Raw genomic sequence first — 121,896 nt, 5'->3', positions numbered from 1 at the left:
ATCCTTTGCAAAAGAGGTCTAGCGTTGCCTTCCTCCCTAATTCAGATTGAGGCCAGGGTGCCTCTTCTGGGAACCTGTCCTTGAACCAGGGCCGGATTTAGATTTAATGAGGCCCTAAGCTACTGACGGTAATGGGGCCCTTTATATGTCCAGCTGTCCTTTGTCAACAAATTGTCGCTGTTTTGTGTTGAATATATGCTATATGGAACAGACTTCTGAATGTATTTAGTTTGAGAACCAAGGTACCGCTGTATATAGAAATGAGCAAACCAGTGATATTTTAGGGAGCAGACTAGCAGGCAGGGCCCATTACTTACACTATAGGAGCCTACAAAACACTGTTGCTGTATGTAGGTTTTATTTTGTTTTTTTCTCTTATATTTTGGAAATGCACATCCAGTGATTTTTTCCTTTAATTTTTTTGGTGGGCCCCATGAGAGCGGGGCCCTAAGCTATAGCTTGTTTAACTTATACATAAATCCTGCACTGATTTATGAGAAGAATAAAACCAATAGCCATTGGGGAAAGAGGGCGCCTTTAACAGACAGAGAAACCCGCTCGGCTCCGCCTCTCCTCACAGCTGAGGCGGCGAAAACAGGAGCTCACGAGCGAGCGAGCGAAGAAGGGAAGCCTGATCCAATACCCGGATGACGCGCAGGCGCCTTCTCCGCCCTGCCCTGCCTACGGCCTCCCCAGCCAGCGAATTGGGGCTCTTCTCCCATTTGCGGTGTCGGAAGGCGAGTGCCGAGCGGGATGTCGCCCGCCATCCACAAGCCGCCTCATCAGCCCGGCGGCCAGCAGTCGGACGGTGCGTGTTTGTTTGCCGGGAGCTTCCACGTCACGCGGTGCGCAGCTTGGGTCCTGGCCTCGCGTTCTTCCCGCTGGGTCTGGGGGGTTGGAGCGCGCGCGCGTGCGTGTCCCGCTGCAGCTGGTGCAGCAAAGTTTTATTTCCCACTTAAGGGAAGAGAGTAGTCGCTGAGGCAGGCTTTAACGCTGTGTCGGGAGAGAGGATATTTTTTGCTGAGAACGTAATGGATGATAGTTCATGCGGTTTCTGGGTGCAGAACAAGAAGTTAGGGGGGGTTTAACTCTTTCCAGCTAACTTTGCCTCACAGCAGACCTGTTGAAATTAAGGAGCGCGACAAAGTTCGGTCCCTTCATTTCAGTAGGTGTCGGAGGGTAAAGTTAGTTGCTTTCCATTCCTATTTTTTTCCCCTAGTTAGACTTATTAGTGTGGTTTTTTTATATATAACTTTCTTCTCTTTAGTAGCTGTCGTGGTGGACAGAACATGATGCAATGAAGCATGTGGATTGAATAACCTTTGGCTGTGTTGAGCTGGACAATGGATAGTAGGCAATAAATGGATCTTCTGTATTCATTAGTACCCTGTGAGACATTATTAAGAGGCACAGTAACTTGCCTTCTAAATATGTCTGTGTGTTTGGCAGCAGGAAAAAAATACATCAACACACTTGGGAACCGCATGTACTGTGGTCGCGACTTGCTTTTATTTTCTTTAAATGAAACGTGGTAGATTGACATGCCTTGGGTTTCGAAAGAGAACTTTATCTTGCAGTATTTTAAAGGACCTTTGGGAGGCATGGAAGAAATATAAAAAAGCAGGACCAGCAGACTTAACATCTTTTAGGACATAGCTATGTAAATGTTTTGGTCCATGCTTCATATATACCACTAAATCTATATACGCCTTAAAGAGTAAAACAGAGCAGGCTTGCAAATGTTCATAGAACTTGCCCCTTAGGTGTAATCATAGAGATACACATTTGGGAATTAAAATGAATCCCAGGGTTTCTTAATAGTCCACAGTGTTACTGAAGGTTGTCCAAAAATCTGTAGTGTGCATGTTTATTTAGAAGTAACCCTCAATAAGTTCAAGAAAGTGAGTAGGGTTTTTGCATTTAAGGATTTATTCCTTGTATAGGTAAAAGTTCATTCTCTTTAAAATTTGCCGCTTGAAGGGGCCCAAATGACTCAAAACCCTGTATGTTTTAAGACTCACCAAGGTTAGTTCAGTGAAAATAACATTTCCCCCCGTGTTTTGCATTGTTTTGAATGTGTGCAATGCTGGTGATAGGTTCTGTGCCATATTTTACCTCTGTCTTATGGTGATGCTTTCTTAATGGGAGCTGAAGAAATCGCTGTATAGTTGTGCTGTCCTTCTCTTAAATTAACATGGGACACAATGTGCCAAGCATCTTTTCTAGGTGCAGGGTAAAACTGTGTATTCCAGTTTGGATATAGTGTGGTTTTCTAAGCTTCTGTTTTATCTCACTGTTTTATCTCACTGAAATTACCTGTGGGACTTGGTGGGACTTCAGAGTGAACATTGTTGGGATAGGGCTATCAGTGATTGCTCTTGTGTGGTGACCTAACCTCTTAATGCCATTTGCTCAATAGGAAGCTGATTTATTTTTTAGAAGGACTGGTGTAGCTTAAAAATCATGTGGGTAGGCATGGCCTGTGTGTTGTTGTTTAGTTGTTTAGTCGTGTCCGTAAGAGCTCACAATTGTTGGTAATCTCTCCTGAATGTCTTGACAGTGTGACAGAGCATGTGCAAAAATGCCTACCTACTACTGTAATAAGAAACTTATGCTTTCTTTCCACTCCATGGGTGATAAAGAGGATTATACTCAAAGTAGACCCATTGAAAGAAATTGAAAATGACTTCAGAAAGTCCACTCTGAGTATGACTAACATTGGATATATCACAGCATGGTAGAGCTGCACTGTTACGTCTTCAACCAAACAAGCCCTAAAATCTACAGGCTTGCAAGAACACAGGGAGAAGCATTGCTGCTGAGTTAGGAGCTGGTTCTACATCTAGCTCTATAGTATACAGTCATACAGTGTTACGGACACTTCAGGTTACGTGTTTTTGGGTTGTGGACCATGGGAAACCCGGAAGTACCAGAATGGGCCAAATTGTGCCTGCGCAGACGCTGCACTTCAGGATGTGAATACTGTGGGTTGCGGACGTGCCTCCGTTACGGATTACTTCCGCAACCCAAGGTTCTACTGTACAATTCTTTAAAGGAGAGGGTATGATACTTGCAATAGAGGATACTGCTGATTGCTTTGAACAGGGTGGATTTGATTTAAATCAAATTGATTTAAATCACTAGTCAAGAAGACTTGATTTAATCAGTTATTTACAGAAAGACTCATTCTTGCAGGTACAACCTTAATATTTACAACCAGATGAAGGATTCATTTTTGGAATAATTAATTTTTGGAGTAGTTTTTACAGTTATATCAAAAATTACTGATTTGGTTATACTATTAGAAATACATAGATAGATAATTATGAAATTATTGTGAAGTTTAATAAGTTAATTGTTTATATTTGGATAATTTTTCTGCTGTACTTTATTGGAAGAAGGAAAACAATCATTTCCTTAATAACAATTTAAACAATTTATTGAACTAAAACAATAACGTTGTATCATATGTATCCATGTTTTTTAACTGATGTGGTTAAACAATTGTTTTTTTTAAAAAACTTACTCAGTTTTAGCACACATGAAAAACTTAAATCCTGATTTTAAAAATCCGATTTAAATAAAAAAAATAGATTATTATTTTTTAAAATCATTGATTTTTATCCACCCTGGCTTTGAATATGCATTTCTCACTTGACCCTGTTCCTAACACAGCTACGAAGAAAAGCCTGAAAGATGAAATTGAAATGGTTTTGCGGGAACGCATTATGGTTTTGGATGGAGGCATGGGGACCATGATCCAGCAACATAACTTAACAGAAGAACAATTTCAAGGTGAAGAATTTAAGGATCATATGAAACCGCTAAAGGGAAACAATGATCTTTTAAGCATAACTCAGCCCGACATAATCTACAAAATTCACAAGGTCAGTATAGTTTGTTTTATGAGGATTTCACTGGGAGAATACTGATTATTTGCAAAGGCATATGCAGATAACTTAGATGACAATAATTATCATGGTTCCTTTTGCTGAAAAACTTGTGTGAATTATAATGTATGTAGAGGTAATTGCTGAGTATGTTGCATACTTTCTCTTTCTTTAGTAAAAACTTGATAATTGTAACAGCCAATAAGACCTCACTGCATTGGACTGAAAAACTTTTATCAGTTTGAATGGACTGTGATTTCACTGAATATTCTTTACAGAATTGTTTTGTTGTTTTTTATTTACTGAATAAATTTATATCCTGCCCTTCCTCCTGAAGGAGCCCTGGGTGGCAAAGAACAAGTGAGAAAACAATTTAAAACATTTACAGTACAGAGGTAGACTAGGAATGCATGTTGGAAGAGTAAGGTCTTCACACTAGACACCAAAACAACAGCAGAGATGGCACCTGTCTAATATTCCAGGGGAGAGCATTCCAAAGTGTAGGTGCCACAGCACTAAAAGCCTAATTCCTATATTGTGTGTAACAGACCTCCTATGAAGATGGTATCTGCAGGAGGAGGCCCTCACCTGCAGAACATAGTAGTTTAATTGGTTAGATATATAAGGAGTGAGATGATTTTTTCAAATATCATGGTCTCAAGCTGTATTTATGCACCAAAACCATCACCTTGAGCTAAGTCCAGTAGCTAATTGGCAGCCGGTGCAATTTTTTCAGCAGCAGGGCAGCATATTTGCAATACCCAGCCCTGGCAAGCAGTTGAGCTAGTGCATTTTGCAGCAACTGGAGTTTCTCAAGAGCAGCCCCATGTAGAATGCATTGCAGTAGTTCAGCCTGGAAGTTTCCAGTGGAAAGAATGATAGGGTAGTGCAACTTCTGCAGGTGCTACCCATCTTAGCAGTACCCTTCTGCCTTTTTTTTTTTAATGAGATGTGGTTTGGCATATAACTCTTTTACCATGCATCTCTACCTTGAATCACTTGCAGTATTGCCTGGTCTCTTGGTATCAGTCTATCATTGTATCTATTTTATTTTTCATTGATTTTTTAAAATTCTCTTAATCTTTTCACCTTCAAGAGTAATTCTTAAAGTATTTGATGCTTTCATAAAATAAAACAAAACATTTTATTGCAGACTGCGGACTTCCCACAGTTGCCTGGTTGGATCCTGGACTTCATGTGCCATTGGCCTGATCCAGCAGGATCTTTTTATGTCTATTATTATTATTATTATTATTATTATTATTATTATTATTTACTCAGCCCATCTGACTGGGTTCCCTCAGCCACTCTAGACAGCTCCCAATAGTATATTAAAAACACCATAAAGCATCAAACATTAAAAACTTCCCTAAACAGGGCTGCCTTCAGATGTCTTTTAAAAGTAAGATAGTTGTTTATTTCTTTGACATCTGCTGGGAGGACGTTCCACAGGGTGGGCGCCACTACCAAGAAGACCCACTGCCTGGTTCCCTGTAATGTTTTTAGATTATTAAAATGAAACATATGCTGTCTTCCATTTTAGCACAGTTTTTTATCCCCCCTGCTCTATAATTAGCAATAAAATACTTCCAACTCCTAAAAAAGCTACTTACGTAATGGTTCAATAGCAGTAAATACAAAAATATTTGAGTGTACATTTTAAAAGGTGATAGAGTAAGTGCTTTGGAAATGGCGTGCTTGAGTGAATTGAATTTCCCCCACCTACACACTTATGTCAGCCCATTTGTGTGGGTGGAATATTGAGAGGTTTCCATGCAGACAAAGTGCAGTACCTGCTTCTCCACTCAATTTCAATTTCACATGCAGTTTACCATGGAAAAGCCTTGATTGGATACTGCTAGGAGCCTCCAGTTTAGAAGCATCGCTAGGTAGAGGGGGGCAGCTAAGCAGACATGAGAAGAGAAAAGAAAAGAGGATTTGGCTCATTATAAGAAAAAACAGGTGATGGAAAGATCTGCAACACAGTGGCAGGTTGAAAGGCAGGGAAAATGTGTGTTGTGGGGGGTGAATTGGGAAAGCTGAAAAGGTTGAAAACTAGGGATTTGAGCTGTTTAAAGCTAAGAACATAGGGAAACAATGTATGGCACCTCTGAGAATAGAGTTAATTTATTTTCCCTGTTAAGTTTAGTACTACTACTACTACTACTACTACTACTACTACTAATGTTATTATTTATACACCACCCATCTGATGGGTTTCCCTAGCCACTTTGGGCGGCTCCCAGCAGCATAGTAAAAACATGATAAAATATCAAATATTAAAAATTTCCCTAAACAGGGCGGCCTTCAGATGTTTTCTAAAAATCAGATAGTTGTTTATTTCATTGACATCTGAAGGGAGGGTGTTCCACAGGGAGGGTGCCACTACCAAGAAGGCCCTGTACCTGGTTCCCTGTAACCTCACTTCTTGCAGTGAGGGAACCTCCAGAAGACCTTTGGAGGAGGACCTCAGTGATGGAGGCTGAGCGATGGGGGTGGAGACACTCCTTCAGGTATACTGAGCCAAGGCCGTTTAGGGCTTTTAAGCTCAGCACCAACACTTTGAATTGTGCTTGGAAATGTACTGGGAGCTAATGAAGATCCTTTAGGACCAGAGTTCTATGATCCCGACAGCCACTCCTGGCCACCAGTCTAGCTGCTGCATTCTGGATTAGTTGTAGTTTCCAGGTCACCTTCAAAGGTAGCCCCATGTAGAGCGCATTGCAGTAGTCCAAGCAGGAGATAACCAGAGCATGTACCACTCTGGCAAGACAGTGCACAGGCAGGCGGGGTCTCAGCCTGTGTACCAGATGGATCTGGTAGAAGATGCGCTAGACACAGAATTGACCTGTGCCTCCGTGGACAGCTGTGAGTCCAAAATGACTCCCAGGCTGCACACCTAGTCCTCCTGGGGCACAGTTACCCCATTCTGGACCAGAGAGACCCCCACACCTGCCCCGGCCCCTGTCCCACAAAAACAGTACTTGTCAGGATTCAACCTCAGTCTGTTAACCGCCATCCATCCTCCAGCTGCACTCCAATCACTTGGGATAAGGACATGGGGGAATATGTGTTGGATAAATGTGTTATATGTTACAGTTCAATTTGGTGTTTGTGTTTTAAAAAAAACAATAAGGGGGGGGGGAGAAGGAAACTTAAGCTCTGCAACATCAAATTCCCATCCTCCCCATCCCTTCTGACACCATCACTTACTGAAAAAATGGAAAAATATCTCCATGCCCTTCCTCTCATTTGCTGCTTCTACTATTGTTGACAAATGCTGAAACTGAATGGGGTCTGCTGCTACTATTCAGTCCAGCAGAGGAGAAACCAATGCAAATGCGGGGGGAATATCCAAAAGAGAGACCTCGAAGCTATGACAGAGAATCTTCCTGTCTTGTGTGTGTTGGTGCAGCTGATGATGGCACCCTGCCAAAGTTAGGCTTCCCAGGTAATTGCTTGTGTAGCCTTGATGTAGTGCTGCCCCTGCACAATAGTGTTCTCTGCACCCTCTCACTGTATGTGAAATGTGTGCTGAAGCCTCTGAGAGTGGTCTCACCTGGACAATCCAGCCACCTCAGGGGTGGGAAAGGGGTAGACAAGCAGCAAATTCAAGGCCCACTTGCAAATCTATATATGTTACTGGCTCCCAGTTGACAGGCAAGGTTTCATCTGGTGTAGGGTAAGCATCTGTTCAGACATTGAAGTGCATTTGCAAAAAAGAAAAGAAAAAAGTTATTACCAGAGAAGGGAGGTCAATCTGTCTCCCAACCCTCTTTGTGTCATTTCCTGTCATAAACAATCATGTAAGTTCAACCTTAGTTTTTGAAAAATGTGTTTGCGTCTAGAGAAACCTTGTCACTTATCAATAAGTTTCCTTGAAAATCTAAGCTGGGAATTTCTCTTCTAGCATTTTGATTAAAATATAATTGGCTTTAATTACCCTTGTCCTCATTTATTTTTATTTTTCACTGAGGAAAATCTCAAGGGTTTAAACCGTACCACATCATTATATTGATATTCTAAACAGTGACATCAGTGCTTCCAAGTCTAGAAAGAAGTATGCACATTTCTTTAAGGAACTGAAGTGTCTTCATTTTGGGGAACAGCGTGAGTACCCAAGAGGAATTACTGCTATTGCCACTTTCAGTTATAATTTAATTACATAATATATGGTAGATTTTCATCTCCTGCTGTTCAAATAATGAAAAGGCACTAGCTGACTTTGCAGATGGTAGGACTTTTTAAGCTTTTCCTCTAATCTCTTAAGATTAATTGCAGAATTAAAAGTGATGAGAGAAAGCCCTGTTTTACACCTGGTTACTTACTGAGAGTGGTAGGCAAACCTGTTCCCCTCACAGAACTACAGTTCCTAGAGTTCTGTGTGGAAAAGGGATTGGTTGTTAAACCACTCTAGGAATTTTAGCTCTGTGAAGAGAATAGGGGTCTCTGAACAACCCTCAGCACCCTTAACAAACTATAGTTCCCAGGATTCTTTGGAGGAAGTCAGGACTGTTTAAAGCGGTATGGCACTACTTTAAATACAGAGAGCAGATGGGCTTCTACTGTGAAGGACTGTAGAAGAGCTTAAATTCCTTGTTTGACATTTGTAAAGAGGCTTAACTTGCATTTGAAAAACAACTTGTCCCCGTCCCCCCCAAAGAAACCCCCTAATCATTCTCTTTTTCTTGCAGGAATACTTGATGTCTGGTGCTGATATCATTGAGACAAACACTTTCAGCAGCACCAGAATAGCACAAGCTGACTATGGCCTTGAACATCTGGTAAGAATTTTGAATTTCTTGTTAATCAAGGTTGGGTTTTCTAGCTTGTTCACATTTACTCTTCTCCTTCACGTGGCTGTCTCGCCACCCCCTGTTGAAATTTAGATGGGGCACATGCCTGCCCCTTTTGCTTATTTTATTCTGCACTGTGCCATGTACAATCATGGCACTATATTAAAAATAGCAACATTTGTCTGAGACGTTATAGGTAATGTCGTTTTTATTTGCTTCTTTCTGATGAAAGATTATCCCAGTCCCAGTCTAGCAAATGAAGATTGAATGAGTAGGAGAGAGAACATGCAAGGATTAGCAGCCACAGTACTCCATTGTATGTTTGCAGCTCAAGGTCAGCAGCTGCAGTCCCTTGTTTCTGCTGAGAGAAGAAAAGTTTGCAGGCAGTAGTATTAAGGGGGCATGCCTGATCCCCTGGAAGCAGTTTTACTAGGCAGCCAAGCCAGTGCCTAATTATAAGGCTGGGTGATCTCTTGTAATGCATTCTTGCGTTAGCATACATTCTGGATCAAAATCAGACATGCCCATGCACTGTTTGGCTACTCATCAAAGGATCCTTAAAGGATCAGTGAAACAAGAGTGCCTCGCTTTGGTTCTTTTTATTCTGTTAAAGGGGATAAAGGAGTTCCCTTATCATTGGTGCAATGTGGCATGAGGGGCTTATTTAGACTTATCAATGTGGGTTTGAGGGACATTAATTTCTCAAATGAGTACTTTTTGAATAATTGTTCTCTAATGGAGAACACTTGCTTCATAGCAAGACCGTGACACTTTTAGTATCCTGTAGCTTGGTTTCAACTGGGCTCTAAATGCACATTTTAAAATAAATTAATAAATGTGGACAGTCATGACTGATTTATGCTGTCTTGTGACATTTGAAATCCTTTCCTGAGTTCTTGAGGTAAGTAAATTTGTGACACTGATTACATTCAGACATAAAGCTAAACTATGGCATAGCTTTATGTGAATGGACAAGGACATCTGAGCTCCCCACTGCCTTCCAATATTAGTAGGAGATTGAAAACAAAAGTGAGAATTTCCAGCTAACTGTGTTTACCTATGATGTCTGTGTTGTTGTTTTTAAATAAACAACCTTAAACCTTAACTATGGTTTAGGGAAACTATCCAACTCAAAACTGGTTGCTGATTCTGGTTTGTTTCCATAAACATAAGATTAACTGCAGTTCTATGTTCAGATGCAACAATAAACCATGGTTAATTGGAAGCTTTTACTTCAGTTTTCAGTTTACCTCACGTGGCAATATCAGAAGAAAGGAAAATGAGAGCCCACAGTCTAAGGCTTCTACACGTAACACTAAAGAATCATTTGTTGGAAGCCTACTAAAAAAAATCCTGAGGCAACTTGCAGTACAAAAAGTACTTTACACTTTACTGGGCACTAAAATAACCACAGGCTTAATTCTAAAAGCAAAAGATGGAAACATTCACCTCTTCCCAACCACATGCACATGATTGTGGTCATCAAAAAGTGAGCAAGCTAAAGCACCCACAGAAATGTTAATCATTAGATGCATGGGAGAAGAGGAAAGCCTTTGGTACCAAAAATGTGTTGATGTAGGCAACTAGGCGAATGTCCTTGGGGAGAGCATTCCCCAAATGTGAGCGTGCACCACTGAAAAAACCCTCTCCCTCGTTGCTACCCTTAAAGCTTGTGTCAAAAGGGCAATCAGAAGAGGGCCTCTGATGATCTTGGAGGGGCCTGTGTTGACCCACAGGCTGAAGTTCTCTGCTGCTGTCTTAGAAAGACAAGACTAACAAGGTCAGAATGAAAACTGGAAGAAAGATCTGCTAGTGCACGAAAAAGGAAGATGAGCGTACATTCTTCCTAATGACCAAGGGGGGGGGATGCTTGACTCCAGGCTGGATGTATGTTGATCCTGACTGGAGGATCACATACTAACTGGGCACTCTCAGTAACTCATTGGTACAGCATTGCCTTGGTTGAATTTGGTGGGGAGGGGTGAGATTAGGCTTTTGTGTCTTCTAGAGTTCTTCCTCTTTCACATTTCAGTAGAGGGTGTTGACGAGAGCTGCAAAAAAAATCCTGTCATAGTGTTAGCCCTTGCCAGCTAACATTTCTAACAAGGTGGAGACTTTTGAGCCAAGTTGATAGTTTAGGGATCCAAAATGGAAGCCAGCTCTTTTGAAACATGCTGTGGTGGGTGTTGATGTTTTTTTATACCATGACTTGTGAATTGGCTATAAAATGCATTGCAAATGAACACTCTAAAATGCAGTTCAAAATAGAGTTAGTTAAACTTTGAATATAATGTCTTTTTCTGGATGCTTGTTTGTTTTGATGTCTCCTCCACTTTCTCCTACCCCTGTGCTGCCCAGGCTTATCGGTTAAACAAAATATCAGCACAGGTAGCCCGAAAAGCAGTCGATGAGGTCACTGCTGAGACAGGTAAATAACATTCCAATATTTCTAACCTACTGGCTTCCAATTAGTTCACACATTAGCCTAGGATTACTGTTTCTCATTAGGCTGGAGGATGTAATTGGTGGAGGTGTCCTTCAGTGAAACATAATAATGCATAATAAAATAGGCACTATTCATTAGGGGCTCTTGTGGGTTCCAAATTCTGCTTAGATTCCAGATGTTAGTGTCAGTCAGTGCTATTCCCAAAACATTGCAGCTTGCAAACTTGGTTTCTTATTTATACAAAATTACCTAAAGTACTAGTAAACTGGCATTAGTTTCTTGCAGATTCCAGCAATAGGCAACTCAAGTGCTGACTGGAAAACATGGTTTTCTTAAATTCCAGCAAAAACCTAATATCTAGTTTCAAGAAGGAGATGTAGACTCTTAATAGCTTTAAAGAGAAGGTGTTTTTTTCTCAAAATCAAGACTAGAAGAGACCAGTAATAGTTAAAGAGAGATCTCTACAGTTCAGCTCACCTATGAGACTATTAAAAAAAATATCTCCAGAATCTACTGCACATTTTGATCTTGGAGTATCTAACCAGTCTTTCTAATTAGAATCTTGGTTCTTATTCTAGAAGCCTTCAGCCAAACACTGATTGCTAAGTTTGTCAATATGTGAAATTTGGGCTTTCTGCCCTCGTTGCCCCTTGAGGCTTGTTGTGACAGTAGAAGTCACAAAAATGATTAAAATCAACAATAGGCTAAAAACAGATTGAAACACATGTCAACATTCTACATATCTGGATAGGCTTATCTAAATAATAATGCTTTTAGCAGGTGCTGAAAAGTGTAGAGTGAAGGGGCTTGCCTTGTATCATCTGCCTATCTACTTGTCCTTCCTGCCAATACCCCACAAGTCCCTTTGTCCCTATGTATAGTTTTGTCCAGCCCTATATTCTTTTTGGCTCCTCCTTTTCCCCCAACTCTGCCTGTTCACCACCTGTTGTTTCCTCAGTTCTGTGCATTTCCGATCACTTTCTGCTGTGTCTCACTTCCTTTAGCTACCCTGTCTCTTGACAGCCTGTCTATCTACTTTTTCCTTCCCTCCACCCATAACAAATAGCATCACAAAGTTTAGTCAGAACCGCTTCTCTGATTAGCCTAATTCAAGCTATATTCTCCACTAACTTTTCCTTTAGGCTCTTTTGTTTCTCTGAGACTTCTTCCCAGTTGTCATCCATATGCTGGATGCTGTTTTGATTCCTGCCAAAATGATTACTTCCCTTCCCCACATTGGAGCTGGACTGCAAACAGTTGTATTCCTCGAGCAGCTGAACTATGCCAAAATACAACACCTGCTCATCTAAACTGTATTATCACTACAATGCTAAATAGTTTTTGTATTATTATTTTTTAAATGTATTTCCTATATTGGTACTTTGGAACTCTCCCCTACTGGATCCTTTGAAGTTCCTTGCTGCCGGATTGTGCCACTCACCATTGGCATGGCAGGCAGGTTTTGCCCCTCTCATAATTGTTCCCAATTGCAGTGCCGTACTTTTTTCAATTGGTCTGGATAGCACATGATGAAACACTGCTGTGTCTCTGCCCCATCATCCAAAGCCTGTTTCTCAAATATTATGTCTCTTCTTTGTAAAGGAAGGAAAAGATATGTTGCTGGTGCAATGGGTCCCACAAACAAGACCCTTTCTGTCTCCCCTTCAGTGGAAAAGCCAGATTACAGAAATGTCAGTAAGTATTTAGATTGTTATTCCAAAGACTGAGGGCAAATATTATTTATTTTGCTTTTTCTGTTTCTATCAGTTTAACACCAACACTACTTTTATAATATAGGCTGACCCATTAACATGTTTTTTGGTGAGTCCAGAGACTTCCAATTTTGATGCTAGTTCATGTTTTTGTTGTGGTTCATAAATCTATTTCTAATTCCATATTAGAGGTGTCCACAATATCTTCGAGGAAGCTAATTAGAATTATTTGAGAGCCTAATAACTAATCTCATTCCGCTGTACATTGCACCAAATGATAAGGAATTTCAGTGCAAAGTTACCTTCTTGCATGTCCACCAGTTGTGGAGGATATGAGAACCACATTTGTTGTCGGAATAGGTGTTTCATTGTCACTTCTAGCATAAAAGGGAATCTGTTATTATTGTGTTGCAGCTTTTGATGAGCTTGTGGAAGCATACACCGAACAAGCCAAAGGACTTCTTGATGGTGGAGCAGATATCATGTTAGTTGAAACCATATTTGATACAGCCAATGCCAAGGTGAGAATTCAAAGCAAACTCTTGAAAGTGCCATTTAAAAAAAACAACAAACAACCCCCCCACCCCATGTGAACTATAATTTAATTGATCACAAAGTTAGATGACACAAGTCAAAAGCAGATAAAACTCATTTTATTTAAAATGATAATATTGATTCTCTTTGTACAAGTGCATTAAACAAGGAACGATGGGGGGGGGGCGCGCTGGAACTGTTCTGCTGGAGTCCTTAATAGCTTGTAGTATTCTGGATGGGACGGTTAAAATTTCCTGGAAAGGGATGCCATGTATGACATGAAGTTAAGAAGCTCCTCTTCCTTGCACTGGATGGGGACGCTTCAGGAAAGAGGAAAGGAGAAAAACGAGCCCTTTCCCCCACTTTATGGAGACCTTTCTCTTGATAATTAAACAACAGTGCTCCAAATCCGAGCCCTTTAGCGTTACGTAGCACAGAGGGGGAGTGTTTTGGGTGGATGTAGAATGAGAGAAGTGTCCTTTCCTTCCCCTTGGTGAAGCCTGAACAGGACTACATGACTCCTCCAGGCTTGCTGAAGCCCTGAGTTAGAGGCTGGAGATAAGAAGAATGCTGCTGGATCAGTCTAAAGGACTCTGGAGTCCAGCATTTGGTTCTCTCAGTGGCCAACCTGATGCTTTTAGGGAACTCACAACAAGGACAGCAGTGTGATAGCATTTTCTTCATTGGGATCCCCAGCAACCAGCATTCTTCCTCTGATTCTAGAGGCAGTGTATACACACACACACACACACACACACACACACACACGTGGCTGTTTTATGTATGTGCTTTGTGCAAGAATGGACGTATATGTTCGTGTGTTTGTATGAATATATATGTGTGTGGATGTGTTTGAATATATATGTGTGTGGATGTGGATGAGAAAGAGGGGGGTGTTCCCACCAACCTTTTGAATGGGCCTCACCCACCACTGACATGAACTGACTGGAAGGTTAGAGGCAGTGTGAACCTCAGGCTGAAAAAGGTTTCCCGCACCTGCCATAGATTCATGCAGTCTGGCCTGGATTTCTTCTCACTGTGGAATTGCTGTTGGGCAACTTTTCCTGCAGTCACAGAGCCACATGAGAGACTATATTGTGGCTCCTTTGTTGTTGGTCTTGTTTTTATTTAGGGGGTCATTGTTCTCCTCTAAAGAAAAAGCTGTTGGTGCTGGTCTAATCCTTCCCTCCCTACAACAAAACAAAACCTAAAAATGTGTAAGATGTTTGAAAACTCCAAAGTGGAAGGAAGGCATATCACCCACCCTTAATTTTTGTGATGTTTTCATTGCACAGGCAGCTCTCTTTGCGCTCCAGAAGTTGTTTGAGGAAGAGTATGACCCCAGACCATTGTTTGTAAGTATAATAACTGAAAGAGTAACCGCATCTCTGTAATTCATTAGTTAATGCTCAACCATCTAAGAAATGAACACTTTGTTTTACAAACTATACGGTCTTGTATGTTACCTTGCACTTCGAGGTTCCTTTCATTAAACCTATGTTCTAGAGCATCGGTATCCTCTTATGATAATTATAAATAAATATGCGTTGGCATTTAGAAACCGCTTAATATTTAAAACGTCTCTTCAGCGGTATACAAAATAAGCAACAACAATGTAATTAAAATAAAAAAATGCAACATGGAGCCAGTAAAACAGTATTATAAAAACAAAAATAGGAATCCAGAGACTGTGAACAAATAAAAGCAGGGTCCTATCTTGCCGGCTGGAGAAAGCTGAGGCCAAAAAGGAGGTCATTGAAAGATGTCTGAAGCAACTAATGGTTGCTTCTTCATATATTGCAGAGAAAAGGGCCTTCCACAGTACAGCAGCAATAGTGGAAAAGCTGTAGTTTCAGAAGCTATACTACCTTTCCCCATTTGGCTGTTCTTTGAGTTTAAAATATGTTAGTCAAAATATACTGCCAGGAACCCCTCTGGTTCTGCTGTGTATGTGTATATATGTAAATGTGCAAACTTCTAGTGTGCAATTCTGCACTCCCTGTTCACGGAGTGACTCTCACTGGACTCTGTCTTTCCGTGCCATCTGCTGTCACGTTTGCTCTTCCAAGTGTGCTAAGATTCTCCTGGGCATACTTCAATAGCAGCTGAAGGCCTCCTGTGTCTTTAACCAACAGCATTTTTTTGCCAGCTCTTCCATATGGCCCCCATGCACAACTGTCTGCTCCTGCTGGGAGAAGCCTGCGTGCCTGGGACAAGAGCGGACAGTAAAATGTGCTGTTGAATGGACCCTGCAGATTGCAGCATGCTGAGAAGGGCACACATGGGAGCAGCTGGCAGGGGGGAAGAAGTTTGTCATAGAGTCCTGTGGGAAGCCTTCTGCCCACTGTGACAGGAAGGTGGGAAACAACCATTGTGCTTCTCTTGTCACATGAACGCCTTATCACTTTGGACAGCTATCCCTTGAGATCCAAGCTGAGATAGACCATTGGGTTAACTTCCACTTATTATGTGGTTCAGCTACCACTACTTATGTGGTTTAAATAATATATATCTAACATACTGGTTCACCCTAATGTCTCTCAGTATCTCAGATACCAAAAGCTGTACTGCGGTTCTTATTCATTAGAAGCACGCATGAGAGCTTCCATTAGATCAGGGTGTTAGGAAATGCATCAGCCTGGTTCAGTAAAAGATACCTTATACCTCGGGTTATAAGTGGTACCTCGGGTTAAGTACTTAATTCGTTCCGGAGGTCCGTTCTTAACCTGAAACTGTTCTTAACCCGAAGCATCACTTTAGCTAATGGGGCCTCCCTCTGCCGTTGCACCACCACCGCACAATTTCTGTTCTCATCCTGAAGCAAAGTTCTTAACCCGAGGTACTATTTCTGGGTTAGTGGAGTCTGTAACCTGAAGCGTATGTAACCTGAAGCATATGTAACCCGAGGTACCATTGTATTTTGTCTGTCACACTTACAGCATCTTAAGGCTGCAACATGGAGGAGTTATAATTGATTGAACTACAGGTTTATTGACTGCATTCATATGTCATGATCCTAGTTTGCCTGCTTACTATGTTTTAACAGCATGCTGGGGCACAGTGCACAATAATTTCTGGCCTGGATGGTTGAAACAAATTAGGAAGTCACAGTCTGAACCCAGAATCGTGGTTTGTTACTGCCTAATAAGCCAGGATCACTAGCATGCCATAAACTATTTCTTATTGTTGGCTTACGAATCTTGGCTTGTTCAGTAGTCATGGGAAACTCAGCTTAATTGTGTCTTCCTCGTTTATTCCCCCTACTTGTGCCAGGAGAGGAGCGAAGTAGGAATGATCAACAGAGTGTGCACCAGCATGCTGCTTGTACCCAATAAACCATAATAAGCCAGCAACCCTGGGTTATTGTGACGTGCAGATGTGACCATCGTGTAATTAAAAAGGCTAGTATTTTGCAGTTACGTTGCTGCTAGCATCAGTTGTGTAATGCAGTATTGTTTCCATGGAAATCCTTTGTGGTTTTGGAGTTTGTTCCATAATGAGAACATTGGAACCATCAGATTCTAGTTATAGGCAACGTTGGAAGCATAGTATTAAATAAGGGAAGGGTTGAGGACCTGTGGTGTTCAAAAGAATGTGAAAATGAATGCCTCAAATGCCAAATTATAGGGTTATGGGGGAGGAGGAGGTTTTTTCTTCCGTTCTTTGCCTTGTTACAGAATAGGTGAGTATTCCTCTTAAAGGAGGGGTGGGAAGCTGATCGTCTGAGCAGAATCTCAAAAATCTGGTTAATTTTTTAGCATATTTGTGTCCTCTGTACAATTTCCTAACATCCCAAGTGCAAATTCAGATAAAAGTTTCTTCCTCCCTCCCTTCCTTTGTCTTCAAATGGAGAAGGGAGCTATTCATTTACAGATCAATCTTTGTGACAGCTAAAACATTGTTTGCAGAGGTTGTTGCACAGAACCTTCATCATTCTGATTGCCTCTTGTTAATTTTTAATCAGGCATTGTTCATTTCGGATCTGCTGTTGCAGCCGTCTTCATACAAGGGGTTTTTTTGTCTCTCTCTCTCTCTCTCGCTCTCTCGCTCTCTCGCTGCTTCCCTTGTGGTGTTTAGGTATCGGGAACCATTGTCGATAAAAGCGGCCGCACTCTCTCTGGCCAGACTGGGGAAGCTTTCGTCATCAGTATATCTCACTGTGACCCACTTTGGTGAGAGAAGTAAATTTACTTACAATAAAGCTATGCAGTATTGATAGGCTCTGTGCCAGTTTTTCTAAAATCGATTCAGATGAATGGGGGTTGCGGTAGGATTGTGCGGACAATGTTTGGACCCCAGTCTAATGTATCCATCTGTTCTGCTTTTCAAAGCACTGATTTTCAAAGTGTATAGACAGCCTCCTTAGGGTCATGTAGACCTAAGTCACTCACAGCCCTCTCCTGGTGTGCATGTTGATGGGCAGGAGGCAGAGCATCAACCTATTTCCTGCCCTTGCCAATCAGTTGTCCACTTGTCGCTGTCATTGCATATTGGCAGTCCTTGGCCCTCAGCGACCTTCAGTGCATCCCATTTTGGATTGTCAAGCCAGCCTTTCCCTCTCCTCTGCCAAATCTCTCCACCTACTGAGTTTTTTTAGCCTGTCATACCATTGTGATGTGGAGAACGGCATGCAGGGAGGGTCATCCCTACTCTTCTTTCTCCCCATATAAATCATGCTGCATCCAGCCTGCCAAATAGCTGTTTGCCGGGCTAGGTGGAAGTGTGAGATGGTTGTGGAGGATGAACGTGTAGGCAGGTCACTCCTATGTGTCATTCTCCATTTGTAAATCCTACGTGAGAGTGAGTATGTGACCCGCTCTGACCACATCTGCTGACATGGGGCTTCCAACTGCCCACCCACTGCCCCGTGTGTGTCCCTTGGGGGCAAAATGTTTGTTCATTCCTTCCGCCAGTGCTCAGGACCAATGCACTGATTTGTTGTTGTTTTTTAAGTGCAACCTTTTATAACTTCCAGTGGGAATTGCAGACTAGGTACACGATGCACAGTGAGAATATAAGCATTCTTGAGTCATTCTGGGGCCTGCCTTCCTCCTTACCTTTCTCTTGCCACCCTGGAGCTTCAGGGAGATCACCAGATGAGGCTTGTAGAGACAGACAGAGACAGATGGTGGTGAAATGACGCAGAGAGAAATTCAGCAGCTTAAGGTGAAAAAGGAGCCTGAGCCAAAGAGAAAGAAGGCGGAAGCTTATAAATCAACCATGACTTAGCAGCATAGAGTGAAATTGTATTTATCTGTGGTTTGATAAGGATGACAGCATTAGCTATCCTTATCTGTGCTCCAGCATTTGTTGAGTAATGGGTCTATAAGTTAAATTCAGGGGTTTTTGTTTTTGTTTTAAATGGCCTCCCTTCCTTGTTCATTTTTCTCTTTTTTTGGACAGCCTTTCTAAGCAATGTTATAAGTGTGTGTGTGTGTTTGTGTGTGTGCACGCGCGCAGCTGTGTGAAGACCTATTTTACAAGTAATTGCATAAAACCACTTTTTAAACTGTTTGATTAGTTTAAAATATGTCAGCTGTTTGCTTGTGGGTCAAGCCAAAGAGGTCAGAAACGTTGTTAGTGATCTTGCTAAGCTGATAACCACATACATCCTCTTATCTTGGACGGTGTGGGCTGAAGAAGCTTCCACCTATTGCAGAGAAGCTACTGCAGAGCTTCCAGAAGAAGAAGCTCTGCAGTAGGCCAGGGGTTCCTTAACAGTGTAGGTACTAGCCAGGTCCAGGATCAAATGTGCCTAGCTTCAGAGAAGGAACTACACTGGGCATCTTTAGACCACGGTGGTCTCTAGTGCTTAGAGACATCATAATGCCTTACTGGGAAAGAGGAATGAGTATACTAACACCGCAGTGAGCTATTCATTTGGCACACACACCTCAGGATTCTTATTTACTGTTGGTTCCTTCCAGCGTGGCCCCAGGAAGGATTTTGCTGTTGTTGTTGGCTTTCAGAACAGAAAAGATGCTTGTTAGTGGAAGAGTTTACATATTGCCTATCTGAACTCCTGAATTTGAACTCCAGAATCTTGTGTAGCAAGTATTCAGTAATTACTCAGTTTGTGGTCTCCAGGAACCCTTCTACTTTAAGCTGAAAACTCTGCTATTCCATTAAGCTTATGCAGGCAATTAAGAATACACCTTAGCTGATTTCTGATTTTAACTTTTTTATATGGACTTTATTGTACTGTCTTATGTATAATAGTAAACAGCTCTGATTATTTTAATGAATAGTAGTTTATAAACATTTCAATAAACAAGCAAGCAAGCAAGCAAACAAACATATTGCCACTCATGGGCTAGATGCACAATTTGTCAGACTTACGAGCTGCTTGTTTTCATCATTAATCTTTTCAGAGTTTCCTGGCAAGAGGAATTGATTGTTAAACCACTCTGAAACTGTAGCTCTGTGAGGGGAATAGCGGTCTAATAAGAACTCTCAGCAACTATAATAAACTACAATTACCAGGATTATTTAGGGGAAGCAAGGACTGTTTAAAGTGATACAATACTACTTTAAACATATAGTTCATATGGGGCCTAAGAATTTTTCTAGTTCTGGTGTTGGTACTTAATTGTTGGCTTCCTTAGTTTGATAGGATGAAACAAATGACCACAGGAAAAATATTTTTATTCAGCTGCATTTGAGATCTGAGGAGAGAACCTCTGCTTAGAATTTGAGCTTAAGACCTGACTTTGTTCATATTTCTGATGCAGATGTTTACACTAATAACCTGGTGAGAGGCTGCTGAGGCTCTTTCCGTGTAAAAAATAAAATAAATCAGCCTCAAAAGAATCAAAGGTGAATAATTCAATTACACAATCTTAACACTATCCCTAGGCATATTAGGCAGATGTACACTCAAGTTCTTCCCTGGTTAAAAAATATTATCAAAAGCAGGAAAATAACCAGGTAGGTGATTTGATAGCAGGCTTTTGTGACTTCGACCTCATATATGTGGTGGTCTCAAGTGGTCTCCTCCAGCTACTGACCAGACAGACCTGCTTAGCTTCAGCAAGGTGGGTGCATCATGTGCCCTCAGATCACAACCTGGGACTTTGTGGGTGTCTGAATGGTTCTTTTTTTTTAGCAGCAGTTTGTTTGTAACAAGCTAACAAACTAGTATTTTCAGTGGGGGTTTTTTGTGTGTGTCTCAGTCAAAACAAATAATATATCTACATACATACCTATAATCTATATTGGTCTTTCTAGCATCGGACTAAACTGTGCCTTGGGGGCAGTGGAAATGAGGCCCTTCATTGAAACTATTGGGAAGTGTACAACAGCCTACATTATTTGCTATCCCAATGCAGGTATGGACAGATTTGTGGGAATTTTCTGTTTTTGCTTATCATTAAGTGATAAATCTTGTAAATCAACATGATGTGCATTTCTAACACAGCTGCAACAGCTTACTTCATAATTATGTTATCTGCAGTCAACTTAATTGTTATGCAAATGAAGCTGCATGATAAAACCCTGCCAAATTCAAGACAGTTATTATGGTTTGAACATGTGGAAGCACCCTTGGAGGGGGCCTGCTCTGTCAGCTGCTGGTTGATACCTTTCTGTCTCTCCACTGTCTGGTTATGTCTTGATGGGATAGATGAGCAGTGGCTGTGTCTTAGCTGTATGAAGACTAGGTGCTATTAGACTGTCCGTTATGCAGCCACATTCTTCATACATCTTTCCATTTAGGAAATCTAGATTATAGGCAAGGCGCAAAATGGGATACAGTGATACATTTGAAGGTTGTAAATCGGAGCTCACGCAGAGTGAAAACTCTTGCCTTGCAATTTGTTTACCCCTGCTCTTTATTTATTTTAGAGTCTTTCTTACCCTGCTTCTCAGCTGAAGAGATCCCCTGAGTAGTTTACTTAAAATAAAGACAGACCCTGCCTGCTGACTTGCAATCCAAACCACATGACACAAAAGGAGAAAGAGATGTAGAGGGAAGAGAGGGCAAAACAAACTGGCACCAGTTCTTAAAATTAAACAGTTTTGTGGGGGTTTTTTGCAATGACCAACTGGAATGGAAACCATTCAGGGACAGAAGAAGCTGGTCTTAAAACAGAACTGATGGAATCCCCCCCCTTTTCCACCACTACTACGTGTGTGCATCCCCTTATAAAAACTATCCTGGATCCTTTTGAATAAGCATTGCACACAAGCTCAGGGGCATAGATGGACATGGATGCCTGTTCTATTTTGACACGCTGGTTCTTTTTAATATATCAGCCAACCAAGATTTATGTCCTGCTTTTTTATAAAATATCCAAGGTAGCACAATCAGTATTAAAACAGTCTGTCCCATACTGGCTCCAGTTTGTATATGGTTTATCCAAGATCTTTGTTTCTCTATGTTTGTGTGGGTATGAGCACTGGAGAGTATGATGTCAGCAGCAAGAACTGGAAAATGGAGTATAATGTTGCTCAGAATAGGGACCCTATTTCCACTTCGCCTTGCCAGTATCTGAATGGAAGTGACTTCGGTCCAGAAGCTCATGACAGATATTAAACCTCCAAGTGAGGCAGATTTATGATCAAAAGAGCCTTGATAAAAACTCTTGATGGTAGGTTAAGTGAGTTGATATGAATAAACATTTTGAGCCCGGTCTTGTAATGCTTCCTTGGTATTGTGATGTCTTCCACTGAAGTCTGTATGCTTGAAATTTGAAGCGCTAATTTTGATGTATAATTGGTTACATGCTATTATTTTCTGCGGTAAGCAAACATTTTCTGTGGAAAAAGATGTGAATGAATCTTTGGATGACACTTAAATTGGTGCCTATCATTTAAACACTGAAACAACAGCTTCTCCATTCTGCTAATGCATTTGCTGATGTTTTAGTAAAAAAGGACATTTGTTTTTAGAAAGAAAGGGAGGGAAAACCTGGAAATAATAAATAACCTTGAAAAGCTAATATTTTAAAGCTAAGGCAGGTTGTTGCCTGGGAAAATCTAATTAAGAAAAGACTAATGAGTTTTTTATTTATTAGCAACGTAGCACATACTCATTAATCCCATTGAAAACTACAGCTGCAGTGATGTTTTTTTCTTTCTAAGCAGATCAAAGCTTTAGAAGTTAAGACCTTTTACCAAACCTCTCAGAAGAAAAACTTCCCAAGATTTATGTATATGGATGTGCCAGATGCATATGGATGTGTGTTATCGAGCAAATTATAAATTGTATTATCCAGCTGAAATAATAAATGGAAACAAAACTCCCCTATAGTTACCTATAGATCACGTGAAAAGTTACGTATAGATCACGTGAGGTTCAAGCACTTTCTTATATTTCTTCAGGTCTTCCTAACACCTTTGGTGGTTATGATGAAACACCTGAAGTGACTGCCAAGCACCTAAAGGTAGGGGATAATATTTATTGTGTGTGTATTTCTTCCAAATGTAGAGGGGGAAAATATTTGCATGTAAATCAAAGCCTGTATTTGTCTACTCAGAAGTAAGTAATATAGTGTTCGATGGGGCTTACTCATAGGTAAATAAATTTTATAGGATTGCAGCCTTATGGAATGGGGCTGCTGGTTCAGGATCTCAAGTTTGTCCCTGTTGATCTCGGATTACGGAAGACATGTTGGTAGACATGTGGACTCACAAGAAGGACAGATGGAAATGGTTAGGGTTAGGGTTAGGGTTAGGCCTCACATGACCCAGACAGCTGCTTTATAATAGCATTGTGGGGCTTTGCTTTGATTGTGCTGAAGGATATGGGCTGTGTAAAAGACAAGGAGGTACCTATGCAAAGAGTGACTTGGTTCAGGATAGCGTTGCCAGCGTAGTAATTCATCTCCAATCCTGAAGTGCTACATTGGTGACTAGGAAGGAAGTAGAGCTCTTAAGCAAGCAGAACTTGAGGCAGGCTTCCCAGAAATCATATAGATTTATATTTCAAACACACACTTGGGGGGGGGGGAGGGTGAATGAAACTGTGAAGATGAGAAAATTCTTTCCAAATGTGGTTGTGTGGGCAGCTCCAGCTATATTCTTGTTAGCTAGCAGGAATCAGTTGAAGGTCCTACTGCACTAATTGGGCTCATACCAGTAATATGCGACATGCTACTTTTATATTACTGTTAATTCATCCCCACCAGCTCCCCTAGTTCAATTATATCTAAATACTGTTTTTCCTTATCTGCAGGATTTTGCCTTAGATGGTTTGGTGAACATAGTTGGTGGCTGCTGTGGAACCACTCCAGCGCATATCCGGTAACTTGATATATTAACATCAGCTTCAGCCATCTATGCAGACAACCAAAGAAGCTGTTTGGAGGGCGGGGTAGTGGGTTGTTGCACAGTTTAGGGGTCCTAGACACATTCCAGGTTTGCTGGAAAATGAAGGAAAGCTGATTCTGTTTTCCTCACATAGCAACCACCACAATGGTGTGTTTATTATGTGCAAATCAGCTTTGGGATATCCCTGGCTGAGCACTTCGTCAATAGTGGTCACTGCATACCTTGTGGTTGCGCTGATAAAAAGGTGGCTTGGAGAGACTAGTCACAGCTAGCAGGCATGTCCTTGGAAGGCTATTCGCCAAGTATGTTGGTGACGGCAACTACTATGTATCTCAGCAAGTTCCTTCATGGGGCCTCTTGCAGAGGAATCTTCTGATGGACTGGCCCATGTCTTTGGTTCTGATCAATGTTGTACATTGTGTCTACCCTGATCTGGGCTAATCTGGAATTTGTGTGGAGGTTCATGAGGCACTGAGGTTTCTTCATGCAGTCCACCTGATGGGTGGACCGGGGAAATCATCAACATATGAGGGATCTAGGGGTAGGGAATGTGTGGCCCTCTAGATGTTAGACTACAACTCTCAACAATGCTGACCATTGGTTATGCTGGCTGGGGCTGATAGGAGTTGGAGCCCAACAACATCTGGAGGGTCACACATTCATGATTCATGTTCTAAGAAGAGGAACAGCCCCCAGATATATTCCAGAACCAGGAGTTTCAGGCTGCAGATGTGTGGTGACAACCATTTTGGGGAAATTTACATTCATTGTCCTTCAGGCTAAGCAATCTTTTTCTTTCCCCTTCGGGATTTAAAGGACTTGTGCGCCAATTGCAGAAAATGTTGATTGAATGATGCATGAAACCACTGCTAATTAAGTTAATGAAATTAAATATTTGTTCAGCTATAGCTACTTTGGTAAAATGTTTTTCAGCAATCTCCTTATAAAGTTAATTGGAAAACCTCTCTATTTCTTCCCTGATGGCAAGAGTTTAGCCATCTTTCTCTTGTAATAAAAAGTGATGGAGCTGAGGCTTCATGAGGAAATGGGAGGTAGTACGTGAGGCAGTACTTGAGGTCATAAGTGACCACAAGCATTTTGTATTACTGTGTAGGCCTGGATTCTCATAGGATGTCAATAAAATTAAAATATGGTGGAAAACTGAAGAGAATGGGTGTTAATGCAGGGCACATAGCTTTTCATTGTTAATAACTTCTGCCTGATTAAGAGCCAGCTTACATAATCATTTTATCTGGAGCAGTTAACTTCTGCATGTCAGGTATTGCAAGCAATGCCTTCTTGTCACGAAAATTAATTATACAGGCAATTTTGGACACTCTTCAGTATTTCTTGGGTGGTGTTCAAAGGTTAGTATGTTAATTACTATTTTTACTAAGAGTTGCATTATCTATCTATCTATCTATCTATCTAGTACATTCCTGTGAGATCCTTAGAGGAGAAGTGAGAGGGGACTGTAATAAGCAAATAGGTATTGGTCTCTTAACATGTTCCAGTTGAACATCATCCATACTTGTATAGCCCTGAGCTGCTGTTTTGTGTTTTGCTGTTTTGTAATGCAGGGCGATAGCTGAAGCAGTAAAGACATGCAAGCCTCGCATTCCTGCCTCCTCTTTTTCAGAAGGCTACATGCTGCTCTCAGGTGAGAAAGACTGATGTATCCAGCTGCCCTGATTTGCATTCTGTTAAAGTATATTTTAGAATGCCTCTATTTGCTGATTTACCTTGAGATCTCTATATTTTACTGGGAATGCATATGTCATTTATGTCGCTATAGACTAGCTATTAAATTGAGAGGGTTTACAAAACCAAGAGAGAGAGAGAGATGGATGGATGTAGTTAGATAATGTCTGACCACTGTAATCAATGGGTTGGTAAATTTAAGGCTGGATTAGTTCAATGCACTCTATGTGGGGCTGCCTTTGGACCTACTCTGGTAGCTGCTGTTTGTGCAGAATGCAGCAGCCAAACTGCTGATGGGGGTACATGGCTGACAACATGCAACAGCATTGTTAGAACATCAACTCTGGCTGTCCATTCACTACCAAGCCGGGCTTAGCATAGGGACCACTTGAGCCCTTGTATGCCAGCTTGACCACTGGGATCACATGTAGGAGCATCATTTTCTGACCCCTGAGTTGGAGAGGCTCATTTGATATCGGCACAAAACCCAAGCCCTAATTGCCATTGGCCCAGTCCTGTGGAGTGCTTTGTCGATAGCAATTCAACAGGCACCTTCTGTTTCAGTCTTCAAACTATTTGTTGAAAAACTTTCTATGCTGCCAAGTTATGCAGACAATTATGAAAACATTGTCTGTAATAGTTAGCAGATGACCTGTGATTTTAACTTTTTATGTGGTCTTTATATAACTGTTGTATACCGCTATTTCATTTTTAAAAAATCAAGTATTTTTTATCAATAAATAGTAAACTTTGGTACACTAGTCATATCGTGTTCTGTAGTTGCAAGGGGAATTAGTGCTTTTCCCCATCCATGTAGAGGACAGTTGTTTCATTAGTCGCATAAATATAAAGAAGAGTTCAGGCAACCCTCCGTTCATGTGCGGGTTACATTCTGGGTCACCATGCATGTGTCAGCCTGCCCTGTTCCACCCTCTTCTGGTGCTCAACACAGCATGCATATGCATGGTTGGTTGCATGTGCATCAAACGCTCGGAAGATGGGAGTTGCCTGTATATTCTTGTAAATCTAAAGCATAGCTCATTAGGCTTTGCATATGAGCTACATCTGCTATACAGGGGCTTTATGTGAATTGAGAGTAGGTTGTATGTTCTGCTTTTTAACCTGTGTTGATTGTTGTCGTTGTTTTTTTTCCTTTCAAGGCTTGGAACCCTTCAGAATTGGGCAGTACACCAACTTTGTGAACATTGGTGAACGCTGCAATGTTGCAGGATCACGGAGGTTTGCCAAACTCATCATGGCCGGCAATTATGAAGTAAGCATTCAACTTAGTTTGTCTCTGACTTACCATATTTTAAGAGTTTGCATATTCAGTCTGTAGTAGATAAGTTATCGGCAGGGAACTTTTTTCCATGTAGTTGGTGGAAGTGTACTAATTTGGTTCAGCATGAAAAAAAGTGTCGAGGCACTTCTCTTGTAAAGGTGAAAGGCCTAGCATGGAAGCATTTTTGTTAATAGGCATCACAGTGCTCAAGCATTTGAATTTCTTCAGCTGTGCTTGGACAGCTGAAAGAGAGAAGTGGAGTCATGAATTCCTGACTTCCACACAGGTTCCACACTGTTGCTTCTGCCTGCAGGGTTTCTGAATTGATACATTACTAGGGCAGTGTGGGAATAAGTTGCAGGAAAGAAGCTTCCAAACTCCTATGGTTATGTGCAAATGGGGCTCTGTTTCGGCCCAAGAAACATTAAGTCCAATATGCTGTGTGAAGCCAAACCCTTAACAAAGAGAAGAGGAATCTGCGTAAGACAAGAGAGGGCGGGAGATGTTTATATTAATGTTTTGTTTTAAGGGGGTGGGGAGCTGTTTGATGTAATTCAGAATTGGAGATGATCACCAACAAAGAGGAATATAAAAAGGACTCACTAATGCTAGGCCCAACTTAGGCATTTACTATATTTTTTACAAATATATCTATATATTTTGTGATCCCTTTTTAGGATGCCCTGAGTGTAGCCAAGGCCCAGGTTGAGATGGGAGCTCAAATTTTGGATCTCAATATGGACGACGGGATGCTAGATGGGCCATGTGCTATGGCCAGATTCTGCAACTTCATTGCTTCAGAACCTGACATTGCCAAGGTTGTATGCACAACTTCTGATGTCAGATTAAAACAGATGTTCTTTCAGATAGAGCTGCAAATTGGGGGAGGGGCGTATACAGTATTAGGAATAATCTTTTAATTCTACAGACAGTATTTAGTGACTGCATTTCTACCGACTTGCCACTTTCCTGAAAGTTCATCCTATGGCACTGCAGTAATGCTAGAGGTCCCACCAAGATGTACAAGGGTTCTCAACCACTCAAACGTTACCCCTGATCCTAGCAAGGTGACCATGGTGTGGTCAGAGCCTGTGCAATTCGCTCTGCTCATGTGGTGATGCAGAGTACTTAAATGTTGCAGTAATGCTGTGGGATGAGCCCATGCAGAAAAACAGCTCCCGTATTGCAAGGAAACATTTCGAAGTGCTGGGTTATTAATGGCGGGGAGAATTATTGCTTTTCTTCTTTTGAAGGACTGCAACAGTTTGAAATGCAGATGGCTCACCATTTGAAGATTCAGTCGTACCTAGGAAGTTGAACAGAATTCGTTCCGGAAATCTGTTCAACCTCCAAAACGTTCAGAAACCAAAGTGTGGCTTCTCACTGGCTGCAAGAACCTCCTGCAGCCAATCGGAAGCCCCATCAGACGTTCGGGTTCCAAAGAATGTTTGCAAACTGGAACACTCACTTCCGGGTTTGTGGTGTTCAGGAGCCAAAACGTTCGACTTGCAAGGCATTCGGGATCCAAGGTACTACATAAATGAAAAGCAAAGTGTTATGTTCAAACCTGAAACTCTAGCTAGTCTGATCTATGGTTTAGGGCAGGGGTCTGCAACCTTTAAGACAAAAAGAGCCACTTGGACCCGTTTCCGAAGAAAAAACAAACTGGGAGCCACAAAACCATTGCGACATTTAAAACAAATATAACACTGCATGTATTGTTTCTTACCTTAATCTGACAGCGGGCAGGAAGGTGACGTCGGGACGGTGCGTGACTAATGCACGCATCGCCCCCATGCGACGTCACAGCCAGTACAGCGCCCGCCACAGTGGGGAGTGTCGGGGCGCACAATGCGTCTCCTCCCCTCGCTAGTATCTGCCCCGGAGCTGCGGCAAAGGTGTAAAAGAGCCACATGCGGCTCCGGAGCCGCGGGTTGCAGACCCCTGGTTTAGGGGAAACAAAGTGGGATGATAAACCACACTGTTGGCAGTTGCTTGCAAGTTCCTTCGTGTTTCTTTTAACTTTGGATTTTTAACATTATTTTTATATGCATAACTACATAACAGGTTAGAAAACATCAACACTGCTGTGACATTTTCCTGTTGATGTTTTAGTTGTTGACAAAGAAAAAAGTAGCTACTTAGCTATGCTAACTTGTAAATTTGCACTCCCCGGTATCAGGTGCCACTCTGTATCGATTCTTCAAATTTCGCAGTGATAGAGGCTGGGTTGAAGTGTTGCCAAGGTAAATGCATAGTGAATAGCATCAGTTTGAAGGAAGGCGAAGAAGACTTCCTGGCAAAAGCGAGAAAGATAAAGAGATATGGAGCAGCTGTGGTGGTTATGGCTTTTGATGAAGTGGGTCAGGTCAGTACCACTTGAACATACCTTACTGGCTTAGAGGAAGGTCCCAAAATATTTTTGTTATATCCAGAATCCGGAGTAGTAAAGGAGCGGGGCGTGGGGGGGGGCAGCATACACATCACACATTTACTACACACTGAAAGAGCATGTCTTTCCCCCGAAAAAATATTTGAACTGTCATTTACTCCTCACAGAGCTGCAATTCTCAGCACCCTTAACAAACTGCATTTCCCAGGAAAGTGGGGGAAGTGATGAGCTTTAAATATATGGTATGTATGCCGTCTGGGAATCAAACCAGCAGGAAATGAGGAACTAACAGAATATGATACACCCCTGAGTAGCAGAATTTATATAGGGGTATTGAAATGATCATCCGCTCAGATAATAAGCTCATTGGTGCCTTGGTGTAACTCATGGAAAATATGAGATTCACTGGTCAAACCTTGCAGATAGGAAACTTGCCTTTCCTTCTCACTTTTTGTCCCCCCCCCCCCTTTTTCAGGCCACTGAATCTGATGAAAAAATTGCGATCTGCACCAGAGCCTACAACCTCCTAGTGAACAAAGTGGGCTTTAATCCGAACGATATCATTTTTGATCCCAACATTCTTACCATAGGTACTGGAATGGAGGAACACAATCTGTATGCAATTAACTTTATCAATGCGACTAAAACCATAAAAGTGAGTCTGGGGAGTTCTTTAATGGAGGGTGGGGTGGGGTTTGATTATTATTATTATTATTATTTAAAGTATTGTGGTGGAGGGAGAAGGGGAACACACCAGAAAATAAGCAATGGCCTGTGTGGAATGATGCAGCTCTTTTTGTACTGTACTAGCTCCTCAGCCCTGCTTCGGATAGCAAAGGTATTATAAATTATATATCAGTCTAAAAATATCCCAGACAATTATCTGTAGTGTAAATATACTTATAGTAATTAAATGGGGCAATTTTAGCAAAATGTTGGCAGATTAGTCAAAAGGTCTTTGACAAGCTATGTGAAAGCTGCCTCATTTAATTAGCACAGGCTCCATTATTGCAGTGTATTCTGTCTCTAGTTTGATTGTACTCTGAACAGGATCTCCTTCAAATACTTGATTATAAATGTGTGTGTGTGCGTATGTTACCTGTAAATAAAGGGCAAAAATATAGTAATTACCTATTACCATCTTTATTGGTGTGGATTTATAACGCACCTTCTTTCTAAAGCTGGGTGTGTGTGTGTGTAAAAGCAAGGATAAGAATTCATTTATTTATCTCTGCACCACCCCTGTGGGGTAGGCCAATATTATGATTTGATAGATCATGATATAGGACAAAGGAGTATGATCTCCCAAAAAGGCAACCACTGTTACTATTATTTATTTGATTTATCTCACCCTTCCTTCTGAAAGAGCTCAGGTTGGCCAGCTTGTGCTTCACAAGCAACAATGGCTGGGTAGAAATTCTTTGCAATATAAACGCACACAGTAACTTAACATGTGAGGAGTCAATGTTCATATAAATAGCTCTGTTTGCATGTGCTAGTAAGCTAATTGCAGCTCCTCTGCAGGCACATGTGCAGTGATTTCCATCTGTGTATGATAGCATGTTGGGATCTCTGTCCCTCTGTCTCTGCAGCCTGTGAAGTAATCATCTTAGGAATTTTGTAGTGAAGGAGCCTTGAGATGGGACTCTTAACTCAGATTTCCACTGTCTAGTTACAGTCTTCTATCTACTGGATTAATATTTCTCATAGTCATGCAGATATATCTGGCTCTAATATGGCCATTTAAAGTCAGAGGTGAAATTCCTTAGTTTAATAAAAGTAAGGTTAACTTAAGGGAAATAAATGAGCAAGTTATCTATGGTAATCTGTAGACTGACCAGCTCCTGTTTTCAAGGATTTTCATACCTTATCCATGAGGAATAGCAAATAGAATGTTAAAATAATCCAAGTGGGACAATGCACAGCCTTGAATGTGGGATAGACTATGTTTTGAGAGAAACCTTGCCTGGAGTGATAGCTGTTTTTCACCTGCTGTTTCTATGGTGCCCAGACACTGCTGTGTGCCTGGGTAGCTTACTGTCCTTTAGACCACAAAGATGTGCTTCATTAATTCACTGATGGCCCTTAGGCCTCTGATATGAAAATAGGTTTTTATCATGAGCTTGCTGCTTATCCTATTGTCGTCAGGAAACTCTGCCTGGAGCCAAAATAAGTGGAGGCCTTTCCAATCTGTCTTTTTCCTTTCGGGGAATGGAAGCTATTCGAGAAGCGATGCATGGAGTTTTTCTGTACCATGCCATTAAGGTAATGTGAGCATTTTGACAAAACAGCTTCTGATCAGAATGCATATCTTGTAGTGTTCATTATCTTCCCTCTCCTATTCCTGTATCGTCAGTATGGATTGGACATGGGGATTGTGAATGCAGGAAACTTGCCTGTGTATGATGATATCCACAAGGAGCTGTTGCAGTTGTGTGAAGATTTGATTTGGAATAAGGATCCAGAGGCCACAGAGAAGCTTCTGCGTTACGCCCAGGTAATTTTTATATTTTGCCTGCTTTCTTTTTTTAAAATGCAAGCTGTGGCATTCAAACATTGAACCTTGGGGATTTAAAAAAAATGCTTTAAATGCGTCTTCATTGGTGAGTGGTGCATTTTTTCTGCCAAGATGCAAAATCACTTTGGGAGGTGGGGGTGGAGGGAATATTCTGAGGGCACATGATAATGTTATATGTCAAAGATAAGCAGGTCTGAGCCTGGAGGGAAAGTTGTCTGGCAGCCCTGTGGAAATTTTTCCAAAGGAAGAGCGAGATATAAGCATAGCAAGAAATACCTAGAGAAAACCATATTTGATAGTTATGCAGTCTCTGTGTTCTGTGTTCACTGTTGTTATATTAAAGCATACTGTTTTAATATGCAAGTGTATACATGCTTGTTTATAGTACATTCAATGTTGTTAAGAACCAAGGTACACATTCTGAAGAATCTCAATGTCTAGTCCATAGTGACAATACCATTTCAGTATGCTGTGTGTGTGTGTGTGTGTGTGCGTGCGTGCAAGTATGATTTGAATATTACCCTAAGTAATACTATGCCTTTTTCTTCTAACTTTCTAAACTAGTATCTGTTTCCTTGATAGTATAGCTACCCACAGGCAGGGAGGTTTTGAGCATTCAGTCATGCAATTTCCCCACATCATTCTCAAGTGGTATAGACTCAGGAAGACTATACCATAGGATTCTACTGAACGTGTGTTTTGATGTAAATATTTTGTACCTTGTTAAATGAGCATTTCCCCCCCAAGGCAAGAATAATTATGATTAGAAGCTCTCAAAGGAGGGAATAAAATTACTGCTGGTAAACCACAGCCTATTTAATGAGAAAACAGCTCTGACTTCTTCCAAGCTGCTTTTTCTCCTGTTAGAGATGTGCCTGGAGTTTTGGACACTATAAAGACCCTAATTTCTGCCGGCTATAAGGGGAACAGTTTCAGTTCCCCTCAGTCCAGCCTAAGAGGGCTGATAGAGATTTCTAATATATATGTTAATGGGCTCTGGACTGGCAATGACTGGCCCAGCAATGAGGCTTTGGGAGTTGGGGGATGAATAGTTCAATGGAGATGTTGACCCAGTGTGTGGCAGCTGTGAAAACAGAAACGTCCATGTTAGGGATAAATAGGAAACTTATTGAAAATAAAACGGCTGATACCATAATGCCATTACAGTATGTTGGGACCTCACTTGGCATACTGTGTACGTTCTGTTCGCCTCACCTCATAATGGGTATTACAGAACTTGAAAGGCTCACAACAAGCAACCAGGGTGATTAAGGGGGTTGGAGCAACTCCCGCATGAGGAGTGTCATCGTGGGCCCATCTGGTCACAACAGGTTATACCCCTCTCTTGTACCCTGCCTCCCCCCACCACCCCGTTTGAAGTACTTGCTGCCACCAAACAGCCTCCCAAAGTTCCCTGGGTTCTCTCTGAAGGGGCCTTAGGTAATGTGAGGTTGAAGGGGATTTAGAATGAGGTGCTTTCTTAAGCTGATGAAGTACAGATTTTGATTCATTAGTGATCCATTACGTGACAGAACATAAACTATAGCCAACAGGAACTGTAGCAAAGCCAAATTAATTTGTTAGGTTAATGAAATAAAATTGTTAGGTTGGCCAGGGATAAAGTTAATTTAAATTAAGTTCCCAGAAATAAAAATCCAAAATTTCAATCCTTGAGGCATCTCTTTTTCTATTGATGAGCCACTTATGGTTCGATGTCTTGCCTCTTCAGAAGGAAATACCTTCAAATGGTTAGTGTAAAGCAACCTTTAGCCTTGTCTGTTTACATGGGTTCAAAAACATCTACATTAAAATATCCTGAGCACAAGTTAGCGGTTGGAAGGCAGGGATCCAGGTTCCCCAGTGTCTGGCTGGTGTGTGTGTGGGGAAATCATCTGTTCAGGTGTCAGGTATAGGAGAGCCACATAAGGCAACTGAATAATTCGCCTGCTGATCCCAACCCTCCACACACATTCGGTGCGAGGTCTGAAAGGGTCTGTATGCTAGGAGTGGGAAGCCTTTTACCTTCCTGAGGGTCACATTTCCTTGAGAGGAAATACTCAGAAACAACATGCTCAAAGTGGGTGGTGCTCAAACACAAAGTGGGCACAGCCAGAACATGCAACCCTTTCCCACATAAACAAATATCACATTCCCTCCCCCCCTCTCTCTCACTCACGTGCATCACATTTTCAGGCATGCACACCTCGTTCTCTTTCTCTCATTTAAGCAAATTGAGCATGCAAGAGGGTTCCTACATAGCCAGATTTGCAGCATTTTCTCTTTGGTGTTGGGAAAGGGAAGTCTTTTTTCAGCACGCACAGAGAAAAGGCTTTATTCAGGATCAAAATAGGCACAGCATGACAGCAGAGGCCTAGCAAGCCGTATGGAGAGGGCTGGTAGGCCAGATCTGGCCCCTAGGCTGGAGGTTCCTCCTTGCTGCTCTATGCACCTTGGCTCTGAGCATGTGATCAGGAATACTCGTATTCTGAGCCTTCTCAGTCATGCAGATGGAGACTTGCATATACAGTGGTACCTCGGGTTACATACGCTTCAGGTTACATACGCTTCAGGTTACACACTCCACTAAGCCAGAAATAGTGCTTCAGGTTAAGAACTTTGCTTCAGGATAAGAACAGGAGGAGGCCCCATTAGCTAAAGTGGTGCTTCAGGTTAAGAACAGTTTCAGGTAAAGTACGGACCTCCGGAACGAATTAAGTACTTAACCCGAGGTACCACTGTATAGTTTGTATGCACTTCAGCCCTTATCCTGAATGCATGCAGGGGCAGAGCCAATGAATGGAATAGAGTGAACTATGATGAGTCTTAGGGACTTGGAGTGTGTATGAACTAAACAGTGCTTAGCTTGGTTTTTTTAGTTGGTATTTAGCTAATGTTAATATTGTTTTATGGATTGTAAATGCTGCATTCTTTAGTTAATAATATCATATGACTTTTGCTGTAATTGTGATGTTTAGCTTATTGTTTTAGTTGCTGCTTTGTTAATAGTGTTTTATAATTGTTTTACAGATGATTTGTTAATTATTTTATATGTTTTCAGCTGTACTTATGATCTATTAGGTTCTAGAATGTTGTTGTTATTTTGTTTGTAAGCCGCTTTGAGATTCATTTGAATGAAAATACAGTCAATTATTTTATTTGTATGCCGCCTTTCCATAGCTCAAGGCATGCTCAAGGTGGCTTACAGCATGAAAAGAATTAGGTAACTGCAAACAGTAACAAAAGTAGTCAGCCCAAGAATCTTGTTCGGCAGCCTCAGTTTTTGTAGTTGGAGTCAGTCAGGACCCCACCCTCCTGGGCTAGGTGGAAAAAGATGCGCAAGGCAGGGAGCAGGTCTACTAGGACTCACAGCTAAGATGGCATACAAATGATCAGGGATGATGTGAGTTGTAATTTAACAATGTATGAAAGACTGCACATTCACCACCTGCTTAAGTCCTCACCCAATCAGCCTTCCATCTACAGAAGGTATCTGGAATGCTGGAAAAAAGACTTTTAGTTTGTAACTTTTCTTGAGCCAGAAGTCTCCACTTGAGAGGGGATTCAAGTTGTATGATTCGAAATGGCAAATGCTTTCAAGTTTTTCTTTTTCTTTTTTAAAGAAGTCATTTATTATTATTATTATTATTATTATTATTATTATTATTATTATTATCACAACAACAAAAATCTAATTTCCCAACTTTATTTTTAATTACCTTAAATATCAATCCAGACTCATGCTCAAGGAGGAAAGAAAGTGGTACAGACAGATGAATGGAGAAATGGCTCTGTGGAGGAAAGACTGGAGTATGCCCTTGTCAAGGTGATTTTTTATGTGTTTTTCCATATCAAAGCCAGTGTCTGTTCTCTTCAAACAGACTCTACTTAAATTATAATTTTGTATACTTCCTTATTACCAAGCACTTTGAACCTCTAAAGAGTAGAATTCCTTGATTGAAGAATGATTTGAGGAGAAGGTTGTTGGAAGGTGTCAGTGTAATATTCTTAGCCTGTCCAACTTAAATCCTCCCAGGATTTCTTTGTGATGGAAGGAGGAATACAGATAGAATTCAGGTAGAAACGTGTTTGGCAGGACTTACCTTAATGAATGGAAATGAGTGAGTATTAGCCACTTCTTACAGACATAGGGTTGTACCATGTTATACTATGATAGATCCACTGAAATTAAAAGACCTGAGTTAGTCATGTCCGTTAATTTCAGTGGGTCCATTCTGTGCAGAACTAATGTTAGATGCAACCCATGTACTTCACAGCGTTACAAAATTGCACAAGCCACACAACCTTGTAATTCACAGGTAATGAAATCTGGAAAATCTGCTCACCTGAGATAACCTTGCAACAACTCCTTACAATCATGGTGATTGTAAATGTATTGATTACTGACTCCTACCATGGATGTTTTTGCAGATTATGTTATTCTAAGGCTGTATCAGCCACAAGTCAACTCTTGCTATATAACATATAAAATGAAAAGCTGATATTAAAACATAAATCAGTCTATGAGAAAAATCACCAAAGGTGTAACAGATGTCTATCTTTCTTTTTTAAAGAAGTCATTTATTATTATAATAACAAAAATCTAATTTCCCAACTTTATTTTTAATTATCTTAAATATCAATCCAGACTTATGCTCAAGGAGGAGAGAAAGTGGTACAGATTTTAAACTGAGGTTGAAAGCAACCGACTAAGCTCATTTTGGCTTAACTGGTTTTTCCCCCACTTGGCCTTACTGGGCGTACCTCTGGCTACAAGTGTGAAGAGGGATGTGGTATCAGCAGAAGAACTGAAGAACCATCTGTCACTCTTTAAAACTTCCTTCAGAAGCCTTGCTTGAAGTGCCCCCTCCCTTTTGAATCGAGGCAATTAAGAACAGGGCCACCTTGCTCCTGGGATACCTACGAGTGGCCTTCTCATTTCCTGTTTTGTCAGACTCCTGAAAAAGTTTTCTGCTGCTTTCAACTTGATTTGATGTTGCTTGCGTAATGTTTGGTTTCTGTTGCTGATTTGTTTTACTCGTTGATGACTTTCTTTGACTTTATATTTGTTCTCTGCCATGTGACGCTCTGTAACACTCCTTCATAGAGGTGGGCTGTGTTTTTGTCTGCTGGTGAAGACCCAGTCCTTCCCCCTGCAGACTTCCAGCAAAAGCAGCTGTAGATAAAGAGGAGGGAGACTTTCCTCTCTCTGCTTTCCCTGTCCTTTCCTCGTTTTTCGGAGACTCTTCAGCTCCCCACTCTGGTTAGTGTAATATGATTATGCTTATTTTAGCAGTGCATGAGCACACTAATACTATGTCTCTCTCTCCCTGCCCCCAGGGTATTGAGAAGTATGTGATTGAAGACACAGAAGAAGCTAGATTAAACAAAGAAAAGTATCCCAGACCTCTGAATATAATTGAGGGGCCTCTGATGAATGGCATGAAAACAGTTGGTGATCTTTTTGGAGCTGGCAAGATGTTTCTACCACAGGTAAAGAAGAATGATGAGAATTTTCTATTAACCATTAATAAGTTATCTATGAAAATGAATGATTTATAGATAATTTAATTACCAGACCAATAGCCTTTTCCACCTAGGGTGTGCCTCAGACAGTGGCTTCATCTGAATTGTACCAGTAGAATACAGAAGTTGTTTTATACCAGATCAGACTACATCATCATCATTAGTATCAGTATTGTATTGCATTGTATTGTATTCAGTGCTTTTTTTCTTTAAAAAATGTTTATGGATAGTCTCATTTTCCTACTCATATTGAAATACAGTGGTACCTTGGGTTATATACGTTTCAGGTTACAGACTCCGCTAACCCAGAAATAGTACCTCGGGTTAAGAACTTTACTTCAGGATGAGAACAGAAATCACACGGCGGCCGCGTGGCGGCAGCAAGAGGCCCCATTAGCTAAAGTGGTGCTTCAGGTTAAGAACAGTTTCAGGTTAAGAACAGACCTCCAGAATGAATTAAGTTCTTAACCCGAGGTACCACTGTATTGCCCCTCAACGAGGCCAAACTTAGATTCACAAAATGTTTAGGGATATGCGTATCCCTGTTTCCCCCCAGAAAAAAGCACTGATTGAATTGAATTGAATTGAATTATTTATATCCCACCCATCTGGTTGGGTTTCCCCAGCCACTCTGGGTGGCTCCCAGAGTGGAGCAGTAAAACAAAACTGCATTGTCTATATTTCTGGCAGTGATTCTCCTGTCACATGCTAACTGAGCCCATTTTAACTAGAGATGCCAGAGAATGAACCTGGCATCTCCTGCATGCAAAGAGTGTGCTATACCACTGATCAATGGTCCCTCCACCATTCCACAGTTCAAGAAGCTAGGCATACCCTAAACAGTGAAATGGATGCTGTTTTCATCTTCCCTAATAGCTATGGGCATTCCTATATTCAGCCTTCCAGGATGAGCAACAATTCCTTCTAGACTGGTAGCTTTCTGGATATGCTGTAATCCACTACTATATGTTGGCAGGCCAGCCTGCAACAAAATTCTTTTAATTTGTCTATTCCTTTTCTTTGTATTCACTCTTAGTATGGTGGTAATGTGTTCACAGAGTTGTTTATTTATTTTTTGTTAATTTATTTCTAGTTTTATCTACAAGTTCCTCAAAAGCACTTGTGCCTCACAGTAGGGCCAGTTTAGCTGATGTGGGCTCTCCTTACATTTGCAGACGGTTGTCCAGTGGCACTCCATTAATCCAGATATTGATTCACATTTCTTGGCCAACAGCCCAACACAATGATTGAACAAGCCCGTAGAGATGGATCTGTGAATGGGCTAAGCAGCGTGGAGGCATGTTAATATGATCAGTGCAGGAGTATCTAGGCAGCAGAGAATAGGGAAGATACGAAAGTGTGTTTTTAATTGGAGGTTATTGATAGTCCGGTTTAATTTGCATGATGGATCGAGGTTGTTGTTGTTTTAAGAATGAACTCTTAGCTAAACCCATAGCTGTAATTGGTTCTTCCCTTGAATCTGGGCATCCAGGTTATCAAATCTGCTCGTGTTATGAAGAAGGCTGTTGGTCATCTGATTCCCTTCATGGAAAAGGAAAGAGAGGAAATGCGTGCGTTGTCAGGTTCCACAGAAGAAGAGGCAAGTTTGCACACTACATTGTTTGGTTCTCTTTAATGATTTTTTTTCCATGGTTGTGTTAGAGCCTTGCAGGTTATAGCAAAGTTTATTGTGAGGCATGTATTCATATAATGCTGGTTGCAGCAATCACTGTAAATCACAGAGAGCCAGTGTGGTGTAGTGGTTAAGAGCGGTGGTCTCGTAATCTGGGGAACTGGGTTCGTGTCTCCGCTCCTCCACATGCAGCTGCTGGGTGACCTTGGGCCAGTGACACTTCTTTGAAGTCTCTCAGCCCCACTCACCTCACAGAGTGTTTGTTGTGGGGGAGGAAGGGAAAGGAGAATGTTAGCCGCTTTGAGACTCCTGAAGGGGAGGGAAAGGCGGGATATCAAATCCAAACTCTTCTTCTTCTTAAAACAGAAAAGTAGATTTGCTTTTGGAAACAAGTGGTTGGTTGTAACATGTAAAATTTGCCTTTTGACACTTTCCTCAGTAAAAACAGATGCCCAGTAAGTAACGATAGCCAATGCTGCACAGAGATCCATCATGATAAACTCTGCACCTAATTGTCCTAGACATTGCATGCACTATCACCAAATACCCTAGGGCGTGTGCATGGCTTTTTGTCTCAGAGGGGTGAGCCCAGCTTCCCTCCATCTTTCCTCTTCAAATGCTACACACATCTCCCATAGCAAAACCTGATCTCCTTGTCCGTTTTGCCTATTCTCCTATGCTTCTGGTTGGTGTCTGCCTTTTTATGGCGTATGTTGTTTTGAAGAGCTATTTGTACGATTGCACATTCAAACAATTTACAAGAGGCTGATTTATTAAACACACACACACACACACAGCACAATTGTTTGTTTTTAAGCTGAAAAATTAATGTGGGGAGGGTGCTTTTTGGCACCACAAGGGCCGAGCCATTTGCACAGCTTCATCTGCCTTGGACTGGCACCATTTCCCCCCCTTGAGGTTGATTCCCAAGAGGAGACTGATCACATGACAGCAACATGGTGAAATGCTCTCCAGAATGGAACGCCTCCTGTTTTTACCTACAGATCTGTGCCTCCTTGGGAAGCGTATGTCAAACTGGTGTTTAGTTGCTCCCATATTGGAAATAATCATAGGGCTCGAAAGAACCTGAGGATTGTTGCTATAGCAGGATTTTTCATTCCTAACAAGCGTGAAAATTAAATGACAGCAATTGTTCTTGTAGTTCCAATTGTTGCGAAGGTTGTATTGGATTTGGGAACAAACTGAGACAGTTATGCTGTCTTTGACATTTGGGTAAGATACCAGAATGAGCTAAGACCAAAAAGAAAAAGGCTATGGGAAACATTTAAAACAATCGATAGCTAGCTTAGGAGTTCTACTGGGGTGTGTGTCTTTATCTTATAGGCATATTGGTATTTAAATGGGGAAATTGTATATGTTTACAGAATTTGGCCAATCCTGTATTATTGCTTGGTTGGTGCTACAGAAAATTCTGGATGCTATTGCTAGCAAACAATAAGAGAGAGAGATTCTGTTAGCCCCTAAATGGTGTGCATTAACAATGAGAAAACACTGCTGTCCTGCATTAAAATAATATACATATCTGCTGGCATGGCTTCTCTCTGGAGTGCAGTTACCCCCAGAGCAGTAACCGTAGTGCCAGAACATCAGCAAATACAGAGCACTGGTTATTATGTTTTAGAATGAATGGCTGTGCCTGCAGGCTTGTGCCAGGATCGAAAAGGAAAGCTATTTGGTTCTCTGCCCAGTATTAGAATGCTCCAATTCATTTAATGCTTGAAATTGTCTTGTTTTTACATAGAAGACATCTTTAAATCAAACGCATGTCCTGGTCCACATTGCAGCACTGTCTGCGGTTGGGTGATTTTTCCCCTTCTCCTTCAGCACTTCGTTCCTGTTTGTTTGTAGGGTTTCCATCACCAATTAGATCTGCAATCATTGCTGGACCAGTCCACTATACTTACTTGTTTTCTTTCAGCTTGATTAAATGAATGTGCCTTTCTGCCCCAGCTGTGCAGGCTTTTGAATGTTCATGAATACAACGCAGAATGATCCTGGATGGTGCAGTCACTTGGCATAGTCTCGAATGTTCAATTCTCCCCAAACCTCTACATTTTAGGAAGACAGAGGAGATTAATCATTGTAGTAAATACAATGTTTCTCAGGCATCAAAGATTATTGTTGTGGTTGCTGTTGCTGTTGTTGCTGTTGTTTGTTTATTAAAGATTATATGTGATGTAAAATATTTTGAAGGCCAAGATTGCACATCATGGCTCCAGGTCTGTTTGTTTTGAGCCCAGGTGTGTTTCAGCCATGTAGAAAACTTGGGCTAGAGGCACAGATTTGGAAAGCACAATGGATGCACAACAAAAAGGGTTCAGGCACATCCTGGATTATGGGGCAAATAAGCCACATTGTCAGAACTTCCCAATTCCTACCCCTCTCTGTGCCCCCAACCATTGGATTTTTGAAAGCCTAATTCAGAAGAAGTCAGTGCTGGTGTCCTCCAGATGTAGGGACTACTTGCATAAACTCTAGCCAGCAAGGCCAATGGTTGGGGGCCATGGGAGTTGTAGCCAACAACATCTGGAGGGTACATCCTTGGCTATCCCTCGGATATTACAGTAGAGAAAGAAGGAACCCTGTAGATGACCCCACAGGAATGCTATAAAGTATTAGCAGCTACATCTCCTCAATGAACACATTTTCAGTGACCAATGAGGGAGCTCTCCAAATGAGTTATTTGTTGAAGCCATGCTCATTCTTTCTGTTATGCCTTCCATCCTGTGATTAGTTAAATTATGTGTACAGTAATAGTACAGTAATAGCTGTATCAGACCAAAGGCCTACTTAGTTCAGCATTCTGTTGATGGAGTGGCCATCTAGAATAGATGCCTATGAGAAGCCCATAAGGAAGACATATATTTGTATACAAAAAAACAACTATGCTATGTGATTCATAAATATTTGTTTCTGCCTTTAAAAAAGCTGGTAATAACAGCTGCTTCAATAAACCAGCCATTTATACTGTGCAGGTTGCTCAGATGGGAAATATTCATAAATCCTGCAGATTTTGTTTTAACTCTTGCAGGACCCCTACCATGGCACAATTGTTTTAGCTACTGTGAAAGGTGACGTGCATGACATTGGCAAGAACATTGTGGGAGTTGTTCTGGGATGCAATAATTTCAGGTAATTAGACTAGACCTCGTGCCCTTGTGGGTCCCGTCCCCTGCCCCCCGTGCTTGCTTTGTATTGTCACTGGCAATATTAGAGTCACCTTCTTCGAGTGGGTTGTACAACATTTTGACTAAGCTGCTAGTTCTCTGAGTCAGCTGTGCTTGACAGATGAGCAATTTGTCCTAAACAGAACCAGGTGTTGCAGAGGGAATTGGTTCCCCCTGGTACCACAGTATTTCTCCAGTCATATCTGTTGTTTCCAAGGGAAGAAGTTGCAGGCTATGGGATCAGGTTCAGATGCAGGCCAGATATACTTGAGCAAATGTGGTAGCAGCTCAGAATGGGGAGGGGGGTTGATGGCGTGGTTGGGCAATAAAGTGCTGGGGAAAGGCTGATGTCTGGCTGCTCAGCTGTCTGGAAAGATTAAAAGCCAAATGCTGTTCCCTTTGGCCTTCCTAACAGGATAAGTGATCTTCATTATACCTTATAGCAGAAATGGATTAATTAAGCACATGCACATGATGACTAGCAAAGTACCATTTTCCCTCCCCCTCCAGAGTTATTGATTTGGGAGTCATGACGCCATGTGACAAGATACTCAGAGCTGCTCTTGAGAACAAAGCAGGTATGAGAGCTTCATCACCATTCATCAATCTTAAAAAACAAAACAAAAAACCCACACATTGAAATTATGATCTTGAATTTGCATCTTGAAAGGTTAATTTTCAGTAATCTTGGGGAATTCTGAGCAGATAGATCAGTACAATCTCTGGTTTGTTTGAACTTCAATTACTAAGATGCCTTTAGGAGGTTGGAAAAAACAGGCGTGCTGTGACTTTGAGTAACAAATAATGGGTTGATCTGGATCTATTGGAGTTTGTATGTGTTTTTTCTGGTCTTAATACCTTTTAATTCAGAGGTGTACTGAATCCTTTTACCTCCTAAAATGTTACACACTACAGTTGTGTTTTATGTACCACTGTACAGAAATAAACGTTACAAGAAAGTTAAAATAAAAAAATCCCTTCCAGTAGCACCTTAAAGACCAACTAAGTTAGTTCTTGGTATGAGCTTTCGTGTGCATGCACACTTCTTCTTCTTTATTTTGACTATGGCAGACCAACACGGCTACCTATCTGTAACAAGAAAGTTACATCATGTTACATCAAAATCTTGGAGGAATAAAAGTATATTTGCTTGGCAGCAAAAGCATAACATTGCTGGTGCCAGGCAGATATTCTGGATGTTGTATATTTCATTGATACCCCTTTCACAGATTAATAAGAGTGGTGAGAGCAGGATTGGAAACGTGTGTCTCTCCATAAATTGTGGACTACAATTCCCACAATCCCTGGCTGTTGGCCATGCTGGCTGGGGGCAGCACTGGCCCAGTCATGAGGTGGAATGGAGCAATTTTCTCAACTGTTTGGGAAAGCAAAATGGTGTGCCCTAACACTCCCTCTGATGTTATCATGTGGCAATGCAAAAAACAAACCAAGGCAGTGGGGAACAGGATGAGGAAGAGGTGGAGTGTGCCACTGTGTAGGATGGGGTAGTGGGGGGCATTGTCACAGTCCCTTCTTCCAGCCCTGCATAAGCCTGTTGGGAGTTGGGCTCTTACAACATCTGGAGGGACAGTGGTTTTCCTACCACTGTCCTAGAACTATGTCTAGGGCAATGAAATGTTAGTGGAAACATCTAGACAAGGCCATGAGCTCACCGCACAGTTGGCTGGTTGCTTCTTGTTGCTGTTGTCTGAAATGGCTATTGAACCTTGTGGATGAAAGTAGTTCTAACCATTTATTTTTTAGATATCATTGGTTTGTCTGGCCTCATCACACCCTCTTTGGATGAGATGATATTTGTTGCCAAGGAGATGGAGAGATTAGAAATCAAGATTCCTTTGCTGATTGGAGGAGCAACTACTTCCAGGTAAGTTGGGTCCTTTTTGGTGTGCCCAACGGAGAAGCAAATGTAAATATGCAATACGTTGTTCTCCAGAATGTTAGGCATCTAATAGAGGCAGTATTATTCTTAATTTAACCTTTTAAATGTAACTTTTGGATAATTAACATTATTTAAATTAAAATGCATTCAGGTACTAGTACTCTAGTGTGTTTAAAGTGAAGTAAAGAAAAATGTGGGGTTTTTTAAAATAAAAAAGTAATGTTGAAGCTGATGTTTCAAGGGGATTAAGTGGAGGACTTATGAGATATATAGTGTGATTTTTTTCTTTTTTCAGAAGTACAGATTTTCTGTAGCAAAATTAAGACTTCAAAAACAGTTAAAAGAAATAAACACCCTATGCATTTAGAAATAATGAAATATAAACATTAAGAACAGAAGATCATTTATTAACCAATATAAGGGGCTTGATCCAGACTCTACCCATGGGGTACTCTACTGGAGGAAAATGAGAGGCTATTTTTGAAAATCTGCTCTGAAGGATCTGGCAGGTGGTGCTGTAGGCAGAAGGGGAATTCAGGCAATAAGTGTTTTCTTTCCCTTCCTCTAGTGGGAGGCTCCACTGGATCTTTGTCCCTTCTTTCAATAGAAGTTTGTGAAGTCTAGATCCTACCCAATATGTTGTTGAATGAGGAAAGCTGGGCTTGATGGAAACAGCAAATATACCTGTGCATCAAAGTTTCCAAATAGTTTCTTCCAGTTGCATTGTAGTCCAGATAGCAATTTATGAATGTGAAGTTGGGACAACTTATTCTATCCTGAATACCATGCTAGAAATACTTGCTGCCATTCACTCTTGCTGCTGCTGCAGCCATGGAAATTAATTCATGGTTCAAAAATAAATTAAAGTTGGCATTCTCAGGATTTTGCGTGTCAGGATTCTAAATCCTGGCATGACGGGCTCAATGGACTGTCAAAAAGGAGCTTTATCCAAGCCTAGGGGAATGCATTTAGAAGACTGGGAAAAAAGGTTGCTCTGAAGGGGATATGCTGTCAGAAGAGAGACTTAGATGAACGTGACAGCTGAAGATGTTGGCTGAGAACAGTTAGGCACAAATTTTCCCTCCCACTCCATTGTCGTGCACAGTACAACATTATGTGCTGGAGGGGAAGGTAGAGCTTAGCAACCTCCACCCCCTAAGTAAAATCTGGAGTGTCTGTAGGCACAGCTAAAGAATGATGCCAAAAAAGAGGAAATGCAGCAGTGTAAAATTGCTTTCATTTGCAGCGGACACTTCTCCCTAAGAAAATCATTCCGAAAGAACCAGTGGTTTTTAAAAATATATATATTCACAAATGAAACTCTGACACTCTTTTAAGGATTGAAGGCCTGCCAGAGGGATAGGGACATCTTAAGATAACCTCTGCTCCCCAATCTTGACATGTTGTGATTGCCGTGTACCCTGTTAGGAATTAGCAAAACAGTACACGTCCTTGAAGATCTTGTAAATAGTGTGGAGTGTGCCCCTTTACCCATGCAGATGGACTATCATTTCCATTAAACGGAGAACGGGAGAGTTTTGCGCGATTTATGTTATAGCATTCCCATTGGGGCACAAAAATGCTTGATGTTGAGTCTATATGTGTTCATACTGTTGCTTTTCTATATGTCTTTTCTGTCGTTTCAGGACACATACAGCTGTAAAAATTGCTCCACGATACAGTGCTCCTGTTGTCCACGTCCTAGATGCCTCCAAGAGTGTGGTGGTTGTAAGTTGTGATTTCTAGTCCCATCTTTAGTGTAGGCGGTGAACATTTTCTGCAAGTCCAACTAATGTGTGATGGCTGATGTGCGGGTCATTTTGGACCCGGAAGGGTAGGGTGATGCAGGCTTATGTGTGCCCCACATGACACATGGAAGGGGGGGCAGGAACGGAACCCCCGCACAAAATGGTTACAGCCTGTAATGTATTTTACAAAGGTAAGATTGATTCTAGTGGACCAGATTTAGCTCATTCAGTATAGCATTATATTTCCATCAGTGACCAAATCATTATGCTTCGGGATTTTTTCCCCCAACAGGGCAATTGAATACAGGCCCCTGCCTTTGCCTTCTTGAGGCAGACAATGGTTTGAAGCTTTGTTTTAGTTTGTAACAGTTGGTACTTGCAGTATCCATGAAACTGAACTCTTATTATACATTTGGTCATAACTATTTTAAGAATGTCTCAATTTACACGAGAAAATGTAAGATATTACCAAACAAATCCTGCATTTGTAAAGACTTCTGTATATCATACCGTGTTTTTCTGTTTGGGGTGCTGTTTTTGAATGCTTAAGGCAGTCAAGGGTTTAATTAAATCTGACTATAACAGCTTGCTTAATGAATAATAGAAATCTCAGAAGTGGCTTGCCTGTGATTTGGAAATATATTTGATATGCTTTGCTAGGCTTATGTTTCAGCTACTGCATTTTCAGACTCTTCCCTCTTACAGATGAGACACAAGTCCTCTAAACCGTGTCACTAGGATTTAAAATGGCTTCTGCTGCCTCTGTATAGAGTTAAATGGTTTTCCAGTTCTGTGGAGGGAAATATTGACACTCCTTACTGCTCTGTAAATGGAATCTATAGCCTTCGGTCCTTTTTAAGTGGCAGTAAGAAGGCACCTGGGCCGATTTAAAGCTTTTTTAATGGGACAAGAATAAGTGACGTTTTGCCTTCATATAAACTTGAGTTTATAGTAGAAAAAGCTTAAAGATAAACCTCCCACGTCATCCCACTCCCTCCCTTTCAGTCTTGCTGTCGGAACTCATTCACATGTTTATTTTTTAAGTCTCTGTGTGAGCTCCAGCGCCTTCACATGCAAGCTTTGTGTGTTAAATAGCCCTCTTGAGAAAAGATAAAGAGGAACCATACCCAGAAGCACTTCAAATCAATCATATTTTCCCTGGCAGTTTAACTTCATTTTTATTTTTTCGGCTGGGGGTGGGCATTATTAGCCATATTCTTATGGACTTGATAACTTCATGAGGGAATTTAAGTGCCTGACGGAGAGAGATGGAGAGGTATTGAGTTGCATTACATCACCCTCAAGTCTAATCAGCATGCTGTGTTCATTTCAGTGCTCTCAGCTTTTAGATGAGAATCTAAAGGATGACTTCTTTGAAGAAATACAAGAGGAATATGAAGACATTAGACAGGACCACTATGATTCTCTCAAGGTAAAGAGCACTAACAGACCTTCTTAATGTCAAGTGTACTAGTCATTAGTCATTACTAGCTTTTCTTTCATGCCATTTATTTTTTTAAAAAACAGATAAATCAACTGATATAGTTGCTTGCTCAGAACTGAAGACCTGTCTTTTTTTCCCTACACAGGAAAGGAGATATTTATCACTAGAGCAGGCGAGGAATAAGGGCTTTTATTACGATTGGCTAACTGAATCTAAACCAGGTTAGTTTGCCTTTTAAGAAACCATTTCCTGCCTTATAAGATTACAGAAGATTTATTCTTTTCAGGAGGACTAACAGCGATTTGAAAACCAATCTTGACTTCAGTTAATCTGAGTATTTCTTCGGATTTTAGCTTTTTGTCACAAAATGTTACAAATAATTATTTTAAGTTACGGGTGGAAGCCAAATGCCTATGCCACATCCCTGGGATCGTCTGGAGGGTTCTCACCCTCTCCTTACCCTCCCCTCATATTCCCTCCCTAAGGAGTCACTTGGTGATTTGGATAAGATGGAGAACCTTTTTCAGCCCACAGGCTATATATTCCCACATGGACCATTTTCTGGGGGCCATTCCAGATATCTGTAAATGTTACCTTTTGTACAATAGGCTAGTTTCTACACACGTCTGTATAACCTTGTGTATCATCCCACCAGGCAAGCAAGAGGTATGGTGGGAGTTCAAGGACACATTCCAGCCAGGCAAGAAACACTAGGAGGAGGCAGAGTAGGGCCAGTGAGAGGGTGTGTCCTAGAGAGAATCCCTGGGATCAGATAGAGAGGCCTCGAATACCATAAGCAGCTTCCAGGCCCAGGATTCCCCACGCCTGGGCTAGAAGTTCTATCTATATCTCCTACTGAGTTTCAAGACTAGTACGGCTCCTGCATGTTTTGAAGAGTGGATGACTTCCTCAGCTTGGAGATCTAATTGAGCTACTAAGTGCCAGCTTCCCTAAAGGTTTACCATACACTTTTATCAGCAATGGCTGAAAAGGGAAAGTAAAAATCATTAAAATCTGTTTGCATCAGAACATAGTTTTGCTTACGTTAGGCCTATTCATACAGAGAGAGAGCTTGGTAAGGACCATACCTCAGTGCTTGAGCATCTGCTTTTCATATAAGAAGGTCCCAGGTTCAATTCCGGCATCTCCCAAGTCAGGCTGGGAAACATTCCTTGCCTGAACCCAGGGGAGCTGCTGCCAGTCAGTGTAGGTAGTATAGTGTACAGTGGTACCTCTGGTTGCAAACGGGATCCGTTCCGGAGGCCCGTTCCCAACATGAAAAGAATGCAACCCGCAGCGGCGTGTCTGTGCACGCGTGGGTTGTGATTCGCCGCTTCTGTGCATAACGTCATTTGCGCTTCTGCGCATGCGCGAGCGGCAAAACCCAGAAGTAACCCTTTCCAGTACTTCCGGGTCGCCGCAGGAAGAACCTGAAAGAACGTAACATGAAGCGGACGTAACATGAGGTATGACGGTAGACAAGCTAGATGGCCCAGTGGTCTGACTCAGTATAAGACAGCTTCTTATGTCCCTAATTAGTTAATGAAACAGAAAGGACAACATGGTTCTAGTTCCTTATAGATACAATTGGCAGGTAGATTCTAGATATCACTACAGAATACCTGTAGCAAAGGTAGACGTTTTGAGTCTCTCTTTGTCCGGTTTTCTTCACAGTACATAACTGTATCGAGGGAGCAGTTTTGCTAACTCCAGGCTGGAGACCCTTATCTTCTTAAGAGAAGATTTGGATGTACTGTATAGTTATTGAAAACTTAGTTGTGTGATACTGACATGAGGGTATGACCTGATTTAGGAATAGTACTAGTTTTGGACATACTGTAGAGCCAAGTCGGCATTTTGCCTCCTCAACGCAGATTCAGGGTCCAGGGTGAAGTGACAATCAGCAAATGGGAGCTGTGAGCAGCCTTGCATCAAAGCAAGATTGTCCTTTCAAATATGGACATGTAGAGAGGCTTGTATGATTATTTAGCACATTGGGAACGTTCCACGACAGCCTGCAGTTGAGCACTGCCGAATACAGCATGTAAGGGGGCTACCCAAGTGATCAATGGCTTTATTCTGGCATGATTTTTCACATAACAATGGCTTAATCATCTGTTGGAGCAAATTCTTTTTTACAAAATCTCAAGCCATCATAAACAAATTATTCCATAAAATTAATTGTTTTTCCACCCTTGCTGCAGAGCGGCACAGCTTACGCTTGGAATTTTAGCTGGTAATATTTAAACAGATCAAGTGGTATAAGGGAGTCAAACTTAAAACCAGTGGTTCTCCTATAACTTGGACTCATTGGATATTCCACACACTCTTATTTCGCCATCCTTCCAAAGAGGCAGACATTTTCTGTAAGCCTGCCTGTCTAGTTCAAGATTGTATTTTAGTTGCCATAGTATTAAGGCTTTAAATACCTGCAGTGGCATGCACTGTGCATCAGATGTGGATGCAGCCCACATAGTATGATCCAAATTACAAAATCTGCACATTGCGCTTTTTACAGTTAAACCGCTGTTCCTCGGCACTAGAGTCTTTGAAGATTATGATGTGCAGAAGCTGGTGGAATACATTGACTGGAAGCCCTTTTTTGATGTCTGGCAGCTCAGAGGCAAATATCCCAACCGGGGATTTCCTAAAATCTTCAACGATAAAACAGTGGGTGAGTAACACAGTAGTGTTCTGTGGTGGAGAATCTAAAAGGTAGATAGAGTACAGTGGTACCTCTGGTTAAGAACTTAATACGTTCCAGAGGTCCGTTCTTAACCTGAAACTGTTCTTAACCTGAGGTACCACTTTAGCTAATGGGGCTTCCCGCTGCTGCTGCTGCACGATTTCTGTTCTCATCCTGAGGTAAAGTTCTTAACCCGAGGTACTACTTCCGGGTTAGCGGAGTCTGTAACCTGAAGCGTCTGTAACCCGAGGTACCACTGTATCTTCAAATTGTGTGAATATGCACAACAGTACACATGAGAGCCATGTTAATTAGAGAGAGATTGGTCTGTCATTTTGAAGCTCACTAATGTGCTAGTGCAGTAGGAAAATTGTGACAGCTAATGAAACATCAGCTGTAAACTGTCAGGAGCAGGCAAAAGCAAAGAATTCACCATCCCACCCATACCCCATTAATTTTAGGGTAGACACATGACAAATCTTCTGGGAGCCACACTGCTGTGGTGGCAGGACAAAAGTGGATGTGACTTTCTATATCCCAACACACGTTGTTCCTTCCGGACAAGCAAAAAGGCTTCTTATCCCAGCTGGAGGACACGTTCCAGACAGCCTAAAGCACATATAGAGCAGTGAAGGGTGTGGCGTTCAGGTGGAGCCATGGCTCAAAAAGAGTCTTAAGGGCTGGATCAAGGCTCGCAGGCCTTATTTGCTCCCTAGGCCAAAGGTTCCCCACCCTTGGTTTAAAGCAAATAGATTTTATGAAAGGTTTGTGAATAAACAACTCAGCTAGTTGCTTGTGGTGATTATGAATCACTTTCAGAAGACCAGGCAGTATTTGACTTAATTTAAAAAAGGCCACATTTTATTAACGCAGGCATGTGTTGATAGACTAGTGTGTAATAAAATGTTGTGGCCTAGTAGCTTTTATGGAAGACTTGGTTACAATGCTGTTCTGTTTACATTTACTATGTTTGCAGTAATTTTGTTTTGCTCTGAAACATTTGATGCTAGCCCAGGTTCATACTGTATTTAGTCTTGTCCATGTGTTGTCATTAATAGACTCTAACAGTGAAAATAAAGGAAGTGAACTTAATGATATAGCTGCAAAACAATGAAAAATGATTACCCAACCATTTTTTAAGTTAATTTTTTCGTATGTGCTTAAGGATTCTTTTTCCTTTATTAGGGGAAGAGGCAAAAAAAGTTTATAATGATGCACAGAATTTGCTGAAAACTTTGATTATGCAAAACAGATTTAAAGCTAAAGGTCTAGTTGGATTCTGGCCAGCTCGGAGTGTTCAAGATGACATTTATTTATATGCCACAGAAGAGGAAGTGCAGTCTTCAGAACCAATAGCTAAATTCTGTGGGTTAAGGCAACAGGTAGGATGTAAAACTCTTCTACTTAACATCAAAAGTATGTTGAATTGTGTGCCCGAAGTAGTTTTGGGGTTTGTATAATTCATGTTCATTCAGGTAAACCAGAGGTTGACGTATTTGGACCCAGTGGTAGAAATCTGGGTGATCTGCCAGGATATCTGTAACGGTTTTTGACATCCAGTTTTCTAACAGTAGCCACAACTAAAAAGCTCCATGCTAAATTAAGTTACTGGAAAGGAGCACTTGGCAGGGGAAATCTGGAGTGGATTTTCGTGTGAAAGGACTTGAGAGTTTGGTTCCTAGTTTTTGGTACTGGTCATACATTCTTGGACTGAATATGTGCTCAGAGGCACCCTTTTCTTTAATTCTTAGTGTATGTACACCTGCCAGAGCCACTAGTTTGCACCTGCATCTGGTTGTTGGACCTTGGGGTTCTCAGTGTGTGTGCGTGTGCGTGTGTGTGTTTGCTTTGCTTTGGCTTGTAAGTTAAAGATCTGTTTATAATTCTTTTCAATAAATATTTAAACACCATTAAATTAACTTTTGAATTGTATATAGGATGATGAGTTTATTATAGTTCATATGGCTGTAAGTGGTATGTCATAGTCTTTTGATACGTGTTCTATTTTTATATATTTAATTTTGGAAGAAGAATTGTGAGTTTCTGTTTATCTTGTGCAGCCTTTTGGCATTATGCACCATCTTAATATAACCTCATAAAAGTTTTCATATATGTTTGAACATATTGGGGGGAGAAATACAACTAGACTTTCATTTATTATTGCAGGCTGAGAAAGACTCTTCTTCTACTGATCCCTATTACTGCTTGTCTGATTTCATATCCCCTCTGGAGTCGGGTATACCTGACTATTTGGGTCTTTTCGCTGTGGCATGCTTTGGAGTAGATGAGCTATGCACAGAATATGAGAAGCAGTCTGACGATTACAATATCATAATGGTGAAAGCGCTGGGAGATCGCTTAGCAGAGGTAATTATACTTCTGTTAAGTTTCATGTAACAGTTTTCTAGGAGACTGAGATCCAGGTGAATTAATTGACAAGAGGGATTAAAGAGCTGGTGGGAGGCGTGCCCTAGTCCAGCCCCAAGCTGTGTTTTCTTTAGAGTAGATTGAATGGGGAGTTCCCAGGCGTTCTGGACTTCTGTCTGGTAAACAAGTAGAAAGGAAGGATGCAGGTAAACAAATCTTCCAATTTCAAATCAGACATCAAATTCGCACTGGGATTTCCCCAACAAGGTATGTTGCTGTGAACACGAGAGAATGTGGAAGGGCCACCTCTTTATTATTATGACTACTAGTTGTTGGTAGACCAATTAAGCTGGTAGCTTTTATTGCTCTGAAGAAACATTGCTATACCATAGTCATCCATAATTTTGTGAACTTGCAACATAAACCCTCTTAGTTCTCCCTGTTTCTGAAACCTTTCACCTTACAACTTTTGCACACATTGCCTTCCCTCCTAGTAATTTTGTGATCTGTATTGTCAGTTAAGAGAATTCTCGCTGGATTGTTACAATGACAATTTTTTTTATTTGAGCTGGCTGTGTTGTGAGATTTTTTTTAAAAATAATGCCTGGATTTGAGCTTTTGTTTTAAGTTTTTTCTATCTTATTAATTTTGAATGAAGATTGTATTTTTAATTCAGTTTTTTCTAATTGAAAACAATGAAGCAAACATGATAAGCAATTTAAAACTGGTTTCATGGACAGAAAACAACCAAATAAGTACACTTTCTTGAAGATTTTTATTTTTTTGCGAGGGAATCATCCGACTTGCCACTTACATGCATCTGAAAGGGCCAAAAAAAGAGCATATTGTTCCAGAGTCCCTGTGGAGTCATATTTCTTATAAACATAGTAATAAATAAAAGTATACCAATTTTCCTGTTTCAGCAGGCTTTTGGAAAATCTAATTTGCTGAGATAGTTTTTCTGTTATCATACTCTCCCAAATATATGAATATCAGGAGGCCAAAGGAGCAGGGGTTGTGTCTTTCCACAGCTTAGCTGTTCTGATTTTTTTAAGGATATGTTAAAAGTGTAGAAATAATGGCCCAGTTTATTTTTATATGAAAATTTCACTATAAATAAGGAGATGTAGGAAAGAACCTGGTTTCTTCAAGGCTTTTGTCTGTAATGAATTGAAGTCATGGGTAAAGTATACTGAAACACATTTAAGTGACAGATAAAAATAACTGTGTGTTAAGTACTTGGATTCAGATTGCAACTTGCTTCTGCTCTGTTCCAAGGCATTTGCCGAGGAGCTGCATGAAAGGGTCCGGAAAGAATTTTGGGCTTACTCTGAGGGTGAACAGCTGGAATTTTCAGACCTGCGTAGGATCAGATATGAGGGGATTCGTCCTGCCCCTGGGTATCCCTGTCAACCTGACCACCTGGAAAAACTCACCATGTGGAGACTTGCAAACATTGAGGAGGCAACAGGTACTTTAGCTGACGTCTGATTTTAAACTTACTTTTTTTGTTTTTAAATAACCTTTTTCATTATTCATAATTAATTTTATAATGAATGGTTTTAGAATGTTGTTTATGCTGTACTTTTGTACTGTTTTATTGTTGTTAGCCGCCCTGAGCCCGGCTTCGGCTGGGGAGGGCGGGATATAAATAAAATTTATTATTATTATTATTATTATTATTATTATTATTATTATTATTATTTTCTCTTTTTTGGCCTTCCAGCACCTCCCTAAGTCTCCTCATTCCCTGGGTCCTTCCCAAGCAATCTGATACTCTGTCACCTTGCCTGTCTTTACTCCATCCTCTTTTGGTTCTGGGAGACCAGGGGGGAGGTGTGATAAGAATTAACTTCTACACCACCACCTTGCTCATACTCAGGTGAGGGAACATTAAATAAAACATGGAACCAAGGAAGTAAACTCAAGCCCAGCATCCAGGAGCGACCCAGCGTTAATTAAAACTGTTGCAATAGGACAGCCTTGCCAACCCACTGCTCTGCTGCTAGTTAGAAGGACTCTCACCTGGATTACAAATAAGTGGTGGAGAAGCGAATTCTTACCACGGAAGAGACCTGGTTGCAGCAGGACGGGGACCTCCTGGCGGCTTCAGCAGCCTGCCTTATCTCTGCCTCTTGACCCCTTCCTCTCCAGCCTCTGCTTCTGCCTCTGATTCTGGACTGCTCTCTGCCACGGACTCTCCCTCCTCACTAAACCCTGTTAGCTCTTCAGCGTCCGGCATCTCCTCCCCCCACTCTTCTCCCTCTTCTCCTTCTGACCACTCATTGTCATCCCACCACCAATCCCCTGGCTCTGAGCCTTCTTCCCTTTGGGGGGGTTCCCCCAACCGGTGCCTCCCACCACTTCTCTGCATCCAGCCAGTCCATGACAATAGCTCATTCACAGAATATAATTTTTTGTAATCAGCAAGGTATAACCAAATAATGTTGTATAAGAATGCTGTGGGGCAGCCTCCATCCTGCTGCCTCCCAGCTGTTTTGTACTACAACTCCCGTCAACCCCCAGCTAACAGGCCACTGATCCATGGCCCTTAAATTGGGTTATGAGCATAAGTACCTATTTCCAAAGCAGTACCTCTTTAAGTGCTTGAAATGATTCACGTTAATTATCTTGTTAACCCTCAGGTGAGGCACGCCAGTGTCGTAACATCCATATTATACATTGGGTAACATGGGCTAGCGCTGTAGCTTGCCATGCTGTGAGTTCCTCGCTGAGGTGGGATTTGAATCAAAGCACATCACACAGCTCATTTTCCAGCCACAACACACTCTTCTAAGTAATAAACTGCAAATGTTTTCCATTGATGCTTGCAGGTATTCAGCTGACAGAATCCTTAGCCATGCTGCCTGCTTCAGCAGTGTCAGGTCTCTACTTTTCCAACCCTGAATCCAAGTACTTTGCTGTTGGGAAAATATTGAAAGATCAGGTAAGGCCTGAGCACCTCTAGCAGTTGTTTGACATCCTTTCTTGCCTTCCCAGTACTATATATTTCAATCGGATAAGGGCCATTTCTTTTAAATGTGATGGATGCTGTAAAAACCACAAACTTTTTGAAAATAGTTCTTAGATCTGTAAACAAGATCTTTCTGACATGAACTCCCTTAGACCTTTTGTGTCTTTAAAGATTTCTATCCCAAAAGAAGTATCACAAACCCTTTTTTTAAAAAAAAAAAAGGCCCACACTCTATAGCTCCTTAGCAGAAAAGGCTTTCAGAGTAACTTACATAAGATGAATAAAAAACCCCAAGATTGTTAAACTGATGGGCTGGGACTGTCTAAAGACATGGCAATCTAAAAGGCATACTATGACCTTAAAAAAGGGGATGAAAAGGGAAGAAGAAACTCTCAAAATTACATAGCAATACTTATAAATACCATCTGGAATAGAAACAGTTCAGGGCATGGTGGAGCCAAGTGGATTTGGTCTCTTGTCAAAGCTGATGAGTTGCCCTGTATTCCATTTCAGCCTCTGCAGACACGCATTAAGCAGGACTGCAGTCACACCAACTAGCCCTGGACCTGTTGTTTCACTGGAATGAACCAACAAACACATTGAAAGGGCCATAGATTGTTTAAGGAGCCAAGGGCCTGGTTACAGAGAAACATTTTTTTCCTGGCGCCTAAAGATATGTAATGAAGGCGCCAGGGAAGCCTCCCTGGGGAGAGTATTCTACAGACGGGGAGCCGCCACAGAAAAGGCCGTTCTTGTGCTGCCACCCTCCGCGGAGAGACCTCTCATGGAGGAGGCACACAAAGAAGGGCCTCAGGTGACGATTGCAGAGTCCAAGTCAGTTTATTGGGGGAGAAGCAGATACATTGGGATCATTTTTTTAATGTCCAATTTGGATCTGCAATTTTTGACATTCTAATTTTAACATTTTGTGTTTGATGCAGTAGTTTGGAAGCCTTTGTTGTTTGTCTAGTTTTTTGTCTTATTTTGTGTGTTTTTATACTTTATATGATGTAGAAATGCATTTTTTAAAAAATAAAAAAGGATGCAAGTGTAGAGAGCAGAGGTGGTGAGACTTAATTTCTCAGATACTTTGATTGCACAGAGAAGTTGAAGTCTCAGCTCTTAAAATGCTAAATTATCCCTCTCTTGGTTCATTCTGCAGGTTGAAGATTATGCCTTAAGGAAAAAGATGCCTGTGGCAGACGTGGAAAAATGGCTGGGGCCCATTCTTGGATATGATCCAGAATAACTGTATGTGCATTGAGGGTGGGGGGGTGCATTAGGGCTTTTGTCTTGAGAGATACAAATGAGAAGAAAAGGCAAAGGTTAGGACTCATGCACAAGAAACAGGTACCATATGGAGGCAACCACCTCATCCCCGCCCCCAACAAGCCACAGTGTCTGCCTCAGCAAAAGCTAAAAAAATATTGGCAATGGAGTAAATCATTTAGTTTTGGTCACCATAGAAAGTCAGTTAAAATGGCCAACATGTGGTGACCATTTAATATACAGATACAGGTTCGCATGTATCATGTTTCTAATTAAAAGGTCCTCCCACTTGATTTTTGGGGCCCGATGTTAAAGAGATGAATATATACATGAAATGCTCCTGACTTGCTAAGATGTTGGGGCTTTTAATCAGAAAAGTTTAGTATTTAAATGTGCTGTTAGAGGAGCACTAATGAAACGCTACACAGAGCCCATAACCCATAATTATCTCCCTGTGCGAATATTGTTACTGGGTTGAGCACAGCCATTATTATTTATTTGTAGCCATAAAAAATTATGTTAAGACAAATATTTGCACTGATATGTTCCACTGCCCAGGAATATGAATACAATCACAGGACACTGATCTTTGATTGGACTGTGTGTATATATAATGGCAAATAGAGTCAGAAATCTGACAGAGATTATAAGTGCCTTGATTCTGATTTCCACAATAAATTCTCTTTTTAGCCTTTGTCTTTCTAAATAAGCTTACCCGATTGTTCACTGTAGCTCAACTATCTGGTAGACTCAGGAAAATCACGTAATTCTTTGAATTTTTAAATTTCTACTTATATTCACAGGTAGTTAAGCTTTTTGTTCTGTTACTACTGGGGAAAGTTTCTTTGCCTGTCTTTTTTGTTATATACCAACATTTGCCACAGTATTAGGCTCTAAGTCTTTAGGTGTTTACTTCTTAAAATGTGGCACCACACTAGCTTACCCGCTGCCATAATAAGGTCAGTCGCTTGAAATCTCCATTGAAATTCCCCACCCAATTCCATTTTTGAAGACCTGTGTGATTCTTTGAATTTTCTCAGTTTGAGAGATTAGACTTCCACAATAGAATTTTATGCATTTCATTTTGTAGCATGAGAATAGCACTCTTATTCAAAGAAGCATAAATATCATTTATAAACAGGTTTTGATAGGTTCTGCTCAGGGCCTCAATAAAGTGAAAGTAAACAGTTTACATTTCTTAAGCTACAAAGAAGCATCTAATTTTGTTATACTTGACAAGATTCTGTCCCAGGACCAATAGATTAGAGCTGACTCCAGAAAACAAGGTAAAAAACAGGACTAAGTTTGACATTCTTGAAAGGTCAAATGTATCCTTTCAAGAACAGTTGAAATGTGATGGACAATTCTTAACAGGTTGTTCTTGATGAGTGGACATATGGATATGTCCCCAATGGTTCAGACTGCCAGTCAACGTGTGATGTGCTGAGCTGAAATGAGTGTATTCAGTACTGCTTGAGGAAAAGTTGTTTGAGTACCCTGGTTCCATTATCCAAGTATCATGGAAGCTGCTGCAGCATGGCTTCTTCTCATACTCCTTGAATAACTTAGATAGCCCCAGGGCTTCTAGCCTTTCGGGTGCTACTGCATTAAAACTTCTGTTTTCTCTGACCATTGGTCATACTGTTTGGGATAGACGGGAGTTGCAATCCAACAACGTCTGGAGGACTAGGATGTTCCTCACCACTGCACTAGAGCATTGCCCCTGTTTCCATGCTGGAATGGAAAGCTGCGTTACTGTGATTCCCCTCCCTCCCACCAATGATCTTGGACTTCTGATTTTACCCAAAGCACTTGGGTAAAATCAAAATGCAGCCGGTTGATCCCCTTTACGAAATCCTTGCCTATAACATGACTGAGAGTCAGATAAGGCTATCAGGAGGGCAATTTGCACAGAGGAAACAGAAATATATCTCGGGGTGGATTTCTTTTGACTACAGAAGTTCACAAAAGGATCAACGTTATACTAGCTGCATAGATAAGACAGTGACCTGGTTTGCACGCCGTTGTCACATTAAGCCAAAACATGGCTTAGCACAAATAAACAGGCTTCCAAAGAAGAGAATTTGGCCATTTTTCTTGTCCTCAGTAGTCCTACCACTGCACTGAGCTACACCATTGTTTACCCGAGTGTGTCAGGGGATCATAGTTTTGCTCTCCTGGACCAATCACTAACCATAAACTATTAAGACAAACCTGGATTTGGACAACATGCCAAACCATGACTTAGCTCAATGGAGCAGCAGAATGGCAGAGAAGTAAGCCACAATGATCTGATCTAATCTAATGCTTGTGTGTTCACACTAAGCCATAGTCTGGCTCTTTGACATGTGAACCAGGCCTGTGAATGGAAAATCTGCTGCTTGCTTCCTGAAAGTTTGTTTTTCAGTTACCTAGTCCAGCAAAGCTGCCTTTAGGTGTTGATGCATCTGCAATGCAACTTGCTTAGCAGCTGATGTCAATGAAAACAAGAACTTTGATTATTAAACTGCCAAACAATAGAACAGATTCAGAGCATTGTGAAGCGCAGCAGGAAATATGAAAATGGATGTTTAAATAGTCAAAGCTTGTGTGCGTGCTTTATGTAACGGTACATTATTCTGACTTGCATAATGTTTTGTATTATAAATGCATATTGAGACTGAGTTTCAAAAGTTTGCCATTAAATTTTGATTCAGTCAAAGATAGCCTTGTCCATTTTTGTTTCTCTTTTATTAAATGAATGTAAGTCTTCAGGGATAAGACTGAAAGAAAAAGCAACAAGAGTTATTTATGATGGATGGAGGTGGGGGTGGCTGGAATTCCAGCCTCAGCTTCCAAAAGAAACTGTATCATCGCCAGCCATTGCTTCTAATCAACCCATGGAGCCTCTGGCTGTGAGCTGCCTTTGGTCTTAGGCCTGCCAGAGTTTCCCACCCTGACTCAAGGGCATCTTCCAAGAGGTGAGTACTGTAATCTTTGGGTGAATGGTGGTATGATTTTTTTTTATTGTTGTTAATACCGACATGTTACTCCAAACTTCCATCCAGATGCCTTTAGCATCAGGGTCAGCATCAGCAAGGGGCTATCTTTATCCTTGCTCCTTTGGTTCTTTAGGTTCCCTTCTAGATCTCAAGAATCTTCAAGAGCTCAAAAAACCCTTCTGTTAAATCTGTATCCATCTATAAAACCAGCTATGCCAGTTTGGAGTCTTGTGTTCTCAATATGGAGGCCAGTGACTTACATGGTGTCTGTGATGATCCATATTTTCTTCTTATGCATATAGACAATGTTGTACTGTAATCCAGCCAAAAGATCTGACTTTCAACTATCATGGGACATTTTCCTTTTTTGTTTCCTTCTGCTAGAGAAAAGGCTGCATCCCTTGTCCTTTCAATACGTATTTCCATCACCGACCAATGCAGCGCTCCAACTTCACCCACCCCTTCCACCATAAAGTACTGTGCATTGGTTGTGCAAGGTAAAGGTAAAGGACCCCTGGACAGTTAAGTCCAGTCAAAGGTGACTATGGGGTTGCGGCGCTCATCTCGCTTTCAGGCCAAGGGAGCCTGTGTTTGTCCACAGACATCTTTCCGGTCATATGGCCAGCATGACTAAGCCGCTTATGGCGCAACAGAACACCGAAACCAGAGCAGTGCACGGAAACACCATTTACCTTCCCGCCAGAGCGGTACCTCTTTATCTACTTGCACTGGCGTGCTTTCGAACTGCTAGGTTGGCAGGAGCTGGGACTGAGCAATGGGAGCTCACCCCATCATGGGAATTCGAACCGCCAACCTTCTGATCTGCAAACTCAAGAGGCTCAGTGGGTTAGACCACAGCGCCACCCGTGTTCCTATTGGTTGTGCACACAAAAGCTGGCATTTGGCAGTCTTCCACTTCCTGTTTTCCTAAGTACAGTTGCATTTACCAAGTCATGCATATGTGTAACTACACAGAGGCCTCAAGGAAAAATAGCAGGTTGCTTACATATAACTGATGTTCTTTGAGAGATCATCTATGGAGTCGCATAACCTGAAGTTGGTTCTGTAGACAGATATTTTGAGATCTTTTATCCAGAGTCGTTGCACATGAAGATTGCACAGTAACTTCAGTTACCCGAATTATTTTGAGGAATTAGCAAGGACCACCGATATGGGTTTGAAGAGAAAAATGCTTATTTACAGAACTAAAATTTGAATGTGTAATTGCTTTGTGGTTTGAGTAAGCAAATGCTTGGAACAGCTTGGGTGAGGATCCATAAAGATTTTAGAAAGTGGTTTCTTGGGGACAAACCATAAAGGACTTAGAAGGTGGTTTAAAGTAAGGTTACCTGAGGAAAAATATGTAATTATATTGAGGCAGAGGCTAGAGGAAAGTTTCCTTCAAGACAAAAATTTGTAGACGTACAGCAGTACAATTTCCCCACCACTGTACGACCGAGCATTTTCAGGGAGCAAAGGTAAGGATCGTGAGCCCATCAAGACAGCATGCCATATTTGGCTCATGGCAGTTGATAAATTGATCGGGTGCTGAGTTAGGTATTAGCATATCTCTCAACCCCAAGAGAAGCAAGTAGTCTCCTTCTGATGGGGGCAGCCAGGGTCCACCCAGGTTTGCTTTCTCTGTTGCGCTTGGAAAGAATCTGCACTCATGGGAGTTGTGTCGCCTGCAGGTTGAACGTTCAAGGGCATTCACAGAGTGCCAACTGAAGTGAGTCCTTTGGTAACAGTGTGGCTGCAAAGATTACCACAAAGCATCACTTAGAAGTTTTCCCTCCCCACATTTGTCCCTCCCCTATGTAACTTTAATTTGGGCACTAATAAAGAGTATTATAGGGTTTTGCCCTTGCAAGTCTACCACTAGCTCCTTCCTGCTGACCTTAGCTAACCCTGTTCCCTAGGGGAGCACATGTGCCTGGCAAGTGGCAATAAGTCTACTACTTCCTGGGGATCAAGAGGTTCCCAGAAATCACATTGTTTCAGCTGCTTTCGCCCACTTTCTTGATCATCCTGCTAGCTGGTTGCCACTGCAGCCTCCCACTCCTCTGGAGACTTCCCCGGTGCACTTTTCACATATGGGCTGGCTTGTGAATGCTTTATGCCATTAAGCTGAATTTCAGTGTGTCTTGTACAAACCTCTGCGGTGGTCTGTCGGTGTTTATCTCCCCAAAATTCCTCTCCGTGTGTGCTTTAATACAGGAAATGATTCATTTCAGCAGACACCATGTACAGTATCTGTTGGATACTGCGTTGCTAATGCTGAAGTTTGTTTTGAGCTGCAAAGTACTTGAGCCTAATGCTGCTATTCAGTGTTTTTTTTTATTTAAAAAAAGCATGAACCTGATCTAGTCGACATCCTTTATGCACTAATGTGTCAGTTGTGACCTTGCGAGAAAATCCATCAGCTATTTAGGGGGGGAGGCTGGTTGGCAGCAAGCACTGAGATAGATGTCTTATTGATCACGGGGCTCATTTAACAAACTGCGCTTTAGATACATGTTGGTACAAATTGTACTCTAGTTATTATAAATTACGCTGCCCTTTTACTAGCACTTTTCAGGACTGCTTGTGCTAAGTGGTTTGGAATTCAGGATGTAACTTGTCTCAAAGGTCTAGTTTTGAATTAGGTGGTACACCATTGTCTGGACTGGACTGCCTCAGACTACAAGTTGAGATGCACATAATTCAATTCATAATTCAATGCAAAGAAATCCTCCAGATGCTATAGGGGCTCCGTATGAGAACCTTTCTCCCTGACTATTTTCTTTTATTATCTGTGTGAACTCTGTTGCTTGTTGGGAGGATTATTGAGCCCAGGTACAGCTTTACTGGTTTAATGAGAACTAATCCTAAAGTGGCAAGCTTTTAAATCCTATAAAAGTCTTTGCAACCATTATTCTGTTCTAGATGGGTTTCATTCCATCATAGGCCAAATGGAGTATCCCCCCCCCCGTATTTCTCACAGTGGAGGACGGTTGTCAGAAACATTGGCTTTGCGTTTGGATAACCTGCATAAAAGATCATAGCTCCAAAAGGCACTTGTCCAAGCCTCATACATCCAAGGGCTAAGACTGACTTAACCACTCTCTTTCCCCTTAGGTCAAAGTTACAATATTGTTGCACACCATCCCAAACTCTGAGCTGTACGAGATTTCAGGGGTTCCAAGTGCTTACCTAAGACTGCAGTGTCTTTATCATTTATGGTTTATATATAAAACCTGATCAGCTTTACAGTATTAACACCCCAAGAGGGTCTTGCATCCCCCAGAGCCGCAACCTTGGAGTCAAGCAGAAATCAAACATCGCTCTATCTTCCCAGCTTGTTGCTTTGCTTCAAGCTCACATCACTCCAAAAACACCCTGCTCTCCGCTTTGTCTTTCTAATTACCTGTGAATTGCCGGAAGGGGCTCCACCCATTTGCTATCTCATACAGAGCCCCTTCCTTTGTTCCCTTAATGACCCATTACCTCACTAGGAAGCTAGCCTGGCTAGTCCAAGAATTAGAAGAAAACCCAGGCATTCAGCTTAACCCACCCCAAAAGCTGATAACAATATATTAGGAAAGCCACAGGGATTTGGACTGCAATCCTATACCCATGCTGTTTAATATTGATATGAAAACTTATATGAAGAGTTGTAGCGGTATCATCAATATGCAGTCTGTCTGTCTGTCCCTCTCTCTCTCTGTTTCATTGCTATCAAGAGAGGCAGTTCGAATCTTTAACAAGTGGTTACAGGCAGTAATGGGCTTAATGTGGGCCAATAAATTGAAATTGAATCCAAGCAAGATGAATCTCTTGTGTGTGAACAATTCTCATATATAGGAATTGGTAAAACTCCCTGTTCTAGACAGCATTTCACTCCCCTTGGAGGAGCAAGTAAATAGTTGGGTATTCCTGAAACCATCATGGTCACTAGAGGCTCAGGTAGACTTGGTGGCTAGGAGTTCCCATGTGTGGCTTTGGTTGATGCACCAACTATGGCTTTTCCTGGATGGGGGTAGCCTGGCTACTGATACCCATTCCCAGGTAACCTACAGGTTAGACTATTGGGGTGCGCTCTATGTGGGGTTGCATTTGAAGACATTCCACAGCTAGTGCAAAATGCAGCAGCAAGTGTAGTATTTGAAACACCTGCAAATGACAGAGGTTGCCCCATTGGTTGTTTGTATCAGTAGTCAACACAATGGATTGAGTAGTCTACAGCTGCCAGTATTGGGCAAATTGGCATTAGCATGCCATTCTTCTTAGCCAAGTAATGCCTAATAAAAAGGAAGAGATGGGGCCAAAGCAGAGCTTGAACTCTGACATGCAAGGAGTGAAAGCTTCCCTCCTGAGACTTACCAGGAGTGGTCATCAAGACTATGGCAAAGGAAAGTCTTAACTCCTGTCCTGCCTGCTGCAATCCCAATCTTGCTTGGGCTCTGCCACAGTTATTCCTTCAATGCAACTCACATCACATCTAGTTTGATTCTTTTGCCTCCATGGTGCCACTGAACATCACATCTACAGTTCTGTGTAATGATAGCCAAAGGATGAAGCACATATAAATATCTCCCCCTTGTACGTAACCCTTTTCCTGGCAGAAAATACCACCCTATCATGTCTGCCGCAGATGTGATTTTTCAGCTAATGGCTTGATGCAATCTTCTCAAAGCATCCAAGAAAAATTAAGAGTAATCACCTCACAAAACCTAGCAGCACAGCTATTGATTTGGGCAGCAGCATGATTGATGAATGTGTAGCAGCCTCCTGATTCAACACAGAACAAGTATTTCAGCATAAAGGGAGTGGCTTTTCTTTCTGAACGCAAACACAACAGCCAGACTTTCAAGCTTACATATTGTCGTTTTTCTGTTAACTATTTACTGGATTCTAAGCAAAAGCCATCCAATTAGAAAGGCATAGAATTTTCCAATTTTTTTATTTTAAAAAAAAGCTTTTGAGTTTGGGGGTATTGTCATGACGTTCCATGATTTACATAATAGTTCATCGCTAGCTCTGTTGCAATTATCCACACTTCTTATTTCCCATTAGTGGTGAGATTTCCCCCCCAAATCATCTTTATGTATTAGGCTGGCACTGCACATTACACAGTCAGGTCACACTTCCCAGCCTCCAGCAGCCTCTTCTCCAATCCAAAGTCATACTGGAAGAGAATTATTTTCAGGGAGGAAATGGCTGGTGGGACTTAAGACCCGTCATGTAGCCACCACTCCCCCCTGCTACTCTTCCCATGACCCAACCCTAGTTGTTTTTCCACCGGTTGTGGCTTCTGCATGTCTCCAAATAATTGGGAGAAATTTCTGCTTTGGGGGTTGGGGGGAAAATGCAATGCTATTCTCCTTCCAATTGTGAATTTTAGAATTCACAATACTCTAATGTATATTATAACCACTTTGTATAAGACTAGTTAATAGAATTTAGAGTGCTTTCCCCAGCAAGGTAGCTCAAAAAGTCATGTGACAGGTTGTTATCTGAAGTGTTTTTTACATATGAATGCTGCAGAAAATCTATGCAACAGTGGCAGCAAATAACTTGTGACAGAATTCTATGTTTCTGTGTGGAGTCCTTCCCAAGATTTGGTCTCGAAATCTTAGCTCATTTCACTTTTTCTGAAACACGCATATGCCCACTTCAAAATATTGCATTCAGTCCATCAGGGAGGAAAATTAGAATTCTAGCCCCAGGCAGATTTTGACATCTGATGCTCTCCTTTGCCTTGAAGAAGTCATTCTGCTTTTCATTCTATTTCCCCAGCTGTTTCATACTAATCAAACTTTGCCCATTTGTGTTTAGATCACACCCCACTCTAGTCCACTTTGTGGAATGTGAAAATGCTTCACAAAAGATGTGCCCTTCACCTATTTTATTTCCTTCACCCCTTTAATATTGAGAATAGCTAATATTTCCCCAGCCTCTCTTGGATTTTCTATGGTAGCTAGTAATACCTACCAATCTCTTGTCTGGTGCAAGGTGTGTCAGAAAACAGCTGTATGCATAAATTGGCATAAGTCACATGTGATTCTGTCTCCCCCCCCCCAATGAAGAACAAACTTGCTTTGTTGCATTATGCTAGACATTTTAAACTTTGAGATGTTACGCTTTCTTATTTAAGTGACTAGAAAACCTTATAATTTAATGGTCTCTAGAGACTGAAGCCGTAGCAAAAATCAGATTTTTATGGTGTAATGTCAAGTCAACATATGTTAATAAGAGTATAATTAGCTTAGCACTCCTACTGAATGTTAAATGCATCAAGTGCAAAATGAGCACCTGTGAAGAGGAAAAAATGCATTTATGCCACTGAGACATTCAATAGTACTGTCTTGGGTTTAACCTCTTGTGCAAAGGTCTGTGTTGAAATTTTCTGTATATGAAAGGGCTAAGCAACAGCATGAAGAGGGCTGAACTGTCACTACAGGGAAATCAATAAAGCCAGATAAATAAAAGTCAGTGAACTGTATTTACTGGCAGAGTGCAGTAAACATTCTAACAGGTTCGATTGTGTATTTCCCTTGACAAAATTGTAGCAGTATTTCACACATCATGTTACATTTATGAATAAAATGCAAGAGTCTATTAATATTAATTATTTAAAACCGATTGCCCAATTAGATATTGTTACCAAGGAGCTCAGTTCACGTGGAACGCTGCAGATCCCCTGGAACCATGCGCCTTTTCTAAGTGTGTTCTGTGCAATGAGCACAGGGCCACTGTAAGGCACCAGAAAAGCGACGTTGGTGTAAGCTGTCTATTGTCACACTGCAGTGGTTGTGCATGTGACTAAATCTTCACATGGACTACCATATAAGTACACGTCTCATAGGCCCCAGAACCTTTGCCATATAACAACATCTAATGCAAGTGGGCACCCTTAGATAACCATTAGTTTGTACAGAAGGTTTTCCTGTGGAAGTACCTTCCACTGATAATGTACTCTTTTGTATTCCCTGAGCAAATACCTCCACCTTTCCCGCAGTGGACATGCCAGTCACCTGAAAGCATGCTCCAATGGGCTCAGGAGCATGATGCATGCCACCATGTAGTGGAAAAACTGTATTGCAATACCTGCTTACACTCCCCTGCATCTTCTGTCAATGGATTTCATTTCTGTCCAGTGCTGTCCTTAATGAGCTCTCTATTTGTGGGCATATACTTATGCCCACAAGGAACATCTTACTTGTAACTGGACACCTTATAGATCTCCAAACCATTCAGCTTTTTGGAATCATCCAGGAAGCTGCTCACCAACTTTGTGGGTTCCTGTAGGAGCAAAACTTCTTCAGCCTTCATAGATCCTCTTTCCTTGCCTCCTCTTCCCATCTCCCTGAATATCAGTGGTGTTGGTTATTTTCCTTGAATTAGTCCGGATTAAAGGAAATGTTGGGGTTTTTTGGAACTTTATTTGAATTGTTTTAAGGAATCAAGTGTGAGAGCTCACCTTGGCTCGAGATCCATCTTATCCTCACTGAATCTGTTTGATGTTCTTCAATAAAGCAGAGGCAATATGCAAGCTGTCTCTGTTTATTTAAAAAGGACCGATCACCTGCTTTTTGAATCATTTCCAGAAAACCCAGACCCAGCTGCAACTGTGCTACTGCAGCACACGGTTAACCTCAGGAGATCGCTTGCCCTTTGCCCTCCCTTCTTTAGGACAGTATGGTAATTATTAGCATCTTACTTCTGTCTCCTATCTTCCCCTGTACTTGATTGTATACAATATTAAAATTTGAAAGCCTTGTTAAGCCTCATTCAGTTCACCAGAGAAAGCTAAGGTATTACATTCTGTTTTTATTTTGAGCTCTCTGCATAAATATAAATTTAAGAAGGATGCGACAACATGCTTTCAAATACCTTTGATATTATTCTGCTGAATAATATACTGAATAATAGCTGGCTGGAAGAGCATTTCATAATTAATTTTTCAAAATCAAGGTTATGAAGCATGGATATTTTTTTAAATGTATAGTGAAAATCAATTGCCCTAAAGTGTATTGCTTTTGCATGCTATACACTTCATGTGCATAGATAATACAATATATAAGTATTTACATGCTCTGTTGGGATTTTGTATCTTTTCACTATATATCCTGGTGTGTGCTGAAAACCACAGACAAAACAACTTCAAGTCAGAAAGGAACTCTGGTTAATTAGGGCGATTTGTTTTCCACTGAGGTGTGAACAAAATTCTACTGAGTCTGATTGTCTGAAAGACCCTAATTCCATTTAAATTAGAGATAATCAATGGGAAGTATCATTCAGTAGGGAAAAACCCAATCTATTTTGGTTGACAAGGTAATTACTGAGGTTATATAATCCCCATCTTCCATTAAATTGTGTTTCTTTTTTCCTGTTGGGTATAATCCTCATTGATTTTCCTGCTTTTTCCGCTTTGGAGCTAGAATTTGTTGTAGCTCTGTTCATTGCTATACAAGTATACAGGAGTGTCAAACCATCCTCAGTAAAGTACTGTACAATGCGATTTCTGCCCAGTACAAAAAGTGGATTATGTAAGCAGTAGCCGTAGTAATGTATGCCTGTAGAAAACATCAACAATTGTAATCTGACATACAGCTCTTCTTAGTAGGTCATCAAGTGGGAATGTGATATATTTGCTGTATAGTATCTATGGCCAAGACTCAGGACAGAGTTATGCACTTCAGACTCATTGGTTAGCTGTAATTCACATATTTGTACACCGGATTGTACCAACAAATATTGCCTAGCAAATGTAGCACATTTCCATTACTACCCTATTAAGAAGTGCTGTTGTCTCAAACAAAAACTGGTACTAGTTTCTGTGTGCATGTAGCAATAATATTTTAATTGGTAGCCCCATCAGCATATAAAATGCTAGTGCAGCAAATAAAGTAGGACAGGCATAGGCAAACTCTGGCCCTCCAGATGTTTTGAGACTACAATTCCCATCATCCCTGACCACTGGTCCTGTTAGCAAGGGATGATGGGAATTGTAGTTCCAAAACATCTGGAGGGCCGGAGTTTGCCTATGCCTGAGGTAGAAGTACCATGGAATCTATATTTGTGTGCTTATAATGGTATAAAAGGGATGCGGGTGGCGCTGTGGGTTAAACCACAGAGCCAAGGGCTTACCGATCAGAAGGTGGTGGTTTGAATCCCCACGACGGGGTGAACTCCTGTTGCTTAGTCCCAGCTCCTGCCAACCTAGCAGTTCTCAAGCACGTCAAAGTGCAAGTAGATAAATAGGTACTGCTCCGGCGAGAAGGTAAACGGCGTTTCCATGTGCTGCTCTGGTTCGCCAGAAGCGGCTTAGTTATACTGGCCATATGACCCAGAAGCTGTATGCCAGCTCCCTCGGCCAGTAAAGCGAGATGAGCACGACAACCCCAGAGTCGTCTATGACTGGACTTAATGGTCAGGGGTCCCTTAATGGTATAAAAGCAACAACAATTTATATAATTCATTTCAAATTGTTTCATACAAATTATCTCAATAATTTTCAGTGCACCTTGTAAAGGTCAGTATTCCCATGTATGTATCTCTGTTTGGGCATTATCCTGAGGTATGAAAATGGTATCATGTTGGTGCTGTTTTTGGAACCCACTAATTACTGAAGTCATAAACTTTTGTATAGCTTGTGAAATATACATTTCTCATTCAATAGCATCTTAACCAAGATAGACTAGATGATCCTTGGAGCCCCTTCCAACTCTACAATTCTATGATTCCAAGCACACTCACCTGAGAAACCCAGGTTAACTTTGGGTGAGTAGCACTCACGGGTGACTGTCTGAAATATCTAGCAAGAATCACCCAGGAAGCTGGTTGCTTGAGTACCTTTTTTTTTTTGGTCTCCTACTGCTTGCATATGGGTAAATTTCACAAAAACAATCTTGTCTGCAAACTGCAAACCTTGATAATGCAAAAGAAAAGCTGCCCAATTTGTACCTGAATACTTTCATTTTGGGTTGATCAAGGCAGAAATCCTAAACACATTTACTAGAAAAAAGACCCATTGCATAAGTGGGACTTACTTCTGAGTAACTATGATTTGGATTGAAGTGCAAGTTATTAATGCTTTAAACATCAAGGCATTATGATCATGCTATAAATATTTATTTGGAGAAAATTTGGAATAAAATATGCCATTTATATTAAAATATGTGAGACTGTCAAACATTTAATGTAGTATTAGCACAGAGATCCCCTATATGCACACCACTTGCATAAGTCATTAAGAATTTACATTTTGCTAGCCACAGCCTTATAGAGTAAAACCAATAATCCGTCTCCTTAAGGATTGTCAGTCCTCTCTGGCAGTTGCTGTCATGTAGCATTCTTTCCTAGTCCTATAACCCAAGACCCTCTTGAGCTAATGATAGCAGAGATAGGTGCTGTTGTAAATAGAAAACATGTGTTCTATCAATGACTACAGCTCTCTTAACTCAGTGCAAAGGAGGAGGAAAAGGTCACCCTTGATTTTCAAAGGTCAGATGGAGTACATCAAACAAGGGGGACAGAAGCATACAATATTGTATATGGAGAATAGCCAAATATTTTGGTGATTTTCTGAACCCTAAAGTGAAAAAACTTTTTTTAAAGTGTAAGCCATCATGTATGGAAAGTCTGAACATGTGGCAGCAGTGACCCTTAAAAACAAAAATATGTTTTAAAATACTGATTTTTCCTGGTCATTAAAACACATCATAGATATTCCATTTGAGCTGCCATAATAAAATACTTTTATTATGAAATGCTTACTGAGGAGTGTCTTAACACCAGTAGCAAGTTCCATTCTGTCCCTAGACATCTGAAATATATACTCTTTTCTTTTCTTTTCTTTTCTTTTCTTTTCTTTTCTTTTCTTTTCTTTTCTTTTCTTTTCTTTTCTTTTCTTTTCTTTTCTTTTCTTTTCTTCTCTTCTCTTCTCTTCTCTTCTCTTCTCTTCTCTACTCACCTCTCCTTTATCAAGCTTCAGGGGAGAGGGATCACTTCAGGATGGGCAAAATGAGTGGAAAAGAATGGAAACCTAAAGAAACTTCCAACCAGAGAAAGTGCTTAAAGGCTGAAAGTCCATTTAAATCTCCGTTAGAGTCAAATTCAAGAACAATTATTACTTTTCTCTTGACTGGAATAAAAGGTTTCCCATAATTCCATAAGACATAAAATGATGGTAACTGATACATACAGTGCTCAAAACATACTTGAAGATTCATACTACCTTTATATCAAGGCATGTTTGTAAACCCATAGTTGTACAGTCTGATCCATTTGAGGCTGGCACAGTCACTTTAATGCTAAGATGACTTTGCTAAGAAGAGTTCCCAAAGTGGCTTGAGTGGCAGTTTGTAAACCAGATAACTTGGTTCATATATGAATTTTGCATGTCCAGTATTATTTTGGTTGGAGGGAAGCAACTGAATGATCTTGTGACCTTTGATTCAAGGAAACATCTTCTTTGTCCATCATTTATTTGTTAACAAGTGGAACCTGCAACAAAATGTGTAGTGCTGTCTAGAGTGCTGCAGTTCAGTGTTTTGGTCAGCCAACGCTATCTTCCTCCACAATACTCCATTCCACCCCCCCTGCCCCCAATAAGTCAGAATTGCATACTCTCTAAGCATGTGCAAAGCTTACTAGATTGTCCTCCTTTGGGTCCTCTCCCTTTTTTCCTGTTCTTCTGCAAACTTTGAGGTTCCCCCAAGCCTGCTGATACCTCCCCCTCCCTCTTGTATGTATGATGCCTTTTTGGCTGTGTAAGGATCTATACTCATCTTTGAACTTCCAAAATAGGAGGAATAGTGGTTTGCTAGAGCTGAGCACCGAGGTGAAATTGAAAGAGAACTGTAATTTAGGTCTAGTTTCAATTTCTCAAAAATTACAAAGAGGGGAGGAAAATGTTAGAACACACCCATTAAATCAGCAGAGACAGTTTCCTTCTTGATCATTGTCTTGAAGTAACTATATCAAACCACTAGGATTATCATGTATGCTTTTGTTCTCCTGAACATTTGTGAAGAAAACAGTTTTTTTCAGGGACAATTTTGGCACATGTACTTGGATTCTCATTTAGAATTACAGGCAATTACTAACAATACACAGACTTCTGGTTTTGACAGGAAGCAGAAATGGTACTTGGTGATTAATCACATCCCATAAATAATAAACATTGAAACTCTATGAGGTAAGACTCCCAATGAATAATAATAAACTATCATCTATCTATTTTTTCTGTAATAACATTGAAGAGTTATGAATGTCAATTAGGTAAATCAAGGTTTGCAGCCGATAATAATAATATAACAACAACAACAACATCATCATCATCTCTGGGCAGCTTTCAAGAGATTATTAAAATACAATAGTCTATTAAACATTAAAAGCTTCCTTAAACAGGGCTGCCTTCAGATGTCTTCTAAAAGTCTGGTAGTTGTTTTTCTCTTTGACATCTGGTGGGAGGGCGTTCCACAGAGAGGGCGCCACTACCGAGAAGGCCTTCTGCCCGGTTCCCTGTAACTTGGCTTCTCACAGCGAGGGAACCGCCAGAAAGGCCTCGGCGCTGGACCTTAGTGTCCTGGCAGAACAATGGGGGTGGAGATGCTCCTTCAGGTATACTGGACTGAGGCCATTTAGAGCTTTAAAGGTCAGCATCAACACTTTCATTTGTGCTCGGAAATGTACTGGGAGCCAGTGTAGGTCTTTCAAGACCAGTATTATGTGGTTTCGATGGCCGCTCCCAGTCACCAGTCTAGCTGCCACATTCTGTATTAGTTGTAGTTTCTGGGTCACCTTCAAAGATAGCCCCACGTAGAGCGCATTGCAGTAGTCCAAGCAGGAGATAACCAGAGCATGCACCACTCTGGCAAGGCAGTCCGCAAGCAGATAGGGTCTCAGCCTGCGTACCAGATGGAGCTGGTAAACAGCTGCCCTGGACACAGAACTGACCTGCGTCTCTATGGACAGCTGCGAGTCCAATATGACTCCCAGGCTGCGCACCTGGTCCTTCAGGGCACAGTTACCCCATTCAGGACCAGGGAGTCCTCCACAGCTGCCCACCTTCTATCCCCCCAAAACAGTACTTCTGTCTTGTCAGGATTCAACCTCAATCTGAATCTTGTCAGGATTCAATCCATCCTCCAACCGCCTCCAGACACTCACACAGGACCTTCATCGCCTTCACTGGTTCTGATTTGAAAGAGAGGTAGAGCTGGGTATCATCGGCATACTGATGAACACACAGCCCAAACCCCCTGATGATTTTTCCCAGTGGCTGCATGTAGATGTTGAGAAGCATAGGGGAGAGAACAGAACCCTGAGGCTCCCCACAAGTGAGAGCCCAGGGGTCTGAACACTCATCCCCCCCCCACTTTCTGAACACGGCCCAGGAGGAAGGAGCGAAACCACTGTATAACAGTGCCCCCAGCTCCCATAGACGGTCCAGAATGATGTTATTGTCGATGGTGTCAAAAGCCGCTAAGAGATCCAGCAGAACTAGGAAACAGCTCTCACCTTTGTCCCTAGCCCACCGGAGATCATCGACCAGTGCAACCAAGGCAGTTTCCATCCCAAGATGAGTCCTGAATCCCGACTGGAAGGGATCCAAATGGTCCACTTCTTCCAGGCGTGCCTGGAGTTGTTCAGCAACCACTCGCTCAATCACCTTGCCCAAGAATGGAAGATTTGAGACTGGGCGATAATTGGCCATACAGTGGTGCCTCGCAAGACGAAATTAATCCGTTCCGCGAGTCTCTTCGTCTTGCGGTTTTTTCGTCTTGCGAAGCACGGCTATTAGCGGCTTAGCAGCTATTAACGGCTTACCGGCTTTAAGAAAAAGGAAACAAACTCGCAAGAAGTTTCGTCTTGCGAAGCAAGCCCATAGGGAAATTCGTCTTGCGGAACGGCTCAAAAACCGGAAAAACTCTTTCGTCTTGCGAGGCATTCGTCTTGCGAGGTACCACTGTATTGGCCGCATCTAAAGATGGTTTTTTTAAGAAGCGGTTTGATAACTGCCTCTTTCAGCTGGTCTGGGAAAGCTCCCTCACAAACAGAAGCATTCACCACCCTATGAAGCCCATCACCCAGCCCTTCCTGGCTAGCTTTTATAAGCCAGGATGGGCAAGGATCAAGGAGCCAGGTGGTTGGTTTCACTCGTCCAAGCAGCCTGTCCACATCCTCGGAGGTAACAGATTGGAATTGATCCCACGCAACTTGACTAGACAGGACTCTAGCACTCTCCCGCCCCAGCCCTGCTCCCATGGTGGAGTCTACCTCTTCCCGAATCTGAGCGACTATCTTCAAAAAACTTTGCAAAATCATTGGAGGAGATCATGTGGCCCGTACTGGGCCCCGATGTAGCAGGTGGTTCCGCTAAATTGTGAACCACCTGAAAGAGTCTCCTGCTGCTGTTTTCTGCAGATGCAATAGAGGCGGCGAAGAAAGTCTTCTTCACCGTTGCTACCGCCACTTGGTAGGCTTGACATTGAGCTCTAATCTGTGTCCGGTTAGCTTCAGAATGAGTTATCCGCCACCGGATAATAATAACTTTATTATTTTGTATATTGCTACCAAAGTGACCAATAAACCTACAGTATTACAATGGGTCAAAATTATGGATTCCGACTAACATTTTTAGAAATTCATACCAGAATTTCTGGAATTTTCATAAAACAAGTCTTCTGTCATCAAAACTTTGATGTCCTTTACTAGGATATGTGGGTGTGACACAATGGGAACGTCTGCCAGAGGCGGAATCCTTAAAATGAGCATACTTCATAAAAGATTTATTTTTAATTTTGATCTTACTGTTCTTTGCAGAAATCTCAGCAGTCAGAAGTTACACAACTACATTCTATCTAGAACCTATTTAGCTGAGCCCCAAGGTCTGCATACTTTATCGAGTTTATAAACTTTTAATGTTACCAAAAATTTAAAACTTTATATTGATATTACTAAGCATAGATGCGATTTTCAAGGCATTAGTCAATAGCACATAGGAAAAAATATTAAACTGAATCCAATGATCAAATAGGAAAGCCTTATACTGTACTACAAATGATAAACTTTTATTTCCTTCTACTTCTATGAAGCTGCTAAGACTGCAAACCAATACAGCAAGTATAGGGAGCCTTTGGCTAGCAAAATGTTGCTGAACTACAGTTGCCATCATCCTTGACCACTGGCCATACTTACTAGGGTTGATGGGAGTTGTAGTTCAGCAACATTGGGAGAACCAAAGGTTCCCCTGCTCCTGCTATATAGTATGCACCTAACTGGAAGTCCTATTTAGCATAATAGGAATCATTACTCGTGCACAATTGAGGGGGACGGGGCCATACGCCTGTAACGTGCTCAGCAGGACTTACTCCTGAGTAAACATGCACAGAATTGTGCTATAAATATTTCTGTGTAACAAAAAATTGCATCATCAGTAAAGTAAATATAATTTCCTTTAGAGTGGAAAACTAATGATTTTAGTGGGAGTTTTGGGTTTGTAAAAAAAATAAAAAATCAGAAGCTTCAATATGTAAAACAGCTGATGGAAAAACAGAGAGGCTGATAATGTGATTGAAATGCTGCTGTTCATTAAATAAATGTGTTCTTATTCATGTGAGTACCGTTTAATAGGTCTAGCAGATTCTGAAAGAGCATGATCACAGTCAACAAACATCAGATAATTTTAGAGAACCCTCTTGAAGACTGACAAAACTCCCATTCAGTTAAATGATAGTGGGACTTGGTTTGGGTAGTGCTACAAATTTGTGGGTTTTACATTTGCCCACTTATAATCTGTATCAAAGATAAAGGATTTACATTTCAAGTGGGAAAAGGATGCATCACAATCCTAAACACTCCATGGTAACTGTGTTTGGTCTGTTGCAACAACAACGAGTCTTGTGGTACCTAACTATTTTATTTTGGCATAATTTTTTTGTGGAAGCCCGTTTCATCCAGATGCATCTTATGAAGTAGTTTGAGGTCCAGGAAATCTTACGCTGTAACAAATTTCCTAGCTCCATAGCCTTACACATTCAATTCCAGAACAAGTTACTTGGAGGTAAGGCCTGATTTTAGTACATATATTGCACTGGCAGCTGGGGAAGGAAAACTGCATGAATACTGTCCCATGTGGAAAGCCTTTTGTGTGAAGTGGTTCCCAGGTAATTCAGGCAATTTTAGCCACATACACACACACCCTTCCTTGTGGTAAGAGTTGAAAAAGGCCTTATATAAGCTTCATTAATTTCGGCTGAACTAAGTGCCATTTAAGTGCCTAAGGATGCACTGCAGCTTAATGGAATAAATCATTTTTTTCCTCAAGGGGGAAGCCAAAGACTATGCTGCTATGGCTAAAGCAGGATCCTAAGTCTGCCAAGTATGTCATAGCCTTCTGTGTTTGTCCTGTTTACCAGGAATAGACTTCTGAATCAACATGCATAGGATTGTGCTACCACTGTAGGGTTTACATTTTCTGCAACCCTAATGGGTACTAGTGGTCTCCCTTTCTGACCGGTCAGTGCTGCCCAAGAATAGCTCTTCCTAGATGTACAGGGGGAAGATGATGACAGCAAGTATAGTATCACTGCATAATTAAAGAAATGTGTGAACGGACTGGTTTCCTTAATTCAAATTAATAGGAAAGCCATCAAAGATTGGGCTACTCTACTCAAACATTGCTACTCTCACAGAGAATATATGGTTGAATCAGGGTGACTATGTTTGTCTGCATTCTAGCACTTTATTTTACTCCCACATCTCAATTGCTGGTTAGTTGTCTCAGCTTAGCAGACAGCAACATTACATCCTCACTGTGTTTCCTGTAGAAAATCCCCCAGAACCAATCAAGATTACTTCAGCCAAGAAGTGTAAAAGGAAACCATTACACAAAACAAAAATGACACCTGATCTTCTACATCTCCTTCATATTTTATTTGTTAGTCAAATAGTGTAAAATAGCTGAAAATGAATCTGAGAAATGGTGTAGGATAGCTATAGAAACAACTGAAAATAAATACAGAGAGTTTTTAAATAACAAGGGCTAAGCATGAAGTGCTGCTTGGATTTTACACCACAGCATATCCTATTGGTTTAATAGAATTGGTAACAAATGAAGAAATAAGTACTAAGGTCAGAATCAGCCTCCAGTGATTCCTTATAATTAATTTCCCATGAGAATTATAATGCCTCTCCCATCCCCCCAAACAAACAGAAATCTAATGAGATTAAAAGCAGTTAAATGTGTGGAACAGACAAAGATTCACATAGAGCAATAAAGGCACACAAGAGAATTAGACATATATTGTTATAGCAAATTACGAGGTTGATAAAGAGCAAACACAAAAACAAGAAAAAAGCTAGATGTCTGAGCTTCAGTAAGCTGGCTTAAGATGTAAATTATAAACCCATGATTTGTCATTATGCACACAAATATTCCCAAGCCTTGGGCATACATGCCCAGACCTCATATGAAGGAAAAGGGGAAAAGATCAAGAGATTACACTTTCACTTTTGAATCCAACTCTATCGAATTTAATATCCTGGCTTGTTTTTAACTAACCACAGAACAAACCACAGCTGCTTGAAGTCAAACGTATCATGGAACTGAGAAGTTTAAAACTGAAAGTAGAAACTTTTGAACTTGTATGTGTGAAGGTGAATACATGCACATTATGTTAATTATATGACTTTAAAACAAACACAAACCCTCCTATTGCAGCAGCCATCTGGTTCATGACACGTTTCCAAGGTGTCTCTTGAGGCTGAACAGGTTGTCCATCCCTGACGTGAACTGATGATGTTTCACTGGTTTCAGCAGATGGACGTCTAATCCTTGCCCCCCAAATGCCCTTGAATGTGCAACATGAAACATAGCAGGTTTTACCCAGCACAGCTATGTACATATTTTCTCAGAAGCAAGTCCTGGTGATTTCAGTGGGCCTTAATTCCAGGTAAGTAGGTATAGGATTGCAGCCACATAATACTAATAGCATTTAGCAATTACATTTCAAGCAGCTCTACAAACGTGGATAACACAAACATTCATTGTTCTGTTTAACTCTGCATAGCACTTTGTTGTAAATTGCTGCAGTTTCTGTTGACTGTGGATACAAGTTCAAGTTTACAAGTGGAGATATCGGACCAATTGTGGTGGAGAAGCAGAAGTGGAGACTGTGAACAACTGGCACCTGTTCTCTCAGACACTTAACTTCTGACACATATTCATGCATGCTTGCATTCACATGTGCGTATGTTACACTGGACAGAAAAACAAATATGAATGATATAATTGATGGAGGGGGTGTGAGATCCTTTCTTTGGTCTCCCCACCCACTTCATATTAATTCCTCCACCCATCTGCTCTCCCTTGATTTAAGGGATGGAGAAACTTGTGTATCTCCAGATGTTCCTGGACTACAACTCTCACCATCTGCGAACCTTTGCTTCAGGACTGATGAGAGTTGGAATCCAACATCTGGCCACAGGTCCCATATCCCTGTCCTATTTGGAATGGTGGTAGTGATTTCCACCACTTTGAAAATGAGTAAAACTCAGAACAAAACTTCAGTTTCCTCTTATAGACAGGAGCCAGTGGGAGAAATTCTCCCAATGCGTGTATGTGTGTGATGCAATCTTTCTAGAGGTGTTGCAAACGGGTGTGTTGATATACTGGTATACAGAGGATATTTATATCAGCTTGCAGAGGCGGCTAAGTTCCTGTGCCGCTGCCTGTTTTGCCTCCTTCATTCATAGACAAGGACGGCGAGGGGGAGTGGCACAGCCCTGGAACGTCAGCCGGCCTGCGCCAAACGGGAAAGCGCTCTCTGTGTACACGTGTATGCAGCAAGTACTTGAGAAGGGCATTCTCCGCACAAAAAGTCGTTCCTGCAGGATGCACATCGGCTGTGACAAACAGCGTCGGGCAAGGAGGACGTCCAGCTTACAGCACGCCCAAAAGGTGCGTGCACCCAGCACTGAATGTACATGACCATGCAGTCGGCGCGTACAACACACCCTAGACTTCTTGAGACGGCTCTTCCCTCCCCAGCCTGGCAAGATTCCCCGAAGACGACCTTTTGTGCATTTAAGAGCGGCGTGCTCAGAAGCCAGACAAACAACAGGCGGGCCCCACTGCAACCAGTGCAGCCTCTCCTGCTGGTTTTCTGCCTGCGGAAGACGCAGGCGCCCCGACAGAAGCAGGGAGAGCGGGAAAGCCTACCAGCCAGGCGTGCACGCGCGCGCATACACAGACATACATGCCTCTGTCTCTTTTCCCCGCTAACTGGGCTTCCCTCGTTCTAACAAGCCCCGCTTGCCGCCTGCTTGTCCCTCTCGCTCGCTGCTGCTGCACGTCGACATGCAGCTCTTCTCTGCGCCGGGCGGGCCCGTCCTCCCCGCCTCCCCCGCGCACGGGGCGGAGGAGGGAGAGGCCGCGGGAACGCGCCCGGCCGGCCGCCCACCCCTTGATTGCTTGCCTGGCTGCGCGCGCGGGCCGCCAGAGGGCGGCGCTGCGCCTCAGGTTTCCTTTGCGGAGGGAGCCAGCCGGCTGCAGCATCACCTGCAGTAGCGGGGGAGCCGCCGAGGAGCTCCTCCTCCGCTGCCCCTGTTAATCACAGCTCCCCCCCCCCTTCTCCCCTCCACGCACTCGCGCGGAAGGGAACTGAGGCTGAGCTGCCCATCTGCTGCAGAGAGAAAAGCGGCGCCCGGTCGTCAGAAGCGGCGCCGGCTGGGCTCCGGGCGGTCCCGTCTCACTTTCCTTTCCCCCCTCTCCAGCACCAGCTCGGCGTGGGAGCCTCTTCTTGCTCAGTTGGCAGCCCTTCTCCCTCCCTCCTTCCCCCGCGGCAGTGCCGCCGCCTCCTGCTACTGCCGTCGCACCACCTGCCGACCCCGGGCAACGGAGGCAGCAGCGCCCGGAAGGCGAGCGAGAGCGGCGGCGGCGGCGGCGGAGCGCTATGGCTGAAGCGGGCGAAGGCGAGGACGAGATCCAGTTCCTGCGAACTGTAAGCGCCTCGCTTGCCTTGCCTTCCCCCACCCTCACCTCAGGGCGTCCGGCGGCGGGAGGGCGTCGAGGCGGGAGCCTCGTGGGGCTGCGGCGGGGGCGGGGGGGGGGAGAGAGAGGACCCACGGACAGGCGTTTCGCGAGTAGACAAGCTTTGCGTGACGGGCATCCCGAGTACCTGAGGGCGCCCCCTCCCCTCGCGCCTGTCTCGGAGGTGGGAGGGGGCTGTGGCGGGAACCGGGCGGAGGAGTTTCGCCCGCCTCACCTGTGCCTGGGCTGGGCGGGGGTGTCATCTCGGGGCAGTTTTTCAGCAAATAAACCTGCCGCAGCACCTGCGTTCTGCGGGGTGGGGTGTTTCGTGGGAAGTTTCATCAAGGAGAAGTAGTCTGTGGGTTCTGGAATGAGGGATAGCCCCGCTTTACTGCCCTCTTTCCTACAAGAGGAGCAGTAGGCTGAGGTGACGGCTCGGGTGGCCGTGGAAATGTTGCCCCACCGACCTATGTGTGGGCCTGTCGGGGTGGCGAGCAGGGTGCTGTTCGGGGCGGACGGGGAGCAAGGCCCCCCCCCCCCCCGTGCTTACTCTGCGGTGACGAGGGGATGAGTCGTAGTCAGGCGCTTTTGGTGTGTTTGTCTCTTTCTTTCTCTCTCCCGCCCCCCCCCCACTCACCCCTTGGGCATGAGGAACCCTCCCCTTGGGTATGATCTGCTGCTAGCAAGTGATCAGGGGCAGGTTATGGGGACTCCCGAGTGAACACCCTTCTCTCCCCCCCCTTGCCCTTCCCACACTCGTTCCTCCCTCCCTCCCTCTGATCTGGTTCTGGGTACTGCAGATATGCCACCAAGCAACGTTGCTCAGCCAGAAAGCTGCAACAGTATTATTTCCTGGCAAAAGCAAGCGAGAGGGGCGGGCGGGAGGAAGGGAGGGATGGACTGGAGAGGCATCCAGCTCTTGTCTCTGAAGAATTGTTAGTGATCATGTGTTGGTGGCAGCAGCCCATGTTCTTAAATTGAAAGCATTTCAAACTGCTGAACCATTACTTTCCTGTATATGGTCTTGTGTTAAGACTGCAGTTATGGGTTGTTGTTTTCTGGGTGGGCGAATAGGTCTCTGGATAATAACTGTTTTTGCTAAGATGTCCCAAGTGATTTTGAGGCACACAAGCCTAAGCAGGGTTTTTGCAAATAGATGCTTTTGCAAATGCATTTATATAGTTTTGGGAATAACTTGATTTAGTACTAGATATTTACAGACATTGGAAAGGGTGCGATGTTGCATTGGTTTCATTTTTATATAATCTGGTTGGTATTGAAAACAGTGGCATGTGCGAAACTGTGAAAAATAAGGAGATACAACCCATGTTACTGATATTTTGTTCTGGCTCTCACAATGTTACAGAAATTAGAGGTGCTGATTTGGAATTTTTTGTTTTGGTATATCCTCATTGAGGGATTCCTTGCACGCCTGTTCTGTAAATGAATATTTATGTTCCAGCACCATCAGTTTAGTTATTATGAACGTTGACGGTGCAAAAATAAAACAAGAAACTTTTTGTTTTCTAAACATGTCTGTTTATAAGATACTTGATGAAAGCTTAGTAATCAAAAATAAATAAAGGATTTTCATAGGGGATGCTGTTTTATTTCCCACTGTTCTCATTGGCCCAAATATTCTGGAAAGCTTATGCAATTACAGGTTTGTTGCAGGTTTAAACCTGAGTGAAAACCGTGGAGTTGAATACTTAACAGGGAGAAACTAGTAACGTGCATGCTTATGTCTATGGACATATAAAGTAATGTTCAAGCAACAGCACTCGACAGCAAAAGCGCATTACGTAAAACCACTCTTCTGGTTATATGTGTTGAGCTGGAACTAAAGATCTGGAAATCCCAGGCAGGGATTATCTTTTTAAAATCCTCAGAATGTTTCATTGGTAACATTAATGACCTTCAAGGGGACAAATGCAAGCAGTAGGAAGATTTTAATGTAGGATTCCCAGAGGCCTGGGTAAAATGTGAATTCCTAATAGAAAACGAGGGCTCCCTTTGTTCCCTTCTTTAATCTCACTATTTATTTGTTTGTGCCATGGATCAGTTTAACTACAGCACGAAAATAACACATTTGTTGTGCCATGATGCTCTAGTAGTATTAAAATGGCACGTAGCAGCACTGCAATGGCATAAACACATTTTCCTATGACGTAGATCCTATTGTATAATTTTTCAAACTGTTCCAGATGCATTTTTTTTAATACCTTCAGCATAGTTATGGTTAATGAACCTGGGTTTAAATGCCATCTCACCTGTTGATTCACTGTGTGGCTTTGGATGTGTCCCAAACTGCAGTCTCTTCTTTGCAGTCACCCTGGAAGAAGACGGGTGGAGCTTACAGGCCTAGTGGTGGCAATGACTTGTTCTTGTGATGCTAAACCGTGGTTCAAGCATTACATCAAAACATGTCAGTGATAAGGGGTTTCCAGAATATTTGAATCTCATTTTTTTTTGGGGGGGGAGGGGGGATTTTGAGGAGAAATTCTCCAAAAATCTCCAGGGAAAATACCTGGAATCAGTGGTTCTCAAACTCTCTGCCCCTCATGACCACTTGAAAATGGCTAAGAGTCTTGGTGGACCACTTAATGATTTTCCCCCCTGCTTGTCATAGCAATTGTAGTTCCATAGAAACCAGTGTGTAATACAATATAAATAATAAATAAAACAAGCAATCAGAACAAAATTATGAATCAGTATGAATATTCTGTGTGATGGATGTGCCCATCTTCATGGAATATTGGAATGAAAGTTGTGGGCCACTGGTGGCCCATGGATAAGAGTTTGGGAATCCCTGCCCTAAATTGATGGAAATCTCATTTAACAAGCTCATTGAACTTAGCAGACAAAACTAAAAAGTACACCCTGCTAATCTTCTGTTCTGTATAAACATATCTGGAGAGTTATCTGGAGAGCCAGACCTATTTGGACTGAAACATTTGAGGGGGGAATTCAGAAAAGCCTCCATGTCAAAAGGATAAAATGGTGTCATGATGTAACAGGTCATACATGGGATGTTTATATTCCTATATCATTGAGCATATGCCCTGTATTTTGCTTATGATTCTAAACTGTCATTTGTGAATAAATCTTACGAATAAAAATGTGTTAGCTTAAGTTGCAGTGAAATTTTTTCTAATTTAGATCATTTTAATTTATATTTTGCGGGACGCGGGTGGCGCTGTGGGCTAAAGCCTCAACGCCTAGGGCTTGCCGATCGAAAGGTCGGCGGTTCGAATCCCCGCGGCGGGGTGCGCTCCCGCTGTTCGGTCCCAGCGCCTGCCCACCTAGCAGTTCGAAAGCACCTCCGGGTGCAAGTAGATAAATAGGTACCGCTTACCAGCGGGAAGGTAAACGGCGTTCTGTGTGCGGCTCTGGCTCGCCAGAGCAGCGATGTCACGCTGGCCACGTGACCCGGAAGTGTCCCCGGACAGCGCTGGCCCCCGGCCAATAAATGTGAGATGGGCGCACAAACCCCAGAGTCTGTCAAGACTGGCCCGTTCGGGCAGGGGTACCTTTACCTTTTTTATATTTTATAGGACTATCATTTTTAGAATGTTTTGAAATGACAGGCTACAAGATTATATAGAAATGAATTCTACTGAAATAAATGGGACAATCTATTAAGCAATAACACCTCCTTCCTAAGCATGCTTTTTCTATACTCTTTTCTCTACATTATAAACATTTCTACTCATACGTTTTGGGGGGTTTTTTAGTGTGCTTGCTTGGTATGTTTTGAACAAGATTGCAGGAAGCCATGTCTTATATAAACTGGCTGCGTGAATTTTATAAAAACGTGTTCTCTCATTCTTAAAGCAGGGGCTTTTCCATTTTTGACTTGTTTTGGGAACATGATTCGAATGGCTATATCTGTATGGAATTTTCTTTATGCTTATACATTGTAAATTTCCATTCATCAGTAAGGTGTAACTTGGAGGCTGAAATCCTGGAGCCCATTGAATTTCATTGAATTTGCTTCTGTGTAGACATATATAGAACTACACTATATTCCTTTTAATTTGTTGAATAGCTGAGTTTCTTTTGATAATGGGAGTACAGGGGAAGGAAATGATACTCTAGCCCCACAGCACCCAAAGATTTGTTTTCTCATAGCAGATGCAGGATTCACATCTAGTATGCTTATACAAAACAACAACAAAACCCCTTCCTCAACTAATAAAAAGCAGCCAATGTCCTCCAATAATTCAGTGTAAGGTTTATGTTGCCTTCCATTTTGTAAAATTAGTGGTATATATTTCTATTGGTATGAGGTAGTGAGGTTCTGCTACATATGAAAAGCTGCCTACAGGCTAATTTACAAGCAAAGCTTGTGCTTGCGGGTACTTATTATTCTCTAAATGTAACCTTCTGGAAAATACTGCACAAATCTTTGGAAAGACCCTCAAGCTGCCAATATAGTGTGCCCTTTACTGTGACACTGCTGAAGGGATTATCTATGTGGTTTATCTGATGATCTCCTAGTACAGCGATGCTGGAGAAAGTGAACTGTCCTAAGGTGCATTTTACTTTGATTCCGGCCATGTGGAAGATAAATCTAAATTGTTTCTTTGTATATTGCTGAAGTTTAAATATCAGACTGTAGCCCAGAGAGTTGGGTTATCTTAAACTGTTATTGATGTAAAAATGTAAAATAACTGGGTTTGCCACTTGGTAAATAGTGTGTCCAACTTAGCTTGTGCAGTAGAAAAGAAAACATGTATGTCATTAGCTGAGAAACTGCTATGACCTCATAGAACCCTTATTTATTTATTCTTGTTTGTGTAAGAATTTGAGAATTAAGGTTCATTAAAAAGCAAAACAAAAACACCTTCTAGCTGTGTTAACCTTAACCTTCATCCAATTTTCTGGGGTGAAAAACTTTTCATAGTGCACTTTTCTTACAGGTACACCTAGAAGTTAGTCCTTCTAGTACATTGTCACAAATTGTCACCTGTACTATGTTCCCAAATTTTAGCCAGTTACCACTTACCATCTTCCTTCTGGAACCCAAAAACCTGAGGAATAACATACTGCAGAAATGCATTGATTTTTGCATTGGGATGTGTTTATTACTCCCAGCAGTCCATGGAGGAGTGTGTCTTAGTTCACAGTATTTTTATAATATGTTTTCTTTAAAATATAGTTTTGGTTGTTTGTAATTGTTTGTATCTGAAAACAAAAGCCATGGCTTATTCAAGGAACAGAAATTGTGTTGGTGGGTTGTTGAAGAAGCAATGGTGCTGATGGCCAGTCATTAGCCCCTCAGTGGAAGTCATCAACCAGGCACAAGGCTCAGCCAGGCCCAGCGAGGTTGCCAGGGTAACAGAGAGGCGTGATGTCACCACAGAAAGAGAGGGTGTCCTCTTACAGCAGAGGTTTTGGGAGCAAGGATTTGTGGAAAGAAGGAGCAGGAAGTGGGCAGAAGCCCATGTGGGGACTGAAAGGCAGCCCACACTTGCTGGCTGGAGAAGCTGTTACAGAGACAGACAGATGGGGATGATGCTTAGGATGTCTCCGAATCCAGTGCTGCACTGCTGGGGAGGACAAGCTCTTCTCGGGATGTAAATTCTGCCTTCATAATAAAGGTAAAGGACCCCTGACAGTTAAGTCCAGTTGTGAATGACTCTGGGGTTTCACGCTCATCTCGCTCTATAGGCCGAGGGAGCCGGCGTTTGTCTGCAGACAGCTTCCGGGTCATGTGGCCAGCATGACTAAGCCACTTCTGGTGAACCAGAGCAGCGCACAGAAATGCTGTTTACCTTCCCGCCGGAGCGGTACCTATTTATCTACTTGCACTTTGACGTGCTTGAGAACTGCTAGGTTGGCAGGAGCTGGGACCGAGCAACGGGAACTCACCCTGTCGTGGGGATTCGAACCGCGACCTTCTGATCGGTGCTCTGCGGTGACCTGGAAGTAACAGAGCGCGTTACTTTTGGGTTTCGCTGCTCACGCATACGCAGACGGTCAAAATGACGTCATGCGCATGCACGGAAGCGGCGAAACATGGCGTGCAGGCGCACAGTCACGTCTTACGTTCTGTTCAGGATGCGAACAGGGCTCTGGAATGGATCCTATTCACATCCCGAGGTACCACTGTATTCAGATAAACTGTATTGAGACTGAATGTGGAATACATAACGGAAGCCAATGGTGTCTCTTCCTATTCTTGAGAAGGTGATGTAGGTTGCTGAGGGAGAGGAAGTTGGACAGGGATGCCTTCCAGAAGCAGGTACCATTGATGTCACCTCTGCCTGATTTTGTTTTTTTTTTTATTTTATTTTTTTATAATAATTTTTATTGCATTTTTTCCAAATTACAGAAAGAACAAAAGGAAAAGCAGAATAGAAGAAAAAAAGAAAAGAGAACAGAAAATCACATCCATTTCAACAGCTTATTTCAAATTTCCATTGGACTTCCCCACATCTCCCGCATAATGCATTCTTGATAATAAAGTCATCAGCAAATTATACCCTTATTTCGTGTGTTTCTTAATATTTTCAGTTGCAATTTAAGTTTAAATCTTTTATTCTCCATTTACTCTAAAAATATAACATGATATCATTTTTACCCATTTAAACTTTGATTCTTTCACAAATGTCAGCAATTTCATAGATAATTAAATTTCATTGCTGGGGCTAACGTTCCAAATCATACGACGTCTTATGTTTCATACAACTTATAATACTTTTGCAAATAGTCTTTAAATTTTTTCCAGTCCTCCTCCATTGCCTCTTCTCCCAGGTCTCGGATTCTTGCAGTCATCTCGGCCAGTTCCATGTAGTTCATCAATTGCGTCTGCCACTCCTCCAGCGTGGGCAAATCTTGGGTCTTCCAATGCTTGGCGATGAGAATTCTTGCTGCAGTTGTAGCATACATAAAAAAAGTTCTATCCTTTTTTAACACCTTCTGGCCGACAATGCCCAGAAGGAAGGCCTCTGGTTTCTTGGGAAAGGTGTACTTAAACACCTTTTTTAACTCGTTATAGATCATTTCCCAAAAGGCCTTCAATCTTGGACAAGTCCACCAGAGGTGAAAGAATGTCCCTTCAGCCTCCTTGCATTTCCAACATTTATTGTCAGACAAATGGAATATCTTAGCGAGCTTGACTGGGGTCATGTACCACCTGTATACCATTTTCATAATATTTTCTTTCAAGGCATTACATGCCGTAAATTTCATACCGGTGGTCCATAACCTTTCCCAGTCCTCAGACATAATGTTGTAACCAATGTCTTGAGCCCATTTTATCATGGCTGATTTAACTGTCTCATCTTGAGTATTCCATTTAAGCAGCAAGTTATACATTCTCGATAATGCCTTGGTCTTTGGTTCTAACAACTCTGTCTCAAGTTTCGATTTTTCCACCTGGAATCCTATTTTTTTATCTAGCTTAAAAACCTCATTAATTTGGGCATAGTGTAGCCAATTTTGCACCTTGTCCTTTAATTTTTCAAAGCTCTGCAACCTCCAATTACCTCCTATATTTTCTATTATTTCCCAATATTTCGGCCAATATGCCTCCATATTGGATGTTTTCCGAGCTTTGGCCTCTATTGGTGAAATCCACCTCGGAGTTTTACTTTCCAATAAGTCTTTATATTTTTTCCAGACCATATATATTGCTTTTCTGACAATATGGTTTTTGAACATTCCATGTGTTTTCCCCTTGTCATACCACAAATACGCATGCCAACCTAACGAATTATTAAAGCCTTCCAGATCTAGGACATCAGTGTTTTCCAATAAGATCCAATCTTTCATCCAGCAGAAGGCCGCAGCTTCATAGTATAACCTTAAGTCCGGCAGGGCAAACCCCCCTCTCTCCTTTGCATCAGTTAGTATTTTAAACTTTATTCGGGGCTTTTTGCCCTGCCAGACAAATTTAGAAATATCCTTCTGCCACTTTCCGAAACAATCCACTCTGTCCACAATCTGCAAGGCCTGGAACAAAAACAACATTTTTGGCAAAACGTTCATTTTTATAGCTGCAATTCGGCCTAACAAGGATAATTTCAATCTTGACCAAATTTCTAGATCTTTTTTAACTTCTGACCAACATTTTTCATAATTATCTTTAAATAGATTCAAATTCTTAGAAGACAGATTGACCCCCAGGTATTTCACTTTTTTAACAATGTTTAGTTCTGTTTCCTTCTGGAACCCCTCTGTTTCAATAACCGTCAAGTTTTTCCCTAACACCTTAGTTTTTTGTTTGTTCAACTTAAAACCCGCCACCCGACCAAATTTCTGAATCAATTCCAAAACTCTTTTTGTACTAGGCTCTGGCTCCTGTAATGTTAAAACCAAGTCATCTGCAAATGCTTTCAGTTTATATTGTTTCGCTCCGACCCGTATTCCTTGTACCTGCCGATCCTCCCTTATCATATTCAGCAAAACCTCCAGGACTGAAATAAACAACAGAGGGGATAGGGGGCACCCCTGGCGTGTTCCTTTTTCAATATGAAGTTCTTCTGTCACCACATTGTTCACTATCAACTTAGCTTTTTGTTCTGAATAGATTGCCTCTATTCCATTCTCAAACCCCCTTCCCACTCCCATCCCTTCCAAGTTTTTCTTCATAAATTTCCAAGAAATGTTGTCAAAGGCCTTCTCCGCATCAATAAAAATTAACACTGCTTTGGTGTTAATATTTGTTTGTAAAAGTTCCAGAATATCGATAATGTTCCTGGTATTATCATACAAATGTCTACCTGGGAGAAAGCCTGCTTGGTCCTTATGGATTACTTCATTTAGCACTTTTTTAAATCTGTTAGCCAAAACATCCGCAAATATTTTGTAATCCACGTTTAGGAGTGAGATGGGGCGGTAGTTCTTGAGTTGAGTCTTTTCAGTTTCCACTTTAGGTATCAGTGTGATGAATGCTTCTTTCCACGTATCTGGTGCCCTCCCTCCCCCCATAATCTGGTTGCAAACCTCCATTAATGGTTGTATCAAATAGTCTTTTAAAATCCTGTAGTACTTGGAGGTGAGTCCATCAGGGCCCGGAGATTTGCCTAGTTGCATATTCTGAATGGCATCCTCAATTTCCTGTTGTGTTATTTTGCAATTCAAGATTGATCTCTTCTCTTGAGATAATTTTGGTAGGCCGTTATCTTTCAAGAATTGTTCTATCTCAGTTACTTCCTCGGATTCTTGTGTGTACAGTTTTTTAAAATATTTCTGGAAACACCTTCTAATTTCTCCCGGTTTCTGAATGTTTTTCCCTTCAACTTCTAAGTTGGTGACATAATTTAATTTTTGTCTCTTTTTCAACTGCCAAGCGAGCAGTTTCCCACATTTGTTCGCAGATTCGAAAGATCTTTGTTTCATTTGTTTGATTTTCCATTCCACTTCTTGGTTAATCAATTTCTCATATTGTGACTGGTGAAATTTGATTTCTCTTAAAGTCTCTTTTGATTTTGGATTCACTCTTAATTTTTTCTCTCCATCACTTATCTTCTCCAATATCTTGTCTTTTTTACTATTCCAAAGTTTTTTCTTGATTGTATTCTGTTGTATCAGAAACCCTCTCATAACAGCTTTGCTTGCGTCCCAGATAATTCTTTTTTCCACCGAGGTATTCAAGTTAATTTCAAAATAATCCTTTAAAGTTTTTTGGGCCTTCTTTACGATCTCTTGATCTCTTAACAGGTTGTCATTCATTTTCCATCTGAAGGAGTCGGCAGTAGTAAATCTCATTTCCATTTTCAAAGCGTTATGGTCGGAGCAAGTCTTTGGGCAGATTTCTATTTTTGTAGTCTTAGGTGCCAGCCCTCTAGTTGCCCAGATTTGGTCGATTCTTGTCCATGACAGGTGGGCCTCAGAAAAGAAAGTTCCTTCTTTACCTAGGGGGTTTCTCGTCCTCCATAAATCAATTAGGTCCATATTGTCAGTTAGTTCAAAGAAAGTTTTTGGTAGTCTTCCATCTTTAGTCAGATTCTGATTCTGTGACTTATCCATCAAAGTAGAGACGACCCCATTCATATCTCCCATCATAATGATGTTGGAATAGTCCAGATAGTCCAGTAGTGTCTCATGCAGCTTCTTATAAAATTCTGATTTCCCCTCATTTGGTGCATAGATTCCTAATATCAAAACTTTTTCTCCTTGAGTCGAAATTTCAATAGCCAGGATTCTTCCTTGTTCATCTTTAAACAAAAATTTTGGTGATAGATTCTCTTTGGCGTAGATCACCACGCCTCTCTTCTTGACTCTATCTGATGAGATAAATTCTTGGCCTAATCTTTTATTTGTTAACACCTTCCTGTGTGACCTGGTCACATGGGTTTCTTGCAAGCAAATTATGTCCAAATTCTCTTTCTTTAGAATATGGAAGATCCTTTTGCGTTTTTCTGGGGAATTCGCGCCGTTAATGTTCCAACTATACAGCTGCAGAGACATCCTGTATCAATCTGTTGTTACTCTTGTTGGGCGTCTTCTTTTTTGTCCAAATCCGAGGGTGGTAACTCTTTTCCAGACTCTGGTGGTGGCCAAATAGCTGCCACTCCTTTCTGCAAGTCTTCTCCGTGGTCGTGTAGGAACTTCTGGCTGTCCTCTTTCGTTTTGATTTTTATCTTCTTTCCTTTGTATTTGAATGAGAGGCCTTGTGGGAACTCCCACCTGTAAGGTATTCCGTTACCTCTCAAAAGTCCAGCTAGGTCAGTGTAGTTAGATCTTAGATCCAGTAATTGTTTAGGAATATCCTTGTAGATTTGTGCTCTTCTGTCCTGGATCTCAAGTGCTTTATTAAAATGTAGGTCGAGTAGCTTGTCTCTCTCCTGCTTAGTCCTTAAAATAATCAAACAGTCTCTAGGTCTGTCCTTCCCAGCAGCCCTTCCCAATCTGAATGTGGTTATTTTAAAGTCTGTATCTTCGTTTATACCCCAGAATTTAGAAAATTCTGCTGTTAAGAAGCCAATCAAGTCCTCTTTCTCAATCTCTGGGATAGAGCGTAATCTCAAATTATTTTCCCTGTTTCGCAGTTCCACCAAAGACAAATAGGCCTGCTGGTCAGTAATATGTTTATGGAGCGGCCTTACCTCTCCTTTCAATTCCTCCACTTCTTTAGTTACTGCTTCTACTTTTTCATTCGCAGCCTCGGCCAGTTTTCGATTTTCGGATACAACGTCCTTTAGGTTTCCAATATCTTGTGAGTGCTTAGCCACCTGTTCAGAAAGTTTGGTAATTGAGGATGTGGCTAAGTCAATTTTTGCAGTTTGGTCGTCCACTTTTTTGTTCAAAATTGCAAATTGTTGTAACATTTCCTCTAGGAGAATGTTAGATCCCCCAGCTGCCATATCTTCACTTGTTAATTGTTCGGATTCTTCAGCTGGGGTTGTTGGTAATGGTACAGCCTGTAGAACCGCAGGGACTGAAGATCTACGAGCCTGGGAAACCAAAGTTGTTTGTACCAATTTGCCTTTCCCTGCTTTCGACGCAGCTCTTGTTTTTGGTTTACCACTCATTCCACACTCATTCCACACCTGTCTTTGGATTCAAGGTCAAGCTGTCAAAAGTTCCATGGGAAAGACAGGCCTCAGAGTGAGTAACCAGACCACAGAGAGACAAAACAAAGTCAGTTCTCAGGAAATTGTAAGTCCCAAACTCCACTAGGGGGAGTGTTGTTCAGTTCATGAAAGAAGAAACAAAGTTTCAGTCGCCATTAAAGTTCCTACAATTAGATAAATTAACCAGTGTCTTTAGAGAAGATCTTTTCCCTCTGGCAGAGCCCTCTCGATTTTGCCACAATAGTTTCTTAAAAGGTGCAAAATACAGTTACTTAATTGTATCCACCGGTAATGCCTCTAAGTATCTGTTTCAGCTTTGTAAGTGTATCCGCAACACAACCTTTTGCCCGCTGCAAGTCCGGGACTAGGGGTTTTCAAGTCTTTAAAGTTTTTAGAAGTCTAACGGAGGAGAAACCCCGAACAGAGTAAACACGATAACAGGAAAATAAAGATAACTTGCCTTTCCCTTCAGTTTCCAACTTCTCCAGACGTATGCTGTCTCTCATTTAAAAACCCTTTTGTACTGCTTCCAGCTTGTCAGTTCCTTTGCCTTTGATCATTAAGCACCTCCGGGAGACGGACTTCCTTTTTCTCGTCTCCCGCTTTCAGCCGAATTCACGAATTTGTAATCCAATCTCAAATAAATCCTACTCACGAGTAGTTAATTTGTAATCCAATGTGAAGGAAGAAAGGTCGGCGCTCATCGGTAACAGCCGCGCGGCTTCACTCCCGCAGAAAGAGCGATGAATCCACAGCACCGCTTCCCCTCCGCGCTTCCGGAGCCCCTTACGGGGTCCCTTCTTCGTTTTGGGGGTCGCTCTCGGTGCCCGCCGGATCCCACGGCCACGAGCTCACTCTGCTCGTGGTTTAACTTAATGGGTCGTCGCTTCGCCGTAGCGAACAACCCTTTTCTGCGGAGCCCCTCTTTGCTGCGCAAAGAGGACCGCCATTACTCGTTTCGCTCCGCCTCCGGAAGTGCACCTCTGCCTGATTTTGGAGGATCCCCCTACCCTTTCACAATAGCTCACTGCATTCAGCAGTGTCCCTGACCTTCAGTGAAGTCTCCACTATTTCTTTCTACATCTCAAAACCACCCTCAACATTTTGGCCAGTGGGTAATAGTTCCCAGTCCTTTTTTTGGCCTGACATTATCACCCAGGTGTGATTCTGTGGATTTTTTTTTCCTTTTAAGTTTTCTATTTTATTAGACTTTGTGACTTTTTTGGGACATTCAAAGCAGTGCCATTCCCAATCAGCCCTTCTCTCTGTATATTATCATTCCCACAAGAGATTTCTCTGTGAATTTGTAGGGGAAAACTACTGCCAGCATATAGCACCTTGTGTGCCGGATTCCAATTTGCTGCTGAGCCAAGCTCAGGGATTGGGTACTAACATATGCCAGAGGAATAGGTTACTTGAGAGGCAGCCTTTACCCATCTATATCAAGTAGGAGAGCCTTTAGACAAGGCTTCCTCAACCTCGGCCCTCCAGATGTTTTTGAGACTACAATTCTCATCATCCCTGACCACTGGTTCTGCTAGCTAGGGATCATGGGAGTTGTAGGCCAAAAACATCTGGAGGGTTGAGGTTGAGGAAGCCTGCCCTAGACTATTAGAAGTCTGCTCTACAGTAACTCCGAGCAGGGACTTCACTATGGCTGCCCCTGTTTAGTGAAACAGCATCTCTGTCAAGATAGGACTGGTGCTCACCATTTATACTTTCCAGGAACAACTGAAGACCTTGTTTCTGCAAGCTTTCTCAGCCAGGTTTCCTTTGGTGGTATTTTGCACTGTTTTTAAACCTATTTTATGTTCTCTCTCTCTCTCTCTTTTTTTTTTTTTACTTCTTTAGAGCTATTTGTAATTGTCTTTATGTAAATTGTCATGAGGCTGGTATGGAAGATGATTCATAAATTAATAAAATAATGATGTTTATATTTCTGAACCCTAAATTTTTATTCATTTGTTTTGTAGACCTTCCTTGCTTCATCAATTAAACAAACATGGTAGCTAATTCCCTATATTTATGTATTTATACTGTTTCTTCAGTCACTTTAAAATATTACTGGTGGGGATGATGAATCCCAGTAGGCTAGATTTCAGTAAATGCCCATACCATTGTGATACATTTTGTGTATTTTAAAAAGTTTATTATAACTATTACTGACTGGAGAAGAACTACACAGCATATATGTGGGAAGATTTATGTTCCCTGGTGATTAGAGGCATCTGTGTTTGTAAACTCTCTAATCCTGTATGATAATACGGTTAATACTGCATGTAATTTTCAAATCTTCAGGAACTGACAGGGAAGAGTTATTGTTGGTGTACATGTTTGTTTGTGCAAGAAAGCTTTTCACTTTTTAGTTTACAAGTTTAAGTGCAAGTAGTCTAGATGGTGAATTTTGGCTGACCCAATGCAAAGATCCTGAGGATCCATGTGGATCCATGCTTTGTAACCACGTTTTTGCACCATTGCAGCCCCAGGCAACAGTGGGTGCGTGATTTTTTTTGGGGGGGCAGGCTGTAGCCATGGACATGCTGTGTGCTCTGATGGTGAATTTGGGGTGACCCAATGCAAAGATCCTGAGGATCCATGTGGATCCATGCTTTGTAACCACATTTTAAGTGGGGAGGGAAGGAAAAACACAGAAGGCTAAGAATGCAGGAGAGGGCTATAACGTGAGGAAAGGAAGGCAAAAGTTTCCCCCCACCCACCCACACAAGCCAGCCAGCGTGTGCTCTCTCTCTCTCTCTCTCCCTCTTTAAATGGAAGAAAGCATATTTGAATGCTGTGTGTCTCCAAAAACAAAAAGCCGGAAGTCAAATCAGAATTTTAAGCCGAACCTGTAATCTCTCTTCCCTTCACAAACATTGTTCCTCCGGAGCAGGGAGAGGATAGAAGGACGGATGCTCTGCTTTCCCCTCTACTTGCCTGGAGGGGAGGGGCTTCCCCTGCTCTTTGTTCCGTTTGAGCAAACACAGTAACGAAACAGAGAGGGCGGGCAGTAAGACCCTGAGGCAGAATGCAGGAAAGCTGCCACTTCCTCTCTTCAGGCTTCCCTTCTCCCTGAAGCGCGGTTTGATTTTTGCCTCATTTTTCGGCTCCAGGGACCACACATTCGCTGCATAACACGCACAGACATTTCCCCTTCCTTTTTAGGAGAAAAAATCTGCGTGTTATAGAGCGAAAAATACGGTACAAATTCAGTGAAGATCAGCTGAGGGTCCTTTGCCAGGAAGCATTCAATCCACCAGCATCTTGGCTGGAAGGGAAAGAAAAATCAGCTGCTTCAGGAGTGTATTCCTTCCTCAAACTCCAGAGCCTTGGAACTACCAGGGAGGATAACAATTAAGGGTTTCAAAGTTCATTGTAAGAGGAAACTTAAATGTTGATACTATAATTAAAGGGAATGAAAGGAAAATAAGAACCATCTTAAGTATAGCATTCATTTGTGCTTTTCTATAAATAGCTGTTGTTTACAGGCAAATAACTGATTTCTTTGAGGTCAGTCTGTTGTTCTTTAATGATCTACTTCCATGTTCACAGAAGTGGTGGTTAATGTTTCAGTGAAACACTTGCAGCAGCCGTTCAGCTGGTGTGTTTAACATTTAATAAGTTTCAACAAACCTATTGCTTTGATCAGGACTTATTTTATGATTTATGGTAGCTCATATTGAAAGGAAGCCAACATTACAGTTCTTGTTAAGGATGAACTTCACGATATTCTGGTGGATTAAAGGTATTCAACAGTGCAGTTTTATGCATATTTGTTTACAAGTAAGTTCCCTGATGTTCAAAGCCACTTGCCTTCTAGTTCATTGGATTGCAGATAATGGATGGCCTTCAAACAGAATTTTAGTGTGGAAACACCATGCTTCATTTGCTCATATGTTCCACGTGTTCCACGTGATGCCATCCATTTGCAATCCTCTCGTGTTTCTTAGTACTGCTTCCCTCATTTTTCTTACCATAGTAAATCCAACTTTTCTGACGTCAGAGTTGCATAATCTCCATATGTGTAGAAAGTCTTAGCGCTAGTCTTCTGCCTTTTTTAGGTGGTGTGATTTGATAGGACAACCTATTACAGATCAGTACACATTTACAATGAGCACCATTTTATAACCATATTTTTTAATTTAAAAAACCCCCAAATACCTTTGTGGCTATCTTTTATCTAATTTTTAGAAAACTAGTGCTATCATGTAATTTTTCAAAAAATATTAGGTATTTCAAAACAGGTACTTTTTGTGGGATGAGTGGTCCTTGTGCATGCAAACTTTTTGCAGCATTCACCTGACATAGCTGCCCTCAAAATACCAGGCTGCATTCCTTCCCCTCCCCATTTAATCTAGACTTACCTTTTCCAGGAAAAATCCAGTAAGTAAAAACCCCCTGCAACTGTTTGCAATATCTGTCTGAAAACACCCAAACAAAAATCCCCTTCTCAGTTGCCAAATTTGATGCTATTATTATTCCATGAGGCATCCCAAAGTGATTCCCAACATACAGGCATGATGCAGAGTTGCATATATGTTGTTAGCATCCATCTGTCTTGAGTGACAATGGAAGAATAAAGTCAAACCACTGGAGAGTTACAGTGCCTGCTGTGGCTGTAGAGACCAATATGGGAGAGACATGTTTTATTGCAGCTGGGGCAGATGAAGGCATCCAGTTTTGCTACTACATGTGCACCATAGTGGTTTCTCTCTCTCTGCTCCTCCCACTGGTCATTTCTCCTCTGGTCACTGCTGTGGATACACAGATTGACTGTTTCCAGGCACTGTGGTTGTTGCTTCCCATGAGGAAACCTGAAATGATTTACAACATACATACATGATACAGAGTTGTAGATATTAAAACAGTTTAAAACAACAACAGTACATACACAAATCTGCTGGTATCATAATGCCATTATACAAATCTATGACCACATTTGGAATGCTGTGTTCAGTTTTGGTTGCCTCACCTCAAAACGGATGTTGTAGAGTTGGGAAAGGTTCAGTAGATGTCAGCCAAAATGATCAACGGGATAGAACAAGTCCCCTATGAAGAAAGATCGCAGCATTAGGGGCAAGTAAGAGGTGACATGATAGAAGTTCATGGAATTATGCATTGCATGGAGAAAGTGCATAAGAGAAGATAACACCAGAAGAAGTGGGCAGCCAATGAAGTTGGATGTTGGTAGATTTGGGACAGGTAAAAATAAGCACTTGTTCACACAACATATGGTTAAACTATGGAACTCAATCCCAGTGGTGTGATGGCAACCAATTTGGATGACTGAGCTGGATAGATCAGTTGGTAGAGCATGAGACTCTTAATCTCAGGGTCAGCCTCATGCTGGGCAAAAGATTCTTGCATTGCAGGGGGTTGGATTAGATGACCCTTGTGGTCCCTTACAACTCTACAATTCTGTCATTTTGTGAACAGCAGATTAGACAAATTCATGGAGGATAAAGTTATTAATGGCTACTGGCCATGATGGCTGTGTTCTACCTCGACACAGAGGTAGGGAATGCCAGGGCAGGGAGAGCTTGTGCTCTTGTGCTTCAGTCCTGCTGGTGGGTCTCCCACAGGCACCTGGTTGCCCCCGGTGAGATCAGGGTGCTGGACCATTAATTGAAATCTAGTGCAGACACCAGCCGAGATAAATATATCTATTTGGGATGCTTTTTGGAAGAGAAACATCTTCAGTAGGCTACAAAAAAGATTTTAGAAAATGTATCTGTGTTTTTTTCTGATTAAATACTTTCAACCTATACTTCCCATCCAAATATATATATATATATATATATATATAGAGAGAGAGAGAGAGAGAGAGATGGGTAGTGACAGACAATCCTGCTTAAATAAAGAAATGCTTAGCACTGAATAAATTACTTAACATGTTTTAAAGGCTTGCTCAGAATTTTTTATTCCTAATCCTGCTCAGATGCTGTATGCCCACTTGTGTGGATGGAAAATTGTACGATGAACATCCAGGGAAAGTCAATTGCAAATTTACAAAGTACTGAGATAAGCAGTAGAGAACAGATTGTCAGGTGGGTCTGTTAGGCCTTCTTCTCTGGGAGATGGGAATGCTTAGCAGAGTTTGATCACCTCTGTCCTTCAGTACAATTTTGTGAATCTCCTCCCATTTTTGTCAGCTAAAGCTGACTTCCATGTTTTCTATATATTATTTTAACCTATTTGCAACCCCGCAAATATTCTTCCACACCTCCCAGTGTATTTTCTCCTCACTTTCCTTATTGCAAAAAGTCTGCTCTTTTGTTGTAGTGAGTTTCTTGCTCCAGAGCTCCAATCCAGCTTTAATTGTGCAACCTGAATTTGCCAGTATATGATTGAATCCCACTCAGAAATAGTGACAGTTTGCAAGTGCCCTTGGGCACAGTGGAACAAACAAATAACAAATCTTTCTACTTTTGATGTCTCTCGTTAAGAGTCCTTGCTTGCTGCTCCCAGACACTGCATTTGTTTTCAGTCAAAAACTGGCTTTTCATAGGGTTGTTATATAGATACTTTATAATAAGCACTGTTTGTCAGTGTGTTTCATGTGTAAAGTGGAATAGGCTACAGTTACCTTAACCATGTGTTTTAGCAAGAATTCACTGATTTAGTCTAAAACAATATTATCTACAGTCTGTTTTAAAACCTTATTGCAATATTATGTGTAACTTACATAAAGGACAGTGTTAAGGAAACTAATGGCCATTTAGTACATTTAAAGGCCATTTAGTACATCTATTATATCTCCCTAGCGGGCAAGGAGGACTATTATGTAACTTCGTATGTACATATTTCATGGCCAAAATAGTTAACATCCCCCCTCTCCACTTTTAAATAGCTTGTAGGATGGCATGTCTAATTTTGATTGTCACACCAGTGCTAGAGGACAGGCTGTTTGACCTGTTTCTCCATGTCATTTCTCTGATAGAAGTCCTCTTCTTAAAAACAATTAGCTCTGCTGGGATAAATGATTGCTCACTTGCTGTCTTTTCCCAGGACTAAGAGCATTTGTGTATGTTTGTGTTTCTGAGGGGATTTTGCTGAGTAAATAGTGGAGTCCTTGATAGCTACCAAAAGTGGACGCATTGATTTGCTGCTTCCAAATGTGTGCATGTGTCTAGAGATCTGAGTATGGATCTCTCACGGCTGTTTGGTTTTTCACTTTGGTATCTCCAATTGACTGAACTTTTTGCCTTGAATTTCAAGTGACCACCTACCACTTGCTAGAATTTCATGAGCTCAATAATAAAATCCTATCTTAAAAGCTGTCTGGGCTCGTGTGTGTGTGTGTGTGAGAGAGAGAGAGAGAGAGAGAGAGAGAGAGAGAGAGGTTTACTGCTTCTAAAGAAGCAGACAAAATGATTAGCATACAGCAGACCTTTACAACATATGATCCAACATGTTGCACACAGCGTACCAGTCTTGTACTATGCCTTGCCAAGCACTTGACTCTGGTAGGAAAAACAGAATGTCTACTGTGGTCTCTAGTACCTTGCTGGTAGAATGTTTTTGGCTTGGTGAATTACAAATTGTGAACCACACCATTTAAAAATACAACATTTTCAGTTATGAGATGGCAGCAACATTTATGCTTCCCTATCCTTTTTTTAAAAAAATAAATAAATCCCATCAGCCCCAGCTAGTATGGCCATTGGTCAGGGTTGATAAAAGTTGGCCAACAACATCTGGAGTGTATTGACCTCATTGACTGGTGACAGCTCTCCAGCATTTTAGAAAAGGCAAAGTGGAAGCAATGTGAAGCAAAGTATTAGGGTCAAGCATATTCAGACTAGAAACAACGAACGAACTGACTGAATGAATGAATATATGAATATATATAATGAATATGTTACAAAGTCGCACTTTAGAGCTTAGGAAGGAGCAAAACAGAAAGAAAGCTTTTTCCATTTTGGTCAGTTCTGTGTTTGGTCAGTTGTGTGTATCATATATTTATTGAGTAGATTTGTATTCTGCTTTTCAGACTGCAGTTTCAAAGCGGCTAGCAGGATAACAAACAACAGATGCTCTAAGAACCATGCACTTAAAATACACACACACACAAAAGAGATCCTGTAGGGCAGGAGCACTCACAGGGCAGTTGATGTTGGGTGGCCCTGTGGTGGAAGAATGGGTCGTCCAGCTAGAACAGGGAGGTGCCTGCTGCTGTCCTCATCTGCCACCGTATTAAGAGCAACACGTGTTTTCTAATTGTGCTACAACATTGCATAACATAGTTACAGCGTGGATGATTGAAATATTGAAGTTGAAATGTATGTAAATGTTTATGAAAACATACTTGAGTGTTTTATCTTCCAATTTTCCTTCCTGAGGAGGGAAGGCAATGTTTGCTTCCTCTTAAAGAGCCTAACTACATGTAGGGCACACAGGCATGTAACAAAGCCTCAACAGCTTCTACTGTTCTGTTGATGATGTTCTAGAAAGTAATTACAATTTTGGGACACTGTGATATTTAGAGAAATGGGGGGATTTTGTAGGGAAAGGATTAAGCATCCTTCTCCCTGCTATTGTTTTGCTCAAAAACTGTAGGCTCCTCAGGGTGCTTTTCACAAATGGAGAATGTTGGGGTTTCACCTTATATATTAGCGTGTCAGGTTTGCTCCTTAAATTTTACAGAATGCATCTTACCATCTTTGTTTTGAAGCTTATTTAATTTGCCTCCGAATAAAACAAAGCACAAACTTCAACCATTCCCTCCCCCCTCAGGATTTGCACTTGTAGATTTCATTCCCAGAAGTTGCCTATTGATAATGAAGTCTCAGTGTGATCAAAGCATCATAAATAGAGGAAATATAGTTGAGTTATTTAATCAGCTGACTTCCATGGATTGAAGAGATTGGCTTTTGCCATGCGAAGCTAGATAATACAGAATTAAACGTCACTTTTCATTATGGAAGTAAGAAACGAAAGTGGAAAACATGCACATACAAATTATGTGTGATATAAAGTGTAAATGTCTCCATCCTCTCCCCCTCCCCCGTTACTCAGCAGTGGCACAGTTTACATTGCATTCTAAAAAATGGACAATACAGGCCTGCTTTGAGAGCTTAAGAACTATGCTGGATCAGACCAAAGCCACTTCCAGGTCAGCATTCTGTCCCACAGTGGCCAGCCTGATGCTCATGGGCAGCCTACAAGCCTGCTATGAGCACAATGGCATTCTCCCCACAATTGATACCCAATACACTGCCTCTGACACTGGAGGCAGTACTTACTCCTACTGAGCGACACCACAAAGAAGCAGCAGTCAGATCTTAACACAAGTACCATACGAGCAAAAATTACCATTTTATAAGGCAACCAGCTGGATAGGATTATGGCTGGACATTCATAGATGTCAGGATTCAAGCCCATGGTTTGTCTAGACTCGCAGCGGTTCTCAACCTGTGGGTCCCCAGATGTTGTTGGACTACAACTCCCATCATCCCTGAGCTCTGGCCTTGCTAACTAGGGGTGATGAGAGTTGTAGTTCAGCAACATCTGGGGACCCACAGGTTGAGAAAGGCTGGTATAGAGAATCTGGGACCTTAGATGTGTCAGATGGGAATTAATTGTCTGCATCACAAAGCAGCTCTCTCCAAGGGAGGAGGCAAAACAGTAGGTCAGGGTGCACCATGCAATACTTTCTCTGCTCTAGCCAGGCTTGCGCAGTTGTCAGGGTGACAAATAATAATAATAATAATAATAATAATAATAATAATAATAATAATAATAAATTTATTATTTGTACCCTGTTGGGTTTCCCCAGCCACTCTGGGCGGCTTCCAACAAAGATGAAAAACACACTAAAATGTCACATATTAAAAACTTCCCTGAACAGGGTTGCCTTCAGATGTCTTCTGAATGTCAGGTAGTTGTTTATCTACTACAGCATTGCAGTAATTTTACCTACTTTTGGTAGTAGCAGTTCACATTTCAATAAATGAGTACCCACTGAGCATGCTTATCCTCTTCGGGCTGTTTTGGAGTTTCCCCCATAGATTTTACCCCCTCAATATTGGGGTGTGGGTGTGTGCTGACTGACTCCAGCTACAAAAGCAGAAGCTTCTGCTGAAGGGGTCAGAGTTGCTGGAAGCTGCAGGAGGAAAGAGATCAAAGCTCGTTAACGTTCATGGAGGATAAGGCTATCAATGGCTACTAGCTATTGTGACATAATGCTTCTGAATGCAGGTTGCTGGAAGCTGCTTAGGTCTTGCTTGTGGGTTTCCCACAGGCATATGGTTTGCTACTGTGAGAACAGGCTGCTGGACTAGATGGGCGATTGGTCTGATCCAGCAGGCTCTGCTTAGGTTCTGAATAGACTTGCTTATGTGAAAGTGTTTTAAGCAGCCACTGAAAAGGTGACAATGAAGGCACCTGCCTGATGTTAATAGTCAGGGAGTTCCAAAGTGTAGGCACTGCCACACAAAAGACTTGATTTCTTACAAGTGCGGAATGAGCATCGTGTGGCACCTCCAGCAGTGCCAGTTCCACAGATTGAAATGTTTAAGTGGGCACATATGAGGAAGGCAATCTTGTAAGTAAATGGTTTGAAGGTGTTAATTAAGTAAACTGGTTCCAAGCTGTTTAGTATGCATGTTGGAGTCTGGTTTTCGGTGTCGCCCAAGATGTGTGCTACCAGTACAGAAACCTACGAGTCCATGAAATCCTTAAACTGAAAAGGCAGGGGGAGGAAAGCTTTGTTGGTTGGGGCGTAGTTTTGTCCAGGTTCTATAGACCAAGTCCAGAAAAACTGAGAGTAATTAATAATATGCTTGAGCCTATAATTATCAGAATGGAAACACTGCATTACATTATACACTTTTGGGCTGAGATGCAGAACAGCCAGTACAGTAGTATGGATGTTTTCTGGGCTCCCTCCCTTTTGCTTTAGCAATTCTCAGTGTTAAACTGGCAGACTGAATTAATTTGTTTTTGAGTTGGTGTCAAAAAATGCAAGATGAGAAGGTGAGAGCGGCTGTGACAATAATGATTTTTTTTATTTTTTTGGTGGGGGTCAGGCACTTCCTTCACCCATTGAGGGGCTTTTTAGCAATGTGTTTGAATGTGGCCTCTATGTTGCTACTCAAATTTATGAAACAATGCATTTATAGAAATCAAAACCATTTTATGGAAAAATGTTCTATCCAGAATGCTGAATATGTATCATTATGAGCCGTAAACTGAAAAGAGAAGTACAAACATGGGTTATTACTCTGAGATTTATATTTCTCTTAGTTCTCCTGCACACTCCCACTACTGGTTTTTTAAAGCCAGGTTCACATGAAATTACTCCTCTTTGATGAGCTTTTCTCAAACCAGCTTGTGATTTGCAATCAGAAGCCATGGTTCTTTTGTGGCAGAAATAGTTCGGGCAGCTTTTGTGCAGAAGCTGCTGCTGTTTGTATTATTATTATTATTATTATTATTATTATTATTATTATTATTATTATTATTATCAATCCAAGGATCATGGGGTGGTTTACAATATAAAAGCATGAAAATACATACCATAGTAACAAACAAAATCAATACTGCTCCCCCCCGAAGTTTAAAAGACCATAGATTTTTTAATTAGCCTAAGACGTGGGAGAAGAGGAATGTTTCTGCCTTGTGCCTAAATGTATGTAATGAAGGTGCCAGATGAGCCTCCCTGGGAAGAGCAGGGAGCCACCACAGAAAAGGCCCGTTCTCATGTTTGTATGCAGATGATGGCTTCACTGCCTTGGAGATCAGCATGGGGAAAGAAATCAGTGGGTAAAAACATTGCTGCCCACAACTTTAAATACTTGCTTTCTCTTTTTCACAACCTAAATGTGTCAATTATTAAGTCAGACTAAATTTGATACTGTTTGCTTTTTTGGTTTATTATTCCAGGCAGCATCCCCCTAATAAATCTTCACTAAGGCCAATATCAGCTGAATTCAGCTGCAATGCAGAAGCAAGCATTAGCTCATACAAATTCTGCTGCTTTTCTGTTTTGCAGTAAGGAATCACTAGTGAATTAAAGTTTTTGAGTTTCTCACGTCCAGACTTTATTCTGTCTGATGGGGTTGAATGAAAACTGGCCTTCAGTGGGATATAGCTTTAGTTACAAAAATGTGTGTTTACAGGTGTTGTCTCCACCTGTCCCCTGGCTTAAAAGAAAACTAGTACTGGAATTTTAAGTTGATATTACGAATAAAGAAATGGGAGATAGCCGGTGTATATGTGTGCGGGGGAGGGGGGGAGCTTCAAATCAAATAAGATCTGTATTTGGCTTTGAGAGCTTGCTTTTATTGAATATTTGATGAAACAGACTGCAGATCACTGCAGTACAGTTCCAGCTGAATCACTGCTGGCAGTCTTGAGTAGGCTGCCTTTTTGGGGGATTGCAGCAGTTGAAATTCTGGTGAGATCTAGAGTGGGAGAGGGAAATAAGCATTAAATAGTAAAAGGAAGAAAATGACCCCTTTAGAATTCGGTCTCCTCCAGAGCAGCACATGAGAAACCCTGCTATTTCATTAAATGTCTTAAAGCAGGCTAGGATTTGACTTGGAGTGATGAGCTCGGTACATAATAATGGCTAAAACTAGCATATAACAAAAACTTAGCTCAATCTACTAGTGAAATGGGAGTAATCTCTGAAGTATAGCACTATTACGCAAGGGCCCTGCTGCTTGGGATAATTTAATGCTATAACATATTTGACAGCCATTATTTTCCTTCCCTCCCCACCTCCTCTCTCCAGGACAGGTATGCAGCAATTTAACAGCTGCCTCTCTGTTCCACTCTGTTCCCTCAATATTTGTGATGTGTGGCCTGGATTTAACAACTGTATCTGGGGTGGAAAATTTAATAACTATGTGGGATGGAAGGAGCTAGGTGGAGGGCTGCACTTCTCAGAGGTTCAAGATTTTTAATTTGTGGTTTTATTATTCATTGTTGTATTAAATGGATGTATTTTGTGATTTTACAGTCTTGCTTGAACACAGGCAAAGGAAAGCGGCTTTTCCATTGTACACAATGTTGAGGCTGAATTGGGCTCATTCTTGATGGCTTCATTTTGGGGTTGGAGAATGCTTTCTGTGATTTTAGCACCACATATTTGTGGGGGGGGGGTTGTTTGTGTGGAAAAAGTTGCTTGGGTGAAATAAGGAAGTCATCACTTCAGAGGGAAATGCTTGTTGGAGCATTGTTTCTACAAAAATGCATTGTACAAAATTCAAATGATACCTATAACTCTGCTCAGATTTCTGTTTTCCTTGTGAGAGGAGTAGTAGAAAGAGTGTTGGGAACTGAAAACATGTGTCCTCAAGCTATCTCATTGGTAAATGAGAAAACAAAACAAACTCTTGATTATTCGCAGACCATAGCGAGATCAGCAAAATGAAGGTTGCCATTACAAATGAGTGCAGAATATTTGATTGTGGCTCCATCTTTGCCAAGTGCTCTTAGTGCTTCAGTTGATGATCTTGGGGCATTGTGCTCTGCTATAATTCATGTTTTGCGGTCGTAAAGTGCAGTATCAATTGTATTTATGGTGTCTGCTACCCAGAAATGTGTATGAAATTAAACTGCTCTCATGTATTTTTGTGTGTTCTTAATTACGCAAAGGCTTGTACAGCATCACTTCTGGGAAAAAAACACCCTACACATGTGCGAAACTGTAGCTGTGTTCTAGAGGTCAGGGAGACCAGGGTCCCTGGCTGCACATACAGAGCCTATGCTTGTACAATATGCTGCATGCTTAAAGTACCTAGTGGGACCAGCTGGCATGCTCCCATTTTCCCATGCATTGTTTGGTAGTAGGGGAAGGGTTGTAAGTCAGTGGAAGAGCACATGCTTTGCATGCAAAGATCCTGGTATGGCTGGTAAAATCTCCAACCTGCAACCCTAGAGAAGAACAACCAATGAGTGTTGACAGTACTGAGATAGCTGGACAATTTATTCAATCCTGTCCTGTTCACATTAATAACAGCCTTCCTTCATGGTTCTGTGTTTGGTTTGCAAATGTGCATTCAGAACTGTTGCCCGTTAACTGCTTACCTGTTTGGCTTAACACATGTGGGTTTTATCTCTTGCCAAGTATAGTACTGAGTAGTGGATTAAATTAGAGGATATAATAGGATGTGTTTCTTGCTTTTGTGCGTGGACCCTGAGTACCAAACCATCACATAAGTTTCAAGACCACTGTACTAAACTTTAGTAATGATAATGGAGGGCAGAGAAGTGTGTCTGTAGCTTTGTGGGGTAGCACAAAAGGGTTATTTTGCTGGAGATACCAGGGAGACTTGGGATTCTAGTTGTTAAGAGATTCAGGGTTAACTTACAGTGATACATTTTATTTACTTATTTAAAATATTTCTTAACCACCTTCATTGGAAGATTCCACAGTGATGTACATAAGAAGAAGAAAAAGAGCCCAGCTACATTAGACCAGAGGCCCATTTAGTCCAGCATCTTGTTCCCACAAAAGCCAACCAGATGCCTATGGGAACTCTGCAAGCAGGAAATGAGCAGAGCACCACTCTCCCCCTCGTGTTCCCAAGCAACTGGTATTCAGAAGCATACTGCCTCCAACAGTGGAGGTAGTATGCAACTATCATGGCTAATAAGCGTTGATAGCCTTATCTGTGTACAACATAGTACACAACACTTGTTTTTGCAATCTCTGCTATACTGGAATGGGGAAACTGCATTGTTCCTCAAACAAAATATTGTACTCTTTGATGCATTAGGAATAAAAGCATCTTATATAAAATGTTGCACTGAGTGCTGGATAAAAACAATACTTCAATAATAGATGCACTAGGTTGGGTAAAGACTTTTGGCACTCAATCAGCAACTGGGTAATAACTGTGTACTTATTGCACAGGGAAGCAATAGTCTGGAAAGACTCCTCGGGTAACTTAATAGCTTTGCCATCTTATACCCACTATTATCTAAACAGTGTTTAAAAAGAACAAGAGCTCTTCTGGACAGCTTCCAGGCTGTCAGATAGAAAAGACATTATCTACATATGCTGTGAAATGTTATCTCAGTTGTTAAGTGAACTTTCCATGACAGTGGTGTGTTAGAAGTCAAAATGACTAATGAGAGAGAATCCCGCAGCAACAACAAAAGGTAATAGAATAATAGTCTGTTGAAGGTGCATTGAATGTCATTTACAAGGAAAAGAAGGTAGCAAGCGTCTGATAAAAGGCAAGCTGAATTCTGTATCGCTGTTTAATCCAAAATATATCATAGTGGCACAAACGTTTTCTAAAATAGTCCTTAATAGCACTCAGTAAATTAAATCGTTGAAGATGGTCTTGATTAAAATCTTGTGGGGGACAGGAAAAGATATAGAGAGAAGAGTGTTACTTTGTACTGTGTGTTTACAGTAACTAGTACATAACAGCTGATGCTACTACATGAAAGGTGTTGGGCTATCATAGTAATGTGTGGGGTTTTTTTTATTGGTTTCAGGAGAATCATAATCTGCTGTTACTACTTACAGTACAGTTTATGATTATCTTAACAGAAGGATGAGAAATTAAGTGGCACTGTAGGGGTTTTGTATCCTTCCCCTGTAATGACTGTACCACTTATTTGGACATCATGATGCCCATAGTCTGTGATCTAGATTAGAGGTGATTCACCATGATCTGTGTTGACCTCGAATCAGTGCAGTCAAGAGATGGAAAAACAACAACAACCATTTGATAAAACCTTTAGGTTGCAGTTTTATCATGAAATAGTGTGGATGACCTGAAACTTGCATATTAATATATTAATTTAAATTCTGACACATGGAAAGAATTAGGTGGGCTTTTGGTAGTTTTCATAGTGCTGGCTGAGAAGAATGTGTAACAGCAGGCATGCTATAAGTAAAATAAATAAATTGTGCAATTGCACTTTTTTTTAGCTTGCTTTATTTTAAGTTAACTAACATTTAGCTAAGATGAAGGAGTTGGACCTTTTGTATCACAGAATGCTTAATTTTTCAGCAGCATTTAGAAAGGAGCTTGTCTCAATGGTTTATGACATTGGGGCAAATGAAAAGGTGATTACAGACAAATTTTTAATTCTGTCAGGCTTGTTAACTGATTTAAAAAGCATGACAAATAATGACCTTGCTTTCTTTATTGCATAATGACAAGGATAAGGATTAACTTTCACATGTGCATATTTGGGTTTGAAAGTCCTCCTTCGAGGACATGCCATAATATTTATTGCCATAGAACATTTTAGATATCCCATAATCTAAGATTCTTATAAATTCCGACTGATAAAATAGTTGCTGCCCTGACCCTATTCACATGTAAGTTTTGTAACATGGTACCTGCTGCTCACTGGAAGGACAGATCATGAAGCTGAGGCTCCAATACTTTGGCCATCTCATGAGAAGAGAAGACTCCCTGGAAATGACCCTGAGGTTGGGAAAGATGGAGGGCACAAGGAGAAGGGGACGACAGAGGACGAGATGGTTGGACAGTGTTCTCGAATCTACCAGCATGAGTTTGACCAAACTGCAGGAGGCAGTGGAAGACAGAAGTGCCTGGTGTGCTCTGGTCCATGAGGTCACGAAGAGTTGGACACAACAACAACAACCTGCTGAAAAGCTGAATTACACTGTAGGGCTGTGTGATAAATCGCCATACCATTGAATACCTGTTTTGAAATAACATTGTGATAAAGTGTTTCAACAAGGTAAACAAAAGGTGGATACTTAACAGTTTCCCAAGGGGTCGCTCAGCTGACCAGATACTTTGCAGATACTTTGCAGATAATTTGCAAGCATGGTGTCTTCAGCTTTGTTTTCCCTCCTAACCAATAAGAAATGATGATAAGCCCTTACACAAACCAGCAAACTCTTTACCAGTATCCTTCTACTTAGGGCTCAGCTAATTATGCAGAGCCTGCTAACAGTCCAGGAGGAACCCCGCCCCCCCCAGGCTGGACAATCAAAGATCCACCAGCAAAGTAAAGAAAGAAGGTAAACAAAGAATTTGAAAGCTCATTTCTTTTCTCACACTCACCCCCACCCGTGAAAAAAACAGGAGGAAGGGTTTTTATGTTGTTAGTTCCCCCTAAATAGCTTTCCTCCATATCAAAAAGGAAGGGTTTTTAAAAATTTGTTTAATTTATTTAAAGGAGACTATCTTTTGGCTTGTTACCGCGGGGAGGTACGGTGGGACCCTCTGCTGCCGTGGGAAACATGGCAAAGCCCTCTGCTGCTGCAGGGGACCATGGTGCATCCGCCACTGTTTGTGTGTGGGTACGGCGGGACCCTCTGCCGCTGTGGGGAAGTGTGATGCACCCTTCACTGCCACGGGGAGGTACGGCGGGACCTCTGCTGCCGTGAGGAGGCTAGGTAAGGCCCTCCGTTGCAGTAGATATATAGTGATATATTGAGATACTGTGATAATTTAGCTGGTGATATACCATGATGTTGAAAATCAGATATTGTCCGGCTCTACTGCACTGAAGCATATTTGCATGAAGTGGTTGCAGCAGGTTTTGGTTCAACTTTTTAAAATGGATGTACTGAGCCACAAGCTAGTGGTGAGTGGAGACAGAGCCAAAAATAGGTGGGATGTGGCATTTATAGTTTATATCTTTATACACATGTGTAAAGTAAGTCCTAATGGCTTGGGTGCCTGCTGTCTTCTGTTTTGGCTTTGCAATGGGGAACCACATGCATGTCCTATGCAGATATATAGTTGCACTATCCCTTCATCTGCCATGATGAAGTTTGTTGCACAAAGTGTTCTACTTATTGGCTGTGCAAATTTGCAGAAGAACATGGCTTAATTGGTTGGCTCATGCTTCTTTGCATCCAACTCAATTTATTTAAGGAGGGTATCAGACATGGAGGGGGTAAATAATGAAATGTTTTGGTGTTGGAATTAGTGTCTTGGTAAAGCATTCATTGTAAAAGTAAGTTCATGACCTAACGTAGAATTCTGCAGGCAGCTGTGCTTTGATTAGTTGGCTCACATTTTGAAGACTTTCTTTAGAATTATAACAGCCAAGTTCTTGTATTCTGAAATGGAAACATGAGATCCAGATGACTGTTCCATTCAGTGTCCTTTTCCTTTAGAAAAAAGGTTACTTGCTCAGTTATCTGTAGTACTAGCCTTTTCAGCCCAATAAAGCTCTGTCATTAGACAAAGTACACGGAAGAGTAGTGCATTTCTATCACTAGCACAGAAGAAAATGCTGCCCTGGGAATTTTCCTTTGTCAATGGTGTGAGTTGCGAATAAGTCAAATAACGTAACTGGCATTAAAAGAAAGGTTATGGTTTGCCACTGAATCATGAAGAGAGATTCTCAGATTGATATAGGATACTCCTGCCTGTGGGAGCAATTTAGGACCCAAGCCAAACTCACTAAGCACTGCAGTTATGCTAGTTTGATTAAAATGGCCATAGATACCGTATCCGCTGCTGCTTCAGGAAATCAAACAAATTATAGGGATTTAGTTGGGTCTTTTAATCACAATAATTTGATTGTGCATTTCCAGTTTTATTAGAAATTGTGACTGTGCCAAAAACAATAGTTTTATTCCAGTTGCCTCACTCCAGCATGCTAGTGCTACCCCATGTGCATTTTTAAAGTGTTAAGAGCTCTATATCACTGTAAGTTAATCAATAATAGCTCTGTCTGCAGCTATGTAGATTATATACTGTATCACACATGGGTTTATCCCATTTCGACACAGCCCTACCACCCTAACTTGGAGAATGAATCCCTTACAGTAGCTTTGTCTTCTCTGATTCATAGAAGCCAAAGGTTACAAAATAAGGCAAGGGGCTTTACCCAGCCAGCCAGCTCCTCCTAGGGAAGCAGCGCCTACCGCACCTCAGGCCTGGTTACATAAGGCTTCATTTGTCTCTGACTCACAGCAGAGACAACTTCTCCTGTAGGTATTGGAACAGGGTCCATTGGAGCTGTCCAAGGTACTTGTGTTCTTTGCATGGCTGAGATTTGAGAGTAAACGCTGCCTACTTCTCTCAAACACATGTAGAATTTGACAGCCCCCCCCCAACACTAAATACCCCACCCACTGGCAATATGGATATATGAATGAAGGATGATGTTTGCATTTGCATTAGCAGTATTTTCAAAATGTTCACATACTGGGTGGAGGAGGCAGGGAAGCCCTCAAGACCACAACACCAGTTTTACGAAGTTATTAAGAATAGAAATGTTGGTAAGAGGACAACCCATGAGGCAGGGTGTTGCTTCAAGAAACTTTTAAAGAGAACATTTTAGTTCAAATCTGTCTATCTTATTATTTCTACTTACTACACTCGATCTTAGCCACAAGTATCTTATTACAGCTACTTACAATCAGGCTTCAGGGTTTCTCACACATTACGTAGGAACATAGATGGCCAAACTGAAAAAGAGGGACGCTGAGGGACAAAGGACTTTTTGGCAACAGTCCAACTTTACAGACCAGGACCCAAGTGAGCATTGATTGACATGTTGAAATTAACAAGCCACTCGTAAGACAGTCATGTAGCCAGGAAGGTGCCCAGGGACTAGAGACTGGAAACAAAGTGGTAGTAGGCCAGAGATGGAAGCTGTCAAGCTGCAAAATACAGGCTTTCCTCAGCTTCTGGCAGAAAAAAGGACTTAATTCCTTAGGTACAGATGATGGATGACTGGGGAGACCAAGCAATTTTAAAGAGATAAGTGGGTACAGGACAAGCCCCTGTTACAGTTGTTGTTGTTTAGTCATTTAGTCATGTCCGACTCTTCGTGACCCCGTGGACCAGAGCACGCCAGGCACTCCTGTCTTCCACCGCCTCCCGCAGTTTGGTCAGGCTGTTACAGTTAGTACTTAACAACTACATGAAAATTGTGGTCCAAGAGCAGTACCGTATATTATAAAATACAGTGGCTAGGAGCATTGGTCACTCATATTAACATACTGCATGAATACTGCACTGATTCTGTTTTAGAATCCATTGTGTATCCTGATATTATAAAGAAGCCTTTGAAATAGTAAATTGTGTGCATTTTATTACAATCTCTGGCGACTCCTGACACATTACCCCCTCTTCACTTTACTAATATATGGCCTGCATCCTTGGCCCTCTCTTCCAATGTAAATTCTCAAGTCAGGTTTGAGACCAAGATACCTAATCTACAAAGAAGTTCGTATCCAAAATTTGTACAGAGCTAGGAATCCTGGGGGCATTTTTAATGGAGCCGCTTGCACCAAATCTGTCTGAAAAGCTTTATTACCATTTAAGTGGGCACTGACCTACTTTGAAGAAAATAACTAATCTAAGTATTGAATCCTTATATTTTGTTTTCATGCTATGGATCTTACTGGGGTTGCAGTGAACCAGTTTATGTCTGTGATGGCACCTCCGGAAATTGTTAAATTGAGATACATTGGCCCATCTAGTCTAGCATCCTGTTCTCACAGTGGCTTACCAGAAGCCTGCAAGCTGGACAGGAGTGCAACAGCATTCTGCCCACCTCCGATTTCCAGAAACTGGTATTCAGATCAAATTGAATACCTTTATTGGCAGCACAATATAAAACATTTCAAGTCACTGGGATAATTAAAAGGACGGGGGTGAAGCTGTCCAGGGTAATAAGGTCACACTGTGATCGTGTGTACTTAGATATTCAGCTTCGCCATGTCTGTCCCCCAAAAGGATAGTTCGTTGGGAAACCTTTCAGGTGAAATTGTGGCTAAAAAGGAAGTTACTAAGGCAGTGATATCTTTGTCCCAATCTGCCAGGAGAAACCTCATTTGACTTCTCGGATTTGTAGGTGGAGGTCCAACTTTTGCTCAGCATCAGTAGGCGAGGTCTGCTGTGTAAAGAGCAATCTAAAGAATATGGTCCATTGAATCAGGTACTCCTTGGTTGCCGGCACACAAATGGGCTTGATATGGAGTATGTGAGAATCTGCCTTTGGTCACTGCAGAAGAGAGAAACTGGTATTCAGAGGCACAACATTGCAGCTTTTCCACTGACATAGTGGTAGCATATTTGTGGTCTCAGTGTATAGTCGGCATAGGATTGATCTGACAGCTTCTTAAAGCTCTCAGATTACTGTGTGAAAATACTGAAACTGTTTTGTTTTAAATTTCTTGCAGCAAATGAAGAATGTGTGGATTTGGCTGTTTCTGTGCTTTAAAGTGTTCTGTTGTGCTTGGCTGTTTTCAAGCCTCAGCAATTTTATTTGCTTTTCATGAACCACTTGGGCTATGATCTCGTGGGGAAATGGTTTAAACATTTCATAATTAAACTGTTCATGTCATGATCCAAAGCTTCAAGGTACTTACTCTCATGGAGGTTTGTATGAAGAGTGCTTCCCTTATTCATGTCAAAACATTGGGCAGAATTCAGTCTGTGAAGTGTTGATTAAATGAACACAGCCTTAAGCAGATATTCATTCCCCCCCCGGTATTACTGGTCCACATAACTAGTGGCTATACCGAGTGCTTTTTTCCCTTAAAAAAATATTTAAGGGTACTCTCATTTCCTACTCATATTGAAATACTGTCCCTCAATGAGGCCAAAGTTAGTTTCACAAAATGTTTAGGGGTATGTGTACCCCAGTGTACCCCCAGAAAAAAAGCACTGGCTATACCTTATATTCTGTTTCACACATACTTAGAAATTAACTATCATCTTATATTACATGTGGTCAAATGTTGTAAAAAAGAAGTAGGTGGAAACCTTTTAAGAATCCTCACACAGGAGCTGCTTGGTTATAAATAATTCTAGTTCCAGATTTGAAATGCTACACAGAGAGACTGCAATCCAGTTAGACTTATGCCCTGTAGGGCTAGCTCTGTGTGGTTTAATTAATTTTTGACCAGCATGTAAAACTGTAATTACTGAACCAGCAGTAATTGAAAGTGAGAGAAATATCATCTGCCTTTAAAAAATAAAAAATAAAATAAAAGAGGGCATCAGCTAATAAACCAAATGGAAACAACAACTTTGTATACGTTTTGACAGTTGTTTTAACTTACATTGTGAGCTGGCTTGAACATCTGGAAAAAGCAAAGTATAAACTTAAATAAATACCATCCAACTCTTCCTTCATTCTTGCAGTTTCCTCACAAATATATGACCTATGTGGAAGTCCTTTGACAGAAGTGTCCAATAAGTGTGCTAATCATGGGTAATGGCAAACTAAACATTTTGACCGCTTCAAAATGAGCCTGGAAGGCCCATGCAACTGTTTAAAGTAGTGCAGTATTTTGGATTTTTAAAAAATCATTTTGATATAGCCACGGCTGTAGCTGATTTCCAATCAGAAACAGGTTTATTTGAAGGCAGCTGTTGATGGGGGATTGCTGCCAGTGGGGCAGTTCCAGTGGGGCAGCCCTGAAGGGGCAGAGACACCAAAGGCAACTATCCCTTTATTGTGGATGGACTTGTGCACATGTGACAGTTAATCTGGCTTTCAAGGGAAAGATGGAATGTTGGGGAGAAGCATTTAGTGTAAGCAAGAATGCTGCTCATGGTTATGTATTCACTGTATGTGTTGGTATTTCATGATTTTATCATATTTTTTGGTATTCATATGATAATCACTGCTTTTGGGACCTTTGGGACAAAAAGCAGTATATAGTTAATCAACATTATCATTGCAACGTGCATTAAACAAAAGCAGAAAAAGTAAATTTATAGCCTCCATGAAGACAACTGAATCTATTATACTATGACTCTTGTTGCTGGTTCAATAAGTTACTGGCAGCTAACTATGATAATAAAAAGGGCATAATAGTAGAACTTAATGTTAATCTTTACTTGTGGACTCACAAGTAGAGTTATTGCTTAAGAAAATTTATTTTTCAACCATAAGCCTATTGGATGAAGCAGCTTATATTAATGTACAATTTGCTACATTACCTTAAATCTAGCTGATACACATACCAAGTAATATGTTGTAACAATGACAGTTTACTTTATTTCCTGTAGTACCCTTCCCTGGTTCATGCTTTCCTAATTGTTCCTTTATATAACCTCATTCTCACTCTCCAGTTTGTATTATGCAGTGTCTAGTGACTGCCTTCAAAGCATGCTGTGAGTGTTTGGCATCTAAATGCCTTTGTGTCAAGAGGTTGCAGTGATAATGGCGTGTAGATGATGCAGCCTGAATTCTTGGGTCACACTCCAGAATGTTCCGCTCAGTTGGTGAGTGTAATTCAATTGCAGCAGTTCAAAGAAGAAATCATGCAGAAAAATGCATCTTTATGGAATCTGAGGACTTGTATATAATTTGTGATGCCATACCTGTGCTTACGTAATTCATATAAACTGTCTTGCTTATATGTTGATAATATGAAGGCTATGGTTTATATTAAGTTTTAATTATCTCAGTTTGGCTTTCCCTCCCTTTTTTGGAACTCAAGAGTTTTAAATTATTCTACAGCTGAAAACTAAAGCAAATGTCAGACTTTAAATGGCTTCCTTTTCTATACTCAACCACAGCTTCCACCTGTTTTTATAATGCCAAAATATGATTTAGCATTATATCTGAACATATACTATATGTCCAATGCAGGTAAGATTAGAGGTGCAGTAGTGCATCAGACTAAAAAAAACCCAAAACAAATCTCAAAGTGATTTTGTGGAGGATATCATAATAGAAAGAATGAGCTAGAGTTGTGGATTCCCCCCCCCCTTTTCTAATGAAATAGTTACCAATTTATTTATTTCTCTGAAAAAATATACCACGTGACAATGATAAATAAAATGTTCTGTTGCAACATTACAGGAAGGTTTGTCTGAATAAAGAAATAATTTTCATCACTGCTATTTTGTTTTATATTACAGTATCAAATCTTCAGTAATTATATCCTAACCTTTTATTATTGTTATTGCTACTTTGGAAAAACAATTTGCAGGTTAATACTGTATTGCATAAACAACATTGTCTCAGTTCAGAAGGTTTGCCATTGAAATAAAATAACAGTATAGAAGTACAGATGTACCTTCTATCTGAGCCTTTCTATGTAAGTACTATTGCTTCAATGACTACTAACATTAGCTGCAGTAGAACAAGTGAGGCAGTTGAGGAAAGTCTTTATAGAAAAAGTGGTTTTCAGGAAGTAGAGAGAATGGTTCCATCTCTGCCACAGAGATCAGTATGGCAGACACATGTAGGCAAGAACAGAAAAAAACATGTAAAGATGCTTAATTGTTAGTAAGGTGCCTCAAGGTTGGTTGAAGATGTGTAAACCTTAATTGATTGTTACGGTTTGCTCAGTTTTTACTAAGTTGTTTTAATAGCTTCAGATATCATTCACTGCAGATGTAGAGAAGCATAGAGGAGGGAGAACTGGTGAGAATTCTCTCTCCCATTAGCAGGTTCCAGTGGTGTCTATGGGGCCATGAGTGGAATTCCAGTAATGGCATCTTGGAATCCAACCCATTATAAGCAGGGTCATCTATGTGCAGACCTAAAAACTTTGCCTAATTGATGTAAATGACACTTCATGTTACACATTCACTATAGTTTTTAACATGCCAAAGAAGAACTCTTTGTACCTTTTCCAGAAGAGAACACAGCTGCTATAGAGTATTTCTATTCTTGTTTGAAAATTGGTGCTTGGACTTGCCAAATTAATGAGCTGGAATGGGAAAAAAAGAACAAAATTATGACCCTAGTGATAGATTTAAGACTGTTGCTTATAAACCCATCAGTTTTAGTTCGTGACGTAAACTAGATTTTAGTATGACAAAGTGTCATTTAAGTAAATTAGTAAACTCCGTAGTGTTTGTTTGGATGTTTCCTGCTACCTAATAGGATTAACATTCCATTTAGAACTATGTAATGAAGAGAGATTATAGATCACAGAAATAAGGAATGCCACTGGTAACTGGAGAAACTGATAGCTTTTGAACTCTTGGTATTATCACAAGTATTATCACAATGACTTCCTACACAGATTATTGTTGGACAAAATATCCATCATTGCAAAGCGTTTTTGATATGGGGTTTAAGCCAAGGAGGTGCTATTTGATTTTTCAAACCGGACCACTTACAGTATTTTCATTGCATAGTGGTTACACCCACAACTGATTAACATGTAGTTTTGTATTTTGTATGCAAGCAGCAGTGGGGTGGGGATCTCTCATTTGGGAAGCAGAGGCGCTCCCCAGCTGAGCTGCCCCGATCCAGCTCCTACTCCTGTGCAAGCAGGAGCAGGGGCACTCTAAACGGAAGTGTGGCACTGAAAAAGGAAGCGTAACACTAAAAACGGAATAGTTTGGATTCTGAAAAAAGTTCACAATCCGGAACACCTACTTCCGGGTTTGCGGTGTTTGATTTCCAAGTTGTTCATGAACTAAGCTGTTCAAAAACCAAGGTACCACTGTATAGTATGTGCAGCAAGATGTTGGGGGAAGAATTGGTGCTGCACTGTTGTATTGAGAGTACAGGTGTAACCAGACCAGAGGAATCTAAGGTGGTTCATGGTTACTTTGCCCCCCTGCTATCTGACCCTCCTTTTCAGGCCCCATGTGATCTGAAGACCTTCAGTTGGGAAATTTCTGACAAGTGATGCTAGTTCTACTTGCACTGCCATTTGTAATTTGGGTTGGGGGAGTCATGATGAACTGATGAACTATTGTGCGGTTTGTGTGTGCTGTATTTGTTCCAGGGAAATGAACATAAGTGGTATACTAGAGTAGAATAAGCACAGAGCTTCATGGAAATTATGGAATTTTTGCCACTTGGCCTGCAGACAATCCATTCTTACCAGCTGCTTTGCTTCTGGCTGTACCTAATCTATAAATAAAACTGCATGAGATAACAGTGAGTGTTCCTTTGAAGGCACATTTTTTCTTATTTAAATAAAATGTGTAACCAGCCCACATTGGGCTTGAATTTCTTTTGGTTGTACCCAGTACCTTGTGTGGACAGATCTTGTGAAGGTCCCACAAGATCTTCCCAGAGCCCAGGAAACAAAATGCTCTTTCTGCACCAGGCTTTCCTGTTACAGAAAGAATTTTTAAGCCCTCCAACCTTGCTTACTGAGCTCTGGGAAGGTAAGGATATGCCTTGCATGACCTTCCCAGAGACCAGTAAGATATGGGTAGTCAATACATGGGGCTACCACTAAAGATGGTTTGTAAACTTCAGCTGGCTTGGGTGCTCACTGGGGCAAGGCGGTTAGAGCATATAACACCAATCCTGGCCAATCACTTTCCAGGTCCAGTTCAAAGTGCTGTGTTTTAATGCCTTAAACAGCTCAGGGTTAGGGTTTAAAGCCTTAAACAGCTCAGGACCACAATATCTCAAGGACCACCTCTCCCCATATGAACCTACAAGAACTCGGAGAGCATCATCTGAGGCCGTCCTCCATGAGAGGCCAGAGGGTGGCAGCATGAGAATGGGCCTTTTCTGCGGTGGCTCCCCATTTGTGGAATGCTCTCCCCAGGGAGGCTCGCCTGGTACCTTTGTTACATATCTTTAGTTGCCAGGCAAAATCTTTCCCCTTCAACTGGGCCTTTGGCTAATTAAACAGTCTAAGGCCTTTTAAACGTGACTGTGCCAGGCTGGGGAAGGAAGTGGTTTTTTATATTATTATTATGCTATGCATTTTGTGTTTTTATGTAGTTTATTGCCCTGTGATCTTTAGAAGAAGGGTGGTATATAAATGCAATAAGAATAATAATTTTGCCTACTGTACTAAACACATAACTACAATGTTTCAAGTATATGGATATTGAAATATTTGTTTAAAAACCCCCGAACCAAAATATATCACAACTTTCATAAGTAAAATACACAGTCCCAAATGTAAGAACAGAGTTACAGCCCTTGCACACAGAGATCAAGGAAGGGTTTCTCAGCATCTTAGAGATTTTCTGGGACAACTGAAATTTTAATTCGCCGTGCTCTGGTTCGTTTCTTGTCTGTGGTGGGGACATCATAAAATGCTGATCAGTTTCAGTTTCAATATATCCAGGAAGTGTAACTGAACTTGGTGGTGTTTGAAGACACTTAGCAATCTTTTCTGGAACAGTGGTTCCCAGTTAGCTTAAGTACTGCAGACCCCCTGTTTTTTAAAAGTCAAGCTATTGACCCCTTACTTTTGGAAATGTTGATATTTGTACAGTCATTTTTGTTACATGAATGGTGCTACAGACCACCTTTGTGGGTTATGCAGACCCCCCGGGATCCACGAACCATTAGTTGGAAACCACTGCTCTAGAAGATAACTTATGCAAATCCATGAATATAACTAAAGCTTCCCAGATGCTGCCAACTAACCATATTCCTGAGTAAAATAAAACACCTAGATGTGGCATTTCTAAGAGCAAATAAGTGGCTTCCTCAAGGTTTCTTAGTAGCAGTTAATTTTATGACTTTTGTTATTAATATAACCTGTTTGATGTTCCTGGAGCGTAACATTCTCATTATATATCTTAATGTAGCTGGAAATATCAACAATTCTGAAAGTATAGAAAATAAAATCCAGTTTTCATAAGTGTCCTTTATTCAGCTTGGATTTAGGTAATCAAACTTCTGTGTACAGTGCTGCACAGCTGATTTGACTGCATTGTTATATAATCCTTATTTCATTATTTATTTCTTTATATATATATATATATATTTGCTATATCAATTATGCATCATTTATGGCTGCCTGTCAGTGGTCCTTGAATTCACAAAGAAAATGCATTGTAATTATTTTAGAAGCTGAAGTTTTATTATGCAAAAATAAAAAAATTGATGTATCATTTTGGTTGTCCCTCACCCCCACACCTTGAATTATGTGTTTTAAATTAAATTCAACATGTATCCAGTCACCAGACAAAATTGATTTTTAAGATTAATGGCTAACTGAAGCTGCAGATTAATTTCCTAAACTATAACATATGCTTAGATTAATGTTTTAAATACCTTATGAAGTTTTAGGTTATGCTTAACAAATTATAGTCCAACATTATTATAGGGTACATTTTTAATTAGCTGTTCTGAGGTCCGTGATTTTATTCTTAAAGTGAAAATTTTGCCGGTTTCACACAAACAAATCCAGCTATACTATGATTTTTCCTTATTTGTTAGTAGTTCATGCCAATGACCTTAACAGCGAGTGGTGCTGTGGGTTAAACCACAGAGCCTAGGGCTTGCCGATCAGAAGGTCGGTGGTTTGAATCCCTGTGACGGGGTGAGCTCCTGTTTTTCGGTCCCTGCTCCTGCTAACCTAGCAGTTCGAAAGCACGTCAGAGTGCAAGTAGATAAATAGGTACCGCTCTGGTGGGAAGATAAACGGCGTTTCTGTGCACTGCTCTGGTTCGCCAGAATGGCTTAGTCATGCTGGCCACATGACCTGGAAGCTGTACGCCGGCTCCCTCGGCCAATAAAGCGAGATGGGTGCCGCAACCCCAGAGTTGTCCACAACTGGACCTAATGGTCAAGGGTCCCTTTACCTTTACATGCCAATGACAATCCATTGCTAGTATGGTTGGAGGTGATCGTGGGAGGAGTGACAGTGCCTGCAGTGCTCCGGTCAATTAGAAGGGCACCTGTGGACCAACTCTACATCTGTGTACACCATTATTCAAAATCTATTGTGAATTAGAGAAGGTAGCAGAAAATACAGTAGTGCCCCGCAAGACGAATGCCTCGCAAGACAAAAAACTCGCTAGACGAAAGGTTTTTTCGTCCGCGATTTGCCTCGCAAGACGAATTCCCCTATGGGCTTGCTTCGCAAGACGAAAGCCCATAGGGAAATCTCCGGGGACCTCTTTTAAATGCTAGCGGTGGGGAGCAAAGCCTTTCCCCCCCTCCGGCCTTCAGAAGAGGTCCAGGAAGGCTGGCGGGGGCCAAAAGGCTTTGCTCCCCAGCGCCAGCATTTTAAAAGCAGTCCGGGATAGCAGGGAAGCGCTTCCTGCTATCCCGGACGGCTTTTGAAGGCAGGAGAGATCCGCGAAGCCTGGGCGCGCTGCGCACAGGCTTCGGCATGCCAGCAAGTCTCCGCCAGCAGCGGCAGAGCTGCCGCTGCTGGCAGAGAGATCCGCGAAGCCTGGGCGCGCTGCGCACAGGCTTTGGCATGCCGGCAAGTCTCCGCCAGCAGCGGCAGCGCTGCCGCTGCTGGCGGAAAGGTCCGGGATGCGTGGGCTGGACAGCTTTTGAAGGCAGGCGGGGGGAGCAAAGACTTTCGCCCCCGCCAGCCTTCAGAAGAGGTCCAGGACCTGTTCCGAAGTGGGGAGGGGGGGCGGGACACCTGGCCCCGCTGCCCCACTTCGGAAAGCTGTTCCGAAGTGGGGAGGTGGGGCGGGGACACCTGGCCCCGCCGCCCCACTTCGGAAAGCTGTTCCGAAGTGGGGAGGTGGGGCGGGGACACCTGGCCCCGCCGCCCCACTTCGGAAAGCTGTTCCGAAGTGGGGAGGTGGGGCGGGAACACCTGGCCCCGCCGCCCCACTTCGGAAAGCTCTTCCGAAGTGGGGAGGGGGGTCGGGAACACCTGGCCCCGCCGCCCCACTTCGGAAAGCTCTTCCGAAGTGGGGAGGGGGGTCGGGAACACCTGGCCCCGCCGCCCCACTTCGGAAAGCTCTTCCGAAGTGGGGAGGGGGGGACACCTGGCCCCGCCGCCCCACTTCGGAAAGCTCTTCCGAAGTGGGGAGGGGGGTCGGGAACACCTGGCCCCACCGCCCCACTTCGGAAAGCTCTTCCGAAGTGGGGAGGGGGGTCGGGAACACCTGGCCCCGCCGCCCCACTTCGGAAAGCTCTTCCGAAGTGGGGAGGGGGGCGGGAACACCTTCTGAAGGCGGGCAGGGGGCGAAAGTCTTTGTCCCCCCCGCCTGCCTTCCCAGGGGCTTTTAAATCGCCCCGGGCAGCGGAGAAGTCCTCCGCTGTCCGGAGCGATTTTAAAATGCCGCCCGCCAGCATTTTAAGATAGCCCCGCACAGCGGAGAAGTCCTCCGCTGTCCCAGGGTTTTTTAAAATGCTGGGGGTGGGAAGAAAAGCCCTTGTCCCCCCCCCCCAGCCTTCAGAAGAGGTCCGGGGACAGACTGTCCCCGGACCTGGTCTGAAGGTGGTTTCCCTAGGAACGCATTAATTGATTTTCAATGCATTCCTATGGGAAACCGTGCATCGCAAGACGAAAAAACCGCAAGACGAAGAGAATTGCGGAACGAATTAATTTCGTCTTGCGAGGCACCACTGTACTGAATGACACGTCTCTTTCAAAATTATTACAATATCCATGGGTCAAGATACAGCGCAGTATGAGAGACTGCTGTGCTCATGAACAGGATTTTTAAGCTCCACATTAAAATGGTACTAGATTCAGGTAGGTCTGACGCAGTCGAAATAAATAAAAAAATAAAAAAATTGTCCAATAGCACCTTAGAGACCAACTATATAGTTCCGGGTATAAGCTTTCGTGTGCATTCACACTTCTTCAGATACACTGAAACAGAAGTCACCAGACACTTATATATAGTTCTGATATATGTACCCTTATATACCCTTATATATATTCTGAGAAATACCGCACCCCACCCTCCCACTATATATAAGGGTCTGGTGCATGCACATGATAGCTTATACCCAGAACTACTTAGCTGGTCTCTAAGGTGCTATTGGACAATTTCTTAAAATGGTAGTTTTAAGAAATCCCCCAGAATGGTTATTTCCCCCTACATCTACTGTATATTTGGAAAGTGGTTTGTATATTTGCTACATACCCTCCAGTATTTCTTAGATTTATTTAATGGAATGCAGGAGAAGGCCAAAAAAGCAGATTCTGAAAGGCATAGGAAAACTGGGAGATAGAATTGCCAAAAGGGAGATGTTCGCACAGCCAGGAGCTGCAAAGCAAAGGAAGGCTGAAAGTTAAAATATTTGGCTGCATGCCTGTAGTCTACGTTTCAAAGTAGTAATGATATGGTGGTGTGGTGTGGTGATGATGAAGCTTATAGAAGTGAGCAGCCAAACTGCTGTGGTTTCATGAAATGTTAATGAAAATTCTAACAGGAAGCTGAATTCATGAACAATGGACTATCTGAAAACAAGCAGGCATCTGAGAGAGAAGTGTAAGGTCAATTTGCCTGGGGTGAACCCTCACACAGGCCCTAGGGACAATAGGAGTTGTGTGGGCAGTTAAGGAAATGAACA

The 121,896-nt window shown here is 41.6% G+C and overlaps 2 protein-coding genes and 2 long non-coding RNA genes across 25 annotated transcripts in view; 2 read left to right on the top strand and 2 right to left on the bottom strand.

Moving 5' to 3' along the window:
• Positions 1-627: 627 nt before the first annotated feature.
• On the top strand, positions 628-58,973 carry MTR (5-methyltetrahydrofolate-homocysteine methyltransferase). Of its 4 annotated transcripts, none has more exons than XM_082214988.1 (33): positions 636-808; positions 3,676-3,887; positions 8,585-8,674; positions 11,045-11,114; positions 12,735-12,827; positions 13,259-13,365; positions 14,674-14,733; positions 17,456-17,550; positions 20,606-20,706; positions 22,700-22,761; positions 23,553-23,620; positions 25,228-25,307; positions 26,509-26,621; positions 27,308-27,448; positions 28,813-28,998; positions 29,498-29,677; positions 31,171-31,287; positions 31,379-31,519; positions 35,274-35,363; positions 36,878-37,030; positions 38,556-38,663; positions 41,749-41,849; positions 42,395-42,462; positions 43,649-43,769; positions 45,431-45,512; positions 46,866-46,964; positions 47,122-47,197; positions 49,495-49,650; positions 50,848-51,044; positions 51,829-52,029; positions 53,308-53,500; positions 54,864-54,976; positions 56,166-58,973. In XM_082214988.1, exons 1-33 carry the CDS (start codon positions 754-756, stop codon positions 56,250-56,252), a joined length of 3,816 nt encoding a protein of 1,271 aa, XP_082071114.1. In that variant the 5' UTR covers positions 636-753; the 3' UTR covers positions 56,253-58,973. The 4 variants fall into 4 exon arrangements, with proteins under 4 accessions (XP_082071117.1, XP_082071114.1, XP_082071115.1 ...); XM_082214989.1 differs by lacking the exon at positions 636-808 and adding an exon at positions 1,974-2,025; XM_082214990.1 differs by lacking the exons at positions 636-808; positions 3,676-3,887; positions 8,585-8,674; ... (2 more) ...; positions 13,259-13,365; positions 14,674-14,733 and adding an exon at positions 16,934-17,060.
• Positions 58,974-76,164: 17,191 nt separating this feature from the next.
• On the bottom strand, positions 76,165-78,685 carry LOC309528904. The gene is made up of 2 exons (XR_014217975.1): positions 77,686-78,685; positions 76,165-77,505 (listed from the first exon to the last, which is right to left on the bottom strand). It is a non-coding gene; the product is annotated as an uncharacterized lncRNA (long non-coding RNA).
• Positions 78,686-78,790: 105 nt separating this feature from the next.
• Positions 78,791-121,896, top strand: part of RYR2 (ryanodine receptor 2) — a 248,421-nt gene continuing 205,315 nt past the window's right edge. For all 18 annotated transcript variants that reach the window (XM_082214927.1, XM_082214934.1, XM_082214932.1 and 15 more), the window contains exon 1: positions 78,791-79,247. In XM_082214927.1, coding sequence (XP_082071053.1) covers positions 79,200-79,247 — 48 coding nt within the window. In that variant the 5' untranslated portion in view covers positions 78,791-79,199. The remainder of the gene's footprint in view (positions 79,248-121,896) is intronic.
• LOC309529020 lies at positions 108,637-113,873 on the bottom strand. Of its 2 annotated transcripts, none has more exons than XR_014218037.1 (4): positions 113,694-113,873; positions 112,784-112,898; positions 112,088-112,152; positions 108,637-108,817 (listed from the first exon to the last, which is right to left on the bottom strand). It is a non-coding gene; the product is annotated as an uncharacterized lncRNA (long non-coding RNA). The 2 variants fall into 2 exon arrangements; XR_014218038.1 differs by lacking the exon at positions 108,637-108,817 and adding an exon at positions 111,463-111,720.

Source organism: Podarcis vaucheri (genome assembly GCF_965113315.1).
Source record: "Podarcis vaucheri genome assembly, chromosome: 3".
Classification (NCBI taxonomy): Eukaryota; Metazoa; Chordata; class Lepidosauria; order Squamata; family Lacertidae; genus Podarcis; species Podarcis vaucheri.
The sequence above is the reverse complement of the archived record's forward strand: the minus strand, read 5'-3'. Positions and strand labels throughout refer to the sequence as shown.

What these genes read in the sequence shown, in the direction of transcription:
- MTR (XM_082214988.1), top strand. Translation starts at nt 754, where the DNA reads ATGTCGCCCGCCATCCACAAGCCGCCTCATCAGCCCGGCGGCCAGCAG. An exon ending in TGACTGCCAAGCACCTAAAG is followed by an intron (nt 22,762 to 23,552) that starts GTAGGGGATAAT and finishes CCTTATCTGCAG; the next exon opens with GATTTTGCCTTAGATGGTTT. An exon ending in ACCACTATGATTCTCTCAAG is followed by an intron (nt 46,965 to 47,121) that starts GTAAAGAGCACT and finishes TTCCCTACACAG; the next exon opens with GAAAGGAGATATTTATCACT.